The sequence below is a fragment of the Callithrix jacchus genome, chromosome 9 (assembly GCF_049354715.1).
Source record: "Callithrix jacchus isolate 240 chromosome 9, calJac240_pri, whole genome shotgun sequence".
Taxonomy (NCBI): domain Eukaryota; kingdom Metazoa; phylum Chordata; class Mammalia; order Primates; family Cebidae; genus Callithrix; species Callithrix jacchus.
In genome coordinates, this window is record NC_133510.1 from 103,358,822 (window position 1) to 103,488,044 (window position 129,223).

The 129,223-nt window shown below is 38.3% G+C and overlaps 2 protein-coding genes across 2 annotated transcripts; one reads left to right on the plus strand and one right to left on the minus strand.

The window, feature by feature from the left end:
• Window positions 1-13,025: 13,025 nt before the first annotated feature.
• Window positions 13,026-35,287, minus strand: DEPDC4 (DEP domain containing 4). Its single transcript, XM_054239285.2, is given in 9 exon segments — window positions 13,026-13,329; window positions 20,559-20,629; window positions 23,442-23,572; window positions 23,660-23,772; window positions 23,775-23,801; window positions 25,124-25,347; window positions 29,646-30,042; window positions 34,139-34,983; window positions 35,187-35,287. Coding segments are annotated over 9 exon segments (2,085 nt in total). The 3' UTR covers window positions 13,026-13,153.
• Window positions 34,368-110,742, plus strand: SCYL2 (SCY1 like pseudokinase 2). Its single transcript, XM_009004445.5, has 18 exons — window positions 34,368-34,619; window positions 49,658-49,862; window positions 58,535-58,692; window positions 62,557-62,701; window positions 73,262-73,411; window positions 74,676-74,897; window positions 75,684-75,800; window positions 76,763-76,888; window positions 77,882-78,058; window positions 80,104-80,226; window positions 92,722-92,835; window positions 95,818-95,950; window positions 98,121-98,239; window positions 103,139-103,239; window positions 104,600-104,666; window positions 104,787-104,882; window positions 106,354-106,473; window positions 107,488-110,742. Exons 2-18 carry the CDS (start codon window positions 49,686-49,688, stop codon window positions 108,130-108,132), a joined length of 2,790 nt encoding a protein of 929 aa, XP_009002693.1. The 5' UTR covers window positions 34,368-34,619; window positions 49,658-49,685; the 3' UTR covers window positions 108,133-110,742.
• Window positions 110,743-129,223: the final 18,481 nt, after the last annotated feature.

Genomic DNA, 129,223 nt, shown 5'->3' on the forward strand with positions numbered 1-129,223 from the left:
CTATAAAACAACCCTGCCCCTCTGAGCGGGATGGCCATTTTTTCCTTTTCGTCCCGGCTGGCCCGCCCGGAGGCTCTTTTCTCTCAATAAAGCCTGAACTTAAGACTTTCTTCTAGCCTGCGGTCTGGTTTTTTCCGAACGAGCTCAGTCCTCCCGCAGAGGGTAGGTCGGACAGAGACTACAAACTTGCTCCACCACATCTGACTAATTTTGTTATTTTTATTTTTAGAGATAGGGAATCTCGCTATGTTGCCCATGCTGGCCTCAGACTCCTGGCCTCAAGTGATCCTCCTGCCTTGGCCTTCCAAAATGTTGAGATTATGGGCCTAAGCCGCCATGCCTGGCCTAGGTTTCTTATCTTGTAGTTGTCAAATCACTGACCCTCTGGTCAAACCATTAGCTGTCATCTCCACCCATATTGTGAACCACCAGAAATATTGCTCTGATTTCTCCCTGGGATAATTTCTCCTCCCCACTGTGGGTTAGGTGTGCACAGCAGCATGTGCTGCCATCAAGTGGAAGTGGCATATACAGGACTGGATTCAGACTGGTCTTAAGGACATGAGTCAATTTTATGAGCTATTCGCAGCTTCTCAGGAGGCTGATGCAGGAGGATTGCTTCAGCCCAGAAGTTCGAGGCTGCAGTGAGCACAGATACACCACTGTACTTTAACCTGGGCAACAGAGTGAGATACCATCTCTAAAAAAACATTTTTTGGGGCTGGGTGCGGTGGCTTACGCCTGTAATCCCAGCACTTTGGGAGGCCGAGGCGGGTGGATCATGAGGTCAAGAGATCAAGACCATCCTGGTCAACATGGTGAAACCCCATCTCTACTGAAAATACAAAAAAAATTAGCTGGGCATGGGGGTGCGTGCCTGTAATCCCAGCTACTCAGGAGGCTGAGGCAGGAGAATTGCCTGAACCCAGGAGGCGGAGGTTACGGTGAGCCAAGATCGCGCCATTGCACTCCAGCTTGGGTAACAAGAGCGAAACTCCGTCTCAAAAAAAAAAAAACATTTTTAAAAATTATCATCTCACATAGTTTATGGGGGTCAGAAATCCAAGAGTAGCTTTATTGGGTAGTGCTGACTCAGGATCTCTCATGAGCTTGCAATCAAGCTGACAGCTGAGAATGCAACCTCTGAAGACTTAGGTTGGAGGATTCACTTCAAACTCATTCACATGGCTGCTGACAAGAGAATTCTGCAGTTCCTTATTATGTAAGTCCTCCATAGGACTGTTTAAGACATGGCTTCCCTTAAAGTGGATCTGACAGGTTGGGGGAGGGAAAAGGAGAGGAAGAGAGAGAAAGGGAGAGTGTGTATGTGCCCAAGCATTTAAGATGTGGCTTCCCCTAAAGTGGATCGGACAGATAGGGGGAGGGAAAGGAGAGGGGAAGAGAGAGAGTGTGTGTGTGCCCAAGCACACATGCAAGATGGAAGCTGCAGGCTTTTATAGCTGCATCTTGGAAGTGACATGCCATCACTTCTCCCATATTCTATTGGTTACACAAATTAACCCTGATACAATATGGTGTGGGGGCTCGCTGAAGTTTAGGAAGACATACTATAAGGAAGTTACACTAAATGTTGAGCAACAGGAGCTGCAGTACATGGTCAAACCAGTATTCAAAGCCCGGGGACAAAAAAGACACTTTTGGATAAACAAGGACTCAAAGCACCACTCTTGAGACCATTTCTGAAAAAACTGATTAGGGATACAGTACTGTAGTAAGACGACAATGAATCAAAGAAAGGAGGGTGAGGATTCAAGAGAAAACAGTAGGGGCTAAGCAAGGTGGCTCATGCCTGTAATCCCAGCACTTTGGAAGGCAGAGGCAGGAAGAGAGCTTGAGCCCAGGAGTTAGAGGCTGTAGTGAACTACGATCATACCACTGCACTCCAGCCTTTGTGACAGAGCAAGACCTTGTCTCTAAAAAACAAACACAACAAAAACAGTAGGGAAAAGAGAAATCAGGAAAATTTAAATTTGAATAATTATTGAAGCACTAAAGAGTTTGCAAACGAAATACTGAATTGTATAATTTTATAATTTGTATAACTTATTAACACAAAAACAGTTTTCAAATTGTATTCACTCACATTTTCATTATATATTTAAATATATATTTATTCAATTCTTTTTTGAGATGGAGTTTCGCTCTTGTTGCCAGGCTGGAGTGCAATGGCGCCATCTCGGCTTACTGCAACCTCTGCCTCCTGGGTTCAAATGATTCTCCTGCCTCAGCCTCCTGAGTAACTGAGATCACAGGCACGCACCACCATGCCCAGCTAATTTTTGTATTTTTAGTAGAGATGGGGTTTCACCATGTTGGTCAGGCTGGTTTCAAACTCCTGACCTCAGGTGATTTGCCCACCTTGGCCGCCCAAAATACTGGAATATAGGCGTGAGCCACTGCGCTGGCCTTCAATTTTTGTAAACAGTTTAATTGCTAATTATATCCCTTTTATTCTGATATAAGCCCTGAACTAAAAATTGTTTCTAGTGACAATCTTTTTTTTTTTTTTTTTGAGAGTGAGTTTCACTCTGTCACCCAGACTGGAGTGCAGTGGTGCGATCTTGACTCACTGCAACCTCCGCCTCCCACCTGCCTCAGCCTCCCAAGTAGCTGGGATTATAAGCGCCCAACACCAGGCCAGGCTAATTTTTTTGTATTTTTAGTAGATACAGGGTTTTACCATGTAGGCCAGACTGGTCTCGAACTCCTGACCTCAAGTTATCCACCAGCCTTGGCCTCCCAAAGTGCTGGGATTACAGGTGTGAGCCACTGTACCCTGCAAATTTTTAAAAGTGTGTGTGTGTGTGTGTGTGTGTGTGAGACAGAGTCACATTCTGTCACCCAGGCTAAAGTGCAGTGGCTCAATCACCCCTCACAGCAAGTGATTCTCATACCTTAGCCTTCTGGGTAGCTGGGATTACAGGTGTGCACCACCACGCCTTGGCTAATTTTATTGTAGAGATGGGGTTTTGCCACATTGCCCAGGCTGGTCTCCAACTCCTGGGCTTGAACAATCTGCCTGCCTTGGCCTCCCAACGTGCTAGTATTACAGGCGTGAGCCACCATGCCTGACCCCTAGTGACAGTCTTACAGTAAAACACACAACAAATAAAGGAATAACCTTATCAAAATCTTTGTCCAGTTTAGCGTTGTATTAACTTTTTGTTGCTAATTTGTTAATGGTTAGTATTTAGCATCCTTGACCCATCTTTAAAGCACCTAGTTTTACTCTGAACTTGGACTTTAAGAATCAAGAAAATGGTGGAACCCTGATTCTACTAAAAATACAAAAATTAGGCGGGTGTGGTGGCTAATCAGGAGGCTGAGGCAGGAGAAGCACTTGAACCTGAGAGGTAGAGGTTGTAGTGAGCCAAGATCACACAACTGCACTCCAGCGTGGGTGTCAGAGAGAGATCCTGCCTCAGGAAAAAAAAAAAAAAGAGGAATACTTCTCATATATCCATTTTTCAAAGTATCATATTATTTCTGAAAGAAAGGTAAGTGGTTTCTTATTTTTAGCTTAGGGAAAATCCTCATAGAAACTTGAGTCAGTGAACAGTTGTGTAATTAGAAGTCTTTGCCAGGCACAGTGGGTTACACCTGTAATCCCAGCACTCTGGGAGGCTGAGGTGGGCAGATCACCAGAGGTCAGGAGTTCAAGCCTGACCAACATGGTGAAACCCCAGCTTTACTGAAGAAAAAAAAAAAAAAAAAAAGAAATGCAAAAATTAGCCAGATGTGGTAGCATATGCCTATAATCCCAGCTAGTTGGGAGGCTGAGATAGGAAAATTGCTTGAACCCAGGAGGAGGAGGTTGTAGTGAGCCAAGATAGCGCCATTGCACTCCAGCCTGGGTGACAGAGCAAGACTCCATCTAAAAAAAAATTTTTTTTTGTATACAGGTTAATTAACATAATTTAGATGCCTCACAACTCCAGCGTGATAGTTAAATTTCAGTTTCAAGCTCCACTCAGTAAATTAATTCATTAGGTATGGAAAGGCGTCATTGTGTAACGAGCACTTCAGGTGATCCTGGTACAGGTAGACCTTGTACTACTTTGAGAAACACTGGCTGGAGGGTGAGGGAGGATAGCACTTATTGAAATAGCCTAATCTGTGACAAGCAATGTATATATGTCATTTAATCCTAACTGCAACAATTATATACTAGCCCCATTTTGCAAATGAGAAAACCTAGGTTCAGAAGAATGAGTAAACTGTTCAAGGTCACATTAGGTAGTGGACTTGTGAGTCAAACACAGGTGGGTCTAATTTTGAAGTTTATGTTTTACCACACCTTCAATTTAGATGTTCACAATTACCTCATTCTAAACATATGAAAGTTAAATTTACTCTCAACTCATCTTTCTAACCCAATCTGCCGTTCCTATATACATACATATATATAATTTTCATGTCTACATATGCATACACCCCCCCAAAAGATGGAAATATGTATAAAATGTTCTTTGTCAACCCAGTCTGTTTGAACATCCTCGTCCCTCTTCCAGAGATGCTGTCCCAAATTCTAACTCCCATTCAGATTTCACAACCAAGTTTAAATACTGCTTCTCCCTGAAGCCTTTAAGATGCCATAATAAATCAGTTGTGTAGAGTTCTGTATTCACACCTCTATACATTTACTACATTGTTAATGTCACATTCATGTTCCCTGTATTAGAGTTACTTTTCCAAGGCTGGGACTATGACATCCACTTTATGTCTCCTGCATCATACCTGGCATAGATGAAAAGCTGAATGATTATACTCATGAATAAATGATTAGGTAGCATCATTGGTTATAGGGTGGTTAAGTGTCAGAGATAAGGCTTCAACCCCAACTTTGTTTTTTGTGTGTGTGTGTTACCAAAATCCTTTGAGCATGCAAGTAATTAGCAAATAGAAGCACTTCCAATCTACTTGCAGAGTGTACAGGAAGGAAAGATTTCCAGGAACAAGATCTCAATAATGAAATTCAGTCTTTAATTCTTTATATATAAAAGTTACATAACAAGAAAAAAGTTTTGTCTCAAAAAAATTTTTTTGGAGTTAGAAAATCTTTTGGAGTCCAAAATCTTGGACTACATAATGAAATGCCGTCTCTACAAAAATCTAGTTGGGGTTGGTGGCATGTGCTTGTAGTCCCAGCTACTCAGGAGGCTGGGGAGAATCGCTTGAACTCAGGAGGTCGAGGCTGTGGTGAGCCGTGATCACACCACTGCACTCCAGCCTGGGTGACAGAGTTACACCCTGCCTCCAAAAACAAATGAACAAACAAACAAACTTTTATTTATGTGGATAGTACCTGTCGACAAAAAAAATTATTTAGTGATACTTGCTAAAAGATTATTTTATTAAGGACCATTTTATTCAGGACCAATTAGGTATAGGGACCATTGCTATGGGATTCTGCAGTTAGGAAGAGAGGCTAGCCTCAAATCTGAATACGGCATTGCAAGTAGTAGGAATTTATAGCCAAGAAGCAGGTCAATGAATGAAAAATTACTGTGAGAAAAACCTCAGGGGTAAGGGAGATTCTGGCTAAACTGTCCTAACAGTATTCTTGCTGAAGACAGGCCGGGATGATGACACATAATCTCTGGGGGATGATGAAGGATGAGGAATCTGATTGGATATTGAGGATGATCAGATATGGATGGTGGGGGCTTCTTGCTAAACTGATGCAGCAGGGTTCTTTGCTAAAATGGGATTTTACAAGGAAGTACACAGATGGGACTAGAAGAAGATTCAGGAGCCTGACTAAAGTTTGGTCGAGCAAACATTCTTTGTCATCTCGTACAGACTGTGAATAATCTAAGAAGTTTAAACAGTCTCAAGTGTTATGAATTAGACAGTTAATGGTCATGGAAATTTACTAAGTATTCTATCAAGAGGAAAGATTTTCAGTAATTGAAGGTGGATTTTATTTATTTATATAGAGAAAAATGCTTTACATTTAAGTACCTCCAAAATGTTTAGCCTCAAGTGTTATGAATCAGACAGTTAATGGTCATGGAAATTTACTAAATATTCTATCAAGAGGAAAGATTTTCAGTAATTGAAGGTGGATTTTATTTATTTATATAGAGAAAAATGCTTTACATTTAAGTACCTCCAAAATGTTTAGCCTAACATTGAATGAAGGAAGATACCCTTGGAAACTTCGTTTTAAGCCTAATAATTGTACTTTATGAAGCTGTCACTAGGTGGCATGGCACTGCTCGGTCAGAAATTTCTCTTTAGAAAAATTAATGCCTCAGAACCTTCAAAAATCATTCAGTAGAAGTCACTGTTTCTTTGTAAACAAGTTTCGTTGCTTATAAAGTTTCATTGTTTACAAGTTTCATTGAGTAGTAGTATGTATGTGTATACATATACACGTTGATAAAAATAAGCTCCATTAGGGAATGTTGTAGGAAATATTCAATTTAAATAATAATAACAAAATAAGACAAAGTATGCTTAACAACTCTAATTTCTAGTAATTCTATTTATAAACTATATTTTACTGTAATCCAGGATACTCATGTGCTAGTATTTTCCCTTTTAACCCAAACAAGTCAAATAGTAAATCAGGTCTATGATTCCAGAGCCCATATTCCTTTTTTTAAGGTTTTTTTAAATTATCATATTTTGTTTTTTAAAATTCTTCATTTCCATAGATTTTTGGAGAACAGGTGGTATTTGGTTACATGAATAAACTCTTTAGTGGTAATTTGTGAGATTTTGGTTTACCCATCACCCAATCAGTATACACTGAACTCAAATTTGTAGCCATTTATCCCTTATCCCTTCCCATTCTTCCCCTGCCCCGAGTCCCCAAAGTCCACTGTATCATTCTTTTTTAAATTTTTTTCTCCTGAGATGGAGTCTTGCTCTGTCACCCAGGCTGGAGTGCAGTGGCATGATCTTGGCTCACTGCAGCCTCCATCTCCTGGGTTCAAGAAATTCTCCTGCTTCAGCCTCCTGAGTAGCCATGATTACAGGTGCCTGCTACCGTGCCCAGCTAATTTTTGTATTTTTAGTAGAGATGGGGTTTCACCATGTTGGGAAGGCTGGTCTTGAACTCCTGACTTTAGATGATCCCCCTGCCTCAGCCTCCCAGAGTGTTGGGATTACAGGCATGAGCCATTGTGCATGGTGCACTGTATCATTCTTATGCCTTTGCATTCTCATAGCTTAGCTCCCACTTATGAGGGAAAACATATGATGTTTGGTTTTCCATTCCTCAGTTACTTCACTTAGAATAATAGTCTCCAGTTCTATCCAGGTTGCTGTGAATGCCATTATTTCATTCCTTTTTATGGCTGCATAGTATTCCATTGTGTGTGTGGCTATCTATATATCACATTTTTTTAATCCATTTGTTGATTGATGGGCATTTGGGTTGGTTCCATATTTTTGCAATTGTGAATTGTGCTGCAATCAATATGTGTGTGCAATATCTTTTTTGTATAATAACTTCTTTTCCTCTGGGTAGATACCCAGTAGTGGGACTGCTGAATCAAATGATAGTTCTACTTTTAGTTTTTTAAGGAATCTCCACATTGTTTTCCATAGTGGCTGTACTAGTTTACATTCCCATCAGCAGTGTAGAAGTGTTCCCTGTTCACCACATCCATGCAACATCTATTATTTTTTTTATTTTTAGATTATGGCCATTCTTACGGGAGTAAGGTGGTACTGAACTGTGGTTTGGATTTGTATTTCCCTGATCATTAGTGATGTTGAGCATTTTTTCATATATTTGTTGGCCATTTGTATATCTTCTTTTGAGAACTGTCTATTCATGTCCTTAGCCCACTATTTGATGGGATTTGTTTTTTTCTTGCTGATTTGGGTTCCTTGTAGATTCTGGATATAAGTCCTTTGTCAGATATATAGATATGAAGTCCGACTCTGTGGGCTGTTTACTCTGCAAACTGTTCTTTTTGCTGTGCAAAAGCTCTTTCATTTAATTAAGACCCAACTATTTATCTTTGTTTTTGTTGCATTTCCTTTTGGGTTTTTGGTCATGAAATCTTTGCCTAAGCCAATGGCTAGAAGAGTTTTTCTGATGTTATCTTCTAGAATTGTCATAGTTTCAGTTCTTAGATTTAAGTCCGTGATCCATCTTGAGTTGGTTTTTGTATAAGGTGAGAGATGAGGATCTAGTTTCATTCTCCTACATGTGGCTTGCCAATTATCCCAACACCATTTGTTGAATAGGGTGTCCTTTCCCCACTTTATGTTTTTGTTTGCTTTGTCGAAAATCAGTTGGCTATACGTATTTGGGTTTATTTCTGGGTTCTCTATTCTATTCCATTGGTCTATGTGCCTATTTTTACCCTAGTACCATGCTTTTTTAGTGACTATGGCATTATAGCATAGTTTAAAATCAGGTAATGTGGTGCCTCCAGATTTTTTCTTTTTGCTGAGTCTTATCTTGGCTATGCAGGCTCTTTTTTGTTTCCATATGAATTTTAGAATTGTTTTTTCTTTTCTACTTTTGTTGTTGTTGTTGATATGGAGTCTTGCTCTGATGCCAGGCTGGAGTGCAGTGGCATAATCTCGGCTCACCACAACCTCTGCCTCCTACATTCAAGCAATTCTCCTGCTTCAGCCTCCAAGTAGCTGGGACTACAGGTGTGCACCACCATGCCCAGCTAATTTTTGTATTTTTAGTAGAGACAGGGTTTCACCATGTTGGCCAGATGGTCTCAATATCTTGACCTTGTGATCCACCCACCTCGGCCTCCCAAAGTTCTGGGATTACATTACTCTTTTTTTGTCTATTTGTTTTGTTTTGAGACAGAGCCTTGCTCTGTTACCCAGGCTGGAGTTCAGTGGTGCAATCTCAGCTCACTGTATCCTCCACCTCCTGGGTTCAAGTGATTCTTGTGTCTCAGCCTCCTAAGTAGCTGGGATCACAGGTGTGCACCACCATGCCCAGCTAATTGTTGTATGTTTAGTAGAGATGGGTTTTCACCATGTTTGGCCAGGCTGGTCTCTAACCTGACCTCAGGTGATCCACCCACCTCAGGATCCCAAAGTGCTGGGATTACAGGCATGAGCCACAAAGCCCAGCCTAGGATTGTTTTTCTAGTTCTATAAAGAATGATGGTAGTATTTTGATGGGAATTGCATTGAATTGTAGACTGCAGAGTCCATATTTTTGTTACCATACCACACATTCTCCCTCATGAATCCACTATTTACAGATGGAGAAATGACTGTCATCCATCAATGAGTTGGAAGGTATTATCTGGCTCAATCTTTAAAAATTTTTTTTTCAAATTTATTTCATTTTTTCTTTTTTTCAACCTTAAACTATTAAAGGAATAGCTCAATCTTAAAAATATAAATCTGTGCATGTGTATTTTTATTTTAGAGATTTAAAAAAAAACTGAGGCTCAGCGTGAAGATATTTGTCTAAGGTTATAATTTTCTGAGCAGCAAATGCAAGAACATGGTGATATCCTTAAAGCATTTGTCAAAGTATCCACCATTCATAGCGATGACTAGCAATTCCCTACCCGACTCACACGAACATTAAAATGGCAACTTTCAGCTGGGCGCAGTGGCTCATTTTTAATCCAGCACTTTGGGAAGCTGAGGCGGTTGGATCATCTGAGGTCAGGAGTTCAAGACCAGCCTGGCCAACATGTTGAAACCCCATCTCCACTAAAAATAAAGAAAAAAAATCAGTTGGGTGTGGTGGTGGGTGCTTATAATCCCAGCTACTTGAGAGGCTGAGGCAGGAGAATCACTTGAACCTGGGAAGCAGAGGTTACAGTGAGCTGAGACTGTGCCACTGCACTCCAGACTGGGCAACAAGAGTGAAACTCTATCTCAAAAAAATAAATAAAATAAAACAAAATAAAATGGTAGCTTTCCTAATGAGGAAACTCTTTTTTTGAAGAGGGCTTGGTGGCATGTTTTCAGTATTTTCCTGGTATCTCTTCAGGTACTCTCTCAGGTCTTCCTTTGGAGGTATATTAACTTCCTTTCCACCTTTAAAAACAGCCATACACAGATTAGGGCAGTTTTATCTTCTAGTGTCATACAATTGGGTTGCATTTTATCTTCTAGTGTCACATATTGGGTTGCTTTTCTTGTTTTTGTTTTTTTTAGACAGAGTCTTGCTCTGTCATCCAGGCTAGAGTGCAATGGCATGATCTCAGCTCGTTGCAACCTCCGCCTCCTGGGTTCAAGCAATTCTCCTGTCTCAGCCTCCTAAGTAGCTAGGATCACAGGTTCTCACCATCATGCCTGACTAATTTTTTGTATTTTTAGTAGAGATGTGGTTTCACCATGTTGGCCAGGCTGGTCTCAAACTCCTGACCTCAGGTGATCTGCCCACCTTGGCCTACCCCAAAGTGCTGAGATTATAGGCATGAGCCACCACACCTGGCTTTTCTTTTTTTCCTTTTTAAATGGGAAAAACTTAGAAGTCATCTAGCTTAATGCTTTTTTTTTTTTTTTTTAAACCTTAGCTTGTGTGCAGTGGTGTAATCTCAGCTCACTGCAACCTCAGCTCCTGGGCTCAAGTGATCCTCCCACCTCAGCCTCCTGAGCAGCTAGGACTATAGGCACCCACCACTGCACCTGGCTAATTTTTGCATTTTTAGTACTGATGGGGTTTTGCCATGCTGCACAGGCTGGTCGTGGAACTCCTGGGCTCAAGCGATCCCCCAACCTCAGCCTACCAAAGTGCTGGGATTACAGACGTGAGCTATGGCAACCAGTCAATGTTCTTATGTTAATATAACATTGGGATATTTAATAATTTATCCATAAGGTAAAAAGAAAATTTGGGAAATACATAAAAACACATCAATAAAGACTGTTACATTCTGGAACCAGTGGTTTTTACTGTGGTTGAGCCATAGTCCTCATGAAAATCTGGTGACAGCCATAGATTGTCTTCCTAGAAGAAAAGTGCCATAGGCCAGGTGCGGTGGCTCACGTCTATAATCCCAGCACTTTGGGAGGCCGATGCGGGTGGATCACGAGGTCAAGAGATCGAGACCATCTTGGTCAACATGGTGAAACCCCATCTCTACTAAAAATACAAAAATGAGCTGGGCATGGTGGTGCGTGCTTGTAGTCCCAGCAACTCGGGAGGCTGAGGCAGGAGAATTGCTTGAACCCAGAAGGTGGAGGTTGCGGTGAGCCGAGATCGTGCCATTGCACTCCAGTCTCGGTAACAACAGTGAAACTCCATCTCAAAAAAAAAAAAAAGAAAGAAAAATGCCATAAGCACAGATACATAAACAGCCTACAGTTTCAGAAAGTATATTGTACTTTGAACCTTTGAAACCTTTTCACAAACTCTTAGTTGAGAATTTTTGTTTGTTTGTTTGAGACAGAGTCTCTCTCTGTCACCAAGTCTGGAGTGCAGTGCCATGATCTCGGCTCACTCCAACTTCCACCTCCCAGGTTCAAGTGATTCTCCTGTCTCAGCCTCCCAAGTAGATGGGATTACAAGTGCCCACCACCACACATGGCTAATTTTTGTATTTTTGGTAGAGATGGGATTTCACCATGTTGGCCAGGCTGGTCTGGAACTCCTGATCTCAGGTTATCCATCTGCCTTGGGCTCCCAAACTGCTGGGATTACAGGTGTGAGCCACTATGCCTAGCCAAGGATTTTTTTTTTTTTTTTTTTTTTGAGATAGGGTTTCACTCTGTTGCACAGGCTGGAGTGCAGTGGTACACTCATGACTCACTGAAACCTTGAACTTCAGGTCTCAAATGATACTCCCACTTCCGTCTCCTGAGTAGGTGGGACTATAAGTGTGAGTTGCTACACCTGGCTAAATTTTTTTTTGTAATCTCTATAGAGACAGGGGCAGGGTCTCACTATTACTCAGGCTGGTCTTGAACTCCTGGCCTTAAGCAATCCCCCCCTCCTTGGCCTCCCAAAGTGCTGGGATTACAGGCATGAGCCACCATGCTTGGCCCAAAAGATTTTTTTGTGTAAAACTTCCCATGGGTATTGAATTTGTAACTTCTGCTACATTAAGGGATGACACCATAGAGTGAAATAATCAATTTAAAACAAAGAAAGAGACAAAGAAAAGCAGGCAAGAAAAAAGTTAAAAGCTATAAAGGGTGAAAGAGGAAAGAAAAGGAAGAAGCAGAGAAAGAATGAGGAGGAAAGAAGATAACCATAAAATATGGACTGAAGAAGAATTAGGAGAAATCACAGTTTTGATGTTTACGAATTTTAAATTTGTGGCCTTTTAAATCTACTTAATGCGGCCAGGTGAGGTGGCTAACACCTGTAATATCCCAGCACCTTGGGAGGCCGAGGCGAGCGGATCACTTGAAGTGAGGAGTTTGAGACCAGCCTGGCCAACATGGTGAAACCCTATCTCTACTGAAACTACAAAAATTAGTCAGGCGTGGTGGCAGGCACTTATAATCCCAGCTACTTGAGAGGCTGAGGCAGGAAGAATTGCTTGAACCTGGGAGGCGGAGGGTGCAGTGAGCCGAGATGGTGCCACTGCACTCCAGCCTAAGACAGAGAAAGAGCCTGTCTCAAAAAAAAAAAAAAAAAAAATTGACTTCATGCATCTTTCCCTATTTCAATGGTTCATAGTCATTTAAGTTACAGCAACTTATGGGGGTTGCTTGAAAATAATCGAACTAAGGAAAGTGCATGCTTTCTTCAGAGAGCTCGTGTATGAAAAGTTCCTTTCCTGTGGGAAAAAAAGGAAATTAACTGTTCTAGATCCCTAATAATAGCAGTACATTTATGAAGTGATTTTAGCAGCATAATAATAAAGTGAATCAGCAAACATGAAGGCTAACTTATATTCCTTCTTAAAATTAAAAACTTCCTTAATATATTTTAAACATGATCCAATTAAAATCAACACCTTATAAAAATAAAGGCCAAATACAGTGACTCATGCCCATAATCCCAGCACTTTAAGGGGCCAAGGCAGGAGGACAACTTGAGGCCAGGAGTTCAAGACCAACCTGAGCAACATAACGGGACCCCGTCTCTACAAAATAAAAATTAAAAAAAAGACACTTAAAATCCTTTGAGGTTATGCTTTCCCTGAAGTGTAATTATGGCAATTTGAGAAACCACCAGAGAATTGTTTATATTTACAAATTTCAGTTTCTTGTACCAGAAATGTTAATTCAAAGCTTCTGGATGTTGTTTTCGAAATTCCTTAATTAATTTTCTTTTTCGTTTTAGAGAGATGCTGGGGTTACTATTAATCTCGAGAGCCAACTGGTACACATACTGAATTGTCCTTCCCTTTTGCTTTTCAAACTCCTTGTACGTCAAGGGTCGGCAAAATGTAAAGCCTGAAAAACAAAAAAGAAAAAAAAGTACCACTGGAAAAGCAAGTTAAAAAACCAACTGAACCATACTTATCCAAACTGGTCTTTGGTATGTTACCTATGCCTAGACTTTCTTAGTTCCACAGTTTCTTTCAAAGGTGCTTTTACTTTAGTAAAACATATATGATGTTACTTTACATACATTATTTGATCTCTAAAGTAACTAGAAGCAAGAGAAGCAAGAAACTAGTATCCCAGTTTCAAGAGAAATACATACAGAATTTAAGTGACATGGCCAATCAGTTAGAGGCATGTTCAAAACATGAACAAAGAATGTCAGGATTCTACAGCATTGCTTTTTCACACTGCTCTGTGCGCTGTCTTAGCATGTATAGTCAACCTATGCTGATCTACAGAGGAAGACATTTTAGCCTTAACACTCACCAAAGCAATTCTCAAAGTTTGAAATCCTGAAGGCCATTAGTATCAGGGAGTTTTGTTCATTTGTTTGTTTGTTTGTTTTTTGCATATCTTCACTTTAATAACCTTCTAAACACACCAATAGAAATACCCTGGAATTACACTGCCTCTGAAAACTTAAGCTCCTATACTCAACTCTCTATTCAGAATCTACATCTTTCAAATAATAATAATATCTTACCACGAATGCTTACCATATGTCAACCTTTTGGTATTTTTTTCTCATCAAATCTCCAGTATCCTAAACTGACGGTATGTAGCTATTATTTTCAGCCATACCTTACACATAAAGAAATAAAAGCTTGTTCACATGGCTAGAAAGTAGCTGAGCTAGGATCTGAACCCAGGGTTGTCCATTCCTGAGGCTTGGTGTTTTCACCACTATTCTTTGTTGCCTTTGGTTCTCTGTCAACTTTCTTTAATCTCAGAAAATGAAACCTTAATGTGCCACTTTTAGCATTCTTCTAGCAATTCTTCTTTCTCATCCTGAGTCCAACACATATCTGAACACTTGAATCACTGCTGCATCAATATGTGTCCTTAATTCTCTTGCACACCTATCCTTCTGCAACACGCGATGAAGCAAAATCCCAGCCCTTAATCAATGCTCTCATCTACTGTGTCCACCCCAACATTCAAGGAAATATAGTAATTCACCCTTATTCCCAGGGGCTACACTCACTCCAACATCCCCAGTGTTGGAGTGTTGGAATCAACACCCCTTGATTCCAACTGCAGGTGGCAGCAAGCCCTATTTGTACTATATTTTTCCCTATATATACATACCCATATTAAAGTTTATTAATCAGGCCTCATAAGAGATTAACAGCAATAACCAATAAAATAGAGCAATTATAACAATATAATAAAATTATGTGACTGTGGACTCTCTTTCTTAAAATATCTTATTGTGCTGTACTCACTTATTTTCTAACTGTGGAAAGTGAAACCACAGATAAAAGGAGGATACTGCAAGTGCTAAAAAAAATACTGTCCAATTGGTACCACTAAAATTTAGAATCTCCTGCTTTATGTGGTGTGCAGAATTACTCATCAATCCCTGTACTTGAACTTCTAAACTCTCCCAGTCATCACCTAACCATCTATTTCAAACTATTCTTCTTCTCATGTCATCCATTCAGAGGTCCCCCTGGAAACCCTCAGACAATATGGTCTCCTCCTACTTTACCAAGGAAAATGGATTCATTACTTAATAGTATCCCTCAACTTCCTACCTAAATGTAGGCTACATATTTATTTACATACATAAATGTGTGCTACATCCATACACACTCACCTTTACCCTAAAATCCCTCCTCCTGTTCCAGGAAAACCCTTGATTCTATTCCCTCAAACTAATGACCTCCCGCCTCCTCCAGGGCCTGCCTCCACCAGCATCTTTTTTTTTTTTCAGTATCCCCTTTCTTCTGATGCCTTCCTCTCAGCAAATCAGTATTCTAAAATCTCTTCCTCGACCTCGCACTGCCCTGGTTATTGTCCATTTCCTCTCTACCCCTTCTCATCAAACATCCACTCTTCATTTCTCTACCCATTCCTTCCTTCTCATCCCACTGCAACCTGGATTTTTCCTCTCAGGCGATTAAGATAGCTCTAATTGGCTCCATATATTCAGTGGCTATTCCCATCTTCTGACACAAGGAAACATCCATCCAAAAATATTATATTTCTTTGGCTTCATGGGCATGACTTTCTCCCATTCCCCTCCTAACATTTTTCTGTCTCATTTGTAGTTTCCTCTTTTCTCACCCTTTGATTATTGGTGTCACTTAAAGTTTTATCCTTAGACCTTTTACTTAGCACACTGTAAATGATCTCAATTTCCACCCACAGGCAGAGTCTCTGTCTCTGTCTCTCTCTCCCCTCCTTCCCTCTCCCCACTGCCGTGTGTGTCTCTGTGTGTGTGTGTGTATGTATGTGTGTGTTTGTGTGTATATATATATATATATATATATATATATATATATACATATATATATATATCTCATATATGAAATAACATAGGCTGGGCGCAGTGGCTCATACCTGTAATCCCAGCACTTTGGGAGGCCAAGGCAGGCAGATCATGAGGTCAAGAGATCAAGACCATCCTGGCCAACATATGATGATCTCGGATCACCAGAACCTCCGCCTCCCGGGTTCAAGCAATTCTCCTGCCTCAGCCTCCCAAGTAGCTGGGACTACAGGTTCGCACTACCACGCCTGGCTAATTTTTGTATTTTTAGTAGAGATAGAGTTTCACTATGTTGGCCAGGCTAATCTTGAACTCCTGACATCGTGATCTGCCTGCCTGGGGCTCCCAAAGTGCTAGGATTACAGGCATGAGCCACTGTGCCCGGCCCCATGCTTATTTTAAATCCAAAGCCCCAGACTCCATCATCACCCTAAATATGTTCTTCTCCTCTATTTTTCTGTTTGAATTGGTGGTAGTCACCCTGCCTGGAAAATTGAGATTCATATTTAGGTCACTTTTCTTTCTTTCTATTTTTTTTGGAGACAGGGTCTTGCTCTATCCTCTAGGCTGGAGTACAGTGACGAGCTCTCGGCTCACTGCAACCTCCACCTGCCGGGATCAAGTGATTATCCTGCTTCAGCCACCCAAGTAGCTGGGATTACAAGCACCCCCCACCATACCATGCTAATTTTTATATTTTTAGTAGAGACAGGGTTTCACCATATTGGCCAGGCTGGTTTCAAACTCCTGACCTCAATTGATCCCCCCCACCCCAAACCCCGGCCACCTCAGTCTCTCAAAGTGCTGGGATTACAGGGATGAGCCACTGGGTCTGGCCAAGTCACTTTTCTTCCTAACCAACAAGTGAAATCAACTGTTGCCAATTTTACCTCCTAAATATTTCTCAAACTGTTCCTTCCTCTTCATCCCTCATGCCTCTGACATAGTGCAAGCCTACATAATTTCTCACTTGTGTTGTCATAGTAGTCTCCTAACCATGACTGCTTCCAGTCAATCCATTCGCTACACTGCTGCCAGCATGTTTTATCTAAAATACACATCTGGTCATATCAGTTTCTTAAAAATTTTTAATGCCTTTCCAACTGCCTAGAGACTTCTTTGGTAGGTAAATGTGGCCCTTCATGAGATGATACCAATCAATCTCTCTAGTTTCAATTTCTGCTACCTCCCTGGCTGCAGTTATTTATTTATTTTAATTTTTAATTTGTTGTTTGTTTGTTTTCTGAGACAGAATCTCACTCTGTCATCCAGGCTGGAGTGCAGTGGCATGTTCAAGGCTCGCTGCAGCCTTGACCTAAGGGGCTCAAGCGATCCTCCCACATCTGCCTCTCAAGCAGCTAGTATAACAGACATATGCCACCAAGCCTGGCTATTATTTTTATTGTCATTTTTGTTTCATTTTGTTTTGTCTCTTGCCTGACTGCTGTTTCTATTGCTTACCTATTTTTGCTCACACTGTTCTAATTCCTTAAGCTCCTATTCTTTAAGACTCCTATTAGGCATTACCTCTTCTAAAGCTTTGATTCCCTCAGACTAGGTGGTCAGGTAATCCTCCTCCAAGCTTCCATCATCTCCTCTGGCTTGAACATCTCCCTGTCAGATTTTTATGATTCATTGATATGGCTTTCTCTCATTCATCAACTGTTTGACTGAATTTAGTCAACAAATGTTTATTGAACATCTACTATGTGCTAGTCATTTTGAATATTAGAATGTGAGCTTATAGTAAACAGGGGCATTCTCTTACACATCTTTGCATTTTGTGGTGCTTATACAAGTTCTGGCACAACTGTAAATTTCAAAAAATGTTAAGTGAATAACTGAATGAATAGATGGACAGAAAATCCTGGCTGTCAGAAGCATTTAAAATCAATATTCATGAATTTCAAGTAATCAGGCCAGGTGCAGTGGCTCATGCCTGTTATCCTAGCACTTTGGGAGGCTGAGGCGGGAGTATCACTTGAGGTCAGGAGTTCGAGACCAGACTGGTTAACATGGGGAAACCCTGTCTTTCCCTAAAAATACAGGAAATAAGCGGGGCATGGTGGCACTTGCCTGTATTCCCAGCTACTTGGGAGGCTGAGGCAGGAGAATCACTTGAACCCAGGAGGTGGAGGTTGCAGTGAGCCAAGATCACGCCACTGCACTTCAGCCTGAGTGACAGAGTGAGACTCTCTCTCTCTCAAAAAGAGAAAAAAAAAGAAAAGAAAACGAATTTCAAATAACCTATGGAGAAAAAAGCATATAATACAAAACATCGAGACAATCTAAAACTTTAAGCGGTTTACTGATATACTCTGACAGTTTTACTGAGTAAGAGGTAAGCTTCAAGAAGAGGTAAAATAGGTAAGCTATTTAGGGAAAAATACTGTCAGAAAACTCTTTACTTTCCAAGTGCTGATAGCACATGGCATTGTGCAAAAACATTTATATTCATAATCTACCCTTAGTGTATTTGTTTTTATTTTTGTTTTTTTGAGATGGAGTCTCACTCTGTCACCCAGGCTGGAGTGCAGTGGCACAATCTCGGCTCACTGCAACCTCTGCCTCCCGGGTTCAAGTGATTCTTCTGCCTCAGCCTCCCAAGTAGTTTGGATTACAGGCATGCACCACCACACCTGGCTAATTTTTGTATTTTTAGTAGAGACAGGGTTTTACCACGTTGGCCAGGCTGGTCTCGAAGTCCTAACCTCAGGTGATCTGCCCATATCAGCCTTGCAAAGTGCTGGGATTACAGGCCTGAGCCACCAGGCCCTGCCTATCATATATTGTTGAATAAAAATAAAGAGTAAAATGCCAACAATCCATCCATTTACCCTAAAAGTCAAAAGTAATGAAAAGTTGAATGTGAAAGCTAATGCAGTAATGGCAGCCAATTAATGTTTGTTTTGAAATTAGCCAGATAAGAATAAATTAATCCAAAAGATTCTAACTACTAGTTTCAGAATACTTCATTTGTATCATTGTTTAATTACATCATATAGACAGGATGCATGTGGCAACATACTTGTTGCCATATACTCTGTATTCAAAGAAGGGAATGAGATAAAATGGCATCTATTAGCTGAGAAATTCCAAGTAATTCAAGCAAGAACACTTATGCCCTCCTCTGTAAATGTTCTTTTCGACAATTAATAATGCCTTTGAAACATTTCCCCCCCTGCCACAACCCTTGAAACTTTTTTTTAAAGAAGATAGGGCCAAGTGCGGTGGCTCACACCTGTAATCCCAGCACTTTTGGGAGGCCGAGGTGGGTGGATCACGAGGTCAAGAGATCCAGACCATCCTGGTCAACATAGTGAAACCCCATCTCTACTAAAAATACAAAAAATTAGCTGGGCATGGTGGCGCATGCCTGTAATCCCAGCTACTCAGGAGGCTGAGGCAGGAGAATTGCCTGAACCCAGGAGGCGGAGGTTGCGGTGAGCGGAGATCGTGCCATTGCACTCCAGCCTGGGTAACAAGAGCGAAACTCCGTCTCAAAAAAAAAAAAAAAGAAGATCACGTGTCTTTCTAGTTTACCAAGTTACATAACCTCTCTAAGCTTCAGTTACCTCCCCTATAAAATGAAATAATATTAATATACCTACACAGTAGATTGTGAAAATTAAATAATTTCATAAATCTATGTTCATCTTTACCACAGTGTCTGACACATAGTAGGGCTCAATATATGTGTCAGCTAATATCATATTAATTCAGATATATTAATCATAATAACCAGCATTATATATTAGTAGAATAATATCCTATTAATAACATAAATATTAAATATTTAACTATACAATGAGATAGATATTATCATTCCCATTCGGTAGTTGAGGAAACTGAAGCAAAAAGGGGTTAAATGCCTTGTCCAGAAAATTTGGTGCTGGCACTCACAGATATATCTATTAGGCTATCTTGTTTCCTGTGTGACAGTCTTAATGAATTTGGATTAAAAATATTTTATAGTTGGCCGGGCACGGTGGCTCAAGCCTGTAATCCCAGCACTTTGGGAGGCCGAGGCGGGTGGATCACAAGGTCAAGAGATCAAGACCATCCTGGTAAACATGGTGAAACCCCGTCTCTACTAAAAATACAAAAAATTAGCTGGGCACGGTGGTGTGTGCCTGTAATCCCAGCTCCTCAGGAGGCTGAGGCAGGAGAATTGCCTGAACCCAGGAGGGGGAGGGTGCGGTGAGCTGAGATCGCGCCATTGCAATCCAGCCTGGGTAACAATAGTGAAACTCCGTCTCAAAAAAAAAAAAAAAAAGAAAAAAAAATATTTTATAGTTTTCAACAATTTTATGTTAAAGAATGAGACCAATTGCCTAAACACACTGAGTGAAAAGAATCATGGAGTCTATTCAACTGGGGGTCAGGCTGCCCTTCTATAAAATTTGATCCTTCTAGAAAAGAAGGGGGCAAGGGAGAGAGGATGAAAACAAGAAAAAGAATCTGAGAGAGTCAGAAAAAGACACCACAGAGAGCTCAGGAGCAAAGAAACAGGCACGTGGGTGATAACTGAAGGGGAGGTGAGAATTGGGAGCAGCAGTGAGAGACACAAGGTTCTTGCCTTCTTAGTAGAAAAGGTAAATAAACAAAGGGTTTCAAAAAGAACTAGAGAAGAACTTGCCCTGGAGATACTAAAAATAATAATAATAATAATAACCTCACTGTAACCACCTTTTACAACATTTTACATATATTTATTACATACTCATCTTTGATGCCTTCCCAACTCATTTGGCCACAACAGTCACATAAGGATAACGGAGAAACAAGCTGGAATCCATACCTGATGTGGCATCTGCATCTTCTCCATGTAGAAGCTTCTTAAGTTTCTTACTAACCAGATCCAATAACAGGTATTTTCAAATATTTAATATGATTTTTTTCTAGCCAGGATTTCAACACAGAAAGAAAAAAAATCTCAATATTTTTGACCAATGAGTGGAGGGAGAGGATTGTAGATCAGTAGAAAGGGTGGGTGGCAAAAGGCCTCTGAATTACGAATTCTTGAAAATTTTTTAGCACTCTTAAAATCTTATTTTCTGCTTTCATGTATGTACTGTATTTAAAATAAGGCTAACCCATCATTAGTGAAATGTTCTCCTATAACAATAAAAATTATTTGTACTTCAATTACAGCATTTATTTAAATAACCTTACATTGTAATTACATAGTCCCTATGTAAATAGTAGCTCTAAAATACATTAAAATTATTCTCTTAAAATAGAAAAATAGGCCAGATATGGTGGCTGATACCTGTAATCCCAGCACTTTGGGATGCTAAACAGGAGGATCACTTGAGTCCAGAAGTTCGAGACCAGTCTGGGCAACAGAGCAAGATCCCGCCCCTAATAACAGCATCAAAAACCTCCAAACAAAATAGGTCTATATTCCCTTTCCAATTTGGTTATACCAAAGGTAATCCCAGGCTACTACACATATCTGGAGAATAATCCCTTGACTAATACTGTTACAGAGGGCATGCCCTATCCCTTCCAATCCCGAAGCTTACTTCTAGATAGCTCCTTCATCTGGCTCACCAGCTACCTTTTCATTAGCTTCTATTTGTCCTGCCACTTTCCAGCCATGATGCTGTCCCCATTAATTCAATCTGTCATTCAATAAAAATTGAGCAAGTGATTTTTCTATGTGCCAAGTACTGTTATAGGTGATGAATGAATAGATCAACTTCCCAAATTTATGGGAGGTTACATTCTCGTAGGAGAGAAAGACAATTTAACAAAAAAGTTGGCAAATACATATAATTTCAGGTAGTGATAAGCACCACTATGAAAACATCAAGCAGAGTAAGAGGCTAGAGTGAAAGCAGTGGCCAAAGGTAGACAGCAAAGGGAAAGCCCTGTAACAGGAAGAAGCATGGCATGTTGGAGAGCCCCTATCAAAAATATCCCCACCTCTGCCTCCCTGAAATACACCAGCCTCTGATCTCTAGAAACCAACCACCAGGGCCCTTCCCTCTGCTTCCTGATTCCCATACCCCTACTTCCTCCAGCCCATGTCAAATTCCTTTTCTCCCTTTGTGGTCTGCTGCAAAATTTGAACCAGTATGTTTCTTTTCTTTTCTTTTTTTGAGATAGAGTTTCACACTGTCACCCAGGCTGGAGTGCAGTGGCGCAATCTTTGCTCACTGCAACCTCCATTTCCCAGGTTCAAGCAATTCTCCTGCCTCAGCCTCCCAAGTAGCTGGAATTACAGGTGCCTGCCAACAAGCCCGGCTACTTTTTGTATTTTCAGCAGAGACAGTGTTTGCCATGTTGGCCAGGCTAGTCTCAAACTCCTGACCTCCAGTGATCCACCTGCCTCCCAAAATGACACCTGCAGGTGGGAGCCAGACCCCACTACACTGAGGCATGAGCCATAGCACCTTGCCTCAAACAGTATGTTTCTTTATGACACTGCTAGTTTTGATATGAAGGGGGAGGTAGGAAGATGAAAAAACAATCCTTCCTAATGTCTGTACCATGTGTAGGAAAGAGGCAGATTAATTTATGTAGAGAAGAGGGTAGAGTGAGAAAGAAGAAAGCAGAGAGGCTGAGTAGTATGGAAGAAGAGAGAAGAGAGGAAGCGTTCTTTCTACATTGCTAGTTGAAATCTGGGACCCATTTTAGCAGGTAAACTACGTATGAGAAAAACTACATATAAGAATCTTAGTTTAGTGACTGTCACATTAAACATTTACATAACATGAATTCAAAATTCATAAATGAAACATATTTTAATTTTAACGTTAATGGGGACTACCTCTATTGTATGTACTTAGTACCACCGTTTTCTTGTAAATAATGAAAAAAAAGTTCAGTTAAGGTCAACAGAACTATTATAAAATTTGGATCAATATGTTTCATTATGACATAAGACAAAAATTTGTTTTTAAATAAAATGGGATCATGCAATGTTGCCCAGGCTAGTTGCAAACTCCTGGGCTCAAGTCATCCCACCTCAGCCTCCAGAGTAGCTGGGGTTAAAGGCATGTGTCACTGTGCCCAGCCAGACACATTTTTAAGCCAGAAAACAGAAGAAAGAAAATTCTTTATAGAGGTTTTGAAGAAATAACACCTTTAAAAGTATTCATACTATTGTCTGGTACTGAAATATAATAGTGAGGCTAAAAATGTTTCAAAAACATTTCAAACTATAGTAAGAATATGACCATGTTTTACTAATGCTATGGATACTCCTGGGTGTTTTGTTTTGTTTTGAGACAAGGTCTCTGACTCTATCACCCAGGCTGGAGTGTAATGGTGCGATCACAGCTCACTGCAGCCTCAACCTCAAAGGCTCAACTGACCCTCTCACCTCAGCCTTCCTAGTAGCTGGGACCACAGTTGTGTGCCACAATGCCTGGCTAATATATATATATATATATTTTGTATAGACGGGGTTTTGCTATATTGCCCAGGCTGGTCTCAAACTCCTAGGCTCAAGTGATCCACCCACATCAGCCTTCCAAAGTGCTGAGAATTACAAGCGTGAGCCACTGTACCCAGCTAACAAAATAGTTTTAAGTCTCTTTCCTATTCTTTCATGGGTGTGGGGAGTCAGCATTCCTTAAACTTTGCACATTATACTTAGTAAATGATTTACTAAGTGAATGATTTGCTTTTTTGCTTGACACAAATAGCTTAGTAATAAAAGTGCCCAGGCAAAATGCCCCCCTTGAAGAGCTCAGAGTGATACTCCAGTAGAAACCAGACCAGTTGATCTGCCCGCACTTTTAATAATGATTTGGTTTGCAAAACTGATTTGGCAAGAGTTCTCAGGACCACTGTTTTGTTATACTGTAAACAGAAAGGTTAACATTAGCATAAATGGTTTTTAAAGAAAAAAAATCGCAAAAAGATGATAAAAACTGCAAAAATTTTCACCTGTTTTTGCAACTTGTAGGCATTGGGCTGTGATGCCACAGCCATAAAAGTAAGTAGCCGTAGTAATTCTTCTCTAATGTTCGGTGACAACAATCTTAGATACAGGTGTATTCTTCAAGTGCTTCTGCTTTTTTCCAATTTTCTGTTACATGGGTTACAAAGAAAACACAGCAAGGGATAAAAAATGGAGAGTATAGTAAGTATTTACTTAGTAGTCAATTAAAATGCTACAGTGTTGTATTGGTTTACAAGTTCTTTTCTACACTTAAATTTTTTTTATTATGGAATATTTTAAACACATAAGAAATTATCTGTATAATTCTATGTAATATCCAATGTAACTACATCCAGAATTATCAAACAGTATTTTGTTTTTAACTTGAAATTAAATGGCCACTTAATAGCTAAAAAATGACATATTATGTCACTCAATTTTTATTTTGCTAAAGGTCACCAAATTAATAACTCAGAAGTTAGTATTTCTAGGTAACTCAGTTCTTAAATCCTTGTACTATATTGTGAGGGATCTGTGGGGATCATTCCCCTGTGAGGCCCCTGGGAAATCGGCCTCACCATATGGTGAGCTGGAGCCCGGACACAGATCCCCGGTTGGGGAAGTCGAGCTGAGTGAAAGCAGGAACCCAGAGAGGAACTATATATTATTCAAAATAATTAACAGACATTACTTTATGGATATGAGGACTTGGGAGGCATTGTGTCTACTTTCGGCTCCTTATGGTTTATTGTCTCATTGTGTTCATTTTGGACCCTTGTTACCTTCATTGTAAAATATTAACTTAAGTATTTACACTTGGTAACTTACTTACCGTAACTTACTGGGTGTAACTGTAACTTACTTACCATAACTTACTGGGCGTGACTGTAACTTACTTACCTTGACCTATTGGGTGTAACCTACTTACTGGGCTTAACTTACTTACTGGGCGTAACTTAGTGGGCGTAACTTGCTTACTGTAATTTAAGTACGTTGATCTGGCATAAACAACTTTAACTTCAGAAAAGTATATAATGAAACATATTGCAAAAATAAAATTGCTGATGGGCATAGCGCATGTGGCCCTCCAGACCTCGCTCTTTTTCTTTCTCCTTTTTTTCCAGTGCATGCTCTCTTCCAGGTTTGGGACCCTCTCGCTGGACGAGATTCCCGGGCTCACATTCAGTTCACAACAATATTGTATTTCTTAGAATGTCCCTGTGATATCCCTGTGATGTACTGCCTTAGATTTATGCCCTATACTATATTATTACATTTGATAATATAATTTAAAAGGTAGGCAATACTAGTGACATTAAAAAAAAAAGACTCCTTGAAGTACCTTAACATCACAGAAGAAAAATATTAAAATGTAATACTCATATAGTATACACAATTTTCTACTTCAACTTGCATATTTAAAAATGTTTCATTACACCAAAAATTAAAGTATAAACATCCTGTCTTACCTAAAAGTTCAATAATTCCTCAATTAATATCAAGATATTCATCAGTTAATAGGCACTCTCTCTCGTGTGTATAGTATTTTGCTATGACATCAAAGAGTATCTTCTCAATGCTCAATCTTGTCTCTTCATTTCTGTTTTGCATTAACTGGTGACTAGCTGTAACTATCAACTGGCCAGGGAAATACTCCAAGCATTCAATTGCTGCATTAAGCTAGTTATCAATCCTGGAGGGAAAATGCAAACCAAAATAAATCAATGGTTAACATTTCCATTTAATTACATGCACTGTCAGATAAAACATGATAAAATCCGGCTAATTTAAGCTAGATAAATCTAAAGAAGTTATTTTTTGAGAGAAGCATTTCAATACATTTCACTGGATGAGTGAAGGGCTACATGAGAATGGCTGTATTCCTTACTGAACACCACCACACACCTTTATGGACTGTTATTTTCACAAAGTTAAAATAATTTTTAGTGAACACTTTATTATTTATTTCTAATTTTGTTAGTTCTCTTCCCTTTTCCTGCTCCAATGAGATGCATATGGTTCTATTATTATTTGAAAATAAGATACCAAATATTTTCCCAACCTAGATGTATTGTTTACCTCACCACACATTGTTTTACCTTTCCTTTTTTTTTTTTTTTTTTTTTTTGAGACGGAGTTTCGCTCTTGTTACCCAGGCTGGAGTGCAATGGCGCAATCTCCGCCTCCTGGGTTCAGGCAATTCTCCTGCCTCAGCCTCCTGAGTAGCTGGGATTACAGGCACGCGCCACCATGCCCAGCTAATTTTTTGTATTTTTAGTAGAGTCAGGGTTTCACCATGTTGACCAGGATGGTCTCGATCTCTTGACCTCATGATCCACCTGCCTCAGCCTCCCAAAGTGCTGGGATTATAGGCGTGAGCCACAGTGCCCGGCCTGTTTTACCTTTCTTATTTGCCCACCCCAGTAAGATAAGAAATTTAAGGTCCTGTCACTACCCCGCAGTCCATGACTCCTTCGGAAGGTCTTTATTTCTCCGTTTTCCATGTCTGCTGCCCTCCCAACCCCTAGATTTTGCCAAGAGAGATTAGAATTTATTATAATTTCCCTTAATAGTATGTCCCCTTTTTTGACTTTTTTTTTTCCTGAGATAGGGTCTTGTTCTGTTGCCCAGGCTGGAGTGCAGTGGCATGATCTTGGCTCACTACAAACTCCGCCTCCTGGGCTAAAAAGCAATCCTCTCACTTTAGCCCCCCAGGTAGCTGGGACTACAGGTGTGTACCATCACACCTGGCTAATTTTTGTATTTTTTATAGAGACAGGGTTTTGCTATGGTTGCTCAGTATGGTCTCAAACTTCTGGACTCAAGTGATCCACCAGCCTTGGGCTACCAAAGTGCTAGGATTTTAGGTGTGGACCCCTGTGCCTGGCCTGAATTCTTCACAATCCTCAAAATATCTTTCCTGACTCATTCCCTCTGCCTTTCCTCCCTCCCTCCCTCCCTCCCTCCCTCCTTCCCTTCCTCCCTTCCTTCCTTAATATGAGACAGGTTTTCACTATGTCACACAGCTAGAATACAGTGACACAGTCATAGATCACTGTAACCTCCAACTCTTGGGCTCAAGTGATCCTTTCCCCTCAGCTTCTTGAGTAACTGGGACTACAGACATGTGCTGTCATGCCTAGCTAATTTTTATTTATTTATTTATTTTTTTGAGACAGAGGTTCGCTCTTATTACCCAGGCTGGAGTGCAATGGTGCGATCTCGGCTCACTGCAACCTCCGCCTCCTGGGTTCAGGCAATTCTCCTGCCTCAACCTCCTGAGTAGCTGGGATTACAGGCACGCGCCACCATACCCAGCTAATTTTTTGTATTTTTAGTAGAGACGGGGTTTCACCATGTTGACCAGGATGGTCTCGATCTCTCGACCTCGCGATCCACCCACCTCAGCCTCCCAAAGTACTGGGATTACAGGGGAGCCACTGCACCTGGCCAACTGTTTTCATTTTTAATTGAGACAGGGTCTCACTCTGCTGCCCAGACTGGATTGCAATGATGCGGTCACAGCTCACTGCAGCCTTGGGTTCAAGTGATTCTCCTGCCTCAGCTTCCCAAATAGCTGGAATTACAGGCATATGCCACCAGGCCTGGATAATTTTGTATTTTTAGTAGAGATGGGGTTTCTCCGTGTTGGTCAGGCTGGTCTCAAACTCCCCACTTCAGGTGATTTACCCACCTCAGCCTCGCAAAGTTCTGGGATTACAGGGGAGCCACTGCACCTGGCCAACTGTTTTCATTTTTAATTGAGACAGGGTCTCACTCTGCTGCCCAGACTGGATTGCAATGATGCGGTCACAGCTCACTGCAGCCTTGACCTTCCCAGCTCAAGTGATCCCCCCGCCCCCAGCTTCCTGAGCAGCATTTTATGGTTAGGGAAACCAAATCAGAAGAATCATGTTTTGGTTTTGTTTTAAAAAAGACATGTGAGGGAATGAAAGCTGGCACCCTAATGGGGTTTTTAAAAGTATTATCCTTATCCTTGTTATACAGGCACATAATATAACCTTTTAAATAGCTGTACCAGTTTGTCACAAAAAAATAGCAGTTTCCTACCCTTTCATTCCCTCCTCCCAGACACAGCCATTTACAACTAATATCTAGAAACAACGTGCTTATATGGTTAACTTTATGATTTTTCAGCTTTAGGCACATCCATTAACTTTCTAAAAGGGAAAATGGGGATTTATGTATCTTTCCCTCCTTGCATCTGTCTTACAAATACTTCCTCATGCCCTTCTCTTTTAATATAATTAGATTAATTTGATTAGAGCAATACGGCATATTTATTTTGGCCATAAGCGCTTTTTAGAGTTGAGATATATAATAAATCATCTGTTGCTAAAACCAAAAATGCATATTATTCCTTTTTCTTTACAACATTTTGTTTTCTTTAGAGCAAATACATTTTTGTTGTCTGTTTTGCTTAGTTTTTTACAGTCATACACATTTTCACCTACAAACGCTCCAACAGTTACCCACATCACCTGCTGGGATACTCAGGTGTATCAGGTATTTTATTAATTTCATCTTCTTAGAGAATTCCCCTTCACAAGATTTCTCACGTCTCAATCATGGGCTGGCTGCCCTCTATGCTTGGTGCATGGTTGTAATCCTGGGATCTCCCTTTACCATGATCATGGGGATTACCTTTGCCTCTCTCTTATGTTGGATCTCCTACAGCCTGTCTTCTGTGGCTTTTCTTGTTTACTGCTCATTTTAGTGGCACACATTTTCTAGTAGTTTCCTGAGAAAGGGTACATGGGAGATATATATGTATTTATTTTTTTTCAGACAGAATTTTGCTCTGTTGCCTAGGCTGGAGTGCAATGGAGTGATCTCGGCTCACTACAACCTCCGCCTCCTGGGTGGGTTCAAGCCTCAGCCTCCTGAGTAGCTGGGATTACAGGCACACACCAACACACTCGGCTAATTTTTATATTTTTGGTAGAGACAGGGTTTCACCACCAGCCAGGCTGGTCTCAAACTCTTGGCCTCAAGCAGTCTGTCCACCATAATCTCCCAAAGTGTTGGGATTACAGGCATGAACCACCACAACTGGTCTGAGAAAATTTTTTTTGTTTGTATTTCTGAAATTTTCTTTATTCTAGCCTCTTATTTGATTGACAGAATTCTAGGCTCGAAATAATTTCTCAAATACTTTTAAAGATATTTCCCCATTGCCTTCTAGCTTCTTTTGTTGGTGTTTCAAAGACTAAAGCGTTGCAGTTGGCTATGAAGGAAAAAAAGACTAAAGCCTTTCTGATTAATAATACTATGTATCTGATTTGTTCCCCATCGCTATTCCGAAACAAAAACGTATTTGCTCTAAGGAAAACAAAATGTTGTAAAGGAATAATATATATTTTTGGTTACAGCAGCAGATGCTGCTATATTGGAAACAGTAAAAACTACTGAGCTATGATTCACATGCCATAAAATTCACTTTTTTTTTTTTTTTGAGACAGATTCTGTGTCGCCTAGCTGGAGTACAGTGGCACGATCTTGGCTAACTGCAACCTCTGCCTCCCAGGTTCAAATGATTCTAATGCCTTAGTCTCTTGAGTAGCTAGGACTACAGGTGCTTGCCACCACACCCTGCTAACTTCTGTATTTTTAGTAGAAAGGCAGTTTTGTTACATTGGCCAGGCCCGTCTCAAACTCCTGATCTCAAGTGATCTGTTTGCCTCGCCTCAGCCAGCGTGGGCCACCCTGCCTGGCCAAAATTCACCCTTTTAAAGTGTATAACCCAGTGTTTTCTAGTACATTCACAAAGTTATGCAGCCATCACTATCATCTAATTCCAGACTATTGCATCGTTCCTGTTTTAGAGGAAATGCATAAATGGGTGAATTTTTACATGGATATTTCTTTTATTGGCTTCTGAAAAAAACAAAGTAAGCATTTGAGTTTAGCTCAACATAGCTCTTCTAGGGTATAAAGAAAATATATTACAGTATCTTAGGTAACACTAACCTTAAAGGTTCTTTTGCTTTTTCATCAGTGAACTCATTCTCAGCATCCTTTTATTTTCTGCAATGATCATAAGATGATTTATTGCCTAGAAATCTGTAGAGACTACTGTTGGAATCTTCAAATTAAATGAAAAGCTTCTTCATTCCTACTAGTTCAAATACTTTGTGATTCATTAAAACTTGGCAAAGATGAACTTCTTTAAGACGAGAGATGTCATTGCTACTTAGGCATGTGTTTTGCATAAGATGACTTAAGACCACATCGACAGCATCAGAACCAGTAAAACAGTCTTTGTATGTTCTTAAATGACGCCTCCTTCTTTTTATTTCCACTTGGGCCTGAAGAGAGTGAATAATACCTTCCCATAGCTGAGTAGCTTGAAAAGGACCAGAGCATCCTGAAAAAAATTAAATATACATTTCTAACAAATTTAGATCATACAAAAATATGCAAATTTTTCAGTTTTGACAACCTTTAGCTTGTTGAAGGCATATCTGCGGCTAATATCCTTCTTACATGTCATCTCACATCTTACATAAACTAGAGTATATTTACTAAGTTGTACCATGTTGGTCCGCCAATAAACAGAGTAAACCTAGGAACTTGCTTTACTGATGTGAAATATATTATTATGTGAACTTATATACCCTTATTACATGGTTAACTACTAGCTATACTTAATCTTCAAGAATGTTATTTTAGGGCACATTTAAAAGGAATGCAAATACATTTCAGTATTGATTATTACAGAGTTGTGGCTTCACCAAGCTCTTTGCCTTTTCTTTTTTCTTTTTGTCCTTTTGAACAATGGTAAGCTCTTCATTAGGGAGATCAAGGCAAGGAACTGAATAAACTAATGAATTTTTTTTTTATTATTTTGTTTTATTTAGTAACAATTTATTGTTTAAACCAGTTGTTTAAAAAGTTCACTGAGGCCAGGCACAGTGGCTCACGCCTGTCGTCCCAGCACTTTGGGAGGCCCGGGGGGGGCGGTTGCGGATCACCTGAGGTCAGGAGTTTAAGCCCAATCTGGCCAACATAACAAGACCTCATCTCTACTAAAAATAAAAAAATTAGCTGAGTATGGTGGCATGTGCCTGTAATCCTAGTTACTCAGGAGGCTGAGGCAGGAGAATCTCTTGAACCCAGGAGGTGGAGGTTGTGGTGAGCAGAAATCGTGCCCCTGCACTCCAGCCTTGGTGACAGAGCAAGACTACGTCTCAAAAAGAAAAAATTTGCTGAAAGATGAAACAGAGGGTCACATCCTTACTTGAGTTGAATACTTGAATATAACCCAATTATCTAAATTATAAAGCAAAACTACCAAATATTGTAGACACTGGGCTCTAAAATGTTCTTCCACTGTTGCTCTTGATTAAGGGGTTTAGATAAAGATGTGCCTGATCTTACATGGACATATTGCATAACGAAAAAAAAGTATGCCTTATCACATGCTGAAATTAAATAAATAAGAAAAATTAAAAAATTAACTATGGGCACAAAAAAAGAAAAAATTGCTGAGAAATAATGAAAACCTAAAAACAATAAAAATGTCCATTACTGGCCAGGTTCGATGGCTCATGCCTATAATCCCAGAATTTTGGGAGGCTGAAGCAGGACAACTGCCTGAGCTCAGGACTTCAAGACCAGCTTGGGCAACACAGGGAGACTCTATAAAAAATGCAAAAAATTAGCAGGGCACAGTGGCATGCACCTGCAGTCCAGCTGCTCAGGAGGCTGAGGTGGGAGGATCACAAGCTGGGGAGGTCAAGGCTGCAGTAAGCTGTGACCCTGCCACTGCACTCTAGTCTGGGCAACAAAGTGAGATCCTGTCTCAATTAAAAACAAAAACAGTTGGCCAGGTGCAGTGGCTCATGCCTGTAATCCCAGCACTTTGGGAGGCCAAGGCAAATGGATTACCTGAGGTCAGGAGTTCAAGACCAGGCTGGCCAACATGAAGAAACCCCGTCTCTACTAAAAATACAAAAAAAAAAAAAAATTTAGCTGGTGTAGTGACATGCACATGTGATCCAAGCTAATTGCGAAGCTGAGGCAGGAGAATTGCTTGAACTTGGGAGGTGGAGGTTGCAAGTGAGCTGAGTGAGACTTAAAAAAAAAAAACAAAACCCAGTCTATTACCTGAAAAAAAAAGTTAAATAAACCATGGTATACCCTTACTATAGAATAGTTGGCAGCCATTAGAAACAATGAAGTAGAGCTATGTTTACAGTGTGCAAGGAGTTCATTAAGTAGGGAAAAAGAAAAGCCAAAACCAAAAAGTTTTAAAAAATGAGTTGAGCAGAACAACCTGTACATTATCTTACTTAGGTAAGGTAAACATGAATTCTCAACATACATACAAATGTATGTAAATAAATAGAAAGATTTGGAAGAATGTACTTCAAATGACTAAACTTGGGAAAGTAGGATTGTAATGTGGCTGATGAAAGAGGATGTTCATTTTTTAATAAATGTTTTTCATTTGAGACCAGTCATGTTAACATTATTTTTTATTCTATGTTTCTGCATTGTTATAATGGGCACATATAAATTCATTGTTTAATTAATTGGAGATAGTAAAAACTACTGAGATAGAATTTACATGCCATAAAATTCACCCTTTTAAAGTGTATAATTCAGTACTTTCTAGTACATTCACGAAATTGTGCAGCCATCACTATTATCTGCTTTCAGACCATTGCATAATTCCACAAAGAAATGTATAATTCCTAGTCACTCTTCATTGCTTCCTACCCCAGTAATTTTTTTTTTTTTTTGAGATGGAGTCTTGCTCGGTTGCCCAGGCTGGAGTGCAGTGACCCCATCTTGGCTCACTGCAACCTCTGCCTCCCGTTTTGAAGCGATTCTCCTGGGTCAGCCTCCGGAGTAGCTGGGATTACACGCGCGTACCACCATGACTGGCTAATTTTTGTATTTTTAGTAGAGATGGGGTTTCACCATGTTGGTCAGGCTGGTCTCAAATTCCCGACCTTGTGATCCGCCCACCTCGGCCTCCCAAAGTGCTGGGATTACAGGTGTGAGCCACCGCGCCCGGCCTATAAAATTTTAATTAAAAAATTTAAAGAATGAGGCCGGGCGCAGTGGCTCAAGCCTGTAATCCCAGCACTTTGGGAGGCCGAGGCGGGTGGATTACGAGGTCAAGGGATCGAGACCATCCTGGTCAACTTGGTGAAACCCCGTCTCTATTAAAAATACAAAAAATTAGCTGGGCATGGTGGCACGTGCCTGTAATCCCAGCTACTCAGGAGGTTGAGGCAGGAGAATTGCCTGAACCCAGGAGCGGAGGTTGCGGTGAGCCGAGATCACGCCATTGCACTCCAAGCCTGAGTAACAAGAGTAAAACTCCGTCTCAAAAAAAAATTTAAAGAATAAGGGAATAACCTGGAACATCTAGAATGTTGTTTCTAGATTTGGGGGGTGGAAGTGGGTAGAATCCAAGAATTTAAGCTCTCTTCTTCGCCTATGCATACATAACTGCAAAAAGTATGCCCAACTTTACATAAGTATGATGTTTACGATAAAATTACAGAAATAAAAATCCATTACCCTCAAATTCCTTCTGTAATATAAGTTACCCGTCTAATCACTCCAGAAATCTTATCCCCAGACGTTGTGGGCAGAGCAGAGACTGAGGAGGGGAGGCCAGAGAGTGATGGGCAGAGGTGGGCAGGAGCGTACTCCATAGGGTTGGCAGAAGATAGAGAGGTGGAGCCTAGATGTTTTCCATGGAGAGTCTACCTCTCTAACCTTCATTAAACAAGTAGGCTAAAGAAATAACTCTTCTAGTTTAAGGAACTTGCCCTCTAGTACTTTAACCCCTTGTTGCTCTAAGTGTAGCCCAGGGACCAGCAGCATTGGTGCCATCTGGACATGTATTAGAAACCCAGATTTTTCTTTCTTTTTTTTTTTGAGACGGAGTTTCACTCTTGTTACCCAGGCTGGAGTGCAATGGCGCGATCTCGGCTCACCGCAGCCTCCGCCTCCTGGGTTCAAGCAATTCTCCTGCTTCAGTCTCCAGAGTAGCAGGGACTACAGGCGCGCGCCTCCATGCCCAGCTAATTTTTTTTTTTTTTGTATTTTTAGTACAGGGTTTCACCGTTTTGACCTCGTGATCCACCCGCCTCGGCCTCCCAAAGTGCTGGGATTATAGGCATGAGCCACCGCGCCCGGCCTTAGAAACGCAGATTATCAGACCCTACACCTCAATGAGAATTTGCATTTTCACAAGATCCCAGGAGATTCGTATGTTTATTAAAATTTGAGAAAAATGCTTTCCTGGACTATCCAAAGCCACTTCACCAGAGTGACTCCTGAAAAGTTCCCAGTCCAGTGCCTTGGGAGAGCAAGAAGCGGGCAGGTCTAGGAAATAGGCCGGGCCTCGGACCGCGGAGGAGCAGAGTCCCAGCCGCCCGCTCCCCTCAGCGCGGCCCCTCCATCTTCACTACACCTTTGGCTAGGATCTACAGGACTACCTGTCCTCTTTTTCCGGCAGAAGACACCTGTACAGTTCATGAAACTTGACCCGTTCAGCCCTGGGCCCGGAAGCTCGTTCTGACTGCCAAGTCTACGGAACCGCGGAGTCAAAAGAACCGCCAAAACCTAGGGCGCTGGTACATACCCTGGCACCGTAGCCCCGCCCCAACCTGACCCCTGGGGGCGGAGAGAAGTCCTGGCTCCGTCTCTTCCGAGCCAGCAGGAAGTGACGTCATGCCTCGGTCGGCAGGTCTTCCCGTCTTTTTCCCCCTCCCTTACTCTTCGTCCCCAGTCCCTCCCCTCCCCACCCCCTTCCCTCCTCCAGCTCCGGCGTTTGCGGCCGTTGGGGCGGCGGAGGCTATGGAGTAAAGCCGAAGTCAGCGACCAGGAGCGAAGGCAGAGCAGGAACAGCCAGGCGGCATTTAGGGGGGCGGGGGGAAAGGGCTCCAGCACCGCCCCTCTTGGAAGGAGAGGAAAGAGGTAAGTGACCGGCCGCCGGCACCGAGCGACCTCCCTTACTGGCCGCGTTCTCGCCTGACTCCCGGGGCCAGCGAGGAGGGAATGGAGAAGGACCCGCGCCCGGGGTAGGCCTCCCAGGGCGCCGGGGCTGGTGAGTGTTGCCTGGGGACGGGCCTGCAGGCTACTGGCCAGGCAGTCGGCTGTCGGAGTCCGAGCGAAGCGGGGCTGGGCGAACAGTGAGCTCCGGGGAGCGGATCCGAGAGGGCCGAGTCCTCGAAAGAGGCCTTGAGGCGACGGGAGACCCGGGATTGGGGTCAGCTGCAGGAGGGAGAGCCCCCCATGCCTGCTCGAGAGCTCGGGTTTCGGTGGTGGAGAACGTGGTACCCTTGGGGAAATTGGACACTACTTTAGGAACGGGTGAGACAGCTCCCCTCTCAGTTCTGAGGTCCGGAATCCCGTAGTCGGGGTCACCAACCAGGGCCCTGCCGCCCGCCGTCCTTCTCTGACAGTAGCTTTAGTTCTGGAATGGAAGGTTATTGTGTGTGAGGTGGGTGGGGCAGGTGTTTTGTGAAGACAAAAAAATCCCACCGGTTACTCCTGCAGTCTTGTTTTTCTAAGCGGAAGAAAACGAATGGAGGAAGGTTTAGACCGATAAAGCTTGCAAAAAACTTCTTGGACTCTGAGCACATACCTGTGATACGTAATTAAGGAGACCATAATTATCAAATCCACCCTTTAAGGCACTGAATGAGGCTCGAAACACATGCCGCTTAAAAGCGCTATGCCTGTAGTGACTTCATTGGAAGTTGTCAACCGTTTTTTAGTACATCTCAGACTCAGGAATCAATTGTGATGACACTTTTTAAAAACATTGGATTCTATGGGTGAGTTTTCTAAGTAGCATGTCTCTGTTCTGAAAAATAAATAGTGTAACAAAAATGCTCGGAATCAGCCTGTCAGTGTCAAACCCCATCATATTCTGGTGATGGCTTGAAAGTCAGGTGCTTGAAGATTCCTTTTGGACTTTTCAAGTATGTTGTTGTTTGGTTTTCTGTCTTATTCTTTAGCACAAATATTTTAAAATGATATCAGCTGATGAGTATATAAACTGCTTCTTAAGGCAACATTAAACTGTAGTCATATAGGATGCTTTTGGGGGATTGTGTAAAGGAAGCGAACCTAATGGAAGGAGAGGGTCTTCATTCTCTTTAGATTTATATTACCTACATGTAGAAACCTGTTTTGTCTCTAAGATTCCTAAACACCCAATAAAATAAATACAGGTACATTGTATTTCCATACAATGGAATACTTTCTGTACAGATCAAACCCTTTATTGGGAATAACTACTCATACTCACATGTTTCAAATTTGTGATATGCCTCCCTTCCCCCACCCCAAGAAGAAAAGTAGCTCTTACTGTGTTTAACTCAGTAGGTAGCATCACTATCCATTCCTTTCTATAGAAGTTGAAGTTTGGCAATTCCTCTCTCATGCCTCATACTCAGTCTCTCATGAAGTCCTGTTGATTTTGCCTCTTGAATATCTCTTGACTCTTGTCTACCCTTCATCTTTAACAGCAGTCCTTCTGTTCCAAGCCACCACCATCTCTCATCTTGACCACTGCCATAGCCTCCTAATTATGGCCTGCTTGCATCTACTGTGGTCTCCTGTAGTTTTCCACACCAGACTTAGTGACTTTTTCAAAATGCAGATCTAATAACATTGTCTTTGTCTTTAAAATCTTTCAATGGCTTCTCACTATTTTTAAGAAAATCGAATACATTAACCTGCCCAACAAGCCCTGCAGAGTCGGTTCCCCGATTGCCTTTCCAGCCTCATCTCCACTGTGTTTTCTGACATTCTGTTTCTCCCCTAGTCACCCTGTCTTTTCTGTTCTCCTGCTTCAAGTATGTGGCTTTTGGTTATGCTACTTCCTCTGCCTGGAAATGCCCTTCCTTTCTTTTTTTAGCCAATTAATGCCTATTCATCGTTCACCTCACTTCAGGGAAGACTTTCCCGATTAGAATAGATTCTCCTGATTATATGTTCTTATGACACCATTGAAGAGTTGTCATGCTTATTAATACTAAATATATTAATGAGATGTTCCTCATCTCCTGATGTGTAAGTGCTTAATAAATGTTTGTTAAATGAATGAATTCATTTAATACTTACTGAATGTGCCAAGAATTGTACTAAACTTTTAGTATATTACCTCATCATCATCTTTAATCCTTACAACAATCACTTAAGTACAGCTTGCTTTTCCCTTTTTATAGATTAGAAATAGTGTTAGGGTGGCTTGTTGGTCATGGATCTAGTAAGAGCATTGGCATTTGAACTCAGATTTCCTTACCACTGAAGAGTGTGTACTTAACCATATAACTTAATTTTCACTCTTTGCTGTGCATCAGAACCACTTAGGGAGCTTTCTTAGGATACAAATACTCTAATTCCATCTTTATAGGTTTCGATTCCAAAGGCCTGAGATACTACCTAGGCATCTATATGGTTTAAGAAGTTATCCAGGTTATTAGATGTCCACCAGAATTTGAAAACTACTGTTTTAGACAGTACTTGTGTTTTACGACTTTGTTTTCATACATTGTATTACATTGTATTTGAAATTTTATACTTTATTAAATCAAGGAAGAACTGTAGACTTTAAGGAAGTGATCATTTAGTCTAATTTCCTACCTAGTTATTCCTTTTCCCTCTTCTCTAACTGGAGGGCCTGTAAGTGAGACACTGTCTCCCCTTTGCTACTGCTTTAAAAAAAAAATTACAATAATTTCAAGAATCTGATTAACTTCTTGGGGTAAAAACTATAGTTCACTAATTACATGGGCTGGAAGTGGCTTCAGAAAATTTGGATGTAATCTCTCCTCAGATCTTATTGTTTAAATTATGAATTTGATATTTAAGCATGTATTGTCTTAAATTTCATATTGCCTTTTCTTTAAAAAAATATTTTATTTACATAGAGACAGGGTCTCGCTGTATTGACCAGGCAGGTCTTGAACTCCTGAGCTCAAGTGATCCTCCTGCCTCAGCCTCCCAAAGTGCTAGGATTACAGGCTTGAGCCACTGTGCCTGGCCTCATGTTACTTTTTAAATCGTATTATACAGTGGTCTTAAAATTTGTTACCAGTGACAGAAACTGAGTGTTTTACTTCTTGTTTCTCCCACTGCACTTAGCATGTTACTTTTCACCTAGTAGATACCCAGTAATTTGTGTACTAACTTGGCTATACATTGCTAAGTCTCTTCAGCTTTTTAGGTTCGTTTTAAAAATCAGGCCTATAATCCCAGCACTTTGGGAGGCCAAGGCAGGTGGATCATGAGGTCAAGAGCTCAAGACCATCTTGGTCAACATGGTGAGACCTCCGTCTCTACTAAAAATACAAAAAATTAGCTGGGCATGGTGGCGCGTGCCTGTAATCCCAGCTACTCGGGAAGCTGAGGCAGGAGAATTGCCTGAACCCAGGAGGCGGAGGTTGCGGTGAGCCAAGATTGCACCGTTGCACTCCAGCCTGGGTCACAAGAGCGAAACTCCATCTCAAAAAAAAAAAAAAAAAAAAAATCAGGCTTCTTTAAGTTATCGGTTCTAGCTCAACTGTGTCTGATAATTAGATGCTTTTTGTAACTGTAAAGAGAATGATTATACTCAGCTTGTTTAATCTTTATTGTTCTGGATAAGATTAAACATAATTTCTGTATAGAACAAAGAAGAGTATTATATGTTTTTTGAAAACTTTCTTTTTAAAAACTTCTGGTAATTTCTGAGTAATACCACAAGCAGAACCGTATATTTCAAGAATACATGTTAGGACCAACTCTGCCCTTAAGGTTGGCTGTGCACCCTGCAGAGCAACAAAAAAAAAAAAAAAAAAAAAAAAAAAAATAGAGAGAGAGAGAGACTATATCTTAAGATCATCTTTCTGTAGATACAAACAGCTAAGTATTGCATATGGTAGTATAAGGACACATTTTTTCTCCCCAGATTTTGTGAAGCATTTAACCATAAGTGTTTCATGTCTTCTGAATGTAAGTCTTATTTAGAATTACAAAAATTCATTGAATAACTATATAAATGATTATATAAATGATATTATTTTATTTTCAGCCATTTACATACAAATTTCAGACCTTTGTGCCTATTTAAGGGATAAAGCAATTTTGAATTTCTTTCTTTTATGTTGTTGTTCTTTGTAGTCAATGTGTGTTATTTTGAGCTTTTTGAAAGTCTAGTCTCTGCTAGGTGTCATGAGAATGAAAGTTATTAAATGTAATTTCATTGCCAGATGTAATTACAGTAAGCTTTTTATTTGCATTGCAGTGACTTCAACAAAAATGTAAGCTAATTCTGCTTTTTAATATTTTATTCTTGGGATTGTAAGCTTGGGAAGCTGGGAAAAAATTAAATACATTCTTGAAGAAGTACAGGACTGTCTGTAGTCATGTTATTTGAAAAGTCAAGAAGTCTTTTTTAAGCATAAATATAATTTTAGTTGTTATATTTTCTGCTATATCTAGAATTCATGAGCAGGCAGAACTGAAAGAATTGCCAGTTTCTTTCAGCTACCTGCCTTCAGAGGCTGTAACACTCAACCCACCTTTTGGCAGGTGCACATAAAATCTAGCATTACAACAGATTCACAAACTGGTTCTACTGAAAGCCAGGTGGTAGCTGAGCCAGATGGTAGAGAGAAACAATCCTGGCCTTCTATAATTTTCATGATACTCTTCTTCCTTGGGTGATATTTTTTAGGGCTGTAGTCTAGTATACAGGCTCATGGTGCATCAGTTTTTACCTTCAATCTGGATGGTTTTTTCTAGTTTTTGGTCTGCATGTCTAAGAACCTACTAGATATCTCCATTTGAGTGTCATTCAGGCAACTCAAATTCTACATGTTCAAAGTTGAGTTCTTTCCCCATAAAACAACTGTTTTCTATATATTCTGCCTATAATATAGCTTCTGTTTCCACCTAGACTCTGAAATTGGGGGTGGGGTAGGATTCTTAGTTTTGTCCTTTTCTTCTCTTGGTTTTAACTTGTACTTGTTTCTTAATATTTCCTTTTTTTTCCTTTCTCACTGCTGTTTCCATAATTCAGCAACCTTTCTCTCTTTGAGCATTTGTTTAAAATGTAAAATATAACACATAAAAGTATATAACATAGTTTGACATGTAAATACAAATAAATGGGTGTATAACTAGCACCTTTGAAATACCTTTTCTACCTACCATCTCTTCTCTATCTTCCTTGTCCATACTTACTTTATTTTCTTGTTGTATATATCTTCTAAATTATAAATATCCCTGCATTGCATAGTGAAATTCTCTTTAGTCTTCTGTATTCTCAGCCTCTACCTCTGGTATATCTTTCACTCTGTTTGATAGAGTGATTGATCATCTTACTCATGCCTGAAACCCTTCTGTGGCTTCCATAGCTTGATTTCTTACTACTGAATGTCTTTGGTGATATGGCTTTTTTAGTCTCTTTTGCCGTATTTTCTTTTTCTTCAGTTTTTAACTGAACTTCATTTTTACTTTGGGATTTTACTCCTGCAGTTCTCCTATTCTCTATCCAGTTTACTCCTCTAGCATTACTCTTTTGGGGAAACATTCTATTCCTCTTCTTTTTGTTCCTATAACACTGTGCATGTATATTCTGTAGCATTTTATTACTCTGTAGACTAATGCTGTGATTGTTTTGTCTGTCTTCCCCGCCTTTGATGTAAGATTTTTCATAGCTTATTTTTTCATTTACTTCCTTCCCAGTTTCTCATGGTCCCAGATGCACAGTGGATACTCAGTAAATATTAAACCACCAGATGAATTTCCATGCCTGTTCTCTGCCATATGTACACCAGTGTTAACTGAATGATGGATAGGCATCTCAAATTTGAATGTCAATTCTGAAAATATGCTTTGTTTCCATATGGAACTCTACAGTTTTCAGACCACACCATAGTCTTCCTCCCTTACGTATCTTGGCACATGGTATTGTAATCCCTTCTGGAATACTCCTTCCCCCCTTTTCTTACCTGAAAAACACTTTATAGTTTTGAGCCCATCTTAGTGTTTCCATAGCATGTGCATTCTTACCACAAGTTAATTGCTATAACTATTTGCAGGTCTGAGTCTGCTATTGGACTGAGTCCCTAAAAAGCAGAAATATTTTCATTTACCTCTGTATTCTCAATGTATAACAAGGTGCATGGCATTTAATATGTAGCTTGTTGGCAGAGTTAGAGGAATAGATACGTATGATTTTAAATAGAATTTTGTATTCCTTCACCTTTCCAACAAAATCAACAGCAGATGTTCATTGAGAACAACTTGGCATAGCCAGTAAATGTTTTCATAATGCCAGTAGCAACATTTTCTAGCTGCTTACAAAAATTCAACATTAAATTAAAAAAGGAAAGTAAGTCTCTATTTCCCTGTACAGACAGTTCAAATCTTTAATAGAAGAAAGTGGGTTGTATTTACATAAGTATAATTTCATTAATAGAGAAAACAGGATACAAACTACCTGAGATCAGTGATCTTCAAATATTTTTGCTTGTGTATCAAATAAGTAATCTTGAATAACGTGCTGCTTTTGCACATTTTTTAAGTTGATCACATCTGGAGTTTTTTCTCAATAGTTTAAATAGTTGCAAAATATCTGATTTCTAGATTGTTATATATTGTGATAGTGCTTTACTTCATCAAAACCTTGGAGTTTATCAATTGAAATAAATGTGTTTTTATATATCTCTGTGACAACCTTCTTCTTAATTGTAATTCTGTATTAGATAAGGCATGGGTTCTTGTTATTAACATCTGTCCTGAAAGAAGCAATGTACAGCAAGTTACCTCCTTCAGATATTTCTTATCACACTTCTTTGTGCTTTACTTTTAAGTGGCTTTCTCTTAGAATTAAATGCACAAATTGCATCTCCTTCTTCCCACAAAATTTTTTACACCTAGGGAAATGTCCTACAATAACACTGGGATGACTGAAAGAAATACCTTGTTTTAGTTAAGTGGGAAGAAATTATGAAGAAGCAGTTAAGGAAAATCTTCAGGACATAGACTTGGTCTCAGGCAAATTAATTTTAGGAAAGAGCACTCAAGGAAGTTGACAATTTGGAGAGTGATAGGGCTTTAAAACCTTGTTTGTGCCATAGACCCTTTTGACAATTTAGTAAAGCCTGTAGATCCCTTTTCACAGTAATATTTTGGAATCAGTTTGTCACTTTGTACAGAAAGCCTGCTGGGTAGGATTCTGGTTGAATTGCATTGAGTTTATAGCTTATTGGGGATAATTGACACATTAGCAATATTGAATTATCCAATTCTTGATCACAGTATATCTTTCTATTTATTTAGGTTTTCTTCAGTTTCTCTTAGCAGTTTTTGTTTTCACTGTATAGATCTTGCATAGCTTGTTAAATTTATTTATAGGTATTGCATGTCCTTCAAACTATTTTTAAATTTCAAATTTTCTAATAGAAATGCAATTTTTTTTTTGAGACAGGGTCTCACTCTGTCACCCAGGCTATAGTGCATTAGTGTAATCATGGCTCACTGCAGCCTCAACCTCCCAGGTTCAAGTGATTCTTCAACCTCAGCCTCCTGAGTAGCTTGGACTGCACACGTGTGCCGTTGCTCCTGGCTAATTTTTAAAAACTTTTTGGAGTCTTGATATGTTTCCCAGGCTGATCTCAAACTCCTGGACTCAAGCAATCCTTCTACCTCAGCCTCCCAAAGAGCTGGGATGACAGGCGTGAATCACTATGTCCAGCTTAGAAATACAATCTTTTCAAATGTGTTATTCTTGTATTCTGCTATCTTGCCAAACTCATGTATTAGTTCTTGTAGCTTTTTTGTAGATTCATTCCTTCTAATGTTCTATGTATGCAGTTGTGTCATTTGGGAATAAATTGTTTTCTTTCTTCCTGGCCCAGATGCCTTTTATTTCATTTTCTTGCTATATTGCCTTGGCTAGGACCTCTCTTGGAATATTGAGTAGAAGTGGTAAAAGTGGGTATACTTACCTTGTTCTGAAACTTAGGGAGAAAAGTGGTCAGTATTTTATCTTTAAATATAATATTAGCTGTAAATATTCAAAGATGCTATTTATCGGGTTGAGGAAGCTCCTTTCTGTTCTTAGTTTCCTGAGAGTTTTTATTATGAATTCGTGTTGAATTTTGTCAATTTTTTTCTCTGCTTCTACTGACATTATCTTGCTTTTTTTCATTATTCAATTAATGTGAATTATATGGTGGATTTATTTTTAAATGTTGAATTAACATTGCATTCCTGAAGTGAAACCCATTTGGTTGTGGAGTTGGTTTTAATGTTCTAATATCTTAAGGATTTTTGCATGTTAATGAGGGACATTGGTTTTATTGCCATGGCATTATTTGATGTTGGTGTCAAGGTAATGCTTATTATATAACATGAAATGAAAAGTATCCTATTCTCTTCTGTTTTCTGGGAGAGTTTATATGGACTTGGTGTGATTTTTTTCCTTAAAAGTTTGATGATATAACTTATTCATTCAGAAGCTGTAGAATTGGAATCTGTAGAATTTCCGATATTGGTCGTTTGTGTCCTTTTAAATGTTTATTTTCTTTTTTAATATTTAATTTTTATTTTTGAAACAGATCCCACTCTGTCAATCAGGCCAGAGTGCAATGGCATAATTGTGGCTCATTGTAGCCTTGACCTCTCAGGCTTAGGCAGTCCTTCCACCTCAGCCTCCCAAGTAGCTGGGACCACAAGCACATACCACCATGCCCTGCAGTTTTATTTTTATTTTTTCGTAGAAACAGGGTCTCCTTATATTGTTCTGGCTGGTCTTGAACTCTTGGGCTCAAATGATCCTCCCACTTCAGCCTCCCATTGTGTTGTAATTAAAGGCATGAGCCACTCACTACACCTTGTTAAAATTTTCTTGGTCAATATTGCTAGAGTTTTACTGATTTCATTGATCTTTAAAAATTGTTATTTTTTATTTTATTGGTTTTTTTCCCTCCTTTTCATTTCTCTGTTAAATAAAGTATTAAATTACATTAAATTTAGTCTGTTTCATTGATTCCTCTTCTGTCTACTTATTTTAATTTTCTCTTTTTCTAACTTCTTAAGATGGAAGCTTAGACCATTATTTTGGACTTTTAAACTCCCTAATATAAACATTTGCAGCTATAGATTTCTTTGTAAGTACTGCTTTAATTGTGACTGACAAATTTTCATTTTTATTCACTTCAATATATATATATATATATATATATATATATTTTTTTTTTTTTTTTTTTTGAGGCGGAATTTCGCTCTTGTTACCCAGGCTGGAGTGCGATGGCGCGATCTCGGCTCACCGCAACCCCTGCCTCCTGGGTTCAGGCAATTCTCCTGCCTCAGCCTTCTGAGTAGCTGGGATTACAGGCACATGCCACCATGCCCAGCTAATTTTTTGTATTTTTGTAGTAGCAACGGGGTTTCACCATGTTGACCAGGATGGTCTCGATCTCTTGACCTTGTGATCCACCCGCCTCAGCCTCCCAAAGTGCTGGGATTACAGGCTTGAGCCACTGTGCCTGGCCCACTTCAAAATATTTAAAAATTTTCTTTGTGATTTCTTTTTTAGCCCTTGGATTATTTAAAAGTGTTGATTAATTTCCATGTATTTGTAGTTTTTCTATGTATTATCCATTATTGATTTCTAGTTTAATTTTATTATAGTCAAATAACATAGTTTATATTATTTCAGTAGTTATAAATATTTTGAGACTTGTTTTGTAGCCCAACATATAGTTCATTTTAGTGAATATTACATGTCTACATGAAAAGCATTTGTCATTTGTAGACTGAGTGTTTTATGTTTTAGGTCAAGTTGTTTGATAGTGCTGTTGAAATCTCCATCCTTCTGATTTTCTTTCTGCTTGTCTGCGTCTGTTTCTATAGTGAAAACTCTTGAAGTCTCCAACTATAATTATGAATTTGTCTCTTCTGTCAGTTCTGTCACTTTCTGCTGCATTTATTTTGAAGTTCTCTTATTGGGTGTGTACATATTTAGTATTGTTATGTCTTCTTGGTGAATTGACAACTTTGTCATTACAAAATGACCTTTTTGTCTTCAAGCTTATTCTATTAATATAACCACTCCAATTTGCTATACTTTCACATTCTTTTACCTGTGTTTTTATACTTTTAAGTGGATTTTTTGTAAGCAGCTTATAGTTAGGTCTTGCTTTTTTATCCAGTTTGAAAAACCCCTGCCTTTTAATTGGAATTTTAAATCATTTACACTTAATGTAATTTATTGATACAGTTGGATTTAAGTCAACCATCTTGTTATTTATTTTGCATTTGCTTCATTTGTTCTTTTTTTTCTTCCTTTTTTCTGCTTCTTTTTATATTTATCAGTTCACTTTAGGGTTTCTTCTATCTCTACAATTTAGTTATATCACTTTATTATTTTGTTATTCTAGGGTTTACAGTATATATCTTTTAGCTTACCACAGCATGCCTTCAAATGGTATTGTACTGCCTCATATATAAGACTCTTTTAAAAATATACTTACATTTCCCCCTCCTGTTCTTTCTTGTCACAGTTTTTCTACATATATTATAAATACATTTTTAAAAATTATTTTTGCTTTAAATGATCAGCTATGTTTTGAAGGTACTATGACATGAAAAGTGTGTTTTATATGCCCACATCATTTTTCTTTTTATTGTTCTGCTTTAAAAACCTTCTTAGTCTTTTTTTTTTTTTTTTTTTTTTTTGACAGGGTCTTGTTCTGTCACCAAGACTGGAGTGCAGTGGTGCAATCATGGCTCACTGCAGCCTTCACTTACTGGTCTCAATTGATCTTTCTGCCTCAGCCTCCTGAGTAGCTGAGACTACAGTCAGGTGACACCATAACTGGATAATTTTTCAACTTTTTGTAGAGATGGGGTCTCATTGTGTTGCCTGGGCTCATCTTGAACTGCTGGGCTCAAGTGATCCTCCCACCTCTAATAGTTTTTATAGTGATTATCTATTGTTTTTCTGAAAATGTCTTTATTTCACATTGATTTTTGAAAGTTTTTTCCCCAACCTATTAAAATTCTAGGTTGACAGTTTCCTTTAGCAGTTTAAAGACCTCAATCAGTTGTTCTCTGGCATGTGTTATTTCTGCTAAGTCTGGGAAAATTTTTCTTTGTTCTTATATGTAGTTTACTTGTTTTCTGTGGCTGCTTTTAAGATTTTTCTTTTGATCACTGATTTTCAGCTATTTGGTGTATCAGTGCATAGTTTTCTTCCTGTTTATCCTGCATGTGGGTTATTGAATTTCTTGGAGCTTTGTATAGCAGCAGTCCCCAACCTTTTGCGTACCAGGAAACTGCGTGCCAGTTTCATGGAAGACAATTTTTCTGCGGATGGGGGGTGGGGAGCTGGGCTTCAGGGTGAACCTCTTCTACCTCAGATCATTAGGCGTTAGATTCTCATAAGGAACGTACAACCTAGATCTCTCACATGTACAGTTCACAATAGGGTTCACACTCCTATGAGAATCTATTTCTGCCACTGATCTGACAGGAGGCGGAGCGTAGGCAGTAAATGCTTTTTCGCCTACCACTCACTTCCTGCTTTGTAACTCAGTTCCTAACAGGCCATGGCCTGGTACTGATCTGTGGCTTGGGGGTTGGGGTCCACTGTTGTATAAGTCACATCGTCTTGCTTCTTGGCATGTCTGATAGTTATTGATTGCATGCTGAACATTGTGAATGTTACATTGTTTAGTATCTGATTTTTATGTGCATGTCTATGTCTTTCACTAGTATTGAGTTTTGTTCTGGTAGACAGTTTAGTAATTTGTGATTACTTTGGTCATTTGAGAATTGCTTTTAGAGCAGATTTAGATTAGCTTTCACTATAAGGGTGGTTTACCCTACTAAGGCATGGTTCTTACAAGGTTTATGCTGAATGTCTCAGTGGTCGGTGAAGACTCACCACACTGGCTGATGACATATTGAATGATTTGTAGCCTGTGTGAACTCTGAAACTATTCAACTCCTAGCTCTCTAGTTGGGTCCTTCCCTGACCTGGTGGATTGTCACACAGTATGCATAAGCATGTGGGGTACCGGGAACAGAGCATGAAGGGGACCCCTATGCATTTTTTTCAGCATAGCTTCATTCACTTTGAACTTTCATCTACCTCTGCATTCTTGAATGCTAGTTTATCCCTCCAGCTTCTCAACTCAGCTAGATGGCTACCTGGAATTCTGCTCTATGCCCTGTAGTTTGGAATGTACCTTTAGGCGGAAAACTGGGACAATTTTGGGAGATTTATTTTGTTAGTTCTCTTTCTTAGTGGGATCAAAGCCTCTTGCTTTCTGTTCAATGTCTGGAAAAATGTGTTTCCTATATTTTGTTTAGTTTTCTAGTTGTTAAAAGCAAGAGCGCAGATTCACTCTTTGTTCCTCCCTCATGGCCAGAAGTTAGAGTAATTTATTCATTTATTTAGAGTATTTTTAAATGTATGAAACAAAATGTATAGAATAAAAAAACTTTGAAATAATTGTAATAACATGTTCATAACTACAAAATGTTGATATATATGTTTAATGCATTCAAGAGTAAAACCTTCTACGAGGGCCTAATAATACCTCTAATTCCCTGTGAAGTCTTTACCTGACTCCAGATTAGGAACTGCTATCTTAAAATGGTCTATGCCCATGTATGCCCTGGAAAGTCTTCATGTAACCCTAGAGATACAGACATTGTAGTTTGAAGAAAGCTTCCTTTAGCTTTCTTCAACTAAAGATGTCAACAGACATCATCACAATTAGAGTCTATTTAATTTACCAAATGAGAAAAGATAAGCCTGACAATTACTAATTATTAATACAGGTTGAATATCCCTAATCCAGAAATCTGAAATGTTCCAGAATCTGAAACTTGTTGAGCAGTGACATGGTGCTTAAAGGAAATGCTCATTGGAGCATTTTGGATTTTGGATTTTTTAATTACAGTTGCTCAATCAGTAAACATATAATGCAAGTGTTCCAACATCTGAAAAGATAAAAAATCTGAAACACTTCTGGTCCCAAGTAGGATATTCAGCCTGTAACAACTACTGATCATTATGCTTATTAAAAATTACCAGTTAATAAATGATTAAGTGTTCATTAATTACACTAGTCATCATCAGTGCCTTTTTTATTTTTATTTTTTTGAGATAGAGTTTGTCACACACGCTGGAGTGCAATGGCGCTATCTTGACTCACTGAAGCCTTCTCCTCCTGGGATCAAGTGATCCTTCTGCCTCGGCCTCCTGAGTAGCTGGCACTACAGGCACATGCTGCCATTCCTAGCTTATTTTTGTATTTTTGTAGAGACAGAGTTTCTCCATGTTTCCCAGGCTGGTCTCGAACTCGTGAACTCAAGTGATCCACTTGGATTAGCCTCCCAAAGTGCTAGAATTATAAACATGAGCCACTGCACCTGGTTGATACTTTTCTTTTAGGAAATACTTTTAAATGATTTCATAGTTGAATGTAATTATTATTTTAATAATGAATAAAAGTTTTTATAAAATAAAAATGTGGGCTAGGTGTGTTGGCTTGTGCCTGTATTCTCAGCACTTTGGGAGGCCAAGATAGGAGGATCACCTGAGGCTAGGGGTTTGAGACCAGCCTGGGCAACATAGCAAGACCCTATCTCTACAGAAAAGTAATAATAATAATAAAATACACATTTATTGCTTAGTAAAGCATTAGTGTCTTTTAAGTTTTATATTGTTTTTAATGTGAAGTGATTAACACCAGTGAAAAGGGGTAGAAAAAGAAGAGTAAATTTTTAAATGTGAAGTGAGAATCAGACTTTCTGTATTACTTTGTTGTTGTTGTTGTTACTGTTTTTGAGACAGTCTCACTCTGTCACCCAGGCTGGAGTGCAGTAGCGTGATCTCGACTCTTGACTCACTGGAACCTCTGCCTCCTGGGTTCAAGTGATTCTTGTGCCTCAGTTTCCTGAGTAGCTGGGATTATGGGTGCATGCCACCATGCCTGCCTAATTTTTGTATTTTTTGTAGAGATAGGGTTTTGCCATGTTGGCCAAGCTGGTCTTGAACTCTTGGCCTCAAATGATCCACCTGCCATGGCCTCTCAAACCCCACTTTAAGTCTTTGGTTTTTTTTGAGATGGAGTCTCATTCTGTCACCAAGGCTGCAGTGCCGAGGTGTGATCCCAGCTCACTGCAACCTCCACCTCCTGAGTTCAAGTGATTCTTGTGCCTCACCCTTCCACCATGCCTGGCTAATTTTTTTTTTTTTTTTTTGAGATGGAGTCTTGCTCTGTCACCCAGGCTGGAGTGCAAACAGCATGATATCGGCTCACTGCAACCTCCACCTCCCAGGTTCAAGTGATTCTCCTGCCTCAGCCTTCTGAGTAGCTGGGATTACAGGCACACAATCCAGTGGCTGACTAATTTTTGTATTTTTAGTAGAGATGGGGTTTCACCATGTTGGTCAGGCTTGTCTCGAACTCCTAATTTCATGATCTGCCTGCTTCGGCCTCCCAAAGTGCTGGGATTACAGGCATAAGCCACCATACTCAGCCCTAATTTTTGTATTTTTAGTAGTGATGGCATTTCACCATGTTGGCCAGCTGGTCTCAAACTTCTGACCTCAGGTGATCTGCCCGACTTGGCCTCCCAAATTGCTGGGTTTACAGGTGTGAGCCACCACTCCCATCCCCCACTTTAAGTCTTAAAGGATTCATGTTATACAGTTGAGCAATAGTCATTCTTTTTCTTAATGTCAGTGTCAAGTGTGAATATATCTTTTCCTAGTCAGTGAAAACTGAGGTTGAAATGAACAGTTTGATTTCTGGACTTATATTTGTACCAAAGTGTATTGAGTTCTCTGAAGACAAAACCAACATACAACTTTAATCTATATAGGATTGTTCTGTTCACTGGGAGATCTTAAGCTTTTCAAATTAAACTATGAATAAATGCTTATACAAATAAGACATGATCAGTTCTCCACTATTCTTTTGTTTTTCTAGGTAACTGTAACTACCCAGTATTGCAGCCATGGAGTCCATGCTTAATAAATTGAAGAGTACTGTTACGAAAGTAACAGCTGATGTCACTAGTGCTGTAATGGGAAATCCTGTCACTAGAGAATTTGATGTTGGTCGACACATTGCCAGTGGTGGCAATGGGCTAGCTTGGAAGATTTTTAATGGCACAAAAAAGTCAACAAAGCAGGTAAGTTTTAATTCGGTGTGTAATTGGAAAATACACATATGCTAAGAACCATAAAGTGCATGTATGCATTTTTATGTTAAATGCCAAAAATTCTTTAATAGGTTCTTAAATGGGTTCTTTAGTTCTCATTTAATCTTATGAAGTCATACAAAAAACAAATTCTTTTAAACATGCTCTGAATCTCCTGGTTACAGATATACTGTTTGACTTACCATATCATCTTGAAATCCAGTTTTGCTTATTTAATAAACATGTCAATTGAGCAAATGAGTATATTGTAGTATTTAGCAAGATATATGTTTTAGGATAGAAATTGTCATGTTTCTTAAATTTTCTTTTGTTTGTCACGGTGTTACTGGCAAAATACCCAGTTAAATTTTTCAACATTGTGTCTTAGTGCAGTCCTTGTGCTGGAATTACAGGCGTGAACCACCATGCCTGGACAAAATCAGTTTTCAAAGGTACTTTTACTTCCCTACTAGTTAAATATATGGATTGTAAAACGTAAAGGATTTATTATACATGGTTGCCAATGACTAACACAGTCATACCATTGAAGGTACGCATTATTTGCTACTTTTCCAAAGTTAGCTTATTTCCCGAGTTGAAGACTGAATTGGCTTTGGTTATTCTTTTATGAAATAGGAATCTTGGTCCTATGATAGATTGCTGGTATGTCACTTGTATCCAACCTGTTAAATCTTGTTTTTATTGCTATTTGAAAGTCTTTATGGAAATCCAAAGTTGATCTGCATCTGAAATGCTGATCAACTTGTTACTTTTGAACATTGCTTTTTCTTCACTTCACCATAAGCTCATCCAAAAAAGTAAATGGTTTCTTATTGACTACCTAAAAACTATTAATGAGATCGTGAGTTATGTAAATCAATAACCTCCTCTGATTCTAGCACAAATTGCTTTTACAATTGGTTATTTAAGGAGAAAACAAAGTAACAAATTTATAAAATGAGGCATTTTTATTAAGGATGTGATAATATATAATAGCATCTCTGTGCCTAACCAGAATGGTTCTAGGTATTTGTAGTAATATCACTAGTTCATATACTGAAATCTCCTGATGATGATGGAGCTTTTAGAACATGAGAACCAGGCACAAATGATAGAGTCCCATTCTCAGCTGCTGACTGCCAGCGATGGATTTTCTTATGAAATATTACTTTCCATTTTTAAAAATATTTATTGCTTTGGAATGAAAGGCGGTACACAAGAGAGCTCAGTGGAGATAGGTTCAAATTTTCTTTTTTTGCCTCTCAACTTGCTGGGGTCAGAACTGAGTGTCCTGTCTTTTCTACTGGTTAATTTTTTAAAGAGTAGCTAAGTCCTTAACCACCTTGACATTGAAGCATCATTGAAGTTTCCTTTTTGAGTGTTCATTTAGAAGCAGCTCTTAGTTTCTCACTATTGTTTTTTCTGAAATCTCAGTAGGGATGCTAAAGACATCTCCAGGTGATATTTAGAGAATAAAAATTGTGGTGTTGGTCGGGCATGGTGGCTCATGCCTGTAGTCTCAGCACTTTGGGAGGCCAAGGTGGAAGAACCCCTTAAGCTCAGGAGTTTGAGACCAGTATGGACAATGTAGTGAGACTCTGTCTTTAAAAAATAGTTAAATAAAATTTTGTAGTCTGCTTAATTTTTAAAATATAAACTTACTTTTAATAACTTATGTTCAACATATTATAGAATATTGCACAAATCATGAGTGTACAGCTTGATAAATATTCACAGTGAATACATCTATGTAACCAGCATTCAGAGCATTCAGATCAATAAAGAAAACACTGTTAATACTCATGTCCTTTGTTTTCCCCTTAAATAACCAATTGTAAAAGCAATTTGTGCTAGAATCAGAGGAGGTTATTGATTTACATAACCCCCTTCTCTCCAGGGATAACCACTATCCTGTCCTTTAACACTAGAATAATTTTTCCTGGTTTTGAACTTTATTTAAGTGGAATTGTGTGTACTCTTGTATTTGACTCCCTTTTTTTAGTAGTATATTGATAAGCTATATCTGTGTTGTTGAACAAGGCACTTCTTTTCATTGATAGAGTACAGTTGTAGACATTCTTGTATGTGCCATTGGCACATAGGATGCATTGCCTAGGTATGGGATTGCTAGATTGTAGTGTACGTATTCATTGCAAAATAGTTTTCCTATTATGGTGCCAGTGTATACTTAGCAGCAGTTACAGTTTCTTCACATCTCTGCCAGGCTTGTTCTGTATTTTTAATTTTAGGCCTTCTGCGTGGAGGGTTTATTTAATTTTTGAAAATTCAGTGAAATATTCCCTGCTCCCTTCTTTTCTGAACTTTAAAAATGTCTGATAGATAATTGAGACATAGAATTTATACCATTATGTTTCTGTTATAGCTTTTTAACTGACCTAGTCTTTTTACACAGTTTCATATTTTCAGGCTTAAAATGGTCGTTTGAATATAGATATTCTTTTCAAACAATATGTATTATGTTCTTCATTATGAATATTTATTTGAGTGGTATTTCTGAGACAAATGCCCTTGGTTGGATTTCATTGACTTTGCTAATTTTTAAGTTATACTTTATTTAAACTAGTCATTAAAGATGGAAATTTTTCTTTAGGCCAAGCTATATATGTAATAAATGAGAAATGTTTACCATATATGTACATACATACATAGATACATACATGTATGTCCTTTAAAAATTGAAATACTGTATAGGAATATTATGAGTATCAAGTCTGCTAATTTGTTTAAATAATTTCTAATAAAACACCACATACATCTAATTTCTGTCTCAGCTATGTCCTTAATTTTTACCTCCTTTCAAGTAGAAGAATAATTCTACATTATGAAATTTCTTTCAGCCATCAAATACCAACTCTAAGAGATTATTTTGGGAGAAGATGGTTGAAAAAATGTATCTGTGTATATATTTATATATGTAATTTTGCCTGGTCTTGGGCTATTTAAACATTTATTTATTTTTAAGCATTTCTGTTTATCCTGACGTAAGATTCTGTGTTGTGAGGAATTACCCCTCAATACTGATTAGTTTAACATTTATTAGTAGTCTTCTAGTGTCCTACATTTATTATGACCTTTTATATTTGCTTTTGCAATAGACCTATTTTCTTGGAAAAAAAAAAGTTCAGGTAGCTTTGCGTTAATTTGCTTTAAAAGTTGTATTTGTTGACCTGGTATTTTTGCCCTGCTTCAAGGGCTTTATAACACCTATATTGAAATGACTGTTTCTGTGAGGATAGTGAAGATTGAGTGATTTCTAATGATTATTATATAATAAATACCTAATTGTTGTTCATATCCACTCTACCAAACATCGGGTTGGACATAATCACTTCCTTACTACAAAATGTTCATTGTGTTATCCAGATGCCAGTATTCATGGATGAGGCTTGCTAATACTGCATATACAAAAGCATAATTAAATTATAATAAATACATTAGAATAATTAATAGTTTTAACATAAAGGAAACCCTTGTGCAGAGCCAAATATGCTAGTCATGTCACTTAGACAAAAAATGATCATAGACTAGAGATTTTAAGAGGTATATGTTTTTATTTTTCATTCTTCTCAACAACTTACTTTTATAACTTAATGTAAATAAAAGTTTAGATTTTGTTTTATTGTTTTGAAGAAGGAACATTATCCCAAAATCAGATGAAAAATGAAGTGTGTGATGCTTGACAATCCACCGGGCCGGTCATGAAGGGTCCATAAAATAGAGCTCTCAGGGAACATCTGTGTTTCAAAAACCATCTCTGGTGCCTCTGAGGGTTAGATTAGTGGAGGTCGTGATTGCTGTTAGAGAATCCAAGACACATTACTACGAATTATGTAATTTATGTAATTTTACTACTTAAAACTATCTTGTTAGCAAGAGTTCAACTTTGTAGTAAGCAAAATAGCTTCTTTGGTCTTTTTTTTTTTTTTTTTCCAAAGATGGGAGTCTCAATATGTTGCTCAGACTGTAGTGCAGTGGCTATTCACAGGCACAACCATAGCTTGCTACACACTCGACCTCCTGGGCTCAAGCAATCCTCCCACCTCAGCCTCCCAGGTAGCTGGGATATACAGGCATGTGTCACCATGTCTGGTTCACAAGTAGCTTTTACAAATTATAAATTAGGTCTATATCAAATGGGACATACTCTATTGTGACAAATACTACAGTTTTTTAGAATATTTTCATAACCTTTTTTGTTTAGTTAGGCTAAGAAAAAATACTTTTTAGCGAGTATCTTTGTTTGCCAATGCTTTTTAAAGAATATGCAATGAATAAAGAAAGAATATGATACCATATATTGCTTACATTTTGTTCTAATAATTTTTCTATTAAAAAACCCTCAAATTTTGGGGAGCATTGCACACTGGGTTCTGTTGGGGGGAAATAGGGGTGGGACAGCAGGGGTGGGGAGTTGGGGAGAGATAGCATGGGGAGAAATGCCATATATAGGTGAAGGGGAGGAAGGCAGCAAATCATGCTGCCATGTGCATACCTATGCAACAGTCTTACATGTTCTACACATGTACCCCAAAACCTAAAATGCAATTTAAAAAAACCCTCAAATTTTAACTACAGTTAACAGTTTGTTGAATCTTAAGCAGAAGACAAACTGGATTATTGTGCTATTTTATCTTTTCTGTATGTTTGAAATGCTTGTTAATAAAAAGTTAAAAGTATTTTAATTAAAAATGATAATAGAAAGTGTTAATTAATTTCTTTATTTACTATCAGAAGCAATAGACAATTGAGTATCTTCTAGGTATAACTGCCGTGTTCTGTGTTAGATAGAGAGACACATAAGACATTGTTTCTTCAAGAAGATTGTAATATATATAAGGTGACTGGACTTTTGCATAAGTGATGTGTGTTAGCAGAGTGGGTAGTATAAAAAAGTAGTAAAAGAAAAATGTAAGTTAGAAATTAGATTATGGTATATTCTGATGAAAGGTTTTGTACAGTATAAGAATTTTATTTTAGGAAGTCAGTATGAGGCATGAGGATTAACAGCACAACCTTGTTAACATTGGTTGATTTTAATCGACTAATTGAAACAAAGAGAAAATATTTTTAAGACAGTTGATAACCTATTCAGACTTATTTAGAAATCTGTCATCTTTGACTTAAAACAATGGAATGAGAGAATTTTGTGAGTTTTTTTCCTTTGTTTTTTTTTTTTAAGTGGTGGGGTCTTGCTGTGTTTACCAGGTTGGTCTTAAGCCCCTGGTTTCAAATCATCCTCCTACCTCATTTTCACAAAATGTTGGGATTACAAGCATGAACCACCATGCCCAGCCAGTGTTTTCTTTTTCTTGGGAACGATAGTGTTTCTCTTTACAAGTGGTGAAACTGCAAGAGCTCAAGAGCTATTTCATGTGATTATATATATATATATATATATATATATATATATATATATACTTAAAACATCTTACACTGAGCATGGTGGCTCACACCTGTAATCTCAACACTCTGGGGGACTGAATTGGGAGGATTGCTTAAGTCCAGGAGTTCGAGACCAGGTTAGGCAATATGGTGAGACTTTGTCTCTAAAAAAAATTTTTAAATTTACTGGGCTTAGTGGTGCACACCTATGGTCCCAACTACTCAGGAGACTGAGGTCAGAGGACCACTTGAGACCAGGAGGTCAGGGTGCAGTGAGCCATGATTGTGCCACTGCATTTCAGCCTGGGTGATAGAGTGAGATGCCCTGTCTCAAAAAAAGACTTGAAAAATAAAACACTTATTTATTTATTTATTTTTTTTGAGATGGAATCTCACTCTGCTGCCCAGACTCCAAAGGGCTAGTTCCTTTGGAGTGCCCAGACCTCCCAAAGTGCTGGGATTACAAGTATGAGTCACCACACCAGCCATGAAGCATTAAAATTAAATGCATTTATAAAATGTGTTATAGCAGAAGACTTACCAAAATAAGATTGTACACATGAATGGCAAGATGGGAACTTCAAGTTTTAGGTCATTTGTTTTTAGTTCAAATTAGTATTATGTAAAACTCTTATCTCCTGGTTGTCCTGTGCCTCATAATGGTCAGCAGTTAAGATTAGGTGTTTATATGAGTGCCATTTAAAGCTGTTACTCAGTTAAAGTGACTGCTTTATTTCTTGAAGACATGCATTATGTTTTACTTTGGTGTTCTGTATTTTTCCTGTGTTATTTCTGGGGCAACAGAATGATGTCTTGGCTAAAAATATAGCCCTATGGACTGTGTTTAAAACTTGACTTTTTTTTAATCTTAGAAAACATTTATCTTCTCCACAACAATCTCATTTGTAAAGTTAATATAATATTTGTCTCATAGAGTTACTGCAAGGAATGGAATAATTCCTGAAAAGTACTTAGCACAATGCTTGGCACATATAAATATGCAAATGCTGTCTATTGTTATTTCTATATAAATAATTAACTTGGGAATTTATTTGTAAGGTTCTGTAGTAGACTAATGCCTGAAACTTTAGCTGTAGAATGTATTATATTTTCATTTTTTATCTCATTCCTTTTATGACTCTGATCTGAAAATAACAATGACTAAGGTTTGAGTTCAGGGTCAGCATAATAAATGGCAGGAGTGAAATTCCATTTTAGCTTTGTGTGACTCTGGAAACAGGGCTCTTGATCACTGTTATACTCATGCTGCATGTTTATTTCTGTGTGACATAGGAATGGTATTAGGTTTATAACACATCATTTTGTTTAGCTTAGTGTATTAATGTTCCTTACCAAGTTGACAGGATGTTGAATCGCTACCTTGATGGTAGAGATGATTCTTGACCACTGGTCTTGAATGTGTGTATCATTGGTCATATATGTGACATTGATCAGATGTGTGTCAGCAGAAAACTCAGCAGTAATAGAAAAATAACAAAATACAGGTCTTGATGTTAGTGGTATAACGATGTTAGCTAACATTAATTGAATATGTCAGGTATTACAGTAAGTTCTTTTTATATTACTGTGTCACTTATTCTTCAGTGGTCCTTTGAGGTATTCATACTATTATTTATTCTTTTTTTTCTGTTGAGAAAACTTGCCTAAAGGCAGCTGGTCAGTTGAAGGGTAAGTTGACTCAGAGTCTCCTCTGATCTAATGCCAATGTCCTGAGTGCTGTATAAAGACATCCTCTGTTGTTTTATTGCAGTAAATGCTGCCTTGTTCACAAATGCTTGGGGGAATGTTGTGTTTTATTGAGTTACAGCACTAAATAATTCCTTTTTGTTGCCACTTTTCAGACTTACTCCTCTCATTCCTCAACTCATTTACATACATAAGGAACCCTCAATTTACAAGTTATTTTTGAGAAATTTATTGGTTTGGATTTTTTGCAGTTAATCTCTGTGGGATGATTGAGTTGCCAGGCTAACTTGTGAAAATAATAATGCTAATGTAGCAAAAATGCAGAACAGAAGAAAGTGATTAGAAGAGAAGAAAATGAGAACAAAATAGAAAAACACTGTCTTGGATATTGATAGTTGAGCAACAGTAGGTTTAATTTGAGGCTTTCAAAGACTTAGAAATTCTGAAAGGGGTTTTCAGAATCTTTGAAGGAATTTTGGAAGGTGAGCATTCTTTGCTAATTTTGCTTCCAGTTTATTTTGCATTATTACTGAGAACAGACATCAGTGATTTAACACATCACGTATCAGTATAGCTGTTTTTTGATTTATTTGTTAAGATAGGGTAACTAGATCAGAATTGTTTTTCCTTGGGTATCTTAAGGATAATGAAAGGAAGAAGATGGTAAGGAGGATGTGTGCTTTTATTGTGAATGATTTCAAAGAGAGGTGGTGGGAGAACAACTCCCTGTACTAGTAACCATTTACAGTTACTGCCCCTAACAAGATGGGGGATAGGAAGGTATGAGATAGATTATTCATATGTTAAAAGATACTTACAAATTAGTTTTTCTTATAAACAAGTATCCCTGACATACAGCCTTTCTTTCAAAAAGCATTTCAAGATTTTATAGTATGCTTGAGGATTATCATTGTAAGTTACATTAAAATTTTTTTTTGAGACGGAGTTTCACTCTTGTTACCCAGGCTGGAGTGCAATGGCACGATCTTGGCTCACTGCAACCTCCGCCTCCTGGGTTCAGGCAATTCTCCTGCCTCAGCCTCTCTAGTAGCTGGGATTACAGGCACATGCCACCATGCCCAGCTAATATTTTGTAGTTTTAGCAGAGATGGGGTTTCACCATGTTGACCGAGATGGTCTCGATCTCTTGACCTCGTGATCCACCTGCCTTGGCCTCCCAAAGTGCTGGGAACATTTTAAATTTTTAAAGTTTATTTAAATTTTTAAATGTTCAATTTCTTTGAATTCTACTTCTATAAGAGCTTACTACACAGGACACAACAGATTGTGCGCAGTTTGTATGTACCTGTGATACCAGAATTCAAAGGTAAGGTTTTTCCTGTGTTCTGTATATGAGGACTCTAGGTTTTATACCTTTTAAAATGTTTAGATTTACTCTTATGAGGAAACCAACTCTTTGATGTCAGAAAAGTATTATAATGGTGCTAAAATTTTTATGGCATAGTTATTTCTATTTGTATATTATTGTGACACCCTTAATTTTATTACTTTTCTATATTTCTTGACTAAAATCACACATTTTTTTTACTTAGGAAGTGGCTGTTTTTGTCTTTGATAAAAAACTGATTGACAAATATCAAAAATTTGAAAAGGATCAAATCATCGATTCTCTAAAACGAGGAGTCCAACAGTTAACTCGGCTTCGACACCCTCGACTTCTTACTGTCCAGCATCCTTTAGAAGAATCCAGGTAAACTTTTATAAAAACTTACATAGTAAACTTCCTGAACAAATAGTTAAAAATAATTTTATATTTGAAATCTGTGTAAGTATTGTCAGTGAAAAAGTTTTATACTCTTAAGTGTTGAGTTCTTACACATTAGTTTTGTCCCTAAAATTTATTTGCATTGTCTATGTATATGTTTCTCTTTGCAGTATTAATAAAGACTTTCTTCAATTTTGCCATGATTCTGTACTTCAGTGCCTACCCTGTGCTTATCACTATAATAGTCAAAATAGAAGTTGCAAGAGTATAGAATACAGTTCCTGCCTGAAAGTAGCTGTCCTTGCTAATGTGCTAGAATTTCTTGTCTCCTTTTCAATGATACAGGATTTGGGTGCCAATTTTGTGTGTGTGCCACTACTGTTTTAGACATTTAACCTTCTGCTATGCCCCGCTTGTCAGTCCATAACCCTCAGTTACTTTACCATGTATTTTTCTCAAGGGTGAGCTTGGGAAATGTTACAGAGAATGATAAGAAAATGAAATTTATGTAATCTTAACTGGACCCTCAAGCTTGTGGCACTTTTAATATTCCTTTAGACACCCTAGCTTTATAAACCTTTTCCACATTACTTATAACCTAAAATTTATGCCTTTCTTTTTTCTTTCTCAGCAAACTGTATTCCCCTCTCTTAATTCAGAAAATCTTAATCAGATCATTTGGTAGTTGTGTCTTGTGGCCCTTAGGATTTTTAATGATAGGGGAAGAATGGGAAGGTGGACCACACAGAGCTAGCAGGGTTCCAGGCTGTGGGGGATGAAGGTCCCATCTGCCTTAATTATACAATTTTGCTTCTTTATCTTTTATTATATATTGAAAAATTTCTTAAAAAATTCTTAGTTTGGAATCTTCAGTAACCCACTTTCTACCCTTTCATCCTTCAAAGGCACAAGATCTTTTTTTAAACCTAAGAGGAAAAATACAAACATTTACTATGTGAAAAACTATGCTAAACGCTTTATGTTGTTTGATTCATCTAATTCTCACAATTACATAGAACACAGGATCAAAGAAACTATATGGTTTTAAGTGGCAGAGCTAGGATTGATCTTGTCTTTCTGATTCCTGAGTTCATGTTTTTATTTTTTACTATATCATGCTATATCTACCCAAAAATATGCTCTTGTGTCAGTTGATTGTTCGAGATGGAGTCTTGCTGTTGCCCAAGCTGGATTATAGTAGTACCATCATAGCTCACTGCAGCCTCAAACTCCTAGGCTCAAGTGATTCTCCTGCATCAGCCTCCCAAGTAGACTATTGCAAGTGTGTGCTACTGTGCCCAGCTAATTTTTAATTTTTAATTATAATTTTTTTTGTTGTGTGGAGACGGGGTATCTCTATGTTACCCAGTCTGATCTTGAACTTTTGGCCTCAAGTGATCCTCCCTGGGATTACAGGTGTGAGCGACTGTGCCTGACCTCTTCTTTTTCTTTTTTAATTTTTGGGGCTGGGTTTTGCTATTATTGCCCAGGCTTGTCTTGAAGTCCTGAACTTGAGTGATCCTCCTGCCTCAGCCTCTCAAGTAGCTGGGACTACAGGTGCATGCCACTGCACCCAGCTTGCTCATATGTCTCTTGTCACAAAAATATTTCTTATTGCCTTTCTTTTCATGAATAAACCCAGAACACTATAGTTTCTGTCTCTTAATGTTAATACTGTTGTGAATCCTGTATCCCAAAGTAGACTGGTTTTTTTTTTTTTCCACTTATCCTACACTTTGCTGACTCTTTATTTGTTGGTGCTATTTCCTCTGAAGTGTATTCTAACCGTGTCTCTAGTGTCACCTGTTAGAATCCTACCCATCCTTGTTATTTTATGCTGTATTTACATGTCTTATATCTCATAATTCCATTTCAGGTCTCTTGAAGAGAGAAGGACTATGTGTTACACTTTTCTGTGTCCTTGCAGCCTTTTGTATAGTGACTTAAATATTATAGAATTAGGAATTTATTGGCAATCATGAAGAGAGAAAATTCAAAGATTAGTTTAAGATATCATAATTGTTAGATTGTAAAAATTATGGTAGCATTGATAAGAAATAGGGAGGGACACTTTAGGGAAGAAAAAGAGAACTTTTAGTTTTTAACAAATTGATATATTGAAATGACACTGGAATTACTCAAAGGAAATGCACTATAGAAAGAGTAATTCAAATGAAAATCCAGAGTTAGTGATGTTTATGGGGGGTGAGTCACATACAGGCAGTAATTAAAACCTGAAAAAAAATTGAGTTTTTCAAGAGTATGAATAAAAGCATATTGAGGAAAGAACCTTGAAGTGTAGGGAAAACAAGAGCCAAAGAAAAACATTAGAAGGAATATTGTCATATGGCAGGAGAATTGGCAGCGTGTCATGGAAGCAAAAGGAAGGAAAAAAGTGCCCACTAACACTGGGGAACAGAGAATAAAAAAGAAAATAAAGACAGAGAAGAATACATTACATTTGACCAGTGAGAGGTTGTTAGTAACATTCAATAATTTTAGTAGGATGACATTTTGGAAGCTAAAAAATAGATTCAGAGGGACCCAGCAGAGAAGACACTATGCGAGTCTATAAGCCAGTATTTTTTTTTTTTTTTTTTTTTTTGGTAACAGTACAGTTCAACAAAAGCATGCCTATGGTCCATTGTGTTAATGAGCTAAGTGTTGGGAGTACAGAACAAGGTGGCTTCCTTGATGATGGTGAGCAGGCAGGACAGTGTAACCCTTTCTTTCCTTCAACCTAAGCTCTGTTTTTATTATGTATTGAGCTTCTTCATAAGCTCTCATCTGAAAAACAGATTTAAGGCAGAAGAAGAGTTATTCAGGTATTGGAACAGATGAAACATCTGTTAAAGGGCATAACTGCCATTTAACCGTTACTACCCAGGCCCAGAAGCTTGGTATATAGCCATGTTACTGTACTAATTTGTAGTTCTTCATTGCCAGAGCCTAAAGCCCAAGGCCTAAAATGGTAGGGATTGAGTGGCAAATGCTTGGTAATTACAATAGCAAACTTATTGCGCTTACATGCTGTATGTATTTTACATGATTTTTCTCACTTGATTTTTACAGTAACCCTTGAAGGTGTGTCTGTTATCACATTTTACAAAGGGACAAAGTGAGGCTCAGAACAGTAGTGTCCATTGTTACCAAGACAGTACATAGCGATGCAGGGACTTAAAGTCAGGTAATCTGTCTTCAGAGCCTGACCTCTTGATCATTACTCTGTAAGACCATTGAATGTTAATATCTAACATTTTCTGAGTTTATAAATTTTCTTGTACATGAAAGACTAGTAATTTAAAAAATTTAATTACTGTGACACCTTTCAAAATTATAAATAAAATAGATGAAAGCAAAGCTGCTTTGTGAAGTGGAAACTGGTCTACTGGAGCTAGCTATGCCTTGTCTTTCTTCCTGACTACTCCTGTTCCAGAAGCATCTGTGGGAAATCTGGAAGTTTCTTTGAGCATATTCTGAAAATTATAAATAAGGACAATACCATAGGTATAATGTAACAGTATTTTGAATTCGTTTATCGGTTTTTCATAAAGAATATCAATCATTTAAACAAGATGGTTGAAATAGTATTTTATTTTCTCACTTTTAAGTTTTAAAAAATATATTGCAATTATCACAATATTTAATTTAAAAGACATACAGTGTTAATTTATATGCAAGTCTTCTAACTTGTTGGTTTAAGTATATTAGGTCTATGCTGAAATTAACAAATGTAAAAATAGTCTATCTTCTTATTGACAGTTTAATAGGAGCACGAATTTATGTATATTTGATTTTGATAATGTATAATAATATTGATAGTAAATAACTTTTTCTTTTTTAAAACAGGGATTGCTTGGCATTTTGTACAGAACCAGTTTTTGCCAGTTTAGCCAATGTTCTTGGTAACTGGGAAAATCTGCCTTCCCCTATATCTCCAGACATTAAGGATTATAAACTTTATGATGTAGAAACCAAATATGGTTTGCTTCAGGTATGTATTTTTATTCAACATATAAAAAAGAGTTTTTTTCTTTAAAATTGGTTTTGGCATTTCAGACTTATTATCATGTGAAACTGCTTTATGTAAACTTTTGGTTCTTCTTAGTAATTTAATCATTATTCCTATGTTCTAGAAATTTTTTATGCAGTTTTTTGTTAGGCTTAAATGATATTTTAAATATATCAAACTGATAACATTGGTAACCTTTGTGGGGTCACTTATTGGCTGATGGATGGAGTAGGTTCCTTTTGATTCTTTTGAATTACTATGTGAATAAATTTAATAAAACATTCCATTGAAATAAAGTATTTGATAAAAACAAAACTTTAAGGAGTTTACTTAGTAGATATCAAGAGGTATTGTTAGCCTTTCTATATATGCCCACTTTTTCAGATTTTTCTTTCCCTGCTTACCAAAATAATATCTTCAAGGCTGACTCTGGTAGCTTATACCTGTAATCTCAGCACTTTGGGAAGCTAAGGAGGGATCATCACTTGAGCTCAGGAGTTCTAGACAATCCTGTGCAACATAGTAAGACCTTCTTTCTACAAAAAATAATTTTTTTTAATTAGCTGGGCATGGTGGCATGCACCTGTGGTCCCAGTTACTCAGGAGGCTGAGACAGGAGAGGATTGTTTGAGTTTGGGAGGTTGAGGGTGCAGTGAGCTATGATGGTACTACTGCACTCCAGCCTGGGTAACAGAGTGAGAGCCCTTCTTTAAAATAATAATAATAGTATCTTCAGCTCCATAGAATAAATGTTTGTAGTAGATTCTAAGTTCCTTTGGGGCAGACATTATTTTATTATGTTTTAACAGCTTTATTAAGATATAATTGGCATAAAGTAAACTACACATATTCAAAGTATGTGAAATTCGACATATATTTACCTGTGAAACCATCACCATGATCAAGATATTGCATATATCCGTCACCCCCAATAGCTTCCTCATACCCCTTGTAATCCCTCCATCCTGCTCCTGCAGTTTTTCTCTCCCTTGTCTCAGGAAGTCACTGACCTGCTTTCTATCACTGTGGATAGATTTGCATTTTCTAGAATTTTATAAGGGGAATCATATGGTACCTATTCTTTTTCAGCCTGACTTTTTTTAGCCATCATAATTATTTGAGATTCACATGTTGTGTGTATCAATAGTTGATTTTTTTTTATTGCTGAGTAGTTCATTGTATGAATATACCACAGTTAGTCCACCTGCCTGTTAATAATCTTCGGGATGTTTCTAGTTGTTGGCTATTGTGCATAAAGCTGCTGAGAACATTTATGTACAAGTTTTTTTGTATAAACATACACATTGATTTCTCTTGATTAACCAAGTACTTGGGAGGAGAATGGCTAGATAAAATGGTATGTGTATGATTCACTTTTTAAGAAAATGATACTGTTTTCCATAGTGGTTGTGCCATTTACATTTCTACCAGCAGCATATGAGAATTCCATTTACTTCACATCTTTGCCAAAATCTGGTATGTTTGGTCTCTTTAGTATCTATCAGTCATTCTCACAGGTGTGCGGTAGTATCTCATGGCACTTTTAATTTGTATATCTCTGATTCATAATGATAGCAAGCACCTTTTCATATGCTTCTTTGGCATCTGACTTTCTTTTTAGGTGAAATATCTCTTCAGATATTTTGCCTGTTTTTTGAGTGGATTGTTTTATTATTATTCACTTATGTGTTGACACAGTATGTAAATTTCTAATATTTTTTCCCAATCTGTGGCTTATCTTGTCTTTATCTTAACTATATGTTTTTAAAGAATTGTGGCAAAATACTATCTTGACCATTTTTTAAAATTATTTTTAATTTTTGTGGGTACGTAGTAGGTATATATACTTAATACATGAGATACTTTGATACAGGAAAATGGGGCATCTCCTCAAGCATTTATCCTTTGTGTAACAATCCATTATACTCTTTTACTTATTTTTAAATGTACAACTGAGTTATTATTGACTGTAGTCACCCTGTTGTGCTAGCAAATTCTAGGTCTTGTTTATTTTTACTACTTTTTTTTTTACCCGTTAACCATCCCTACTTTTCCCCCACCTCCCGAAGCTACCCTTCCCAGCCTCTGATAACCATCCTTCTACTCTCCGTCTCCATGAGTTCAGTTGTTTTGATTTTTAGCTACCACAAATAAGTGAGAACATTCGAAGTTTGTCTTTTGGTCCCTGACTTATTTTGCTTACCTTAAGGACCCCCAGTTCCATCCATGTTGTTGCAAATGATAGGATCTCGTTCTTTTTTATGACTGAGTAGTACTCCATTGTGTATATGTACCATATTTTCTGTATCCATTTATCTGTTGATGGACACTTAGTTTGCCTCCAAATGTTGGTTATTGTGAATAGGTGTGCCACAAACATGGGAGTACAGATAACTCTTTGCTATACTTCCTTTTTTTTTTTTAAGAGTATGTACTTAGCAGTAGGATTGCTGGATTGTATGGTAGCTCAAACTTTAGTTTTTTGAGGCACCTCCAAATTGTTCTCCATAGTGTTTGCACTAATTTACATCCCCATCAATAGTGTATGAGGGTTCCCTTTTCTCCACATGCTCTCCAGCATTTGTTATTGCCTGTCTTTTGTATGAAGGTATTTTTGCTAGGGTGAGATGATATCTCATTGTAGTTTTGATTTGTGTTTCTCTAATGATCATTGTTCTTGGGCACCTTTTCTTTTGCCTGTTTGCCATTTATATGTCTTCTTTTGAGAAATGTCTGTTCAACTCTTTTGCCCATTTTTGATCAGATTATTCGGTTTTTTTTGATAGAGTTGTTTGAGCTCTTTATATATTCTGGTTATTAATCCCTTGTCAGATGTGTAGTTTGAAAATATTTTATTCCATTCTGTGGTTTGTCTCTTTACTTTGTTGTTTATTTCATTTGATGTGCACAAGTTTTTAACTTGATATGATCCCATTTGTCCATATTTTTGCTTTGGTTACCTGTGCGTATAGGGTATTACTCAAGAATTCTTTGAAAACAAAGTGTATTATGTAGCTATTGATTGAAATGTTCTGTAAGTATCTATTAGATCCATTTGGTCTGTGGTGCAGATTAAGTCTGATGTTTTTTTGTTGATTTTCTGTCTGGAACATCTGTCCAGAATTTCTTTCAAGAGCCTAGGCCTGGACTTAAGCACCTCAAGAGCCCGCTTGGTACTCTTCCCTGCTATGGCCAAGCTGGTACCTAAGATGCAAGACAAAGTTCCCTTTGCTTTTCTCCACTTTCTCAAATAAAAGAAGTCTTTCACCATAGCCACCACAGCTGGGATTGTGCTGGGTCACAGCCCTGAAGCCAGCACAGCCTAAGGCCCATGGCATACTACCTGGGTATCACTATTGGTTATTCAGGGCCCGATAGCTCTTTAGTTAGCAGATGATGAATTCCTCCAGGACTGGGTCCTTCCCTTCAAGGCAGTGATTCCCCTTTGGCCTAGGTTTGTCTAGAAATATTATCCATGAGCTAGTGCCTAGACTGGGGCTCTTAAAGACTCTGCCTGGTGCTATATTCTACTGTGGCTGAGCTATCCAAGATGCAAGACAGAGTCCTTTTTATGCTTCACTCTCCTCTCCTCTCTTCTCTTCTCTTTTCTCCTCTCCTGAGACAGAAGGAGACACTTTTGTTGCTGCCAGCTGCATTGCCTGGGGTAGGGGAGGGGTGGTGCAACCACTTCCTTATCTGTCCCAGCTGTTGTCTGCCTAGGTATTCCTAGGACACTTGCTATCCTGATCAGTTGGCTCTAAGCCCAGCACAGCACTAAGAGTTGCATAGAAATTGCAGTCCTTTGCAATTTGGTATGTTTTTGCAGTAGCTGGTACCAGTTTTTCCTTTTTATATTTAGTGCTTCCTTCAGGAGCTCTTGTAAGGCAGGCCTGGTGGTGACAGAATCTCTCAGTATTTGCTTGTCATAAAGGATTTTATTTCTCCTTCTTATGAAGTCTGGTTTGGCTGGATATGAAATTTTGTGTTGAAAATTTTTTCTTTAAGAATTTTGAATATTGGCCCCCACTCTGTTCTGGCTTGCAGGGTTTCTGCAGAGAGATCTGCTGTTAATCTGTTGGACTTCCCTTTGTGGGTAACCCGACCTTTCTCTCTGGCTGCCTTACATTTTTTCCTTCATTTCAACCTTGGTGAATCTGATGATTATATGTCTTGGGGTTGCTCTTCTTGAGGAGTATCTTTGTGGTGGTCTCTATATTTCCTGAATTTGAATGTTGGCCTGTCTTGCTAGGTTGGGGAAGTTCTCCTGGATAATATCCTGAAGAGTGTTTTCCATCTTGGTTCCATTCTCCCCATCACTTTCAGGTATACCAGTCAAACATAGGTTTGGTCATTTCACATAGTTCCATATTTTTTGAAGGATTTGTTTGTTCCTTTTCATTCTTTTTTTCTCTAATCTTGTCTTGATGTTTGGCTTCATTAAGTTAATCATCAGTCTCTGCTGTCCATTCTTCTGCTTGATCAATTTGGCTATTGATACTTGTGTATGCTTCACAAAGTTCTCGTGTTGTGTTTTTGAGCTCCATCAGATCATTTATATTCTTCTCTAACCTGGTTATTCTAGTTAGCAATTCCTCTAACCTTTTTCAAGGTTCTTAGTTTCCTTGCATTGGGTTAGAACATGCTCCTTTAGCTCAGAGGAGTTTGTTATTACCCACCTTCTGAAGCCTACTTCTGTCAATTCATCAAACTCAATCTGTATTCAGTTTTTTTCCCTTACTGGTGAGGAATTGTGATCCTTTGGAGGAGAAGAGGCGTTCTGGTTTTTGGAATGTTCAGCATTTTTGCACTGGTTTTTCCTCATCTTCATGGATTTATCTACCTGCTGCAGGTCTGTGGGAGTTTGCTGGAGGTCCATTCCACACCCTGTTTGCTTGGGTATCATGAGCAGAGGCTGCAGAACAGCAAAGATTGCTGCCTATTCCTTCCTCTGGAAGCTTTGTCCTGGAGGAACACCCATCAGATGCCAGCTGGAGCTCTTCTGTATGAGGTGTCTGTTGATCCCTGCTGGGAGCTGTCTCCCAGTCAGGAGGCATGGGGGTCAGGGACCCACTTGAAAAGGCAGTCTGTCCCTTAGCAGAGCTTGAGCGCTGTGCTGGGAGATTTGCTGCTCTCTTTAGAGCCAGCAGGCAGGAACGTTTAAGTCTGCTGAAGCTGTGCCCACAGCTGCCCCTTCATCTAGGTGCTCTGTCCCAGAGAGATGAGAGTTTTATCTGTAAGCCCCTGACTGGGGCTGTGCCTTTCTTTCAGAGATGCCCTTCCCAGAGAGGAGGAATCTAGAGAGGCAGTCTGGTTACAGCAGCTTTGAGGTGCAGCTTGGCGGCACTGTAGTGGGTTCCACCCAGTTTGAACTTCCAGGCAGCTTTGTTTACACTATGAGGGGAAAACTGCCTACTCAAGCCTCAGTAATGGCAGATACCCTTCCCCTCACTAAGCTCAAGCTTCCCCGATCAACTTCAGACTGCTGTGCTGGCAGCAAGAATTTCAAGCCAGTGGATCTTAGCTTGCTGGGCTCCATGGGGGTGGGATCTGCTGAGCAAGACCACTTGGCTTTCTGGCTTCAGTCCCCTTTCCAGAGGAGTGAATAGTTCTGTCCCACTGGTGTTCCTGATGCCACTGGGGTTTGAAAAAGAAAACTCCTACACCTAATTTGGTGTCTGCCCAAAGGCCCACCCAGTTTTGTGCTTGAAACCTGGGGCCCTGGTGGTGTAGGCAACCGAGGGAATCTCCTGGTCTGTGGGTTGTGAAGACTGTGGGAAAAGCATAGTATCTAGGCTGGAGTATACTGTCCCTCACAGCACAGTCCCTCAAAGCTTACCTTGGCTAGGGGAGGGAGTTCCCTGAGCCCTTGCTCCTCACTGGTGAGGTGACACCCCTCCCTGCTTTGGCTCCCCCTCCGTGGACTGTACCCATTGTCTACAGGCAAAATAACCAGCTAGGATAAAAATGACAGGAGCAAATTCACACATAACAATATTAACTTTAAATGTTAATGGGCTAAATGCTCCAGTTAAAAGATTTTAGACTGGCAAATTGGATAAAGAGTCAAGACCCATTGGTGTGCTGTATATAGGAGACCCATCTCATGTGGAAAGACACACATTGGTTCAAAATAAAGGGATGGAGGAAGATATACCGAGCAAATGAAAGCAAAAAAAAAAAGCAGGGGTTGCAATCCTAGTCTCTGTTAAAACAGACTTTAAAACGACAAAGATCAGAAAGGACAAAGAAGGACATTACATAATGGTAAAGGGATCAATGCAACAAGAAGAGCTAACTATCCTAAATATATATGCACCTAATTCAGGTGCCCCCAGATTCATAAAGCAAGTTCTTAGAAACCTACCAAGAGGCTTAGCCTCCCACACAATAATAGTGGGAGATATTAACACCCCACTGTCAATATTAGACAGATCAATGAGATGGAAAATTAACAAGGGTATTCAGGACTTGAACTCAGCTCTGGACCAAGTAGACCTAACAGACATCTGCAGAACTCTCCACCCCAAGTCAACAGAATATACGTTTTTCTCAGCACCATATTGCACTTATTCTAAAATTGACCACATAATTGGAAGTAAAACACTCCTCAGCAAATGCAAAAGAATGGAAATCATAACAGTGTCTCAGACCACAGTGCAATCAGATTAGAACTCAGGATTAAGAAACTCACTCAAAACTGCACAACTACATGGAAACTGAACAACCTGCTCCTGAATGACTACTGGGTAAATAATGAAATTAAGGCAGAAATAAAGAAGTTCTTTGAAACCAATGAGAGCAAAGACACAATGTGCCAGAATCTCTCTGACACAGAGAAAGTAGTGTTGAAAAGGAAATTTATAGCACTAAATGCCTATAGTAGAAAGCAAGAAAGATCTAAAATCAAAATCCTAATGTCACAAAAGAACTAGAGAAGCAAGAAGCAAACAAATTCAAAAGCTAGCAGAAGACAAGAAAAACCAGATTAGAGCAGAACTGAAGTAGATAGAGACAAGAAAAACCCTTCAAAACATCAATGAATCCAGGAGCTGGTTTTTTGAAAAGATTAAAAAAATAGGTAGACTGCTAGCTAACTATTCCAAACAATAGAAAAAGAGAGACTCCTACCTCTAACTCATTTTATGAGGCCAGTATCATTCTGATATGAAAACCTGGCAGACACACAACAAAAAAAGAAAATTTCAGCCCTATATCCCTGATAAATATTGATACGAAAATCCTCAGTAACATACTGGCCAAATCCAGTATGTTATTGAGGATTTGAGCAGCACACCAAAAAGCTTATCCACCACTTTAAGTCAGCTTCATCCCTGGGATGCAAGGCTGGTTCAACATACACAGATGAATAAACATAATTCATCACGTAAACAGAACCAATGACAAAAACCACATGATTATCTCAACAGATGCAGAAAAGGCCTTTGATAAAATTCACCACCCCTTCATGCTAAAAACTCTCAATACACTAGGTATTGATGGAATATATCTCAAAATAATAAGAGCTATTTATGACAAACCCACAGCCAGTATCATACTGAATGGGAAAAAGCTGGAAGCATTCCCTTTGAAAACTAGTAGAAGAAAAGGGTGCCCTCTCTCACCACTCCTATTTAACATAGTATTAGAAGTTCTGGCCAGGGCAGTCAGGCAGGAGAAAGAAAGAAATAGGAAGAGAGAAAGTCAGATTGTCTCTGTTTGTAGGTGACATGATTGTATATTTAGAAAACCCCATTGTCTCAGCCCAGAATCTCCTTAAGCTGATAAGCAACTTCAGCAAAATCTCAGGATACAAAATCAATATGCAAAAGTCACAAGCATTCCTATACACTAATAACAGAGAGCCAAAGCATGAGTGAACTCCCATTCACAATTACCACAAAGAGAATAAAATACCTAGGAATACAGCTTACAAGCAATCTGAAGGACTGCTTCAAGGAGAACTACAAACCACTGCTCAAGGAAATCAGAGAGGACACAAACAAATGGAAAAATATTCCATGCTCATTGATAGGAAGAATCAATATTGTGAAAATGGCCATACTGCTCAAAGTAATTTACAGATTCAATGCTATTCCCATTAAGCTACCATTGACTTTCTTCACAGAATTAGAAAAAACTACTTTAAATTTCTAAGGAATCAAAAAAATGCCTTGTATAGCCAAGACAATCCTAAGCAAAAAGAACAAAGCTGAAGGCATCATGCTACTTGACTTCAAACTATACTACATGGTTACATTAACCAAAACAGTATGGTACTAGTATCAAAACAGATATATAGACCAATGGAACAGAACAGAGGCCTCAAAAATAGCACCATACATCTACAACCATCTGATCTTTGACAAATCTGACAAAAGCAATGGGGAGAGGATTCCCTAGTTAATAAATGGTGTTGGGAAAACTGGCTAGCCATATGCAGAAAACTGAAACTGGATCCCATTCCTTACACCTTATACAAAAATTAACTCAAGATGGATTAAAGACTTAAACATAAGACCTAAATTCATAAAACCCTAGAAGAAAGCCTAGGCAATACCATTCAGGACATAGGTATGGTCAAAGAGTTCATGACTAAAATACCAAAAGCAATGGTAACAAAAGCCAAAATTGACAAATGGGATCTAATTAAACTAAAGAGTTACACAGCAAAAGAAACTATCATCAGGCTGGGTTTGGTGGCTCATGCCTGTAATCCCAGCACTTTGGGAGGCTGAAGCAGGCGGATCATGAGGTCAAGAGATCAAGACCATCCTGGCCAACATGGTGAAACCCCATCTCTACTAAAAATACAAAAATTAGCTGGGCATGGTGGTACATGCCTGTAGTCCCAGCTACTCAGGAGGCTGAGGCAGGAGAATTGCTTGCACCCAGGAGGTGGATGTTGCAGTGAGCCGAGATCGCGCCACTGCACTCCAGCCTGGTGACAGAGCGAGACTGTCTCAAAAAAAAAAAAAAAAAAAAAAGGAAGAAAGAAAGAAACTAGTATCAGAGTGAACCGGCAACGTACAGAATGGGAGAAAATTTTTGCAATCTATTCGTCTGACAAAGGGCTAATATCCAGAATCTATAAGGAACTTAACTTGACAAGAAAAAGTCTACCCCATCAAAAAGTGGGGGAAGGATATGAACAGACACATTTCAAAAGAAGACAACTTACGTGTCCAGTTATCTATCCATGGACACTTGAATTGCCTCTATTTTTTGGCTATTGTGGTTAATGCTGCTATGAAAAAGGGTATGCAAACATCTTTAAGACCTAGCTTTCAATTCCTTGTAGTATCTACCCAGAAGTGGAATTGTTGGATCATACAGTGATTCTGTTTTTAATTTTGAGGGGGAAGAGTTACTCTGTTTTCTGTAGCACCTATATTCCCACCAACAGTGCACAAAGATTCTAATTTCAACATATCCTGACCAGCAGTTGTTATAGTTTCTCTCTCTATATATTTTAATTATCCCATGGCATGTAAATATATGGATTTTCTTTTATTTTTATTTATTTATTTTTTTGAGACGGAGTCTTGCTCTGTGTCAGTGGTGTGATCTCAGCTAACTACAGCCGCCACCTCCCAGATTCAAATGATTCTTCTGTCTTAGCCTCCTGAGTAGCTGGGACTACTAGTCCCATGCCTGGCTAATTTTTTGTTTTTAGTAGAGATGGGATTTCGCCATGTTGGCCAGGCTGGTCTCGAACTCCTGACCTCAGGTGATCCTCCCGCCTCGGCCTCTCAGAAAGTGCTCAGATTACAGGCGTGAGCCCCTGGGCCCGGCCTGGATTTTTTCTTTTTTTAAATACTAGCCATCCTCGTGGGTGTGAAGTGATAGCTTATTGTGGTTTTGATTTGTATTTCCCTAATGATTAGTGACTTTGAGCATCTTTTCATGTGTTTATTGGCCATTCATATGTTTTCTTTGGAATGTATGTTCAAGTCCTTTAAATCAGGGTGCATTGAATTGCTAAAAGCTACTCCTTGGAAACAGAACTCTAACTTTTAGTTTTCGTTGTCACATTCCATGGAGATGTCAGGGACAAATATAAAAATTACCAAATGTTAATCCACTGTGAGAATAAGTGAACTTCAGTTGAATATTTGAAAACTGAGCATAATATATTCAGGGAACTTGAATTTCAATTTGAAATGTAAGTATATAAAAATCTTAATGCTCACTATCTGCAACTTAAGAATCAAAGATTCTCCCTCCCTTTTCAAACTCAGGAACTGAATAAATTTGGACATCAAAGGATGCTTTATCTTTTTTTCTGCTTATATCCTTATAGGAAGGAACTTAATATCTGTACTCTGGTTTTATAACTTGGGTTTTCTCACTTATGGTCAGATTGTTCTGGCAATTGACTACATCAGTACTTTGGTATTTATGATGAAAGTTGATTTTTTAGCTGACATGCAGAAATTTTATTGGGAGGAGTAGCAATAATTATGATTTTGAAGAGACATTTTATTGTAATTGAAAGGAGTTTTATTTAGTGTAAAATGTCTGGTTTTTTTTTTCCATTTACAGGTTTCTGAAGGATTGTCATTCTTGCATAGCAGTGTGAAAATGGTACATGGAAATATTACTCCTGAAAATATAATTTTGAATAAAAGTGGAGCCTGGAAAATAATGGGTTTTGATTTTTGTGTATCATCAACCAATCCTTCTGAACAAGAGGTAATTAAAGTTTTAGTCTTCTAATTTTTAAGGCCAGGGAAATGTTGATTACATCTGGAATGGACTAGAGATGTTATAAGCCTTATAAATTCATGGAAATAGGCTATGTGGTATAGTGGTATGTTTAGATTTACAGCCTTGTAGAAAATTTCTAGTGTTAATTGTACCTATAAGTATTCTTTGGCACATTACTTCCACAGTAGTTAATGTTACTTGAGAAAAGGATGCCAGAGTTAAATAAATTTAAGAACTATTGGGTTAAATAGGGTTTTGGTTTTTTTTTTCTCAGAATATCAAATGTAATAACAAATGTGACTCTCTAAAAGTATTTCCTCAGTTTACTGGATCATGAAATATTCTTTAGGGAGCATAATAACAGCAATAGCAATAGCTAACGTTTTTATTGAAACACTTTTCCACACGCTTTCTGTACTTATTTAATCCTCACAATGATTCAGTGTGGTATAGAATACTACAGATAAGTAGGCTTAGAGAATTTTTTAAAAACCTGCCTAAAATTAGGCAGATGGTAAGTGATAGAGCCAGAATTTGAACCCAGACTTTCTGCTTCCAAAGCACCTTTTCTTAATGATTAGGATACCTGCCTATTTATACTTAGAGAAACACTGCATTAAATCAATTCTGTTTTGTGTTGATTGGGTCTGCATGGCATAGAAGATCCTTGGTGATATGGCACCTTATGTTGTATTTTAGGTTTTTATTATATATAGTTGTTAGAAGGTCCGTGATTTGACCTAAGATTTGTAATTTGAACAGCCATTTTTAAGGTAATAAGAACTAACTAGTATTGGTTGAATGTATACCATTAATGGGTCACACACTATGCTATGTCAAACTTCCACACATTTGTTTAATCCTTGCTACAATCTTTTGAACTTTTTAACTAAATCACATAGCTAGTTAGTGAAAGAACAAATTTCAAGCAACAGTCTCTATCTGAGCTCATACAACTTTTGAAGCCTGTGTATCATAAAACATGAGCCAGACCTTCACATGTTCGTATTAGATATTACATTGATAATTTATCTTCTGGAAGAGACTCCAGTAATCTCAGTTGTAACAGTTATTTCTCAGTTTGTTGTATGAACTTTTTTGCATTTGGGGATTTGGGAATTTGGGGTTTGAAGGTATGGTGGCATTTTTACTTGCATGACTGAGTAGAAATTTAAAGATAGATTGCTATTGCTTGATAGTGATTTGCTTGAATTTGAAGTAACCCATGTAATTTCTTTTCTTACTACAGCCTAAATTTCTTTGTAAAGAATGGGACCCAAACTTACCTTCATTGTGTCTTCCAAATCCTGAATATTTGGCTCCTGAATACATACTTTCTGTGAGCTGTGAAACAGCCAGTGATATGTATTCTTTAGGAACTGTTATGTATGCTGTATTTAATAAAGGGAAACCTATATTTGAAGTTAACAAGCAAGATATTTACAAGAGTTTCAGTAGGCAGTTGGATCAGGTATTTGCCTATAAATAATTTGCTTGCATTAAAAAATTTATTAAACATATCATTGATTTTTTTTCTAAAATGTGTTCAGAAAATTCTCTAAATGATAAGTATCTCATTTTAAGTTTGCATAAAATCAGTTTAATTTATTATATTTTATTTTAATAAAATTACAGGTAACGCAGACTAGGCCAGTTGCAGTGGTTCACACCTTAATCCCAGCACTTGGGGAGACCCAAGGCGGGTGGATCTCTTGAGTCCAGGGGTTCAAGACCAGCCTGGGTAACATGGCTAAACTCCATTTGTACAAAAAAAGTACATAAAAAATTAGTTGGGCTTGGTGGCACCTCCCTATAGTCCCAGCTTCTTGGAATGCTGAGATGGGAAGATCATTTGAGCCTGGGAGGTTGAAGCTGCAGTGAGCTGTGATTGCACCACTACATGCCAGTCTGGGGTGACAGAGTGAGACCCTGTCTCAAAAAAAAATTTTTTTTCAAATAAATAAAGAGGACTAGTTAAAGTTTCTTCCTAGAACTTTAATCATGGCATTTGAGTAAATATAAATACTGGAACATTTTACTGGAGGAATAGAAACAATTTTGGGTATTAAGGATACCAAAAAAGTGTTTTGTTTTGCAACAGTAGAATTAACAATTTGTTTAAAATTTAATCAGTATATTTGTAATAAAATATTGAGTAAATTCTTAAATGGTTTCTTAAATAGACTTAATAATGTAAGTGTATATATCTTGTTAAATATTTTATACTCACATTTAATGTTATCACTCTTTTCAATAGTTGAGTCGTTTAGGATCTAGTTCACTTACAAATATACCTGAGGAAGTTCGTGAACATGTAAAACTGCTGTTAAATGTAACTCCAACTGTAAGACCAGATGCAGATCAAATGACAAAGGTGAGTACATGTGGATTTCTGCCTAAGATGGAGAGACAAAAAAATGAGTTAAAGTAGGTTAAGTTTTTTCACCCACCCCCACCAGAGACCCCTCATCTGAGATTAAGTTCTTTTAAAGCAATAGTCAGATATAGTTCCAGATAACATCTGTATTCTTGAATGTATTAAATATTCAACTTTGCTTAATTTTACACAGCTAAATTATTTATATACATAATTGCTGTGATAGAAAATTAAGATTTCAAATAGAGTGCTAACCGTCACAATTAAGCATACGTATGTTCTAGACTCCCAGAGAATTCATAGTCCTCTATTTCACTCATATAACCATGGATTTAGTTTTGTTTTGTTTTTAGACGGAGTTTTGCTCTGTGTCCCAGCCTGGACTGCAATGGCGTGAACTCAGCTCACTGCAACATCTGCTTCTGGGTTCAGGCGATTCTCATGCCTCAGCCTCCCAAGTAGTTGGGATTACAGGCACCAGCCACCACACCCAGATAATTTCTGTATTATTAGTAGAGATGGGGTTTCACTGTGTTGGCCAGGCTGGTCTCCAACTCCTGACCTCAGGTGATCTGTCCACCTCAGCTTCCCAAAGTGCTGGGATTATAGGCATGAGCCACCATGCCTGGCCAAGCATGGTGTTTAACTAATAACTGGTATTTTTATGCCTTCAAGTTATTTTATTTAATCTTTCAGTATTTTAGACTTATGTAAAAGAAAGTTTTTACCCAGCCAACTCACAGGTACAGATTCCAAAGATTTGAACTTGAAAAATAATTGGTTTTTTAATAAAACTCTTATTCAGAGTTTTATAATTCAAATTTATATTAAAGTGATCTTCAGCATTTTGCTAAATGTTTCTGAATTTTTTTTTGCCATATTGTGACAGTTTTAGATAAGAGAAGTACTTTCAACTTAACATTTATCAAAATACTTTATTTCCCTTTTTTTTTTTTAAGATTCCCTTCTTTGATGATGTTGGTGCAGTAACACTGCAATATTTTGATACCTTATTCCAAAGAGATAATCTTCAGAAATCACAGTTTTTCAAAGGACTGCCAAAGGTTCTACCAAAACTGCCCAAGGTTTGTTGTTGATAGTTTCTTATTAATAATCAGGATTTTAGAAGTTAAAGTTTATTTTAACTTACTACAATAACTTTCCCAAGGAAACAATATAACTTTGCCTGAGGTACATAAATGACTATAAAATGCTGCCAACTAAAGCCGAAAGTTCAGTGGACCTTTTTTTTGCATGGTCCAAAAATAAATAGAATAAAAATTTAGAAGGGTACTAGCTAGGCAAAGACAGCAGTTGGACATGAAAGGTCATTAGAAGAGTCCATAAGCTATCGTGTGGAGTTCACTGTCTCACCAGCAGTTAAAGGGATACTTCTGTTAATGTTAGCCTTTCCAATTCCTTTAACTACTCCTTCTCTGACTTATTAAATCATGAGTCTAATATAGTTTTTAAAATGTTGGTGAATGCTGAAGAGGCACTGGTTGGAATACTAGTAATTCATACTAGTAATTCTTGGCTGTAAAAACATTTCCAGTGTTTAATCTAATCAGACGTTTGTTGGTTACCTGCTGTTTCTCTGAGCCTTTACTTAGATGCTATGGAGAGTAAAGAGGAAGCATAAAATATTGTCCCTGATCTCAGGCCCTTATAGTAAGTGTAGGTAGGGTTAACATGTGAAACAGTTAATAGTACGTGATAGTGTGTACATTTTGTGGTATGAATCATAAGTAATGAAGGAATTAAGAGGAGAAACAAACCTACCAATGAAGACTAATTAGGGAAGGTTTCCTACAGGTAGGGTGACAGTATATCCCCTTTTACGTATGACCTTTCCAGTTTATGCTATTTGTCCTGGCATAATTAGCAATAGCATCTATTTTACTCTCAAAATATACCAGTTTCAACCATAAATTGTGTGGTCACCTTAACCTAAAGGGATTGGAGGTATTAATTTAGTATTAAATTAGTATTAATTAATATTAGACTTTAGTATTAATTAATACTAAAGACCTGGAAAAATGTTCATTTTTTAATAAAAAAACATTTTTACCTTTCAGCGTGTCATTGTGCAGAGAATTTTGCCTTGTTTGACTTCAGAATTTGTAAACCCTGACATGGTACCTTTTGTTTTGCCCAATGTTCTACTGATTGCTGAGGAATGCACCAAAGAAGAATATGTCAAATTAATTCTGCCTGAACTTGGCCCTGTGTTTAAGCAGCAGGAGCCAATCCAGGTATGTAATAGATATTTTTGTGTATTTATCTGCTGTTATTCATGATGATGACTATCACTGAAAACAAGAGGAATGAATATATGAGTTTAAAAAAAAACTGAGGTAAATGTATGAGACTTTCTTATCCATTAGTCAGAAAGCTGTTTTACATGTTTGAAACAAACTATTTTTAAAATTATGATTGAACTTTGCAGTTAAATGTCTACAGCTCTCCATAAGTTACTATCTCAGAAAATAAACTGCAATGAAATTTTGCATGTGTTATACCGTTCTTTATGTACTATATATATACTTTGTAGAAAGTTACATGTTTAGGAAAAGAAATATTTGTTTTTCTTGAAGTATTTTTTATTATTTTGTTGTTTAAGTCTTTAATATGTAGGTGCTTTGTGCCAGTTGTTTCTCTCTATTTTATTGCTAATAACTATTTCCACTAGATTAGGAAAATGCTTACAGCACCATGGAAATAATGTGTGTGTGTATTGTAAGTGAAAAAGTAGTAAGTCTCTCATGTATACAATATATATTTGCTAAATTCAAGGTAATTTGGATTTAAAAGCAGTAAGGTCACACACCTGGGTTGAATTGAGGCTTCTTCATCTCCTTACTTGAAGTATGACTTGCGCTGTTACCATTCTTAAAGCTTCTGTTCCCTCATTGCTACATTGAAAAGGATTGTTGCAATTAAATGAAATTTTCTGGCACATAGCAGATATAATTACATGTTTCTGCCACTGTATAGTAATAGCTTATTAGTTATATATCAACTATGTGATTTAATGGTTTTATGATTCTTTGTAGTCCTTCCCTTGAAAGGAGGGGAACAGAAGGAAGTATGTGGTGGTAAGGCGAGAGTTTCTGTGGATTAGGGAAAGAACAAGTGAGGGAGCTGCAGCCTTTGAAGCAGGCTTCCCCCAAATGGTCAAGGTGTCATGAGGGAAAGGTGGTGGAGCCACTGTTCCCTAAGCTATGCATCAGTCAAGATAGTATCCTAAGAAACCTATAATCTGAATTCTTACTTGCCTTCCTTCTTTTTTCTCTTAGTTGTCCAGTTAAAAATACCTTTTGGGCCAGGTGCAGTGGCTCATGCTTATAATCCCAGTACTTTGGCGTGCCACAGCAGACAGATCACTTGAACCCAGGAGTTCAATTCAAGACCAGCCTGGGCAGCATGGTGAAACCCTGTCTCTACAAACAAACACAAAACAAGCCAGGTGCCTGCCTATGGTCCCAGCTACTCAGGAGGCTGAGGTGGGAGTATCACCTGAGATTAGGGAGTTCAAGGCTGCAGTAAGCTATGTTCGTGCCACTGTGCTCCAGCCTAGGTGTCAGAGTGAGACCCTGCCAAAAAAAAAAAAAAAGAAAATTCTTCCAGATATTCTTACCTGAGTCTTGGCAAAACTAATCTATGCATAAATAGAAGGGGCAATATGTTCCTTAAAATTTAGGTATGTAGAAGAATGATCAGGGACAACTTAAAAACATTTTTTTCTAAAATTAAAAAATATATATAAGAGATAGAGTCTTACTATGTTGCCTTGGCTGGACTCAACTCCTGAACTCAAGCAATTCCCCTGTCTCAGCCTCCCAGATAGCTGGAACTGCAGGTGTATGCCACTGCACCTGGCTTCTAGAATTTTTTCTTACACTCCTCCTCAATTCTATACTTTCTCTTTTTCTCTTGAGCATCATAGAAGTCAAGTGATGGAATTTACTTCTTTGGGATCTCTCACTTTACTGGGTTTTTTCATCTTGTAGCTTTCCAATAGTTGGTACATGTGGGCAAGTAATAGATTACTGTAGATATGTGAGAGTTAGGAGATTAGTCTTTAATTAATGTTTAAACTGAGAGCATATGTTAAATATTGTGCCTCTAGAAATGTAAGAGACTTGATTTGTATGTTTTTGTCTTCCACGCCTTCAGGCTAGCAACATGGTGAGTGTCACATATATGAGTTATTATTTTGAAGAAGCTTTACATTTGGCATATACTGAATCTCTTAAAGATTCCAGGTTTCAATACATTGTTTCCCTTTTCTAAACAGATTTTGTTAATTTTCCTACAAAAAATGGATTTGCTACTAACCAAAACCCCTCCTGATGAGATAAAGAACAGTGTTCTACCTATGGTTTACAGAGCACTAGAAGCTCCTTCCATTCAGATCCAGGTACAGTATTTGATTTGTTTTTCTTTAATGATGATTTTGGTTCTTAAATCAGAAGAAGAGGTGTCAAGTACATTTTGGATTTAAGTCATAAAATACATAATGGTAAATATATTTATCTGTTGAGTTACATTATTGATGTACAATAACTAAAATATATTCACTCCTGATTTAAAGAATCAGTGTATTGTAACTGAAAAAAGTAATCTATGTACATAATACATGTATCATGAGGTAGATTTGTTTATATAAATCAGAAATGTACTATTACGGAAGAAGATTTGATATATTATAGTTTGTATTGTTGTATGTCTTCTTCTTTCTGCTTGTTTCTAAACCGATAATTATGAACAAAAATTCTGAAGAAATTTTCTTTTCTCTTTCTATGCCATTTCCTTTTTTCTTGAAACTGAGTCTTGCTCTGTTGCCCAGGCTGGAATGTAGTGACATAATCTCTCCACCTTCTGGGTTCAAGAATTTCTCCTGCCTCAGCCTCCCTAGTAGCTGGAACTACAGGCACTCACCACCAAGCTTGGCTAACTTTTGTAGTTTTAGTAGAAACAGGCTTTCGCCATGTTGGCTAGACTGGTCTCGAGCTCCTGACCTCAGGTGATCCTCCCGCCTCAGCCTCCCAAAGTGCTGGGATTACAAGCGTGAGCCACCATGCCCAGCCATGTGTGCCTTTTTCTCATGAAAACATTAAGTAGGTATTTTCTCATACTCATGATTTTTCTTCATGCTTGGTAACTCAGTTTTCTATGTAGAGAGGCTATTTCTTCTGCAATGAAGCTAATTTGTATAGCAGGTAGTTGGAAAAGCAGACTAATTTAGTGTAACCATTCTTAATGCATGTATAGTCATACTTTTGTTTCACAAAGGTAATCTTAAAACACCATATACTTTGCCAAACTGTTAGTTATGTAGTCTTTGTGATTAAAATTTTGGTTCTAAGAGTTCTTTGTCTGAAAGAAATTCTTGATCACTATTAAAAATGTAATTTAGTTTTTTCACTTTGAAAATACATATTTATGTTAAGAACATCTTAGTACACAATAGTTCATAGTAAAAGCTTATAGTCTCTGGTGCCAGTATAGAAATTTTAATGAAACATAGGATTTTATTTTTTTTCAAGTTATTTACTCTGAAGCTTTTTTTCTTAATGTGAACCTGATACTACATATTTAAGGTCACTTTTTGGACTTAATTCATTCTTTGTCTGCTAAGGTATTTTGTTCGTTCAAGGCTGTGAGGTTGATGTTAACATTTTTTCCCTTATAATTAGATTTGCCTTCTTAAAGGTGAGGGTATGCTGCCTTTGTCCAGATGACATGGATGAGTGGGGAAGGTGTGTCTACCTCTATTTCTTATTCATTTCTTTTTTTTTTTTTGAGGTGGAGTTTCACTCGTTACCCAGGCTGGAGTGCAATGGCGCGATCTCGACTCACCACAACCTTCCGCCTCCTGGGTTCAGGCAATTCTCCTGCCTCAGCCTCCTGAGTAGCTGGGATTACAGGCACGCGCCACCATGCCCAGCTAATTTTTTGTATTTTTAGTAGAGACGGGGTTTCACCATGTTAACCAGGATGATCTGGATCTCTTGACCTTGTGATCCACCCGCCTCGGCCGCCCAAAGTGCTGGGATTACAGGCGTGAGCCACTGCGCCCGGCGTTCTTAGTCATTTCTAAAGAAATTGTGAATTATAGCTTCACGAAACATTTTCACAGGCCCTGTGCAGCCAAGCTTGTTTTATATTTAGTGATGTTAAATAAGAACGAGGGGAAGATAAAGTGATATGAAATCCATTTATCTTTATAGTCAGTTTGGCCAATAAGCAAATTGTGTAACTTTGCTAAGTTTTGGAAACAGCATTTCTGTTTTTTTAGATAGTCTCACTCCGTCACCCAGGCTGGAGTGCAGTAGCGTAATCTTGGCTCACTGCAACCTCTGCCTCCCAGGTTCAAGCAATTCTCATGCCTCAGCCTCCCACGTACCTGGGATTACAGCCATGGGCGACCAGATCTAATTTTTTTTGTATTTTTAGTAGAGATGGGTTTTACCATGTTGGCCAGGCTGGGGAAACCAGCGTGTCTGGTATCATTCAGTGTAAAGTTTAGTCATGAAATTAGCACTGCTTAGTTGATAAAGCATATATAAACAATTGGGAAAATCCTAGAGAAAACAAAAAATAAGAAATCTTTTCTTCAGGGTTCTTGCAAATAGTAGGCTAGAAAGTAACATCTGAAATTCAGTTTTAAATTGAAGTTTTTAAAGTTAAGTTTGATTAGAAATATTTAAGAGGCTAGAGATTGTTCTGAAAACGTATGGAAAGGTAGAAGATGGTTTGCAAAAGGTAGGATTCTTTAAAAGAGGCATTTAAACATGTATATCAGACACAATTTTTGAAAATTAATTTACCTTTTAAATCGATATCAAAGTAATGTTCATCAACTTCACCCACCACCCATTATAGAGAAAGTGTAAAATAAGCAGAAGTTTCTGAGAATTTGCTAATTAGACTCATTGAGGTTTGATTTTGTGTTTTTCAGTCTCCTGTTATTAAGTTCCTCATCCAGCTGTTAATAAGTTTCTCATCTTGGGCTGGGTCCAATGGCTCACATGTGTAATCTCATGGCTTTGGGAGGCCAAGGCGGGTGGATCACCTGAGGTCAGGAGTTCAAGACCAACGTGGCCAACATGTTGAAACCCTGTCTACTAAAAAAATACAAAAATCAGCAATGTGTGGTGGCAGGCACCTATAATCCCAGCTACTCAAGAGGCTGAGGCAGGGAGAATTGCTTGAACCTGGGAGGCAGAGGTTGCAGTGAGCTCAGATCGTGCCACTGCACTCCAGCCTGGGCAACAGAGCGAGACTCTGTTTCAAAAAAAAAAAAAAAAATATTTCTCATCCTGTCTCCTCTTTGGGATAGAGCTCTCCCCTACGTGATTTAGATAGAATTAAATTTGCCTCTTCATCACCTGCTGCTCTGAGTTTGATTAGATAGCATGGTACTTTTCCAGTTGCTTTTTAGTAATACAGGTGTTAGGGGGCCCTTTCCTGTAAGTCTGTCTCTGTCTCTCTGTCTTAAAGGCTAATCTTCTGTAAGGAAACTCCTTACAGGAACATAGCATCCCGCTGACTGCTAACCCTTAGCCATTGTCTTCTCCCATCTGTGATCCTTTATTATTTTTATTATTTATTTATTTATTTTTGAGACAGGCCTTCACTGTTGCCCAGGATTGCGTGCGGTGGTGCAATCTTAGTTCACTGTGGCCTTGATTTCCCATGCTTTTCCAGGCTCAACTGATTCTCCCTCAGCCTCTCTAGTAGCAGTGACCACAGGCACACACACCTCCATGCCTCACTCATTTTTTTTTTTTTTTTTGAGACAGAGTTTCGCTCTTGTTACCCAGGCTGGAGTGCAATGGCACGATCTCGGCTCACCGCAACCTCCACCCCCTGGGTTCAGGCAATTCTCCTGCCTCAGCCTCCCGAGTAGCTGGGATTACAGGCACGCGCCACCATGCCCAGCTAATTTTTTGTAATTTTTAGTAGAGACGGGGTTTCACCATGTTGACCAGGATGGTCTCGATCTGTTGACCTCGTGATCCACCCGCCTCAGCCTCCCAAAGTGCTGGGATTACAGGCTTGAGCCACCGCGCCCGGCCGTCTCACTCATTTTTAAATTTTATCACCCACTTAATAGTTCTGAGTGGATATAAATAATTAACTCTCTTACATTTGCCTTTGGAAACCTAAGAATAAGTTAAAGCAAATAAAGTATATCCCAGTGTTTTGATAACAGATTCTTAGTAGTTAATATATTTCTATCTGCAAACTATAAATGAATGTCTTGAAGTTTGTCTGGTATTTTCAGTAGCGTCCTGCTGATTCACATATGTGCTTCCATTTTCCTCAGTGATTCTTTCTCCTATGCTTTACTACAAGGATTGTCTCTCATAAGGTGCCCAAGATGTGTGTGCTCTTGTCAGTTAGTTCTCAAGCTTCTTCCTAACTCCCAATTATCCCTTTGTTTTCCCCAATTATTCCCAGAATTACCAGTTTTCATTTCTTCTATGGCACTACATTAGTTAATAAGAATGTTTTAAATTTGTTTCCCCCCACTTCTGAGTTATGCTTGCTTTAAGTTTCAGAATTTGGACGTATTTATAAATACAAAAAGAAAAAAAATTACAATTTGCTCTCACAGATGACCATTTTCAGATATATTCTTCTAGTCTTTTTTCCTAAGCCTGTAGATGGACACAGGTACCTACACATTTTGAAAATTGGCATTGGGCACAGTAGCTCAGACCTGTAATTTCAGCACTTTGAAAGACCGAGGTGGAAGGATCCCTTGAAGCCAGGAGTTTGAGACCTGCCTGGGCAGCATAGTGAGTCTCTGTCTCTACCAAAAGTAAAAGATGATAAAATTAACCAGGCATGTGGTACGTGCCTTTAGTGCCAGCTGCTTGGGGGGCTGAATTGGGGAGGAGGATCACTTGAGCCCAGGAGGCTACAGTGAGCTGTGAATTTGCCACTGCTCTCCAGCCTAGGTGACAGAGCAAGACTTTCCAAAAAAAGAAAAACCAAGAAAAAAAAAAAATTTTTTTTTTAATTGCATTTTAGGTTTTGGGGTACATGTGCAGAACATGCAAGATAGTTGCATAGGTACACACATGGCAGTGCGATTTGCTGTCTTCCTCCCCTTCACGCACATCTGGCATTTCTCCCCATGCTATCCCTCCCCTGCTCCCCTCCCTGTGTCCATGTGTTCTCATTGTTCATCACCCACCTATGAGTGAGAATATGCGGTATTTCATTTTCTGTTCTTGTGTCAGTTTGCTGAGAATGATGTTCTCCAGATTCATCCATGTCCCTACAAAGGACACGAACTCATCGTTTTTGATTGCTGCATAATATTCCATGGTGTATATGTGCCACATTTTCCCAGTCCAGTCTATGATCGATGGGCATTTGGGTTGGTTCTAGATCTTTGCTATTGTAAACAGTGCTGCAGTGAACATTCGTGTGCATGTGTCCTTATGGTAGACCAACTTATAGTCCTTTGGATATATACCCAGTAATGGGATTGCTGGGTCAAATGGAATTTCTATTTCTAAGGCCTTGAGGAATCGCCACACTGTCTTCCATAATGGTTGAACTAATTTACACTCACACCAGCAGTGTAAAAGTGTTCCTATTTCTCCACATCCTCTCCAGCATCTGTTGTCTCCAGATTTTTTTAATGATTGCCATTCTAACAGGCATGAGACGGTATCTCAATGTGGTTTTGATTTGCATCTCTCTGATGACCAGTGATGATGAGCATTTTTTCATATGTTTGTTGGCCTCATGTATGTCTTCTTTTGTAAAATGTCTGTTCATATCCTTTGCCCATTTTTGAATGGGCTTGTTTTTTTCCTGTAAATCTGTTTGAGTTCTTTGTAAATTCTTGATATCAGCCCTTTGTCAGATGGGTGAACTGCAAAAATTTTTTCCCATTCTGTTGATTGCTGATTGACTCTAGTGACTGTTTCTTTGCCGTGCAGAAGCTGTGGAGTTTCATTAGGTCTCATTTGTCTATTTTGACTTTTGTTGCCAATGCTTTTGGTGTTTTGGTCATGAAGTCCTTGCCTACTCCTATGTCCTGAATGGTTTTGCCTAGATTTTCTTCTAGGGTTTTTGTGGTGCCAGGTCTTATGTTTAAGTCTTTAATCCATCTGGAGTTAATTTTAGTGTAAGGTGTCAGGAAGGGGTCCAGTTTCTGCTTTCTGCACATGGCTAGCCAGTTTTCCCAACACCATTTATTAAACAGGGAATCCTTTCCTCATTGCTTGTTTTTGTCAGGTTTATCAAAGATTGTATGGTTGTAGATATGTTGTGTTGCCTCTGATGCCTCTGTTCTGTTCCATCGGTCTATATCTCTGTTTTGGTACCAGTACCATGCTGTTTTGATTACTGTAGCCTGTAGTATAGTTTGAAGTCTGGTAGTGTGATGCCTCCTGCTGTGTTCTTTTTGCTTAGAATTGACTTGGCTATGCGGGCTCTCTTTTGGTTCCATATGAAGTTCAAGGTGGTTTTTTCCAGTTCTGTGAAGAAAGTCAGTGGTAGCTTGATGGGGATAGCGTTGATTCTGTAAATTACTTTGGGCAGTATGGCCATTTTCACGATATTGATTCTTCCTAACCATGAACATGGAATGTTTCTCCATCTGTTTGTGTCCTCTCTTATTTCGTTGAGCAGTGGTTTGTAGTTCTCCTTGAAGAGGTCCCTTACGTTCCTTGTAAGTTGTATTCCTAGGTATTTTATTCTTTTTGTAGCAATTGTGAATGGCTGTTCATTCTTGATTTGGCTCTCTTTAAGTCTGTTATTGGTGTATAGGAATGCTTGTGATTTTTGCACATTGATTTTATATCCTGAGACTTTGCTGAAGTTGCTCATGAGTTTCGGGAGTTTTTGGGCTGAGACGATGGGATCCTCTAGATATACTATCATGTCGTCTGCAAATAGAGGCAATTTGGCTTCCTCCTTTCTTATTTGAATACCCTTTATTTCTTTTCCTTGCCTGATTGCTCTGGCTAGAACTTCCAGTACTATATTGAATAGGAGTGGTGAGAGAGGGCATTCTTGTCTAGTGCCAGATTTCAAAGGGAATGCTTCCAGTTTTTGCCCATTCAGTATGATATTGGAGGTTGGTTTGTCATAAATAGCTTTTATTATTTTGAGATACATTCCATCAATACCGAGTTTATTGAAGGTTTTTAGCATAAAGGGCTGTTGAACTTTGTCAAAGGTCTTCTCAGTGTCAATTGAGATAATCATGTGGTTTTTGTTTTTGGGCTGTTGATGTGGTGAATTACGTTTATAGACTTGCATATGTTGAACCAACCTTGCATCCCCAGGATGAATCCTACTTGATCATGGTGGATAAGCTTTTTGATGTGCTGTCGCAATTGGCTTGCCAGTATTTTATTGAAGATTTTTGCGACTATGTTCATCATGGATATTGGCCTGAAGTTTTCTTTTCTTGTCGAGTGTCTGCCGGGTTTTGGTATCAGGATGATGTTGGTTTCATGAAATGATTTGGGAAGGATTCCCTCTTTTTGGATTATTTGGAATAGTTACAGAAGGAATGGTAACAGTTCCTCTTTGTGTGTCTGGTAGAATTCGGCTGTGAACCCATCTGGACCTGGGCTTTTTTTGTGTGGTAGGCTCTTAATTGCTGCCTCAACTTCAGACATTGTTATTGGTCTATTCATAGTTTCCACTTCCTCCTGGTTTAGGCTTGGGAGGACACAGGTGACCAGGAATTTATCCATTTCTTCCAGGTTTACTAGTTTATGTGCATAAAGTTGTTTGTAATATTCTCTGATGATGGTTTGAATTTCTGTGGAATCTGTGGTGATTTCCTCTTTATTGTTTTTTATTGCATCTATTTGGTTATTCTCTCTTTTCTTTTTTATCCACCTGGCTACTGGTCTATTTTGTTGATCTTTTCAAAAAACCAGCTCTTGGATTTATTGATTTTTTGAAGGGTTTTTCATGTCTCTAGCTCCTTCAGTTCTGCTCTGATCTTAGTTATTTCTTGTCTTCTGCTGGGTTTTGAGTTTTTTTGATCTTGCTCCTCCAGCTCTTTCAATTTTGACTATAGGATGTCAATTTTGGATCTCTCCACTCTTCTCTTGTGGGCACTTACTGCTATATATTTTCCTCTAGAGACTGCTTTAAATGTGTCCCAGAGATTCTGGTATGTTATGTCTTCATTCTCATTGGTTTCAAAGAACTTTTTTATTTCTGCCTTCATTTCATTGTTTATCCAGTCAACATTCAAGAGCCAGTTGTTCAGTTTCCATGAAGCTGTGTGGTTCTGTGTTAGTTTCTGAATTCTGAGTTCCAGCTTGATTGCACTATGGTCTGAGAGACTGTTTGTTATGATTTCAGTTGTTTTGCATTTGCTGAGGAGTGCTTTACTTCCAATTATGCAGTCAGTTTTAGAGTAGGTGTGATGTGGTGCTGAGAAGAATGTATATTCTGTGGATTTGGGGTAGAGAGTTCTGTAAATGTTTATCAGGTTTGCTTGTTCCAGGTCTGAGTTCAAGTCCTGGATATCCTTGTTAATTTTCTGTCTGGTCGATCTGTCTAATATTGACAGTGGCATGTTAAAGTCTCCCACTATTATTGTCATTATTAATGACAGAATTAAGCCATTAAGAACTTGCCTTATGTATCTGGGTGCTCCTGTATTGGGTCCATATATGTTTAGGATCGTTAGCTCTTCTTGTTGTATCGATCCTTTTACCATTATGTAATGTTCTTCTTTGTCTGTTTTGATCTTTGTTGCTTTAAAGTCTATTTTATCAGAGATGAGAATTGCAACTCCTGCTTTTTTTTGCTCTCCATTTGCTTGGTAAATCTTCCTCTATCCCTTTATTTTGAGCCTTTGTGTATCCTTCCATGTGAGATGGGTTTCCTGGATACAGCACACCAATGGGTTTTGGTTTTTTATCCAATTTGCCAGTCTGTGTCTTTTGATTGGTGCATTTAGTCCATTTACATTTTGGGTTAATATTGTTATGTGTGAATTTGATACTGCCATTTTGATGCTAGCTGACTGTTTTGCCTGTTTGTTGATGCAGATTCTTCTTTTGTTGATGCTTTTTAGCATTTGGTATGTTTTTGGAATGGCTGGTACTGGTTGTTCCTTTCTATGTGTAGTGCCTCTTTCAGGAGGTCTTGTAGAGCAGACCTGGTGGTGACAGAATCTCTGAGTACTTGCTTGTTCGCAAAGGATTTTATTTTTCCTTCACTTCTGAAGCTCAGTTTGGCTGGATATGAAATTCTGGGTTGAAAGTTCTTTTCTTTAAGGATGTTGAATATTGGCCCTCACTCTCTTCTGTCTTGTAGGGTTTCTGCCGAGAGATGTGCTGTGAGTCTGATGGGCTTCCCTTTGTGGGTGACCCGACCTTTCTCTCTGGCTGCCCTTAGCATTTTCTTCTTCATTTCAACCCTGTTGAATCTGATGATTATGTGTCTTGGGGAGCTCTTTTTGCGGAATATCTTTGTGGTGTTGTCTGTATTTCCTGGAGTTGAATATTGGCCTGCCTTGCTAGGTTGGGGAAATTTTCCTGGATAATATCCTGAAGAGTATTTTCCAGCTTGGATTTATTCTCTTCATCACATTCAGGTACACCTATCAAACGTAGATTAGGTCTCTTCACATAGTCCCACATTTCTTGGAGACTTTGTTCATTCCTTTTTGCGCTTTTTTCTCTAATCTTGGCTTCCTCGTTTTATTTAATTCCATTGATCTTCGAATTCTGATATCCTTCTGCTTGTTCAATTCGGCTGTTGGAACTTGTGCATGCTTCGCGAATTTCTTGTGTTGTGTTTTTCAGCTCCTTCAGTTCACTCATATTCCTCTCTAAGTTGTCCATTCTTCTTATCATTTCCTCAAATCTTTTTTCAAGGGTCTTAGTTTCTTTGCATTGAGTTAGAACATGTTCTTTTAGCTCCTGGAAGTTTCTCATTACCCACCTTCTGAACTCTGATTCTGTCATTTCATCACACTCATTCTCTGTCTAGCTTTTTTCCCTTGCTGGTGAGGAGTTGTGGTCCCTTGTAGGAGGCGAGGTGTTCTGGTTTCGGGTGTTTTCCTCCTTTTTGTGCTGGTTTCTTCCCATCTTTGTGGATTTATCACCTGTCGTCTGAGTGGTTGCTGATTTTCCGACTGGGTCTCTGAGTGGACGTCCAGATTGTTGATGATGAAGTATTTCTGTTTCTTAGTTTTCCTTCTAACAGTCTGGCCCGTCTGCTGTAGGACTGCTGAGGTCCACTCCAGGCCCTGCTTGCCTGGGGTACACCTGTAGCAGCTGCGGAACCATGAGACTTGCTCCCAGTTTCTTCTTCTGCTATCTTTGTCCCTGAATGATGCCCGCGAAATGTCAGTCTGATTAGTCCTTTGTGAGGTGACTCTTTGGATATACGGGGTCAGGGAGCTGCTTGAGGAGACAGTCTGTACTTTATAGGAGCTCAAGTGCTGAGCTGTGAGCTCTGTTGTTCATTCAGGGCTGCTAGGCGGGTACGTTTAAGTCTGCTGCGGCAGAACTCATAAAGCCCTTTTTTTTCTCAGGTGCTCTGTCCCGGGGAGTTAGGGCTTTATTTATGAGTATCCGTTGCACTGTCCTGCCCAGCAAGGAGGCAGTCTAATCACTGCCTGCCTGTAGTGGCTATGCTGAGCTGCTGTGGGCTCTGCCCTGCTGCCATGGGCTCCGCCCTGCTGCCGGGTGTAATTCCCTGTAGTCCTGTTTATATGGGTGTAGTTAGAACTGCCATGGTGATGGTGGCCCGCCTCTGAAGTGGCGGACTCTCTCTGTTATGGCGGGTTGCCTTGGCAGCGGCAGGCCACGTCGGCAATGGCAGAGTACCTCCGTAGGCGTCGAGTGCCTTGGTAATGGTGGACGCCCCTCCCCCACTGAGCTGCACCATCCTGGGTTCAGCTGTGCTTGCTGTGAAACTCTCAACCCTGAGCATTTCCAATTGCTGTTTTGTTTGTTTTTGTGGGGGTGGGACCTGCCGAGCCTGATCACCTGGCTCCCTGCCTCAGAGCCGTTTTTTTTTTTTTTTTTTTTAAAGTTGAACAGTTGACTCTTTCCCAGGTGTTCCAGTCGCCTGCTGAAAGGGCGCCGGGATCTGTGTGTTTTCCCCTGCAGCAACCCACTGTGTCGGGTGAAACGACATTGCTGCCCAGGAATCTCCTGGCCTGGCTTTCTGTTTTTTTTTTTTTTTTTTTTTTGAGACGGAGTTTCGCTTTTGTTACCCAGGCTGGAGTGCAATGGCGCAGTCTCGGCTCACCGCAACCTCCGCCTCCTGGGTTCAGGCAATTCTCCTGCCTCAGCCTCCTGAGTAGCTGGGATTACAGGCACACGCCACCGTGCCCAGCTAATTTTTTGTAATTTTTAGTAGAGACGGGGTTTCACCATGTTGACCAGGATGGTCTCGATCTGTTGACCTCGTGATCCACCCGCCTCGGCCTCCCAAAGTGCTGGGATTACAGGCTTGAGCCACCGCGCCCGGCCCTGGCTTTCTGTTTAAGTCCCATTTAATCAGATGAATGTGCTAATCTGCCTTTGGAAATCTCCAATTGCCAGTTTAACAGGGCAACCAAACCAGTGTATTTTGTACAGAGTGCCACTGCTCTGCGGCCCCGGCCCAAACAGCCGCGCTGGCGGCCTGTGGGGCTCCCACACCTGGGAATCTCCCAGTCTGTGGGCAATAAAGATCCGTCTGGAAATGTGGCGTCCACTCACCCTCTGTGCTTTCACTGGGAGCTGCAATCCTGAGTTAGTTCTACAGCACCATCTTTGAAAAAAAATTTTTAATTGAGATATAATACTCTATCTTCAGTTTTCTTCTCAAAATGATTAAACACTCTTTTAAGGCCGTACTCAGTGGTTCATTCCTGTAATGTTAGGACTTTGGGAGGCTGAGGTGAGAGAATTGCTTAAGCTCAGGAATTTGAGACCAGCCTGGGAAATGTAGTGAGATCTTGTTTCTACAAAAAATTTAAAAATTAGCTGTGCATGGGCCGAGGCAGGTGGATCACCTGAGGTCAGGAGTTCGAGACCAGGCTGGCCAACCTGGTGAAACCCCATCTCTACTAAAAATACAAAAGATTAGCTGGGTATGATGGCACATGCCTGTAATCCCAACTATTTGGGAGGCTGAGGCAGGAGAATTGCTTGAGCGCAGGAGAATTGCTTGAGCCCAGGAGGCGGAGGTTTCAGTGAGCCAAGGTTGTGTCACTACACTCCAGCCTGGGCAACAAGAGTGAAACTCCGTCTCCAAAAAAAAGAAAAAAAATTAACTGGGCATGGTGGCATATACCTATAGTCCCAGCTACTCAGGAGGCTGAGGCCAGAGGATCGTGCATGCTTGGGAGGTTGATGCTGCAGTGAGCTATGATTGTGTCACTGCACTCTAGCCTGGGTGACAGAGCAAGGGCCTGTCTCAAGAAACAAAAAATTAAAATCAAACATTCTTTTAAATATGTTTTTTTAAAAAAGTGTTTGTATTTTATCATACGGATATATAGTTAAGAGAGTCATGAGTATTTTTACATAATTTCGTACTTGATTTTCTTTTTGTGAAAGATAGCAAAACTTAAGTGTTCTTGTTATTTAAACATAAATGAGGACTTGTGTTATCAGCGAAAGGGATTAGGAATAAGATCAGGGAGTTTAGATACCATGCACTAGTTATTATGACCTAGTATGACTTTGAGTAATGTCTTCTGAGCTTTTTTTCTCATCTGTAAAACTGTAAAGTGATTATAACAATTCATTCATTTTTCAGAGTTGTTGAAAGGACAGAATAATGTATGTGAAAATTTATTTCAAACTATATGACAATTTAGCCATATAAATTCAAAACTTTCTAATATCTGGGAAGAGTTAAGAGAGTCTTTCCCTAATATTGATTCAGTTTATTTTCTTGATAGGAGCTCTGTTTAAACATCATTCCAACCTTTGCAAATCTTATAGACTACCCATCCATGAAAAATGCTTTAATACCAAGAATTAAAAATGCCTGTCTACAAACATCTTCCCTTGCTGTAAGTAATGGCATATTAATTTTTGTTTTTCTTTCACTTGTCAGTGCTTTAAATCATTTTCTTATTATTTAATAACCCCTTTATGTATTGTTGATATATTTCATTTTGGCTGTACATAACCTGTATATAGTACTATAAAAATGAGCTGTGGTTTTGATACATAATTTATAATATTGCATTCCTAACCTTACTTGCTGTCCCTTTACTTTGAGTGCTTCAGTAGAAAAGTTGGGTGATTATTTTTTTCTTAATCCTTTTCTTCTATAACTCAATTTATTTTATTGTTAGTTTAAAAATATTATGGGAGTTTAAGTTGGTATCTAAGCCTAAAAACTTGTTGAATAGTTTCCTTTTATAAACAGCCTTTATTTTTAGTTACTGGTCTCTAAATTTCTTGTTCCTCACTGACTTGCCCACTTTTTAAAAATGTAGAATACAATAAAGCAATAAGTTAATATGAATACAAGTAGGAAAAATCGTTGTACTAAAAAAATGTAGGCCAACGGGGTAGTTGCTTCCTTTGAATGCAAAATTTGAACACTTAGTTACTTGTTAGACAAGGAAGGTAGAATTAGTAATGAAGTTTTCATTATCTCATATTGAAAGCAATAAATTTCCCCAACCTTTTTTCTAACACTAAATATAAAATTTATAACATTGATATTTCTTTATAGAAGTAATATTGAATGCTGTCTTCAAAATAGCAGCTTTAAAGAGGGAGAAATGTACTTTTGCCTGACCAGTTCTTTATATTGATGTTCAATAATAGGCATATTAATAAATTTGCATTTTGTAAAGCTAGTTCTCTGGAGAGCCCATCTGTCTTTATCTGGTGGAATGTGAATTTAAATAAAAATAAACATTAGCTTAATAAAATTATAGGCAAAAGCAATTTGAATGATATGCTTTTATCTTATAGCCATTGAATCTATTTTAGTTCATGTTTCTTGGTCAAAAGGCTTTGAAATGGAAAATGCAACACCAAAGTAGGTTAAGAAAAACATTATTAATGAAACAAACAAGCATGAAATGACATGAAGTCAAGAAGCTTGAGTTCTTAGTCTCACTTTGTTACTAACTACCCCGTGACCTTGAAAAGTCACTGTGCCTGAGTCTCTTCACCATCATTAGAAGTAGCTGTTTTCTTTGAAATTCTCAGGTTTATGACTGAATTTTCAAAATAGGTGATAGTAAATATACAGCTTAAAATTCAGTTTTCAAAATGTGCTTTAAAAGATTCTATAATCATACTATATACCTTATTTTGTGGCAGCATAAATTTATTTTAACACACATTTTCTCAAAGTACATATTGTAGACCAGGCATGGTGGCTCATACCTTTAATCTCAACACCTTGGGAGGCTGAGGTGGGAGGATCTCAAGCTAATGAGTTCCAGACCAGCCTGAGCAACACAGCTAGACCTCGTCTTTACTAAAAATAAAAAAATTTAGCTGGGTGTGGTGGCATGGCGGGGAGGATCACTTGAGACCAAGAGGTCAAGGCTGCAGTGAGCTGTGATTGTGCCACTGCCCTCCAGCCTGGGTGATGGAGCAAGAATCCTCACCTCAAAAAAATTTGAAACCAAAACCAAAGCAAAACAAAGGTACCTGTTCTAGTTTGGTTATGAATATATGCAGGGATATATAGAAATGAGAAAAGCATGGATACTTAAATGATCTGAATTGCTGCCCAGTGATATTTATGTTTCTTTTTAAGATGCCAACTGGCCCTTAAGACATGTTGTTTACAAGAAGTTATAATGAATGTATGTATGTTAGAACAGTAACTATGAAATGGATTTACATTGTATATGTCACCTTTTAAGTGCATTTTGCATAATACTTTCAGTGCTTCTGCTTACCTTCAGAGTGGCAAATAGGAATTCCTAAATTGTATTCAGAGCCCTATATCTCTAAAAGCTTAAAATTCTAACTAGGAAATTCCTGAATCATGAGTTAGAATTGTATATTAATACTCCTCCCTGAAAATAAAATGTTTAAAAATTCTACACACAGGTAAAATGCTCCAAGAGCTGTATTTATTCATTACTTACATTACAAATATTTTATATATCATAAAAGTAAATAAAATTAAACTAGTATTTTCAGTTTTGCTTTAAAAATATATATATATATATCTCAGTAGAATGCAGCCATTCTTTTATAAAACTGATTATGTGTACAAGTTAAGCTTTCAGATACTTTTTTGAATTTATAATATCTCTTGTGTTTGAATTTCAGAAAACACTTGTACATTATTTTTTAGAAATGGAAATTTTTTTGTCATTTTCCTGTAGTACTCTGGTGCTTTTCTAGCCAACAAAATTATTTTCTGCCTTTCTGGGTTTATTATTTTTTTTTTTTGAAAACTGGAGTTTTATTGATACTGTGGTCCTGACTTAAAGATATTCTATCTTAAGAAATTCCAGCTAAAGTAGGGTATAACATAGTTACCAGTCAATGAATATGGAGTTTTGATAACAGCTTCTAAATAAGAGATCTTAATAACTGTATTAATGATATATCTAGAAATAGATAACAAATATATGGACACCTTCACATGTTAAAATATTTAGTTTAAGAATGAATTGAACCTAAGTTAGACTAAAATACTGGAATCTAGGTGAAATTGATCACTTGGTGGAAAGAATGTAGTCCTTTTTATTATTCTAATGTCCCTAAAGACGTGTTCTTATAATAGTAACACATATGTAGTGAACGCTTCTCAAATTTTAATCACTTTAAAATGTTACAAAATTGAAGTCATTCCTTGCCTTTAGGTCACTAGTGACCTGGTGTAGCAATCAAAATTCCTTGTGAAACAAGCCAAGAAAATTAGTAAATTGATAAAGGATGACAACCTCTAAATCTACTTTTATTCTTGAGACTTTAACGTATTTATATGAAGATTAAGTTTACACTTAAATATTTTGTCCTAGATTTTGAAAACTTTGACTAATGCAATTTACCTCTTTTAATAGGTTCGTGTAAATTCATTAGTGTGCTTAGGAAAGATTTTGGAATACTTGGATAAGTGGTTTGTACTTGATGATATCTTACCCTTCTTACAACAAATTCCATCCAAGGAACCTGCAGTCCTCATGGGAATTTTAGGTAGCTGAAAATTTACTGTCATTTGATACGATTTTATCATGCAAATAAATTTTCCAATCTATAAAGCCATTATACTCTACTTTTTTGTATACAGCATTTCATAATTGAAGAATTATGTGATAAATGCCGAAATATAACTCCTCTTTGTGTTAAGTTTAGCAAAAGCAGTAGAATCTTGACATTTTTAAAGGAATAAGGTATTTAAGAATCCTAGCTTTATAAATATCATTATAGCATATAGTTTTCCCCATAAAATGGTACAAAGAGAGAAACAAAGCTACTGGAAATGCTGATACTGGTCTTAGTCATAATACCTGAGGTTTATTTGGTACTCAATTTGTAAGAGGCAAAGTATTTTCTCTGTATTACCTTATTTTATTCTTCCCCAAATCCAATGAAATAGGTACTGTTGTTTCTATTTTACAAGGAAATTGAAGCTCAGAGAGGTGAAATAAGTGATTCAAGATTATACAAGTGATAAGTCATAGGAGCTGGTTTTCTAATATGTTTAAATCTTAATTAGTATATTTTGTGGCTAACTGATATGCTGATGAAGCATATTAGCCTTAAAGCACATTCTGCTATATCAGTGTAATTACAAATAACTAAGAAACTCTGAAATCATTTATATGTTAAAGCTTCAAAAGTCCGACCTGGAAATGCCAGGGGTCTGCTGTATTCATAAAGCAGGCATAGCTATAGAGTGACAAAAACATTAACAAGTTCATTTTTTATTTAATTTGAGGTTCTTTGTTAATTTTTAAGAAAAACTATATTATTCATCCATGTATTCTTAACACCTACTACAGTGCTTGGCCTATAGAAACTGCCCAGTATATATTTGTAGGAATGGTTAGCAATGGTTGGACCTCTGTAGACATAGAAAGTACTCTTGGGATATCACATGAATCTTTTGTGCTGAAAGAAGTTTGCCTTCTTGGCTGGGTGTGGTGACTCACACCTGTATTCCCGGCACTTTGGGAGGCTGAAGTGGGTAGATCACTTGAGCCCAGGAGTTTGAGACCAGCCTGAGCAACATGGCAAAACCCTGTCTCTACTAGAAATACAAAAATTAGCCATGCATAGTAGCATACACACATAGTCCCAGCTACTTGAGAGGCTGAGGTGGGAGGATCACTTGAGCCGGTGAAGTTGAGGCTGCAGGGAGCCATGATCATGTCACTGCATGCCAGCATGAACAACAGGGCAAGACCCTGTCTCCAGAAAAAACAAAATTGTCTTTTTGAGCAGGAGTTTGGCGTAGTGGAAATTTGAGCACTGGCCCTAATCCTGGCTCTGATAGTTCCTGAGGTGACTTTGAAAAGTTTATTTATTTAATGAGGATGAGACTAACGTCATTTTAAGATTCTTATGAGACTTCACTGAAACAAATAAAGGGAAAATAACAAGCATAGTGCTCAGCAAATAAGCATTTAGTAAATGCCGAATAGTTACTCTTTAGGTATATAAGTCATGTGCACATTAAAAGAATAATGGGGGATGATATGTTACAAAGCTTTGGATTATATACAAAACACTTAGAGCTCAAAAGCATTCAGAGAACAAGAAGGAAATATACTCATTTTACTAAATGAAGGCTTTGTAGATAGATGTAACAAGTGGGGTTTTGAAGATTGAGTAAATAGGTAAGACAATAGGGAAGGATTTTGTGAAGTTGAATTCAGTTATTAAATTTCAAACATGTTTAGTTTGATTTGCTGAAGAAGTAAATAAAGGTCCAGGACTTATATTTTGACTGTACCTATACTTACACCCTTGAAATAGATGCGTTGAGTATGATTTCTGAAACATATATTTAGATGTTTCAAAATAGAAGGGCATTCTGTAACCTTACTACTGCACAGTAAGAATTGAACCTGGTTCTCATAAGCTTCTAATGTTATGTTATCATTAAATGTGCTCTTAAGAGCACATTTAAATATGTGTTCAAAAGAACACAGGATAAATGTCATGGTGTTTAAATCTGGCCTGATGATAAAGGCTGAAATCATTCTGATTCATATGTAAGAACATCATTATTCTAGGCATTGATTAGGGAAAATTTGTATCACATGCATTATCAAGGGATTTAATATACATGTATTATTTTGGTGATTTCTATGAATTTATGGTGTTAACTTTTAAAATTTGTCACATTCTTTCCTATCAGGTATTTACAAATGTACTTTTACTCATAAGAAGTTGGGAATCACCAAAGAGCAGCTGGCTGGAAAAGTATTGCCTCATCTTATTCCTCTGAGTATTGAAAATAATCTTAATCTTAATCAGGTAGGAATATTTTTGTGCTTTATTCATTTTATTCAGCTTACTGTTTTCTTGGCATTAGATATATAAATATATTACACAGATTGGTTAAAAAAAAAAAAAGAAATGAGAAGAATATGCCACAGAACTAAATGAAGGTTTGTGGGGTTGAAGGATAGATTTTTTTCTTTGAACATATTTATTCATTTATTTCCATTTTTTTTAAATTAATTTCTGGGGTACATTACAGATTGTGCAGAATTGTTAAATAGGTATACACATGCGATGCAAAGGACGTGAACTCAGGAAGGATAGATTGTTAAAGACTTCATTGGTAAATACTAAATGAGAAGAATGTTGAAAAATGTGTAGGATTTGGGACTACTATAAATCTGTGGCTGGAAAATTGGCATGAACAAAGAACAAAGTTACAGAATGTGTTTGGGGAGTATATTCATTATTTATTGATTGCTACAGAACAAATTACCACAAACTTAGGGGTTTAAAGCAACACACTTTTATCTCACAGCTTCTGTGGGTCAGGCTAGGACATGGTTTGGTTGGATTCCCTGCTCAGGGTTTCTTACATTGCTGCAGTCAAGGACTTGGGGTTTATCCAAAGGCCCAACTGGGGAATGATCTACATGGTTGTTGGCAAAATTCAGTTCCTATTGGGCTGTTGTACTTAGGACCTCTGTTCTTAGCTGTCTATTAGCTAGATGCTACTGTCAGTTCCTAGCCACATGGGCCTTTCCAACATGGCAGCTTGTTTCCTCAAAGCATGCAAGAGAGAGTCTGCTAGCAAGACTGAAGTTACAGTGTCTTGTAATCAAGGAAGTGTTACCCCATCACCTGTGCCATATTCTGTTGCTTTAGAAGTAAGCCTCAAGTTCACCCTGCACTCAGAGATAGGGGATTCCACAAGGGCATGAATAGTGGGAAGAGGAGATACTTGGGGACTATTTCAAGAGTCTCTATGCCACTGAGAAGGAATATTTCAATTTGGTTGGATATGTGTATGTATAATACAGTAGGGCAATAATAGGAGAAAAATAATTTGAGACTAGAATAGGTAGACTTTAAATGCCTGTCTGGTTTAGGTATTTGGACTTTCAAGGTATGGTAAATGTTTGAGCAAAGGAGTAATGTGTCCAAAGATTATTATAGAATTGTCTCTGCATACCTCTAGCTGTTTGTGACAGCTGTGTTTTTATGTGACTGATTCTTCCCAAAGATTAGGAACTCTTCAAAGGCTAGTTATTATAGCTTATTCTTCATTATAGCCCCAGCACTTAGTGCAACGACAGAAGCAAAAATGTTTATTGAAATGAGGGAAAATTCAGATATAGAGTAGAGATGAGCCACTTTTGTTCACAACAGAACTAGTATTTAATGAAATATAATGGAAAAGACTGAGTTGGGTTGCTGTTTAACTGAGAGCATCAGAGATGGATAGGCAGAGAAGATTTAGAATTGAAAATGAATTACAGCAATGAGGGAAGCAGAAAGATGGAAGTTGAGAGCTTTTGGCATTGCGGAGAGTGCTGAGTGAGCAGTTTTGGGGGTAGAAAAACTTATAAAACTAATCAGAACCAATATTTCATTTGAAGTAATAGGGTAAGCCTCTAAAAATTTGTTCCTAGGTTTTAATTTTTTTTTTTTTTTTTGAGATGGAGTCTTGCTTTGTCACCCAGGCTGGAGTGCAGTAGTGCAATCTTTGCTCATTGCAACCTCTGCCTCCCAGGTTCAAGTGATTCTTATGCCTCAGCCTCCCTAGTAGCTGGGATTATAGTCATGAGCCACCACGCCTGGCTAATTTTTGTATTTTTAGCAGAGACAGGGGCTATCTAAACTCCAGACATCAAGTGATCTGCTCGCCTTGGCCTCACAAAGTGCTGGGGTTACAGGCGTGAGCCACCATCCCCAACCCCCTATATTTTAATTTTGGTTTGGAAATTTCTTCATATCTTGGATGGCAGAGTTGAGGTTAGGGTAGACAAAAAGGGAGACAGTAAATATTGGGGAGGAATAGGATAATATGCCTAAAACAGTCTTCGACATTTTGTCATTTCTGTTCTAAGTTCTTATATTTCTGATTTAGTGTGTTTTTAAATATTCCCAAATGCTCATTTTAGGATATATAGGCTCACTCCTTTCATCCCAGCACTTTGGGAGGCAAGGTAGGTGGATCACTTGTACTCAGGAGTTTGAGACCAGTCTGGGCAACATAGAAACCCCATCTCTACAAAAGTACGAAAATTAGCCAGACATGGCAGCATGCGCCTGTAGTCCCAGCTACTAGAGGGAGCTAAGGTAGGAGGATTGCTTGAGCTCGGGAGGCAGAGGTTGCAGTGATTGGAGATTGCACCACTGCACTCCAGCCTGAGTGGGAAAGCACACGACCCTTCTCTAACTCCATTTGAAATGTTGTGTTAATTTACTTCAGCTTAGTGGGTTTTGGGGGTGATGGGTGGCTATTTTCATCAACAAATATTTTGATTAGTATCTTCTTGTATTTTACAGTAGTTTGGCATGGATGTGGTCTGCCTTCCCATGGTCAAGGTTTCTAATTTAAGACTACCTTCTTAGGTTTCTGATTTAAGATGATTTAAGTATGTTTTATATTAAGTGACAAAGATAAGTAACTTAGGAAAATACATTTTTAGCATTTGAATAAAAAAACAGCAAATGCCCTGCAGCAATCCACTGAATGATCAATAACTTGTGTTTGAGGGGAGTTCCTAAGAGCACCCCCAGAATGGATGATTAAGTCAGAGGACTCACAGGACTCAGCATATAGTTATGCTCAGGCTGTGCTTTTTTATGGTAGAAAGATAAAAAGCAAAATCAGGAAAGGGAAAAGGTTGGTTCATAAGGCAAAGTCTTCCAGAGTCTTTTCCCAGTGAAATCACACAGGATTTCCTTTGTAATTAATTGTAACTATATGTGTGAAATGTTGCCAACCAGGGAAACTCATTAGAGACTCAGTGTTCAGAGTTTTCTGTGAGGGCTGATCAAGTAACACCCTCTGCCTGGCCTATACTCAAATCCCAAACTCCCAGAAGGAAAGCAGGTGTTCAGCGTAGTACATACTCTTTGTGCAAACAGTTTAGGCAAGTGAGCCACTGTTACCAGTTAATAATAGGAACCTTTCTGAAATCTGAGTTCCCAGATACCAGCTAAGGCCAATTTTGCAAGCAGGACTTTTCAAGGATAGCAGTTTAGGCCTACAATGTGACCTCTTTTCTGTACAAACTACATGTAACAATATGGATGACTCTCACAAACAACATGTTGAGTGAATGACGCCAGGCATAGAAGAGGATCCGCTGAATGATCCATTTATATAAAGTACAACAGTCTAAGCTGTGCTGCTAGAAGTCAGAATAAAGTTTACGCAAATTATGTGAGGGTAGAAAATGCTTGGAAGGAGGTATAAGGAAGCTTCCGGGATGTTGACAACGATTTTGCTTTGTTTTTGTTTTTGTTTTGAGACAGGGTCTTACTCTGTTGCCTAGGCTGGAGTGCAGTGGCACAATCTCAGCTCACTGCAGCCTTGACCTCCTGGGCTCAAGTGATCTACTTCAGCTTCCCAAGTAGCTAGGACTACAAGCATGCACCACCACTACTGGCTAAATTTTGTATTTTTTATAGGGACGTGGCCTCTCCATGTTGCCCAAGTGGTCTCAAACTCCTGGGCTCAAGTGATCCTCCAGCTTTGGCCTCCCAAAGTGCTGACACTACAGGTGTTAACCACAGTGCCTGGCCCAATGTTGTTTCTCTGTCTGGCTACTAGTTACATTGGGTGTGTTCAATTTGTGTGAATTGTGAATTTTTTTTTTTTTGTCTATGCCCTTAAACATATAGACTTTTCTGTTAGTATATTATACTTCAATAAAAAGTTTCAGTAACCCTAATCAGTGAAAAGTCAGTCGTAGTAAACTGCTTTGGGAACATGCCCTTTGCCTTTCTCGTAAGATGAAGAAGCTGCCACTGATAGAGCATGGCGAAAGGCAGTGTAATGTAGTAGAAAAAGGGTGCAGACTTTGGAGATAGGCTTAGGATGAGTTCTAACTCTGCAATATGAGCTCTTTAGCATCTGAGTTGCTTTACCTCTCATTGAGCCTGAGTTTCTTCATTTGTAAGTTAGAAATATTAATGAACCTACTTTGAAGAGTTGTGAGGATTAATAAAATGGTGTCTATATAAACACTCAGCACAAAGATACAGTTATAAGACTTGGGGAGAGGAGGAGAGCAGTTTCTAGATTCTTCCTGTAATATATGGTGTTACTCAAGTAAGTTGGTTATGATGATCCTGAAGTACCGTAGGGATGAATGATCAGCAGTTGACAAGAGTTAACCAAAGCTTAAACTAGTTAAGACATAGTGCTAGTATGCTTTATGAACTTTAATTATTTGAAAGTTGGATTATGTACATTTAATGTTTCGACTGTCAGAAAATAAGATTTATTTTAGCCAAATATGTCATTGCAATCTGAATAAGCAGGAATTTTCTCTGCATATTAAATGGATTATTTCTAGATAGGCACAAATTCAGATGGTTAATTTTGAATTATTCCAGGAAAATCAATATAAAACCGCTGAGGGTGAATTTATACAAGACCCCTGAATAATAGCTGTTAAACAACTCAGGATATAAAACTCATTATTGAGACATGTTTTCTGGAACTTAAAAGCTTCATCAACTATCATATCACCACCATACAAAGATACCATAAAAGCTTGCTATGATATGCTGAATTTAGATGTATCATTCTTATTGAATATCAGTGCTATGACTGGATCCTATTCTACTGGTAAAAATGGAGAATATTATGATTAACTTACTGAATTCTCTTAATTGATTACATTTGCTGCTAACTTGAAACATTATAACCATATCAATTTCTCATTATACCAGTTCAATTCTTTCATTTCCGTCATAAAAGAGATGCTTAATAGATTGGAGTCTGAACATAAGACTAAACTGGAGCAACTTCATATAATGCAAGAACAGCAGAAGTAAGTAGTTGCACATGAATTATATGTGGTCCAGGAGTGAGATTATAGTTGTCTTATGATCAGTTTTCTAGAATATGGATTAGAAAAATTGCTGGATTTAAATTTGACCATATGTAAAACATTTCAAAATTTACCATCTTATTAATAAGTTGAACTGAATTAAAGTAGAATGTGGTTGAAAATTCTAATGTCCCTTCTGAGTACAAAAGTTTAATATGATATAATTTTAGCATTTTATTTATATAAAGAAAATTCTGTTTCTGAGAAATCCCTTGTCAGGACAATAGCCACTAGCAATGTAAACTCAGATTGTCAAAAACTAAAAGCATCACTTATGAAAATTTTTTAAATTTATGAACTCAGTGTTTTTATTTTTTTTCATTCTGTTTTCTCTAGCCCCAGAAACATTTATAGAGCATTTATTTTATATTTAGCATCACAACATCTACCTCTTTTTATTTTTATGGAGGATTTTCTAAATCATTTGCAGAACATTAGCTTTCAAAGAAGAAGGCAAAGATGGAAATCGTTGACTGTTGAATCCAGTTTATTAAAATCAAAGCCCCACTATATTTTTTGCTCCAGAGTAAAACACATAAATTTAGGATACTTATTAAAGTTTAATCCTGAAGCAAAAACATCTAAAAATCAGTAAAATTGAAATAAATCATAAACAAAGTCCCCAAATAGAAACTCTTCAGCTTTTGCCCACAAGATGAAGAGTAGGAAAGTAAATACACATGGTATAGATATAGGTGAAATAGCCCTTTGTATGCTTAAGTATTCTGTGGTGTGTATGTATGTGGTGTTTGATAAATTGACTATGTTAACACAAAAAATCTTGAGAAATAGTTTTTAAAATGTATTATAAGTAGAAATAAAATTTTAATACCTAGTATTTATTTTGAGTTGGAAAATAAACCTTTCCTTTTTCCTATCTAAATCTTACCTATTTCTCAGGGCATAGATCTGGCTCACATAACAGTCATTGTGGCATTGTTAGTATCCCAGACTCAGAACTTAATCACATCAAATTCCCCATATCATATCTTGTCTTTCAGTGAGGTATTAAGCTCTTTGACGGTAAGAACCGTGCTTGACTGGTTTTATGACACCGTGAATAAATTCTCCAGTAAATCTCAAATGTTGAGTCTAAGAAATGGACTTAAATACAAATGTTATTTTTGGGTCAAGCAAACATTAATGGTAGAAAATAATGGAAAAGATTATGACTCTTCTTAAAGAATGAAGCCACAGTTTAATTGGGGTCTAATACATTCCATGTGGATCAATAATTTATAGCATGAATATTTTAAAATATACATTTTTTTTATTTTGTCATAATTCAACTTTCCTACAGATCTTTGGACATAGGAAATCAAATTAATGTTTCTGAGGAAACAAAAGTTACAAATATTGGGAATCAGGTAAGAAGATACTTAATTTTTGTAGAATGTGTGCTTCATTTGGAAGGCTTTTAATCTTTAAGCAGCAAAATCACATTTTTATTGAACTCTATTTAAATAATTGACCCTTTCTTGTTTCAGCAAATTGACAAGGTTTTTAACAACATTGGAGCAGACCTTCTGACTGGCAGTGAGTCCGAAAATAAAGAGGATGGGTTACAGAGTATTCATAAAAGAGTGAGTTTCCTTACTCTTCCTTCAGCCCTCTTATTTATACTGTAGGACTTCCTGTAAACCACAGATTTTTGTTGGGAAATACTGTTCAGCAGCTTAACAAGAAACACTTGTGATTATCTTTTTGAAATTCCTTTATCAGTGAAACATGACCCTAACCCATTTTGAGAGTAAACATACTTAAGATGTTTAGCTTCCATTATACTTGACATGCATGCCACAAGGTAATAATTATAGACTCCTTGACTGCTTTGTCCTTTTTCTTGTACTTTGCTACTCACACCCCTTGGTGATTCCAATTATCTCTCTTCTCTGCTCCTGCTCCTGTGCTGATGGCTACTACTGTAGATTTGTGCTGTCCATCTATTTTAAGCTATCTCTGATTGTTGCTCTTCAATATTTTAATTTCTCTCCCACTCACTGCCTTCCCAACAGTTTGAGTTCCAAACTCTTTGCATTCCTTTTTAGCCTAGCAACCTCATCTTCTATCATTTCATGGTGTTAACTTTTATGGTCCATCAGATTTTCACTTTCACACTTTGATAGAGTACAGGTCAGTTATTTGGCAGCAGGGCCATCAGTTTGTCTCATGTTTTCTCATAATTGGATTAAAGTTGTACATTTTTGGCAGGCATACTACAGAAGTAATGATGCACCCTTCTTGGTTTATTCCAAAAGGGATACATGATATATATATGACTTACTAATGGCAGATCAACAATATTTTAAAGAGGATTTTCAAAATAGATTTAATTCTATCTCATAAGTAGATAAAAAATCTGAGTACATTTTTTTCTTCTCTATTTCTTGCTAAAATTTTGCGCCCCCCTCCCCGATTTTGAATAATAAACTATAATAGGATACTTTCCCCTTGGTTGGCATCCAATAAAAATATCAAGTCAGTTTGTGACTTCTGTTGAGGGCATTCTTCTATTCATTCACTAAATATGAATACCTGTATATGTTAAAGTCAAGGGACTACTGGACATAGCAGTTTACAAAACTGTGAGAGAACATTGTGAACTTATAGTTTAGCAAAGTTGATAAAAAACAGGACATTGAATTGCTGTACACATCAGCAGTGAAAAAATTGCTAATGTTGTTTCATTCTTTCTTAGCTTTTTGTGAGTTCCTAAAATATTCTTGGGAAGAGTTAGAGTTTAAAAAAGATTTTCCAATTTTCAAGAATGAAATAACTTAACCATATTGTCATTGTCTGGAAAAAGGCAATTCTAATAAATAGTTTAAAAATAATAACTGTTTTCATACTGGAAATATTTTCCTATGAGTTTTTATCTAAAGTTAAATTAGATAATAATTTGAAATACAACTTACTGTGGCAGTTATCAAGACAGGAGGAATTTGCTTTTCAGTGAAGTTGTAAGATGTCCTTTACCAGAAAAGAAATCTTTTGTTTTACAAATGGACTTAAGAAATTACTGGTTGATTTTTTTTTGCTTTGTTTTGTTTTAAGGCATCACTTACACTTGAAGAAAAACAAAAATTAGCAAAAGAACAAGAGCAAGCACAGAAGTTGAAAAGCCAGCAGCCTCTTAAACCCCAGGTGCACACACCCATTGCTACTGTTAAACAGGTCAGATTCATTTCTTTTGCGTAATTTCAAGAATGCTACTGTTAAGGAGTAAGGTAGTATAGAACTTAGTCTACTAGTATTTGTATAAAAATGTAATTCAAATAATACTTCAATATGTGGTTTCTAAGAAGTATGGGCATAAATGATTTTCTAACTCTAACCTCCCTAATGTATAATGTTTTGTGCCAATGCTTGTTATCCATAAAGAAGCCGGAAGAACAGGAAGGGTTCTTAAAAGAGATTAGGGCTTACGGTACTCATTCAACTCTGTTCACTCTGAAATGGTAGAATATTATATTCATGCTCTTAATGTATTTTTGAGCTTAAGTTATTTTCTGTGTTTGACTTTTCAATTATAGTTGGGTTTGTAACTTGATTTAAGATGTACCTACATGACCTGGCCAGTATTTATTTTCTTCTGTGTTCTAGGTATTATTCTAGGTATTGGTGCTATGGCAGTGAATAAGAGCCCTGCTTGCAGAGAGTTTACACTGTTACAGGTTTCAGAATTAGCTTTATCTTAAAAGCTTTCTTTAAGTTATTTTTTTGTTAACCTCTTAATCACTAACATTTTCTCTGAGGAAAACATCTTTGCAGGCCAAGAGACAAAATTGAGGATATTTTGTAGGTACTTATATAAGAATAGAGGGAACAAATTCCTATAAAATTCTGATGGAATTCAAAATATAAAAATAATAGTTTAAAAGTACTGTATTTTTTGTAATATAGAATAAGAAGAATGCAATTCTGTTTTTGAGGAGATAACATTTTGCTTAATTGGAGTTTAAAGTTAGTGTTTTCTATCATCAAATCAATTGCAGATATTCATCTGTAAAAATCACACAAAAATAGGTGGCAGGCTGTATTTGACCTACAGGCTATAGTTTGCTGACTTGGTGTAGACCTTTGATCTTAATTCTGACTTGTCCTTTATAACTTAATCTGTCAAATGTTTACTAACTATAAAGTAATTTATATTTCTTAGAGATAAAGTACTTCTCTCATATTTTTCAGACTAAGGACTTGACAGACACACTGATGGATAATATGTCATCTTTGACCAGCCTTTCTGTTAGTACCCCTAAACCTTCTGCTTCAAGTACTTTCACTTCTGTTCCTTCCACGGGCATTGGCATGATGTTTTCTACACCAATTGATAATACAAAGAGAAATTTGACAAATGGCCTAAATGCCAATATGGGCTTTCAGACTTCAGGATTCAGCATGCCTGTTAATACAAACCAGAACTTCTACAGTAGTCCAAGCACAGTTGGAGTGACCAAGATGACTCTGGGAACACCTCCCACTTTGCCAAACTTCAACACTTTGAGTGTTCCTCCTGCTGGTGCGAAGCAGACCCAGCAAAGACCCACAGATATGTCTGCCCTTAATAATCTCTTTGGCCCTCAGAAACCGAAAGTTAGCATGAACCAATTATCACAACAGAAACCAAATCAGTGGCTTAATCAGTTTGTACCTCCTCAAGGTTCTCCAGCTATGGGCAGTTCAGTAATGGGAACACAGATGAACATGGTAGGACAATCTGCCTTTGGTATGCAGGGTAATCCTTTCTTTAACCCACAGAACTTTGCACAGCCACCAACTACTATGACCAACAGCACTTCAGCTAGCAATGATTTAAAAGATCTTTTTGGGTAAGGTGTCTTGCTTCTATTTTGAAGGATTATTTCAGTTTCAATCATGGGTGAGCCGATTTACATCTTTATATAGTTGGCTTGGAGGAACTACTTCTATGGGAAAGTGAATGGTTCTGTGACGAAAACATCTGTGTCCATGCCAGCATAGTAGTTATAAGGACTTCTAACCAGTTGAGTTTTTTTAAGGCATTGAGGATTTTTTTCCTCTTACCAACTCCTCTTCAGGTTTTTAAAGACCCAATCTTTCCCAGTCTCAAAAGAGAAAAAGGACAATTGAGTTATCTTGACTAGCAGAATTTTTTAATCAAATGTTTATTTTGGCTTGTGAGTCTTGGTGTTATTTAGAAAATTGAATTGATGGTCATTGTAAGCTCATCTATTAAGTCTACATGGTACACAGTCTACTTTCACAAGTCATTAGTCTTCATTTTAATATGTAAAAAATCTTGATGCTGTATTGATTTGTTTGCATTTATGATGACAGAAAGTGATAAGCATAAAGAGAAGTATCAGGTTGTTTGCTTTTTCTGAACTTACTTTTCAGATGAACTAATATTTAGTACAGACTGAGCAAATACTACAAAATTTAACTTAACCTTCATTTCATTGGTTTAAATGCATTCTTAACCATCTTAAATGCAAACTAATCATTGTAAATTCTATTTTAGCATGGTCTGCCTCAAATAGTAATGTATTTTTCTGCATTCACTTGGATATATTTAGAATCGCTTTTTTCCTCCTCTATCACAAAAGAGGTATGTTCTGATTTGTTTGGATATTTGACAAACATTCTGATGTGACTTCCCTGACTACTACCTTCATATTTCATTTCAAATTCAAACTTCTGAGGTTGCAGCATATATGAGTTGCATTTTCAAAAGGAGATTTGTAAGAATTAAACTATATTTAATTAGTAAACTTTTGAGATTTTTGCTGTTTTGTTTCAAATGTAATAAACTTCTCTAAAAATTGAGCGGTTCTATCTTCTATCAACAGATTAATTTTCAGCTGCCATAATAGTCTGACTTTATTAATTACTGCTACTGACGTTTAATTTTTTTCTAGGAACTTTAGGAACCTTTTGTTCAAACATTTTAATTTCTATTATTAGTCATTCTTAGGAAGGAAAGAATCAATTCTCTTAACAGGAAACCTGCTTTCATTTTCAAAACCTTTCTCTGATATTTTTCTTTAATTTGGTGATTATTCATCCACAGAGCCTTATGCTATAAATGTCATTTGTATTTTAAAAAATAATATTCCAATCTTATGTGATAGTTTTAAAACCATCTTTCAAAGAACTGTTTGTATTATAGTTGCAGCCATAGAGTTGATGGTTTTTAATTACCTGGAACCAGCAATCATTTAAAAGAAATCACATTAAGTTTAGTGTGCAGGTACTAAGTTTATTCGTTGCATATGAATAGTCATTGAAAATATAAACACATATATGTAATACACAGCACTTGATTACAAAATATAATTTGATTGTAATATTGCTGGCAGCATTCAATTAAGAGGGTACTTTGAAAAATAGAAGCTAGCTTTCACCTCTGATTTCTGTATGGGCCGTACTTGGTTAACTTGATGTTAGGAAAAGGATTAACAGAATTGCTAAAGAAATTTATCCAAGAAATGAAAAACTGTAGGAAGATCAAATGTTTTTGTCAAATATATTCACAGCTTGACCAGATTTGCTGTCTTATTTGTAACACAATATTAATATATCTTTTGGGAAAAATCTTACATATGGAATAAAATTACTCAGTGTTGAAGAATTTTTTTTGGTAACAATTTAGTGGTCATTGTTTATTGAGAAATTGTTTTTTATTTTGTAAAATAACATGGTGTTGGTGTTGAACTCCTAATCAGAAAGAAAGCTTAATATAACAGCTTATAGAACTTGAACTACTAAATATGAAATAGATTATTTGAAAAAAATACAATACATAAAATTTGCTCATTCGTTGAGGTAATGGTGCTATGTTTTTACAAAATTGTTCCTACACTTTTTTTCTACTTTCTCAAAGGTATTTTATTTAAACCATTTCCATCAATTGAACTGTTACCATTGCCTTTTTCTGTTGAAAAATTGCCTCTGAAAAATAGTGCTATTTTTAGGCTTAAGTGTTCTTAAGTGAATGAAATTTTCAAAGTTCTTGATCACCTTAAAATTATTTCACATACTGAAATAATTTTAAATATTTCAGTTTTAATAAGTTTTTTAATTTATTATTAATTTTTAAATAAGTTAAATCCCTTATGCTTAGAGTAGAAAATTTTTAGGTTAAAGAGCTTCTGTCAACAGAATCTACAAAAAAAGATTCCCTTTCATTTGAATTGGTTCTCTATTCTCCTGTTGCTAAAATGTGTGATATATAGAGGATGTATAAAAGGAAATGGAAATAGAGTATGTACTTGTCTGGTTTTTGTTTGTTTTTATTTTGGAATGCTTATAAGCCTTCTTTTCACTGAATAAGGAAGTGGTTTTTTTTTTTTAACCTGTAAAATACCTCACATGGTTGTTTTTACACATGAAAGAGAAAGGTATATGCGAACATACCTGATATCAAGTGGAGTATGCACCAAATAAATTTTAGCTTTGATAAAACTTTCCATTTTAAGTTGTGATTTCATACTTTGTGATTTACTGGTCTTGAAATAATTTTAGAACAAATGAATCTGTAGGAATTCAAACTATATGGGATTTTAAGAGATTATCTACATCTGTGGCTTTCAAACTGTGACACTCAGTAAGAAAGACATTTTACCCTGCAACCGCTATATAAAATATATACCCGAAACAGAAGTTTCAGGAAATGTCTTTAATAGGTGTAGTGTACTCTATTTTTATTCTATTAATTTTTAAAAAGTTGATTACAATTGCTAAAGGATTTTATGACTTAGTTTGAATAAAACTAAGAGAATTCAGCCCTATCTCTCCTAGCAGAGGCAGAAACAGAGGGCCTGAGGCTTGCATGGCTTAACCAGAAAAAATCAGAGCCTGGAGTAGAAGTTAGATTTTTTTCCTAATCTGCTCTCTACCACCTTGCATCTGTTACTGTATGAATTCTTCTGGAGGTGCTTTTGTTCAGATGGATTTATATAGCAAGTAGGTGTTCAGTACTTACTGGGTATCATAAATATGTTTACATTGAGAAGAAATGGCTATGAAGAGGGGAGAGTTGAGGGAGATGACAGAAATGTATGTGGTCAAAATCAGCCTCTGGGCTGCTGGTTTGAATTATGAGTGAGGAGAGTTGGGGGACCTGGGTTAGCAGTGTTTGCAGTACCCAGATGTAGCAGAATTAAAGCTTTTAGACTTGGGAAGAAGGGAGTGCAGTTGAAAAATCCATTTCACCAAGATGAAACTTATTGAAGATTAGGAACTTTTTCTATCCAAGGAAGCCAAGTTGCTTGAGCCACTCAGAAAGGATTTAACTACCAGGGGTAAAAACCACATATGTAACTTAAAAATTTTCAGTAATCCCATTAAAAATAGGTGAAATTGATTTTTTGTTTTTGTTTTTCTTTGAGACGAGTCTCCTTCTCTTGCCCAGGCTGGAGTGCAGTGCTGTGATCTCTGTTCACTGCAGCAATCTCGGCTCACTGCAGCTTCTGCCTCCCAGGTTCAAGAGATTCTCCTGCCTAAGCCTCCTAACTGGAACTACAGGTACCCACCACCACACCTAGCTAACTTCTGTATTTTTAGTAGAAACGGGGTTTCACCATGTTGGCCAGGCTGGTCATGAACTCATGACCTCAAATGATCCGCCCACTTCAGTCTCCCAAAGTCTTGGGATTACAGGTGTGAGCCACTGTGCCCAGCCCTGAAATTCATTTTAATATATTTTAATATTACCAGGCATGGTGGCTCATGCCTGTAATCCCAGCACTTTGGGAGGCCAAAGTGGGTGGATATCTTGAGTCCAGTATTTCAAGACCAGCCTGAGTAACATGGTGAAACCTCATTTCTATAAAAAAATACAGAAAATTAGCTGGGTGTGGTGTCATATGCCTGTAGTTTCAGCTACTTGGGAAGCTGAGGTGGGAAGATTGCTTGAGCCCAGGAGGCAGAGGTTGCAGTAAGTTGACATCACACCACTGCATTCCAGCCTGGATAACAGAGTGAGACCCTGTCTCAGAAAAAAAAAAAAAAATCTAAAATATCATTTCTGCATGGAATTAATATGAAAAACTCAAACATTTTATATCTTTTTTGGTACTTAGTCTTTGAGATGCAGTGTATATTTTGCACTTAGCACATTTGCCTCAGAGTAGTCATATTTCAGGTACTTAGGAGCCACATGGCTAGTAGCTGCTGTATTAGATAATGTGGATGTAGGCTGGGCATGGTGGCTCACGCCTATAATCCCAGCACTTTAGGAGGCCGAGGCAGGTGGATCACCTGAGGTTGGGAGTTCGAGACCAGCCTGGCCAACATGGTGAAACTCCATCTCTACTAAAAATATCAAAAATTAGCCAGACGTGGTGATGGCCACCTGTAATCCCAGCTACTTGGGAGGCTGAGGCAGGAGAATTGTTTGAACCCAGGAGGTGGAGGTTGCAGTGAGCTGAGATTGCACCATGGCACTCCAGTCTGAGTGAAAGAGCGAGACTCCATCTCAAAAAAAAAAATGCGAAGATATATGGAAGCTTAGTGACCAAAGGAGTGAAAAATGGCAATTATCAACTTATGGTCTCAGTTCCAAACCCATCCTTTGCCTTGCCTTCTACTGTTTTTCTCCTTTGCTAGCTGGCAAAATGAGGGCCCCAGAGTAGACTGCAAAGCAATAGCTGTAGAAAGACACTTTACTTATGGTTCTGGTTCTCCACTTTATCCACCATAAAAACCTAGCATTCCAAATAGAGGAACTCCAGCTGCACCTCAGGTTACCTTCTTCCAATCCTGAGCCACTGTGGAGCAGCTCCTGTAGGCTGCTTCCGTGCCAGCTCTGCCACTCCATCAAGCAACTGTTTCCCACTCAGTGGCCCATTCCCTCTGACAGGTTTCTTGCCCATGGCAGGCTGAATATAGAAACCACACCTTCTCCAGAGAAATCTGATTTCCAGCTTGGGAGTGGATTAGGGTAAGAGAGCCTCTCTTGGTCTTTAGTTCGTTTTTTTTTTCCACATTCTTTCAGCCTAGAGGTAATATTTGCCTTTTACCTGCCACTTCTGTGCCCCTTACAGTACTCTTTTGCTCCTACAAATAATTAACCAGCTTCTACTAGTTAGCAGATACTATATTAAAACTTACCTGTTCAAGTGTCTGGTGTGGGGTTTCTGTCTCTTTACCATACCCTCACTGATACCACCTGAATCCAAAATAAGTCATTTTAAAATGGGACCATGTGACTCTTAAGACAAAACTCACATATGAGGCATATCCATGGTCATACTACTGTTATCAAAAACCATATGGAATTGTGTATACCTATCCTATATTAAAACTTTCTGAAAGTTATTTTGAAAGTGCCCACAGAAGAAATATGGTTTGGCTATATTAAATACACATATTGGATGCCGTTCCAATTTTGTCATTTTTCCTATGTTTTGGATATGTTCCTTTGTGTGGTGACCTTGGTTGCTAGTAAAGGCAGTGTTCAACTTTTATATAAAGGTAAATGAGATAGAGACTTTAATGTCTGGAGTTTGATTGTAGGAATAAACATAGGTTTGCCCCAAGTCTAGGTCCCTAAGCCTACCAGTCTTTTTGAACACAGTGATCAGGCAAAACTCAAATATGAGGCATATTCATGGTCACACTACAAGCTTATGGTATGTGAAGTTTGGAGCCAGATAAAGGTGCTTTGTTTTGTTATGTTTTAATTTCAGACTAAAATCGTAGTAATCACTTTGTAGATGTGGGGCAGGGTACTTAGCACATTTGTTTGTGTGTTGTAACAGATCCAAATTTGTTTTTTTTTTTTTTTCTTGAGTCTGGCTCTGTCACCCAGGCTGGAATGAGTGGCGTGATCTTGGCTCACTGCAACCTCCGCCTCCCAGGCTCAAGTCCCACCCAAAGCCCCCTGTGTAGCTAGGGCTACAGGAATGCACCACCATACCTGGCTAATTTCTGTATTTTTTGTTTGTTTGTTTTTTGGTAGGCACAGGGTTTCACCACATTGCCCAGGCTGGTCTTGAGTTCCTGAGCTCACGCAATCCACCCACCTTGACCTCCCAAAGTGCTGGGACTACAGGAGTGAGCTGCCATGCCTTGTTCCAAAATGGTTTTTAAGAAAATCTTGTCTCTAACAATGGGCACTCTTAAGATCACTTCTGTAAAGAGATGGAAAGGCCTTTCATTGAGCTGCGTGTCCTCTTTTGACTGCTTACGTTTCATAAGAGATTGGAGGTTCTTACTTGTGTCTTTAGCTACAGTAATTATGTGAAACTTCCCTCAATCAGCAATAGTACCTATACTCTAGGCACTTGTCAGAGAGCAGCCTTTAACTCTGTTGCCCAGTGGGCAAAATCTTGTTTTGAGAAATGTTTATGGAGGAGGCCAAAAATTGAGCAATCCATTCCTTGATCCAGAAATTCTGAATTAAGCCCACTCTTGAGACCTTTGTGCCTGGGTTGCCTTGTTTTGACTGTGCATCAGGTTTCTTTCATCATAGGTAGCTTTTGACTGTGTTGTGAACAGTATTTATGCCAGGGATGAAACTGGTTCACTCACATAAATAGCTGCTTTGAGGACCCATTGGAGATACTTCAGGTTTTAGTTCAGGAGTAAATGTGCTTCTAAGCAAGTGGTTTGCCCTTACTTTTTTCTTTCTTTTTTTTTTTTGAGGGTGAGTCTTGCTCTGTCACCCAGGCTAGGGTGCAGTGGTGCAATCTCGGCTCACTGCAACCTCCACCTCCGAGGTTGAAGCAATTCTTGTGCCTCAGCCTCCCAAGTAATGAATTACAGGCGCCAGACACCATGCCCGGCTATTTTTTTTTTCTTTTCATATTTTTTTATTTTTAGTAGAGACAGTTTCACCATGTTGGCCAGGTTGGTCTCAAACTCCTGACCTCAAATGATCCGCCCACCATGGCCTCCCAAAGTGCTGGGATTACAGGCTTGAGCCACTGTGCCTGGCCTGCTCATACCTTTTAAAGTATGAATAAAGTAGCAAATTAGCTAATGATAGCTAAGACATTCAGCCAAATTTGCCATTTACCTGTAGCAAATGTATAGGACAATAATAGTATGCAATATTCAATGCTTACCCTCTGCTTTATCTGATTTTTAAAAATCCTTATTTCTTCTTTGCTCTGACTTCCTTTTTAAAAAAGTTTTTTATCTATGTTCATAGACATTCTCTTTTGGAATCAGGCAGAGTTTAAACAGTTACATGGACTGAATAAATCTTGTCTCTTTCACTGACTGACCAGAATAAGTTTCCCCAGCTATTAAATAAGATCACACCTTACAGGGCAGGGCGGGGTGGGGGGGAAGTTATTAGGATTAGATGAGGTATAAGTGTACAAAGCACCTAACACAGCTCCTGGCACATAGTAAGTGCTCAGTAGATTTTTCCAGTCACTTTGTGATGGATATAGATCTCTAAAGCTCTGCTTTAATGAAAAATACTTCACCTGGCCGGGTGCTGTGGCTTATGCCTGTTATCCCAGCACTTTGGGAGGCCGAGGTGGGCGGATCACTTAAGGTCAGGAGATTGAGACCAGCATGGCCAACATGGTGAAGCCCCATCTCTACTAAAAATACAAAAATTAGCCAGGCGTAGTGGTGCATGTCTGTAACCCCAGCTACTCGGGAGGCTGAGGCATTAGAATTGCTTAAACCGGGGAGGTGGAGGTTGCAGTGAACTGAAATCGCACCACTGCCTTCCCTCTGGCCTGGACAACAGAGTAAAAAACTTCACCTGATACCATTTGAATGCACTTATTTGTCAGTAAACACATAAATGAAACAAAGCCATAAAATGCCATAGGCTTGGCACTGTGAGATTCTTGGGACACAAATAGGAATGAGGTACATGCCTTGCCTTCAGGGAGTTTGCAGGTAGTTATAAGGTAGTCAAGTAAGCAGATAGTTGCAGAACAGCGTGAAACGTGCTGTGAACAAAATCCATGTAGGAGGGACACACAATGTAGACTAGACAGTCGGGAAAGCTTAGAGGAGACAGGGCCTGAGCTGAGCCGCACAGAGCCTTTGTAAACCTTTTTACTGTTTCTGTTGTTGTTTTTGGTGCTACCAAATGATTACTTAGGTCACATTTTCCCAAATTAAGTTTGACCTATTGAGGAGTGGATTAGAGTAGGTAACTCCCAAAGTCCTTTTGAATTCTGAGATTATATGAAAACTTCTCAAATTAAGGGAAATCTGATCAATTTTTGATGACCAAGAAAAGCAGAATTAATGTTAGCTGCCTAAATTAGAACACGTGGAGAAAGACCAAAAAGGAAAAAGTGTCACTTATTTAAAATATTTTCTATTAGAGCCAGAGATGACAGCAAGGCAAGAAGCAGAATGAGTGAGGTATAATGTTATTTTTTAGATGGTTTATATTTTCTTGAATATTTTAGAAATTTAAGAATCCACAGTTGGGGGCTTAATGTATATAGCATAAATTTTTTAAAACAGTGGCTGGATTCTGGAGTTGTGTGGGGAAATGTCTGCTATAAATGTATTTAGTCTGTAAACCACCAGAAGATGTCACTCTCTCCCAAGTAATCATCCATTCCAGCAGCCCTTATACAGGTGCTTTTTTTTTGAACATGAATAAGCGAGGGAAGATATTGGTAAGAGTATCTGCCTTTTGGTGTAGCATCTACAAAAGGAGGGCACCTCATGAGATATCCTTATGAACAGTGTGTGGGTTTGTCCTGCCTTGACTCTTAACCCTCCAGATATCATCCCTGTTCACTGCTCTATATGTTAAAATTATCTGGACACTCAGGGTTCTATCTGCACCTTCATGAACAATGAAGTTGGTAAGAAATCTTTCAGTATTATCTCTGGTCTTGACCTTTCAACATTTCAGTTTGCATTATTAAGATACAACTGTATTTAACAGATTACCAGATTTTCTAGGATATTTTGGTTTTGGACACAAGTCACTAAGCATAGTGCGTAAAGTAAATCTAGTGTTTCCACACTGCAATAATAACGAGTAAAAGGAGTCAGTCTTTCCTTATTTCCTCAAAAGGGGGGATTTTGGAGCACACAGGTAGTAACACATGTTAAAAAAATAAATAACCCTGTAATTCCAGCACTTTGGGAGGCGTAGGCGGGCAGATTGCTTAAGGTCAGGAGTTTGAGACCAGCCTGGTCAACATGGTGAAACCTCATTTCCACTAAAAAATTAGCCAGGGGTGCTGGCACACACCTGTAATCCCAGCTACCTGGGAAGCTGGGGCAGGAGAATTGTTTGAACCTAGGTGGTGGAGGTTGCAGTGAGCTGAGATCGTGCCACTGCACTCCAGCCTGGGTGACAGAACAAGAGTCTGTTTCAAATAACAATTTCATTATCTTTATAGTCAGAAAACAGACTAAAAAATGGATAATTGAGTGTCTTATATTGGGATAAGATACCTTACCTTGAGGAGAGAGATCCTCCAGGATGAAATGAGAAATAATTTGTTATAGGCAACCCAATGGCAGCAAGCAAATAAGCACATGGGTATGACTTCTTGTCGTATCTCTGCCTGACCTCAAAGCATCATTGGCCTTCTTTATGCCCTGGGCTTCAACAATAAAGTGGAGTAGTCACCTCAACATAGTTCTTTCTATAAGTAGTTATAAGGTTCATAGGAACAGTGAAAATAAAAGTTCTTCATAAATATAAGGAATTCAGGTTCAAACCAAATTCTTGACTTTTATGGTATGTGAAATACTTAGATGAATGATTACATGCTGTGTAGAAGTACCCTAAATTTCTGTATTTTTGGTTATCTGGCCATTTCTTTTAAAATTTCATTTAATATATTTGGGAAGAAAATGAATGATGCCCAATATTTAGGCAGTTACAGTGACAGACTGAAAATGGATATTGATGTGTTTCCAGGGTCTCCAAGTACGCATCTTTATATTTGCAAAGTATTATAGAGATGTCTTTTATATGTAGTGGCATAAAAATCCTATAATTTAGGAAACTAGAGCCAAATTAATTGAACTCCGAATTAACTGAGTAGCTGGCTTACAGTGAGCTGAAATTAATGGGACTAACAGTGTTTCATTATGGACTGGAAGCAGCCTGTAAAAATAAAGTGACATTTGTAATCAGGTGGGTTTAAATCTCAGCTCCACCAATAACTATAATTTTGAACAAATTATTGAGTGAGCCTCAGTTTGCTCATGTGTAAAATGGAGGTAATATCAATTTGGTCATTCTACTTTGTCATATACACTTTGTGAGAATAAAATGATCATGAAATGCAAGTCATAAAGATGATATAGAAGCAATTATAATAGAATGGGATAAAGGTTCCCATTAGCCTTCCCTTAGAAGGGGAGTCTTACCCAGGATGGGGTGGGTGCTGGCAATCTTAATCCAGAGGCCAGTAGTATATCAGTGTTTGATATGAATTTCTCTTCACTCTGCTCTTAATTTTCCCTAATTTCCAGTGGAACATTTTAATGAGAGAGAGATCAATATGTTACCCTAATTAATTACCCTATGTTAACTAACCAATATGTTACCCTAGTTAATTGTTTCAGAGATGAGGTCTTGCTATGTTGCCCAGACTGTGCTTGAACTCCTGGGCTCAAGTAATCCTCCCACCTCAGCCTCCTGAGCAGTCGCTGGGACTATAGGCACACACCACTGTGTCCCACTCATACTTTATTCTAAAAATTTCCATGGTAGCTAGGACAAGAGTGTCTATAGTTAGGTGCTCAATAAAGTTTCTAAAAGCAAAAGGATTCTGATTGTATCTTTCCTGAGTTACATTAAAGACACTCTTTACTACTCAGAGTAAGATAGGATCACAATGTATTGTGTACCATGGTGGTGCAAGTTCAGGAAATGGTCTTTAGGACCTCGTCCCAGCTCTCTGAATTCTGCTGGCCAGGTTACCTTGGGCAAAATTAGCATCTTTATTTCTTTATCTGCTTATTTGTTTTCATAAGGTTATAGTGAGAATCAAATGAGATATTTGAAAATACTTTGTATATAAGCTTGACTATCAATAGAAGAGTTAATGTCAAATATGGGAGTTCAGTGAAAAAAATCAAGTTTTATGTATATTTTGGTTAATACTAATGATAGTTAACAATATACAAATTTTAAAGGATTGAGAGAAGTCCTGGATAAAAGAAATTTTTATGTTTGTCTCAGGATGTTATTGGGGTGAGAAGGAGGAATATGGAGTTGGGTTAAGGAATAGGGTTGGCAGGAAAAACTGCCACAGAATTTAAGAGAGAAGGAACCCCAAATGACCAGTTCTCTTTATTACTTTTGTTTCCTTATGAAGTCTCTTATCGAAAAGGGTGAATCATTTGGTCATTTTCTCTGATCCTGGTTAAAATTCTCCATCTAACACTTTGTTTGGATTTGATGAAATAATTTTCTCAAGTAACTTTTTGAGTTACTTGTTTGGGATTTGTTGGTTTCCTTTTTTCTTTTTTTTCTTTTTTTGTGTAGGTGGCAGATTAGAACAACCTATCTCACAACCAGCTCTCCTTGTTTTGCTGTTGCAGACTGGAGTCCTGCACATCACCAAACTGGGCAGTCAGGCTCACCAATCTAAGGTAGAGAAACACTTGGCATTACAGGATTTGGGTTTTTAATCATTGCAATAGTAAAGACTCTTTGTTTGTAAGGAGCAGAAACTATCTTGGGCAATTTGTTATAAAAATGTGAGTATTTTATGAAACCCAAGGATAAAAGGACAACTGAGTCTAGGCAGATGAGGCCTGGAAGGCCATGAGAAACATCCTCACCCTATACCCTCACGCTGTTAGTTTCATCGTTTTATTTCTCTTTTCCAAGACCAGTGTTTTCTGCATCTCTACCCCACAAAGTTAATGTAACCACCTTATAGTTCCAGAGTCCTGCAAGATTAACTAGCAGTCTTGCAATTTCAAAGTTAAATTTCTAGGAGGGCCAGGTGCGGTGGCTCACACCTGTAATCTCAATACTTCAGAAGGTTGAGGTGGGCAGATCATTTGAGGTCAGGAGTTTGAGACCAGCTTGGCCAACATGGTGAAATCCCATCTCTATTTAAAAAAAAAAAAAATTAGGGCATGGTGGCACATACCTGCAATTCCAGCTGCTCAGGAGGCTGAGGTGGGAGAATTGCTTGAACCCAGGAGCTGGAGGTTGCAGTGAGCCGAGATTGTGTCACTGCACTCCAGCCTTGGTGACAGAGAGAGACTCTGTCTCAGTAACCTAAATAAATAACTAGGAGAATTTCACCTCTGACTGGTTCAGGTTTGTGCAGGTACCTACCCTGGTCCATTCAACAGTGCTCAGGAGGATGGGAGACATCATAGTTGACTACAGGACTTTTGGAGACCTGTCACTATGAGAGGGAGGGGTCAGGGGACACTGGAAATTCCCTAAAAATGAAGAATTGCTCTGATCTGGGAAAGCACCCCTAAAGATGCCTTAGTTATATTATTTTCTCTAAGGGAAGAGGTGTTTTTAGTATAAGACGATGGGAAGTCATTAAATATATAGCAATGGTGGGGATTTTTTTCTACTATATCTGCAAGACGTCTATATATCCCCAGCACAGACCCAGGCTTTTGTTTCACGCCCCCTATAGGGAGTGCCACACTGCACATAATTTCATATCTTTGCTATATTTGATATTTTGAGATGGGGACCACGTTTCTTTTTTTTTCTTTTTAAAAAGTTTTGTCTTTATTGAGATTCCTTATTTGTTGAATTATTGTCATTGCTTTTTTCCTTTGATTTTTTAAACTTTTAATTTCAGGGGTGCATGTGCAGGTGTGTTACATAGGTAAACCTGTGTCATGGGGGTTGGTTGTATAGATTATTTAATCGCCCAGGTAATAAGCCTGGTATCCATTAGTTATTTTTCCTGATCCTCTCCCTCCTCCCACCCTCCAGCCTCTGACAGGCCCCAGTGTGTGTTGTTCCTCTCTTTGTGTCCATGTGTTCTCTTGGTTTAGCTCCCACTTGTAAGTGAGAACATGCAGTATTTGGTTTTCTGTTCCTGTGTTAGTTTGCTAAGGATAATGGCCTTCAGCTCCATCCATGTCCCTGCAAAGAACATAATGCTGTTCTTTTTATGGCTGCATAGTATTCCATAGTGTATATATACCACATTTTCTTTATTTAGACTGTCACGGATGGGCATTTAGTTTGATTCCATGTCTTTGCTATTGTGAATAGGGAAGCACATGTTTCAGTGCTCTTCTGAAACAACTGAATTGCATAGTGCTCAAGATCATCAGTCCAGCTGTGTTTTCTGCCCTGTGGGCATTCCTACCTGACTCTCTGATACTATGCAAGGTTCCCCCCAAATGCCATGCTGTCTCATGCATGTCTTTGCTCCCCTGTTTTTTCATTTTGTTTGCCTCAGTCATTCTCCACCCTGATGGTTTATACTATCCTCCCCTCATCTAGGAAGCCCTCTCCCATTCCCATCTGCAGGCTCAGATAGGTGTCCTTATTTATGCTCCCCCAGCTCTCTCTTGTGGGTCTCACTGCACTGTGAATGACTCATTCATTTTCTGGTTGGTTTGTTTCTTCAAGGGGAATATCACAGTTCAACCTATATCACCAGTGCCTAAGAAGAGCCTGCTACCAGGTAGGTCCTTCAGAAAAGGAAGCCATGAATAAATGAATGAAATGAGCATCAGTTCTGTACAGTCTTGGTTTATATTTTTTTAGTCTCTATTATCAACAATTCTACTGTAGAAGGTAAGAGTACAGGCTCTGTTCCCAGATTTTCTGGGTCCATATCCTGTCTCTGTTCAGTTTCCTAGGTGTGTGAACTTGAAGTTTACTTCACCTCTGTATGTCTTAGTCTCCTTATCTGTGGATGGTATAATGACATTCCTACCTCAGGGTCATTGTGGGGAATTAAGTGAGTTAATGCATGTTAATGCTTAACGTCTGGCACCTAGAAAATTCTCTGTAAATATTATTATCCAACATCTAAATTACCCAAGAAACTCCAGATCTAGGTATGTTTCCTGAGCAATACATTCTGCAGGAATGGTTAGTCCTCTCAGCAGTCATTGACCCTCAGGAGAGATGGATGTGGTCTTTGCCTGGTATTGCTTCCATTATGTGCTCTAAGAGATAAGGAACATAAGGGTATGCTAAGCTAGAGGAATGGGTTAGAAGCTCCACCAGTGGATGCCTTCAGTAAGAGAGAATGTTTATCATGTTTTATTGTGATTGTATTTGCTTTTAATGAATGAGTGAGCTTTTTGAAGTCAAGCAAATACTTGATGGAATGTTTAGAACTGTGGATTCCTGGGGACTTCCTGTTCTCAGTCTTTTTTTTTTTTTTTTTTTTTGAGAGAAAGAAAAAAAAAGTGAAGGAGAGGAAGAAAGAGGAAGAAAAAGAGGGAGAGAGAATGGAAATGTTGATTTATTCTAAAAAAATGGGTATTAATAATGGCCAATCAATATTTCATTTAAATCTATGAGTAGGTGTGATGTGGTATTGACAAGAATGTATATTTTGTGTATTTAAAGTGGAGAGCTCTATAAATATCTGTTAAGTTTACTTGTTCCGGATCTGAGTTCGAGTCCTTGATATCCTTATTAATTTTCTGTCTCATTGAGTCTAAGTCTGTATGTATCTGGGTGTTAGGATCGTTAGCTCTTATTATTGCATTGATCCTTTTACCACTATATCTTTGTTGCTTTAAAATCTATTTTATCAGATACAAGAATTGCAACTCCTGCTTTTTATTTATTTATTTATTTTTGCACTCCATTTGGTTGGTAAATCTTTCTCCATCCCTTTGTTTTGAGTCTTTGTGTATCCTTGCATGTGAAATGGGTCTGGATGTAGCATACCGTTGGGTTTTGGCTGTATCTTTTGATTGGGGGATTTAGTCTATTTAAATTTAGGATTACTGCCATTTGATGTTAACTGGCTGTTTTATCCATTCGTTGATGTAAATTCTTCTTTATGTTGATGCTCTTTACTTTTTGGTATATTTTTAGAAAGGCTAATACTGGTTGTTTCTTTCTATGTGTAATGCTTCTTTCAGAAGCTCTTGTAAAGCAGGCTTGGTGGTAATAAAATCTCTGAGTACTTGCTTGTTCATAAAAGATTTTATTTTTCCTTCAGTTGTGAAGCTTAGTTTGGCAGGATATGAAATTCTGGGCTGAAAGTTCTGTTCTTTAAGGATGTTGAATATTGGCCCCCACTCTCTTCTGGCCTGTAGAGTTTCTGCTGAGAGATCTGCTGTAAGTCTGATAGGCTTCCCTTTGTGGGTAAGCTGACCTTTCTCTCTGGCTGCCCTTAGTATTTTCTTGTTCGTTTCAACCCTGGTGAATCTTAACAATTATGTGCCTTGGGGTTGCTCTTCTTGAGGAATATCTTTGTGGTGTTCTCTGTATTACCTGGGGTTGAATATTGTCCTGCTTTGCTAGTTTAGGAAAATTTTCCTGAATAATATCCTGAAGAATATTTTCCAGCTTGGATTCATTCTCTCCGTCGCATTCAGGTACACCTATCAAACGTAAATTTGGTCTTTTCACATAGCCCCACATTTCTTGGAGACTTTGCTCATTCCTTTTTATCCTTTTTTCTTTAATCTTGTCTTCTCGTTTTATTTCATTAAGTTGGACTTCAACCTCTGATATCCTTTCTTCTGCTTGAACAATTCAAGTGTTTAAACCTGTGCGTACTTCTCGGAGTTCCCATATTGTATTCTTCAGTTCCATTAATTCACTTATATTCCTCTCTAAGTTGTCTATTCTCATTACGATTTCCTCATACCTTTTTTCAAAGTTCTTAGTTTCTTTACATTGGGCTACAACATGTTCTTTTAACTCACAGAAGTTTCTTATTATCCATCTTCTGAAGCCTGATTCTGTTAATGGGATGCACTCGTTCTGCATCAAGCCTTGTTCCCTTGTTGATGAGGAACTGTGATCCTCTTTAGAGGGAGAGGCATTTTGATTTTGAGTATTCTCAGCCTTTTTACGCTGGTTTCTTCCCATCATTGTAAATTTATCCACCTGTCATCTTTGTAATTACCAACTTTCAAATTAGGCCTCTGAGTGGATGTCCAAGTTGTTAATTCCCAGGGCCGAAATATGAGCAACCCACCGTGCGGGCCAAAACAGCGGTGTTAAGACTGATGGTGCTTTTCTGCCTGGGAATCTCCAATCTGGCTTCCTTCTTGAGTCCGTAATAGGCGACTCTGCCTTCCCGGAGCTCCAAACCTTGGTCAGAAGGGGAACCAGTCTCGTTTACTCTGCACCAAGAGCTGCCACGCTGAGGTGCCGGCAAAACCGCTGCACCGGCCACAAGAGTCGCCCTGGCGACCCGTGCGGCTCCTTCACTGGGAATCTTCTGCTCTGTGAGCGACAAAAATTTGTCTGAAAGTGTGGCGTCCTCTTGTTCTCCGCTCTTTCACTGGGAGCTGCAATCCCGAGATATTAGCGATCAGCCATCTTGGATCGTTCCCCCCGTTCTCAGTCTTGAGGGGTTATGATGGGAAGGCTGGTGAGCAGAAACTATGTTTTTAAAAGCCAGAGCTAGGCAGAATTTTTTTGTTGTTGAAAATCAAGTGTTTAGGAACAAGCTGAGGGCCAGGCACGGTGGCTCACGCCAGTAATCCCAGCACTTTGGGAGGCCAAGGCAGGAAGATTGTTTAGGCCCAGGAGTTCAAGACCAACATAGGCAACAGAGTGAGACCCTGTCTCTACAAAAAAAAAAAAATTAAAATTAACTGGGCATGGTGGTGCACATTTGTGGTTCTACCTACATAGGAGGCTGAGGTGGGAGGATTGCTTGAACCTGGGAGGTTGAGGCTGCAGTGAGCCATGATCAAGCCACTCACTGCTTTCCAGCCAGGGCAACAGAGTGAGACCCCCATCTCTAAAAAGAAATAAAATAATCCTGAAGTAGGAACAAGTTGTTCCTATAATTTATAGGAAATTAAAAAGATCTAGAATAGCAAAACAATTTTAAAAAGCAAAGATTGAAGACATTCATTTTTCAATTTAAAAATATACTATAAAGCTACAGTCAAGTCAGTGTGGTACTGGCATAAAAATAGATACATTGGGCTGGGTATGGTAGCTCACTTTTGTAATCCCAGCACTTTGGGAGGCCAAGGCAGATGGATCACTTGAGCCCAGGAGTTTATTCAAGACCAGTTTGGCAGCATCTCTGCAAAAAGCACAAAAGTTGACCGGGCATGGTGGTGCATACCTCTAGTCCCAGCTACTTGGGAGGCTGAGGTGGGAGGATGGTCTGAGCCTGAAAGGTGGAGGTTGTGTAGTAAGTTGAGATCACACAACTGTGCTCCAGCCTGGGTGACAGAGTCAGACCTTGTCTCACAAAAAAAAAAAAAAAAAAAAAGACTTATAGATAATAGATGAATAGAACAGAACTGATAGTCTGGAAATAAATCTTTATAGTAAATAGATTTTTGACAAAGTTGCCAAGGTAATTTCTTAAAGAAAGGATAATATTTTTAACAAATAATGCTGAGACAGTTGGATATCCACATGATGAACTTAGATATTTATTTCACATTATATATAAAAATAAACTATTAAAAAAATATTCTTTGAGACAGGTTCTTGTTCTGCTGCCCAGGCTGGAGTACAGTGGTACGGTCACAGTTAATTGCAGCCTCGACATCTTAGGCTCAAGGGATCCTTCTGCCTCAGCATTCTGAGAAGCTGGGACTACAGGCACATGGCCCTACGCCTGGCTACTTTTTCATATTTTTTGTAGAGACATGGTCTCACTGTGTTTTGCCAGGCTGGTCTTGAACTCTTGGGCTCAAGTGATCCTCTCAGTCTCCCAGAGTGCTGTGATTACAGATGTGAGCCACTGTGCCCAGCCTAAAAATAAACTAAAATAGATCATAGACTTAAGTATAAGAGCTAAAACAATAAAACTTACAGAAGAAAACATAGAACATCTTTGAGACTTCAGGTTAGGCAAAGATTTCTTAGATACAACAACAAAAGCACAGTCCATAAAAGAAGAAAAAAATGAATAAATTGGACCAAATCAAAACTCAAAATGTTTGCATTTCCAAAATGCAGAATAAATAAAATGAGAAAACAAACAGCAGACTGGGAGAAAATAGTTCTGAAACACATATCTGATAAAGAACTTGTATCCAGAATATATACTCACGTAACTCAATATCCAACAGATAAAAACCCACTTAAAAAAATGGGCTGAAGACTGGGTGTGGTGGCTCACGCCTGTAATCCCAGCACTTTGGGAGGCCAAGACGGGTGGATCACCTGAGGTCAGGAGTTCGAGATCAGTCTGGCCAACATGGCGAAACCCTGTCTCTACTAAAAATACAAAATTAGCTGATTGTGGTGGCACACAGCTATAATCCCACCTACTTGGGAAGCTGAGCAGGAGAATCACTTGAACCTGGGAAGCAAAGGTTGCAGTGACCTGAGATCGCACCATTGCACTCCAGCCTAGGTAAAAAGAGCAAAACTCTGTCTAAAAAAAAAAAAAAAAAAAAAAGCGTAAAAATTTTACCAAAAAGGAATATGAATAGATAAAAAGCACATGGAAAGATGGTCACTAGTCACCATGGAAACACCAATTAAAACCACAATGAGATACCATGTTACACTCATTAGATTGGTTACACCAAAAAAGAAAACAAATACAGCAAGGATGTGCAGAAATGAGACCCCACCTGCATGCTGCAGGGAATGTAAATTATTGTAGCCACTTGGAAAATAATTTGTTCGTTTCCTAAAAAGCTAAACATACATTTACTTTATGATCCAGCAATTCTACTCCTAGGTATTTATTCGAGAGAAATGAAAACATATGTTCACACAGACTTGTATGCAAATATTCATAAGTCCTATTTATAATATTCAGAAATTGGAAACACAGGTAAATACTTGGTGGAGTGATTAGACTGTGGATTCTTGAGACCTTCATGTTCTGTCTTGAGGGGTTATGATGGGAAGGTTGGTGACCAGAAACTGTCTTTGTAGAAGCAACTGCCCTTTTAGAAACTATCCTAAATGTCCATCAACAGGTCAACGGAGAAACAAAAATGTGGTATATGCTTACAATGAAGCATTACTCAACTAAAAAGAAGAAAGGAACAAACTACTGATACATGCTGTGACTGGATAGACCTCAGAATCATTATAGTGAGTGGAAGAAGCCAGACACAAGCAACCATAGATTGTATGATTCTATTTATGTGAAATGTCCAGAAAAGGCAAATCTTTAGAGGTGGAAAGTAGATTAGTGGTATCCTGGTATGAGAGATACCAGGTATGAGAGGATATGATATGAGAGATGAGGATTAACAGTGAAAATGAAGGGTCTATTTGGGGTGGAAATATTCTAAAACATCCAGTTATACAACTTGGTAAATTTATAAGAATCTGAATTGTCCACTTGAAGTGAAGTGAGTGAATTATTTGAAATGCAAAATACATCTCAGTAAAGTGTGTGTAGGGAGGGAGGAAGGTCGGGGAGGGGTAGAGAGAGAGATTGAAAGAGAGAGAGAGAGACAGAATGAATGAGAAATGGTTGCAGCCAGGCTATTTGGATCTGGAACCTGGGTCTGCTGCTGTATGATCTCAGACAAGTTTAACCTCTCTTTGCCTCAGTTTCCTGCCAGTAAAATTGGGGAAAATAAGTTATTTACTATAAAGCCATGCTGGGAAGATTGTGGTGATACTTAAAGAGTGCTTACTTAACACAGAGCTGAGACCCTAGAAAGAGCTCAATAGATATTAGCAATAGTTAGCCTACCAAGGATCCAGCACAGACTTAGTTGAACTTAATTCAAATCTTGGAGAATTTGGACAGTGGCTTGCAGAGGATATTGACTGGTCTTGTGGAATTGACTCCCGGGGAGGCTGAGAGCCTACAGCCTATGATTTGTCAGTTACATGCAGACTGGGGGATTGGAACACAGGAGCCTCAAAGATGAAGAGTATTTTTCCACCCCAGCAGCATTCGCAGAGGTGTCATCCTGCTGCCCATAAATGTGGCCACAATGTGCAATGTTTCAGCCCCAGTTCAACAAGTATTTACGTTATGCCCACTCTTTGCCAGGTCCTGCTGGGGCAGAGGACAGGTGATTTGGAGGCACAGAGGAGGGACACCTCACCTTGCCCATGCAGTTTTCTAGAGGATATGATGTCTTTGTTTGATTTGAGACCCCCTAGAAGTTACCCAGATGAAGGGGTGCAGAGAGTTACCCAGGCAGAGGGTATAGCTTGAGAAAAGCCTAGAGGCAAAAGGGAGCTTGCTGAGTTCGATGATAGGAGGATGTGGAAAGCAGAGTGACAAGAAGAAAGACGGGGTCCCAGGGAAAGGCCTTGGGTGCCATGATAAAGAATTTTATTGTAAATAGTACTACAATAAATATGTGTGCATGTGTCTTTATAGCAGAATTATTAGAACATATGGACACAGGCAGGGAACATCACACACTGGGGCCTGTTGGTGGTTGAAGGGAGAGCATTAGGACAAATATCTAATGCATGTGCGGCTTAAAACCTAGATGACAGGTTGATAGGTGCAGCAAACTACCATGGCACATGTATGCCTATGTGACAAACTGCACGTTCTGCACATGTATCCTGGAACTTAAAGTAAAAAAAAAAAAAAGTCCATCTAGAGGGAGAAAAGGAGAAAAAACAAAAAGAATTTTATTTCTCCTGAGGGCAATGAGAAGTGCAGTTTCTAAGTATCTTCTGGCTCAGAGATAATTAAATGGTCCCAAATGGCATCTACCTATCACACTTTGAGAGAGCCTGTTCTGTTGATTAGGAGCAAATAAATGTCCTCCTGGATGTTTATGGCCTGGGTTTTTCATTTGGGCAACTGAAATGCAGGTTCCTTCCAGGACCACATCCATGCTACTGGCTGGCTGAAAAATGGCTGCAAGTCTCTCACAAGGGGAATACAAAGCATGGAGTGGTGGCTGTGAGCCTGTCTGCAGGGCC

Bases quoted from the DNA above. Each gene is read 5' to 3' on its own strand.
- SCYL2 (XM_009004445.5), top strand. From the start codon at position 49,686: ATGGAGTCCATGCTTAATAAATTGAAGAGTACTGTTACGAAAGTAACA. The intron at 103,240-104,599 runs GTAAGTAGTTGC...ACTTTCCTACAG, and splicing joins ATAATGCAAGAACAGCAGAA to ATCTTTGGACATAGGAAATC. The intron at 104,667-104,786 runs GTAAGAAGATAC...TTCTTGTTTCAG, and splicing joins TTACAAATATTGGGAATCAG to CAAATTGACAAGGTTTTTAA.